We start from the raw sequence: 144,179 nt of genomic DNA on the forward strand, positions 1-144,179 counted from the left end.
CAATTGCTATATAAATCCGCCCCTGGGTACTCGGGCATATGCCAGAGTACCTGAACTTCTTCGATCACCAGACAATGAATCACCAAACCAATCTAGCCAAACCGAAGTACACGGGGTGGAATCCAAGGGAATACCCAAACCGATTCACTTTCATCATCTCCGATTCCATTTAGTTTCACCAAAACTAAATTATAAGCCAACGCTTATTACCAAAGTGGAGGCCTGGAGGGCAGCATTGTTGCCGAGCAAACCAATGAAGCTGAACCTAAAAACCGAAGAACACTCCGGAAGCCCTTAAGTAGATAAAAATCGGGTTGGCTCGTTTAAACCTACGACGATTACCCATATGTGTACCCCAATAATTGAGAACGGAGAACTCCACTAATAAAAGAAGAAGAGTAGTTGGGAACCAAATTAGTGGTTTGAGGCTTGTGTCGTCTCCTAACAAGGTCCCTCTTCTAAAACATGGTCACCAACTCACCATCCGTGTGAAATAAACATGACATGTGTATGACATTTTAAATCAAACGATTTGCAATTATATTTTTATTACAATTAGTTATCGTCATGCATACCGTGTATATGTATATTGGACACATTTGTTAGAAAACCAAATTGATTAGGTATGCTGAGACACATTCGTTACATGTAGATTATGATTCTTGTAGTTTTCTAATAACAGTTGATTATGTATCAAATGTTAACAATTCATCTCAGTTGTGCACCATTTTATTGTTAGTTCAGTGTACCCATACCAGGTAAATATTAAAAATTTATGATCAGTCAGTCATATAAATATACTAGGTGTAATCATCTTAGAAATAAATGAATTGCATAATAATTATTAATCTTTTTAACAAATACTAAAAAATGACTTGGAATTTAATTCATACCCATCACTTGTTAGTGCCATATCATTGCTACTAGGCACTACTTTTATTTCTTTATTATTCTCATTTAATGATTAAAAGGTCCAACCAATCCTCCACAGCGACGGTAATGATTTCTTTTTAACCTAAGTCGTCACTTTAATCACTACTTCTCAGTTGCCTTTTGTTTTACAAATGGTAAAAATCTGAAATTATGATCAAATTACAGGTTGAGTTCAAATAAAGAGTATGGATTTGAGTGGGTGCAAACGTTTCTTCTGACCGAACATTGGATTCGTTCCTAAACAAGTCTGTGACCGACGCTACATTTGGTTTGCAAAGTTATGGATTTTCAAAGTGAATTAGGGTCTATTTAAATAAATTTATAATAATAACGTAGTCTAAGAGACAAAACAATTATAGAAGAATTATACTCTATCACTCTTGTCAATTGTTACTATTTATCAACCACCCGTCATCGTCGTCTTCATTTATCGGTCACCGAGTGACCTCCACCATCCGATCATTGTCATAGTGCCCTTTACAATTTAGTCTAGCTTTATTAATAATTTTAGGGTCAACTAGATTGTTGCTCACTTTTAATTTTATTTGGTTTTTCCAGGTTCTAGTTGTTAATTTATATAAAGTTAATTATGTACCTTTGTGTTCATTTATACCATTAACAAATTGACAAAAGTGAATACGAACAAACTCATTTTCATAATAAACGTACGTAAACAAAGAAAAACTCGTTCGTTTAGCCGTTAGTGTTATGAATTATCCTCATTTTATCACCAAAGGAAAATAAATTGACCTAGTAGTCTAGTACTAGTATAGTACTGTTTTGTTTTTCCAGATGACATTCTTGTGTCACCAACTTTTTACCCAAAATTTAAAGAAGAAAACGACAAAAAAAGACACCAGCAAAAAAGTAAAAGCTCTGTTTTTTCTGCTACTGCTTCTAAGGCTGAGGGGTGTGGGGCTCTAATGGGGGCTTCAGTGGGGCTCCAGCCAATAATATTATGACGTGTGGCAGATAGAGAAACTGGATAAGGGGGGTGTTGGAGCCCCTGGCCCTGGTGTGGAGGGGCTCCAGCAGGGGCTCCAGCGAATTTTTTTTTTATTTTTTATAAATGTATTAAAAAAACGTATTATTAAAAAAACTCATAAATTATTTAAAAAAACACACATTAATTAAAAAAACACATTAATATCTAAAAATAAAATAAAAATTAAAGTACTAAAAAAAACATTATTCTTATTCTTCGGCTTGGTCTTCTTCGATCAACCTCTTTCGGATACGTTCCTTTTGCTTTTCCATCAGCATTTGATCGACCGGATTTAGGTTACTGAAGTCTCTTGTAAGGAAGTCCAAATCTCTCATTCGACTTTTTTCCTTTTTGTCATTAGAGACCACCTCCATGGTTTTGTTGAATTTATTGAGGGATTCAACAATATCGACGATGTTTACGGCTCCCCCCTCAGCTGGTTTTTTCCCCTTGGCGTCCCTTCCCAATGGCCGCCTCCTCGGCGGTGAAGACGTTTCCTCCCCCGCAATGTTTAGGTCGAATCCAACGCGGCAATCCGACCCGGCGGAAGTGCTATACGCTCCAGACGAACTAGTTTTAGTCCATTTCGGCCCTACTTCCGCATCAAGGTCCGGCGCCACCAGCTCAACACACTTGGAACACCTTTTCAACCTCTCCCACAACTTTAAATCGTCCCACGTCTTCACCATCCCATACATCCGCAAACACTCCTGCCTCCACTCTTCGACCGTGAAATTGTAAACCGCCAAATCATCACTGCCACTTGGTCTCATACGACCGGCGTTCCTGTTGAAAAGATTAGTAAACAAGCCGACAAATTTTCTGATTTCGGACCACCGACCCGAAATCATATCGGCGTTTCGCTCTGTACTCCCAACGAGCGTATAGAACGTCTCCCTAACCTTTGTCCAAAAAATCTTGCTTTTTTGGTAGTCGGCTGCAAAATGAATAATTAAATTAGATTTCCAGTTAACTTTTTTATTTAACTTTTTTATTAAAAATCATTTTTAAAAACGTTAAAACAATTACCGCAACGCCGATCCTCAAAAATGACTATCCAAGCCCGACACAAGGCTTCCTTCTCATCCGATGACCACGGAGTGGTTTTCCGTTTCGTCCTCGGAGTCGAAGCCGGTCCCGGCCCGTCCGTTGCAAGTTGTTTTTTTCTGGTGGACGCGTCTTCTTAGTCCCGTAGCATCACCGTGTGATTCTTGTGTCTCTGGAACAACAAAGTTAGGAGACGGTTGTATGTTGGATGGTTGAAAGCCGAATGATTCTTGCGGCCCCGAATAAAACATCGGTTGGTCTGGTGACGACCATAAATCGTCGTCAATATAATCTGAATCTAGGTTTGGGTACCAATTTCCAGACATTTTGGGGTATTATATAGGAGTTTGGGGTATTATATATGAGTTTGGAGATTGAAGTTGTGTTTTGATATGGTTGAAATGGGTTGATTTTGGGGTATTATATAGGGGTTTTTAATGTTTTTTTTTTATTTTATCCGAGCTCAACGGCTCTTTTCGATATCCACATCACCTTTTTCTCTCTCTTCTCCCGCGACCACACTCACGCCTGCCTGGGGGCTCGCGCTCGCGCCCCGTTCGCGCCCCGATGGTGTGGGGTTAGCGCCCGGGGGCGCGAGCGGAGGGGCTCTCGCGCCCAGGTTAGCGCCCTACACCCCTTAGCCTAAACCCTTTGCCTTTAAATTAAAAACCTCACCTCACCACTCCCAATTCAAACCATTTGCTCACATCCCCAAACCTTTTACACACTTCTTCACAATTTTGAAAAAAAGTTGCCATTTTTACCCTTTTTCTTTAATGGGTATGTTTCAAATCACCTCCACCATCACTCTATAGCTGTATTCTGCAACTTCTGTCAAAAAAGATTTAATCTTTATTCAAAAAAATGCAAATTTTCAAGTTTTTCTTGGTGGGTTTACTCTGGTTTGGAGCAAATGCCAATATTCTTGAAGATGACAAACAAGCATTGTTGGATTTTATGCATAATCTTGCACACTCACGCACTTTAAACTGGGATGCAAACTCAAGCACAGTGTGTAATCAGTGGACTGGAGTCACGTGCAGTGAAGATGGGTCACGTGTCATCGGTCTCCGGCTTCCCGGAGTTGGGTTTCACGGCCATATTCCGGCAAACACCATTAGCAGACTCTCGGCCTTACAGATCTTGAGTCTTAGATCCAATGGTATTACTGGTACTATCCCTGTTGATTTTTATAACCTAAAGAACTTATCTTTGTTATACCTTCAGTTTAATCAGTTGTCTGGGTCATTGCCTGTTGATTTCTCTGTTTGGAAGAATTTAACAATTGTTAATCTTTCTAATAATCAGTTTAATGGGTCAATTCCAGATTCAGTTACAAGATTAACCCATCTTTCTGCTTTGAATCTTGCTAACAACTCACTTGTTGGTCAAATTCCTGATTTGGGTATGCATGGTTTAAAGATTCTTGATCTTTCTAATAATAATCTTACTGGGGTGGTCCCAAAATCACTCCATAAGTTCCCAAAGTCAGTGTTTGAGGGTAATAATGTGTCTTTTGTGTATTCATCTGATCAAGTTCCAATTTTTATGCCCACTCCTAAAGCCAAAAATGGTGGGAGGTTAAGTGAAAAGGCGGTTTTAGGTATAATTATAGGTGTTTCTGTTATTGGTTTTATTGGTTTTGCAATCTTTTGGACACTGTGTTGTTTCAAGAGGGATAATGGAGATGGGATTTCTTCGAAACTTGAGAAAGGTGGGATGTCGCCCGAAAAGGCGATTTCGAGAACGCAAGATGCGAATAACAGGTTGGTTTTCTTTGAGGGGTGTAATTATGCTTTTGATTTGGAGGATTTGTTGAGGGCTTCTGCTGAGGTTTTGGGGAAGGGTACTTTTGGAATGTCGTATAAGGCGATTCTTGAAGACGGGACTTCGGTTGTGGTGAAGAGGTTGAAAGATTTGAGTGTTGGGAGGCGGGATTTCGAGCAGCAGATGGCGCTTGTTGGGAGTATTAAGCATGAGAATGTGATCGAGTTGCGGGCTTATTATTATTCAAAAGATGAGAAGCTTACGGTTTGTGAGTATTATAATCAAGGGAGTGTTGCTACAATGTTACATGGTATGTGCTATAATCTTGATTTCTTACTCTATTTGATTATGTTTTAGTTGTGGTTATGATATTATTAGATTGTTAGTAAAACTAGTTTTCTTATTTTTAGTACGTTAGGCTTCAAGAACAAAAAGTAATTAACAAGAATCCAAGTTAGGTGCGCGATCTTTATCTAATCATAAATAGGGACCAAACCCACAAATTGAAATATACTAGAATTGGACCCGGACCATTTGTCTTTATCATGTGCTTTTAAGGGCATTTTGGCTTGATGCAACCGCGCAACACGGATGAACCCAAGTTGGACCTAAACTATTTTGTTTTTACTAGATCAGTGTTTAGGTTGAGAAGAAATACAGGTAAATGAACCCAGATTGGATTTTCTTGAAAGTTCATTTTGTATGCTTGTAGCGGGTCCGATCTTTATCTTGTCATAGATGTTGACGGTCCGAAGGTGGATGAGACTGCTCCAGCCATTTGGGTTCATCCATATGCATCTGGTTTAAGTACACTTGGACCATAAAAAGAATGTCTTGAAATAAAAAGGTTCAAGATCAAGCATTTTTAAGCCAAATAATCATATTAAAGAAGATATTGTGACAAAATAACCCTTTTTTGTTTTGTGTCAATTTTTATATTTTATTAGGTAGAATATTTTATACTACATGAAAGAGAAATAAGTTTGTGATTGATAAGAATCAATCCATGTGGGACAAGAGAATCTTACTATTAATATAGCAAGCATTTGGTCAATTTGTTGTTTGGATATGTGTCCTACAATGTTTTAAACTTTTCATAACTGGACCGGTTATTAAACCGGCCACCTTATCGGTCTACTGGTTGGACAAAACATGGTAATAATTCTTGAACTTTATAGGTACAAGAGGGGAAGAGCGGGTCCCGTTGACTTGGGAAACCCGTCTTCAAATAGCTGTCGGTGCAGCCCGAGGCATTGCTCGGGTCCACACCGAGACAGGCACGAAGCTCGTGCACGGGAATATCAAATCATCCAACATTTTCCTAAACTCACAAAACTACGGGTGCATCTCTGATATCGGTTTGTCAACAATCATGTCTCAAATCGCCACTCCGATTGCCCGAGCCGCAGGCTACCGGGCCCCGGAAATAACTGACACCCGAAAAGTCACTCAACTCTCGGATGTCTATAGCTTTGGTGTTCTGTTACTTGAGCTTTTAACTGGTAAGTCACCAGTCCACACTAGTGGTGATGAGATCATTCATTTGGTTCGGTGGGTCCACTCAGTGGTCCGGGAAGAGTGGACGGGTGAGGTTTTTGATGTGGAATTACTAAGATACCCCCACGTTGAAGAGGAGATGGTGGAGATGTTGCAGATTGCAATGTCGTGTGTCGCTAGGGTGCCTGATCAAAGACCGAAGATGACCGAGGTTGTTAGAATGTTGGAAGATGTTAGACGGAATACAGAGCCTGTAAACCCGAAGGCTGGTGAGACCGAGTCGTCTGGTCTGTAACGAGTCTTCGGGTTGCTTCATTACCTCGATGAACTAATTTATGATATATACTGTAACGGTATTGTTGTGTTGTGTCCTTACAAAGTTTTTATTTATCCTAGTCTTGTACGCAAGATTTATTTTAATGTTATTTAAGTTCTTGTTTTATTGTTCATTTGTTTGATGAAAGCAGAATAAAATTTGGTGATTGGAATTTAAAAACAAAATGTAGAATTTGAAGGTACTTTTAATCACAGGGTGAGATAACTGGAATATGATTAAGTTAATAAGGGGACAACTTTAGTAAGTGACGACAAGCTTTTATGAAGCTTTTAAATAGTCACGTATTATGTCGAATTGTCCATGTACGGTGTAAAAAGTATATGCTTGACGATCCTAACCGACAAGTATGTCTAGCTACAAATATACGAAAGATTATTATTGACTTGACGGCTCGATGATAATTGAGATTTCCTTGGAAGAATTTTCAAAACTTGTTTAAAATTCGGTATAATTATAATATAAGTTTTTTTTTTAGTTTTTTTTTGTGACACGAACTTACCTTTAGCCTATACACATACACGTGGGTCTTATTTTTTTTACCAGGTTGCTATTTCCCGGTGCTTGGAGACTCTAAACTTGACGCATGATTTTCTGTTCGGCTCAGGTCGGGCATAAATTATTATTACATAACGGGTATGTTTAGCAAGGAGCTTTTAGGAGCTTCAAGCTTTAAGCTTTTAAGAAAAAACTCATATTTAGTAAAAAGCTTTGTTTGGTAGAAGTACAAGCTTTTAGATTGATAGAAAAAGCTTCATATTTGAACGCTAGTATTGGTAGCGTTTGAGAAAAAGCTAGCTACAAGATTTTACATTTCAATTTACAAGTTTAGTATTTGAACTTCTATCAACTTTTGTTAATTTATATAATAGTTACACATTCAACCCTTATTCAAAACTAACTACCCCATGACTTTTTTAAGGGGCGTAACTTTTTCACACGTTAATAATTTTTTAAACAAATTAAATCATAAAAACGAGCATTTTATTCTCTTTAATTTGAGTATGATATTGTCATACTTCTTTAACTTTAAAAAATTAACATACTACGTGATTATCGGTTATGATCGGTAACAAGTAGAGTCAGGTGAGCATGAGTCATGTGTAAGACCAAATTAGGAGTCGAGTCAGATGAACTTGAGTCATGTGTAAGACCAAATTAGGGTCAGAACGAGTCGATACAGAAAGGGTTAAATTAGTTCGGTTCATGTCGGTACGTTTTTGAGTCGAAAAGGATCAGGTCAGAACATGTTTCAGATTAGAACAGTGCATGTTCAGAGAGGGGCTCATATCAAAATAGGTTGGTTTAAAAAAATTATTTATTTGAAATTACTGTATATTTCAGCTTTGTTTCTTGATTTTCGCCATTAGTTACATGCTTACAGCCTTTCCATGAATTGCACGTCTACATTCAGGTTATGCATGCACTGTCATCAAGTGAATCATGTACCGACAATAATTATGCGGTTGATGTTAGGTTGTGCGCCCATTCCGCCGCACCACGCGGGCTCCCTGCTAGTTTTATTAAAAACTTCTACTAATCTGCCAAACACCTAAACAAATTTAAAAAACTACAGCTAGCAGCTACCAGCCTTCAGCTTACAGCTAATAGCTACCAGCTAATTTTGCCAAACATACCCAACATTTCAATCGGAAGTGTAACATTTCAATAATCATTTAGAAAAAAAATATATGATATTACTTAAATTCAAGATGCGTTTTTTTTCCGCTTTGTTTTTTAAATCAACATGTTTAAATTGATGTTTTCTAGGTAAGTTTTACTTGTTCGGAGGGTTGACTTTTAAAAATATCAGAAGTTAGTTGAAGAACTATAAGGCTAAGGGTAGTGAGGCTTGATCAAGCTCCAAGTGATCCAATACATTTACGACACGTAGGCGCTGACGTGCCTCGTGATCAAGTCCCATAGGGTGTAGTGATTGATCCACCCCCAAGTTTTTGATTCAACCCTTGCTCAAAGACTCATTCAAGCCACGCGGTCTCGTCCACCCCCGCCGTCTGCGCCCCCATACACGACAAGGGTGTAGTGGTGTGCACGCAGGGGCGGACATACCTTATGCCGAGCCGTAGCCTCCGCTACGGCTCAAATTTTTACGGGTGTTAGTCGATTTTCGTGTTTCGTTACGGCTGGAAAAAAATAACGCACCGGCTAAGATTTTAAGCCCAACTAATATATGTTTTAAACCCAATCACAAGATAAAGCCCAAACAAAAAAAACCTATTAACCCAACCCATTAACCCACCTTTCACAACAAAAAAAAAATCTGTTGGCATACCGGTGTTAAAGAATTTTATGAATCTCTTGGCATAGTTGTTAATACGGTTGGTGCTTCTTACAAAATAAAAGATATGATGTTGGAGTTAAAAAGTGAGAGGGTGAAAATTGAAATTCTTCTTGGTGAGATTAAAACAAGAAAATGATTAAATCAAGAGGTTTCCCTTGCACGAGCCAGAGACACGCAATGGGGTTCTCATCATAGAACAATCACAAGTTTGTTAAAATTATTCTTGAGGTGCTTCAATTTATTAAATTAGATGGAGATAGTGTGCAACAAAGATACAATGCGAAAGGTATTCTATCATATTTTAAGACTCTTGAACTTGTGTTTTATATACACTTGTTGGACGAAATTTTAAGCCTCACAAATGTTTTATCAAAACATCTTCAAAAAAAGAGTCAAGATTTGTTGGAAGCGTCTAAGTTGATAAGCAGGACAAATCGAGCATTGAATAATCTAAGACAAACCGGATTTGACAAGATGTTGGCAAAAGTTACATCTTTTTGTGAAAAAAAAACAAGATTAAGATGTTAAATATGGAGGAAAGTTATGGTAATCAAAGAAACCGGAAGTATGCCATTACTAATCGACATCATTTTGAGGTTCAAGTTTTTAACACGGTCTTGGATATGCAAATTTAAGAACTTGGAAATCGATTTAGTGATGTCTCAACTACTTTGTTAGAAAATATGTCGGGTTTAAATCCTTGTGATTCGTTTTCTAAGTTTGACATATATAAGATAATGGTTTTTTCAGAGATGTATCCGAATGATTTTACGAACGAAGAAAGAGGGTGTATTCCGGGTGATCTTACGACCTTTTATTACACTTTAAAGGAAGATAATAAATTTGCAAAACTTGGTGGAATGGGTGATCTTGCTCGTGTAATGGTGGAAACCGGAAAACACACAACTTTTCCTTTGGTTTATCGGATATTGAAGCTAGCATTGGTTTTATCGGTTGCAAATGCAACCGTTGAAAGATGTTTATCTAAAATGAAGCTTATCAAGACGGATTTGCGCAATCGAATGGGTAATGAGTATTTGAACAATGCTTTAGTTTGTGCAGTTTAAAGAGAAACATTTAATAAAGTAAATGAAGAAGATGTAATGGCTCGGTTTCAAGCTATCAAAAACCGAAAAAGAGATATTTACAACCCAACCTAGATCCGCCACTGTTGGTTCGTTAACCCGGTTAGTTTAAATTTATATGTTGTCGTGTTCTTTATATTTGTTTCGTTAACATTGTATTAAATATGGGGGAAAAATTTTTTTGAGCGCTTCGGCTCGGTTTCGAGTCTAGATCCGCCACTGTGTGCGCGGCAGCCATGTCGTCCACGCCGGGCCAGCCGCGCCCCACTACCTTTGGCCTAATAATATACGTTACATATAAAACTAAAAAAAACTATGGGGTCAGTGATCCGCACTACAGTATGGTAGATTCTTCCATATACTTATTTGGCTTAAGTTTGTTTCTTTAATATTGAACATCTTTGTAGCTATCTTGATTCACCCATATGGATTTTGATGGCAATGGTATTGACACTAGACGAGTTCTAATCTGTTACAAGTTTTTGCATGCAAATAAAGGCAAACAAAAAGTTAGTTTCACATAATCATATCTTCATGTGTTAAAAGGTGATTATTACATAAAAATACATAAAATCAAAATGTCTTATTACATGACCGCTAAGTGTTCAATTTTAAACATATTAAACCGAATATAACTGACATTTGTTAAAAACAAACTAAATTACATATCCGACAATTTGGTATGATGTGCATGGTAAATTGCTTTAGGTCTGGTATGGTTTTAAACAACTCATTTCATTTATAATCGAGAAGCCAAATCACATGTATTGAGCATTTGAGCTATGGATTTTTCTATATGTACAACTTATCCCTTTTTTTTTGTTAAAGATCATATACTAAAACCGAAACAAATCGAACCGAACCAGAATTTGGTTTTGTCAAATTTAAATTCAACTTTGAGTCCGGTTATACCAAGTACTGAATTGGACGTCACGTGCAGGGGCGGATCTAGTACATATCCAGGGTGTGCCCGGGTTACCCCTCAACTTCTACGGCGAAGAGCAAAATTAGTGTAATTTCTTCTTCTACTTCTTCATTTTATGTACTAGGATACCTGTCACACTCCGACCAGAAGCGACATAAACATCGGGGCACGACTGATTGCCCATTGCACGACACTAGTAAGTGAAAATATTTAAACAACTTATTTAAATTCATAATATCATAAATAACACAACATTGTTCATACAAATAACCGAATAAATAGTCAAACAAATAAATTGTTTATTTATGTCTAATAACCTAAGCGGTCACAAGATAATAGTTCTTCAAGTCTTCAAATCAACCAAGTAATAAATATGTAACATTGCGTAAAATAAACTTGTCAACACAAATGTTAGTGAGCAATTTTCATGGTTTGAACAATAATAGATGAAATCCACAACTCGTATATGGAACAACAAATAATAGCAACAATTTAGATATGCAAATAGTAAATAGTTGGAGACACCTTTCTATATGGTAACAACCAAATATACTCGGATAATAGTTGCCCTATGCTACTAGCAATTAAGCTAAAGTAGTTAGAGGAGCGTATGATCATACTTAATAGTTTCATAGAGGCCAACCCGCCTAAAGCAATAAACATATAGCATGTAATCATGTAAAACATATAACACCAAATCGAGCATTTATTTAAGTAACATATACTAAAGAGTTTGTGGTTTGAGACACAAGTACAAATCATTTGAATTTGAATAAGTATGCAATGCCACCTCTAAAACGTAAGATGGAAAACAGGGGATGAAAAAAGTACTCACATCAACTAAGTAACTTGAAAGATTGATTCGTGAATAATCAGAGATCGGTTTAACGAGCAAGACCTAGATTAAACGGGTCTTGAGTTAGTATGTAGTCTTGAAAGGGTTTAAAGTAATATATATCACAAGTAACGTAAATATATAAAGTTTAGGGTTTAAAATGTAAATATATGAGAAATTAAAGAAATGTTTCTTGAAAAATAAGTTTACCCAAAACTGGGTCTTGGTATTCTTTTCATTAATATTACTCAACCTATGTTAAGTAATTATGTGGGTTATAATGCACTATTGCAAGACCCTTTGTTACATAAATACCAAAACGAGGTTTTAAATGAGTATTCGGATTTGTCGATTCGAGTCTTGATAATTAACCAAACTCAAAGTCAACTTCCAAAGTGATAAATTTTATGAGATAACTCAATAAAAATAAAAAAGACTTAACCAAGTATATAGTTCTATTGTGAAGAACCTTAACGTCCGTTAAGCGAGTATTTGGTTTTACCGGTCCAAACTTGTTATAAGATCAAGTTGGATTCCGACATGCCAAGTATGTTGAGAAAATAATTTAAAATTAGTTTAAAAATATATTCTTGAAGAAAAGATGAGTTTCAGTGGCCCAAAACACACTTGTGTGTATAAGCGAGTGAACATCTTTATAAATTCGGTTTTGGTTCGGTCATTGACTCGGAATAAGACTGAGGATGGTTACCACATACCCAAATACCATAGAACTATAAAAACGGTTTTAGAAGTTATAATATTCAAATCTTACATATATAATGTTTATTTAACTATTTAAACAAAACTTGTAAACAAGAGTTCAGTTTCGGTTCGATTCTCAACTTGGGATGAAACCGAGGCTAGTGGCCACATACCCAATACCATGAAACTCATTTAACATGAATTATAAACTAAACTACTTATACTTTAAACAAGACCAGTAAGCATTAAATGAAATATAATATAATCAAGGACTATAATGAGTCCTCCATGTAGCCTTGCCTTGTAGCGTATCACCTCAACCGACCATGGCGGAAGAAGGTGAAAGTCGAAGGAAACAAGGGGTGAATATTATATATATGTTGCAACATCAAACTTTGATTAACAAGAATTAGTTAGAAATAAGGATTAATATTAGTTTGATCTTGAAGAGTCAAACTATAAGAACTTGAGGAATGGATACTTGGATCTTAGTTGAGAGAGTTTGGAGAAGAAAGAGCAACCAAAATGGATGCATGAGGCTTGTTTTTATAATGAGAAAAGTATGGTATACACATAAGAGGTAACATGCAAGTGATTGGCTAAAATGATCAAACAATGCACAAAACAACAAACAAAAATGAGCTAGTCTGCAGATGAGGCTAGGCGCTGCGCAGCCTACATGGGGAGAGGGGTGGTGCGGCGCGACGCCCCTATGGGGGGGGGGTTTCCAGCTTTTGATAATTGACGATTTAGGCCCCCGAAGTTCGTTTTCGATGCGTTTTAAGCGTTTTGAAAGCCGTAAAAGGTGTTTTCGAAATTCGACAAGTGTGAGATGGTTATGTAACATCAAAACCCATTATTTTATATTATCGAAAGGTCCGGGTTACAGATCGGGTCAGTTTACAGTTCAATCGTACAAACAAGTTAGTCCAAAATTGACGAATGTCACAATACCTCTGAGCAAATATCAGGTTACCCCTAAAGAATATTGGGATGAAAAGAAGTGAAACTGAAATAGCTGGAAATTTTTTTATCTGTTGTCACAAGGGGCTTTGCTAATATCAGGAACCGTCTATGCTAAGAAGATGACACGTGACCTAATATTAAAGGGGTGCTTGGAATTCCTTATTTTACCTCCTTATAAATTATTTAAGGCATAAGGTATAAGTTACAAAGTTGTAACTTATACCTTAAACAATCACAAAACCTAACTTTCCTAAACACTTTATATTTTATAACCCATTAGTTATAAGGTAAAAGAAACTAAAATAAGGAATCCCAAACACCTCGTAATATTAGTCTTTAATAATTGGGCCTTATTAATATAAACCATAGCCCAATTCACTTGAGAAGAAAGTGTTTTTAATACGCATTGGGCCTTTTTAGACAGTGACGCTCTGTTCCTGAGTTTACTTAGAGAGAGAAAATAAAAGAAAAGAAATTAAGAGAGAAAAGAAAGAAAAAGATGTGAAATTAATTCGTGTTCCAGACTTTAATTAAATTAAAAGGAAAGGAAAAGAAAATGATCATCTTGTGTGTTCCCTAGTCGGAGGGAAAGGAAAATAAAATTCCAATTTTACTCTTATACCCTTTTAAGTAAAATTACACTAAACAATATTTTTTGTCTTCTAAAACGTTTACCAATTTTCAGAAACCAAAAGTTGCTTGGTGCACCATTAACAACATATAATTTTAAGACATCACATGCAGCTTAACGTAGTAAACATGTAAAAAACAGTGAACCTGACATGTAATTCTTATGTCTTAAGAATACACTTTGATTTATTTGAAAACATAAAAACAAAGCCTTGAGAGCATTGAGAACAATTACTTTCTTGAGCTTCAATTGATTCGTAAAAGAGCTTTAGTTATGACCAAACTACCCTTGAGCCCAGTTAAACAATACTGCAGTCAAGTGACTTGAAACCTGATCCGTAGGCAACGGGTAAACACAAGACACCCTTGACCCGCTATCAAAAGTGCCAAAATAACTCACATGAAAACCTTAAATAACTTTGGTATTGAAAATCCAAATAACCCATAATCCGATGCAGTTTTATGATCCCGTGGAAACAATAAACTGAACCAAATTCGAATCGACACAGTGGGCTGAAGTCGCGGTAGAACAGACCTGTAATGCCCGTGAAACTTTCCTGAAATCAGCAGCAAAAACGAACCAAATCAGCAGGTACTGCACCTTTGTTAGCTACTAAAGTTCCAAAATTAACCTCGGTCAAAAACGCGAAAATTTGAACCCGTAACTGACTTGTATACCCGTTTTCCAGCCACGAAATTGACTCGTTAACAGTAGCTATTTGGCCCGTTAACAAAACAAAGATAAACAATCAAGATTCTCTTTACCTCTTTCCAGGTAAACAAATGAAGCTAGTAGAGAAACTGTCAAGTTCCCAAGATAAACGGGCTACTCGAACCTCCAAAAAACGGGCCACTTGTTCTTGAACTCATTTTTGTTGCTTATGAAGTTCTTGATGCTTGGAAAATCTTGATCAAAGGACTTTCACAACTTTTCAGGCCATCCCGGTTTATGCCTGCAGGTATTACAGTAAATAATATTAATATTATCTTGATTTTTGTGTTCGATAGTTAGAAAAATATGCGTAGGCTTTTTAAGTTTAACTACTAAATTTTGGATTTGAGGCTTCAAATTAAATAGCATATAATTCTATCTTGATTCTTTTTTTTATTTCATCACAATCGAAGTTTTATATAATTTAAATAGCATATAATTCTATATTGATTCTTTTTTATTTTGAAATATTTTTTGTCAAAAACATTATTTTATTGTTTGACAACTATGTATACAAGATTACTCAGTTGCAAAACTGATTTGTGGTTTTCCAAAAGTTATGATTTAGTCCCCAAGTTATAATAAACCAAACTGCAATTCAGTAATTAATCGATACAACAACTACAAAAACAGAAGCAATTACCTAAATTAGTTCATGTATATTGTGCATTTATGTCCGCTAAAATTAAACTATCTACAAGTAGGGGAACGAATCAAGCTCAAAACCATATTAATTCTTTCATAGCTGATTATTACAACCATAATCGAAGATGTAAAATAAAAAGCCAAGTGTTGGAACTAAAACTAACGAATACCTAGAGAACTTAAATGGCGCGGAGAAGAACGAATGGAAGGTAGGTTAGGTGATAATCGAATGGAGTACAGAGATGAAGATTTTTCGGTGAGTACAGATGATGGGAGGTGGGTTGAATGCTGATGGGTATAACTGGAACGGGTTCGGTTCAGGTTTCAAGTCAACACGAGTTTTCACCCGTGACGTGTTGGGTTTTGGTTTCTTTTGTTTCTTTCTGGTCAATTCCGGACTCGTTTTTGTTTGTTTTTTCAGTTTTGTTTTTGTTCGGTTTGAATTCTTTTAGTTTCGTTTTGATTCTTTTTTCGATTTCAATTGATGTGGTCCGGTTTTGGCTTTTTGTTTCTTTGTTTCATTTTCTTCGATTCTTCGGTTTCGGTTCGATTCTAGATGGTTTTTTTTAAGGAACGAGGACAACGTATGAAACATTTTAATGTTTTTACTTTTTTTGTTTATGATTTATATTTTGAGTTATAATTTTTTTATTATTATTTTTGAATATTTTTTTGAGGGTTTTTTATCTTAATAGAAAACCCCTCAAAAAAATTCAAAAAAATAATTAAAAAAATCAAAACTTAAAATATAAGTAAAAAACGAAAAATCTAAAAAAACTAAAATGTTTCCGCCGTTATTCTCGTTCACAAAAAAAAGAAAAAAAAAACCCGGTTTGACCCTAACCTATTTTGACCCAAACCAAAACAACCCTTTTTTTAATTGACTCGTTTTGACCCAAACTCGTTTTGACTCATACTCGTTTTGACTCATGACTCATTTCAACCCATGACTCGTTCGACCCAACCCAACCCATTTGTCACCTCTACTTGCAATATGTTCAAAAAAAAATCAGGTTACCCCTGAAAATTATTTTTAGATCCGTCACTAGTCACGCGTCATGTTATTTTTTTTAACTGAGCAAACCAAATATTTTAGGTTTATCTTTGCAATAATATTATACGAAAATTCAACAAGAAAGAAAGATGAGGTGTCATACATTTTAGGTTTATTTGTTAAATATTGAGAGAAAATATCTGTTTATAAGCTGGATTCTGTAACCCCGTAGAAAGATTACAACTCCTTCAATTGCTAAAGGAGGTCTTGAGGATCATCTTCAAGGTCATCCATCCATCCATCCCATCTTTATTATTATTATTATCTGCTCAATTTCTTACTTTTATAAGTTAGTTAGGGTTTTTGCTTTTTAGGAATTCATTCCTAAGGATGGCTTCGAAGCGGATCTCAAGGATCTTCAGAAGCATCCTCCTACCTCCTGCAGTGCTGGTATATATCTATCTATCTATCTATTACCTCCTGATTTGGGTTTCATCTCTTATGTTTATTCTAGGGTTATAGCTATATGAATCGTGCAGGTATTATATCATCAATCTTATGCTGTGATTGTATACTTGTTTGATATAATTAGTTTGTTTGTCAAGGAAGGATTTTGACTAGTGAGTTTGTTGATATCTTTGACCCATGATTAGGGTTTACAACTATACGAATCGTCTACATGTTATTAGACTAAAACCTCATGTAATTATGACTCATATTTGTTACAAGTTTGGATTCCTTTTTATTCCGGATGCCCTTCACTTAGGGCTGGGTATTGGTAATTCTAGTCCTATACCCGGCCTAATACCCATCGAGAAATACTTATCGGGTATCAGGTATACTCGTTTGTTAAAGAATGACCATATATGGCTTTTCAAATACATTTCTGTCTTGTCGCTCTTTTTTTATATCATTTTATGTTTTCAAGTATGATAAATTACATGCATATCAACTTCACTATAAAATTTTGTAATATGTAAGGCTCATTGTGAAATAATTCAAAAAAGACATCGTAAAAATATTATCAAATACATTTTCTAAAAAGAAAATTTATTGCACACATAGACTATTATAATGAACCCTTACTAGACTAGGGTTAACGAAACATAAATTTACTTTTTTTGGGGTATCTGGTTTGGGTAAACCCTAAACACAAACCATATACCCAGAAGTTTTTACTTTTATTTTTTATTTTCTTTTAACCTTAGTCCAGTAAGGTTTTTTTTAATAATTTTATCATGTTAAAATGAAGTTTTCTTTTGGAATTTATATTTTATGATATTATCTATATATAATTGTTTTATGATATGAAGCAATGACTTCTTTTTTTTGGATTTGTATTATAGTAAATCTGCATATTTTAGATATTTCCAACTTTTTATAGTGATGATAGGCATGTAATTTTTCATATTTTAATTTATTGTAGTTAAGAACACACATTTGTATAAAAATTAGAATGGTTGGACAAAATGTATTTGGAAATCCCGATGGTTATTTTTTAACAAGTTAACAGGCACACCCGATACATGCTTGTATGCTGAATACCCGACGGGTATTAGACCGGGCACGGAGCACCGGGATTCAATCCCGTATCTTTGCCATCCCTACTAGTGGGAAACATGAGTTTCGTTTGACAAGCTATTGTAAGACGCATATTAACCTGCATATGAAATATTTTCTTTTACATTTGTGGATCTTTGTTGCAAACTGAAAAGCGCGGGCGCTTCTGATACGAACCTGGTCCTTTTAGTTGAGGCTAATTTGTAAAAGGTAGAATATTGGGTCAGTTCTGGTAACAGTAGAGTATTAGTATTAATAGTTTCACTTTTCTTTGTTATCGGGGTCGAGTGTGTATTTATCACATAAGAATTTTTAACCTTGTAATCTGAGATTTGCCTATCTCGAATCAGGCTGTTATCTTAATTTCAAGCTTTTGAGTTTCCGGTTTCTATCATTGCTACCTTTGCCCGGAAATTCGAGAGAAAGGTGGTTCAGTCCACCCGAAATAATCACGCCGACCCATCTGATGGTGGCTAATCAATTTTCCATAATCGAGGACGAGATCACTAGTCACTACCCGGAGTAATCCAATTGAGGGCAGCAGTTCTAACCCCATTTCTGTTGCTGCCCAATTGGCAGCCATTGCTGCTTGATTGGACTCTTTGCTATCCTTGAAGGATGAGGTTGCAGCGGTCAAGATATTGATGTATGAAACAACCTTCTGGTGCAACGATCTAAGTGGCAATTACGAGTCTCACCCAAGTTTTGATGATTTAGGGGACGGCAAAGAACCTGAGGGCGATCCTTTTGGTCCAGTGACAGATCTGGTCATAGAGGAAGACCCCAGCGACAGCCCTGGTGATGAGTTGACAAAGACCTGTCTGAACATGTGTTGGGTGTTCAATCGAAGTTAGAGGAATTGGATCAATGTAACGGCTCAAAGGAGGATAAGCAGGAAAGACGAACAGATGAATTTCAAATTCTATTGGACCGAATGCTTTTGGGGCTGCGCCAGAATTCTGTCTCGAGAAAAGGCGGGTTGATGGTCAAACCATTGATTTCAACACCGGAAGTGGCAGGTCTATTGACCCCCTTGCAAGTCCTTAATCAGAAGGGAAGGAATAAGCTAGCGGTTATGGAGCTTTTATGGTGGTTCCTGCCCGGGAGTTCACGAATTCGTTTTCTATTGATTTGACATGTACCCACCACACCTATGACTCTTTGGGTTATTAATTACGAGGAAATCGACCTTCTACCACAATCCGTTTTAGTTCATAGATGAGTCAATGAAGCAGGTCATGCTACAATGGAATGGCTTATTGCTCGGTGCAACCATCTGTTCAAAGTAGCAACTTGTAAAAATTACGGCTTGTTGGCAAATCAATTCTTTTATTTTTGACTTGAGGACAAGTCGTTTCACCGGGCCAGAAGTATTGATACGAACCTGGTCCTTATAGTTGCGGCTAATTTGTAGGAGGTAGAATAGTGGGCCAGTTTTTGTAGCTAGTAACCGTAGAGGATTAGTATTAATGGTTTCATTTAAGGGTGGAAATATACAAGTGGGTTTCATTAATAGGTTAAAATGGGTCAAAAACAAAATATCCAAGTTATCCAAAATTTATCTAATTTAAAATACCCAAACTATCACGTGCGAAACAAAACTCATCCGAAACCCAAAAAACGATCAAAACGAAAAAAAACCGTAACCGACTAAAGCGAAACAAAAACGAAACTGAACCGAAATAGAAAAACGACCAAAACGAAACAAAAAAACGGGAATGAAACCGAAAAACTGACCAAAACAAAACAAAAAAAGCGAAATGCAACCGAAAAGATAACCAAAACTAAACAAAAACACCGAATAGACCAAGCCGAAACAAAACTGAATCGAAATAGAAAAACGACCAAAACGAAACAAAAAAACCGATATGATACCGAAAAGTTGATTAAAACGAAACAAAAAAAAACGAAATGCAACTGAAAAACGGCCAAAACGAAACAAAATAACCGATATGAAACCGAAAAGGTGACCAAAACGAAACAAAAATAAAAAAGCGAAATGCGACTGAAAAGCTGAAATCAATACAAAACAAAAACACCGAATCGACCGAGACAAAACAAAAAAACCAAAACGAAACTGAACCGAAATAGAAAAACGACCAAAACGAAACAAAAAAAAAGCGAAATGCAACTGAAAAGCTAAACAAAACAAAAACGCTGAACCGACCAAAGCGAAACAAAAAAACCGAAATGAAAATGAATCGAAATAGAAAAAGACCGAAACAAAACAAAGAAACCGAATTGAAACTGAAAAACTGACCAAAAGGAAACATAAAAAAACTAAATGCAATTTAAAAACCGGACCAAAACGAATCAAAAACACCGAACCGACCAAACAAAACAAAAAAACCGAAACGAAACTGAATCGAAATAGAAAAACGACCAAAACGATACAAAAAAACCGATATGAAACCGAAAACTGACCAAAACGAAACAAAAAAAAAAAGCGAAATGCAATCAAAAAGCTTACCAAAACGAAACAAAAAAACTGAAACTGACCAAAATAAAACAAATGAATCGAAACGAAACAAAAAAAACGAAATGAAACCGAAAAAACCGACTAAAACAAAACAACACTGAAACCGAAAACCGAGAAATCGAAACCGAAATCATTGAAACCGAGCAGATACCGAAACCGACCGAAATGAAAAAAAAAAACAAAACCGAACCGAAAAAAATCCCCGAAAAACTCGAACCTGAACCGGTACAAAAGGGTTTTTTAAATGAACGAGGATGATGGAGGAAACATTTTAGTTATTTTACATTTAGCGTTTTTTATTTATATTTTGAGTTATTCCTTTTTTAATTGTTTTTTTGAATATTTTTTTGAGGGGTTTTTAAAATCCTTTGTATGTCAACCTTCACTTGGGTCAAGATAGGTTAGTTTTACCCATCTTGACCCATACCCATAATCCATCCTAACCCTCTATTTTAAAAATCCATCGTGATCCCATATCCATCCTGACCCATCACCCAAATCCAACCCAACCCACTCTCATTGCCACCGCTAGTTTCATTTTTCTTTGTAATCGGGGTTGAATGTTTATTTATCAACTTAGGGTTTTAACCTTGTAATCGGAGATTAGCCTATCTCGAATCAGGGTGCTATCTTAATTTTAAGCTTTTGATTTTCCTGTTTTTATCAGGTTCTCTGCATTTACCTAAAATTTTGTAATACATTTTTCAGGCCCAGTGGCAGAAGACATGTTTCATTGGCAAGCAACCATTATGGGTCCACCAGACAGTCCTTACTCGGGTGGAGTGTTTCTGGTTACTATCCATTTTCCTCCCGACTATCCATTTAAGCCACCTAAGGTGATCATTAACTGCAGTTTGTTTTTGATAATATCTTTGTTTCTATATGCTCAAATTATTTGTTGTTAAATGTACATTTTGGCCCGCCCTTAGGTGGCTTTCAGGACAAAGGTTTTCCACCCGAATATTAACAGCAATGACAGCATTTGTCTTGATATTTTGAAGGAACAGTGGAGCCCAGCTCTTACTATCTCCAAGGTTAGCATTTTTTAGAGCCATCTTATAATCTGCAATAAAGGTTTTAGAGCCATCTTATAATCTGCAATGACCATTTATTGGAAATGTTTTGTAGGTTTTGCTGTCGATATGCTCTCTGTTAACAGACCCGAACCCTGATGATCCTCTGGTGCCCGAGATTGCTCACATGTACAAGATTGATAGGAGCAAGTACGAGACAACGGCTAGAAGCTGGACCCAGAAGTATGCCATGGGTTAGTTGTAGTCTGAACTAAGAAAGGAAAAGGCAGGCTCCTTTCTTGTCTTATGGTTTCTGGTTGTTTTATATAAATGTATGAATGGAAATTTTCTAATTATGTGGATGATGTATGATAGACTTTAAAGGGGAAGGTAACAAGTTTCCCTCCTATGGTTGATTTGTTATGGGGAATATTTTCTTTCAAAGAACATTTTATGTTCATATGCACTTTTTTTTACACTTAGTTATTCTTTGCTTCTTTACAATTGCTAAATAGCCAAATATTGTATGATGTGCTGCCTTGTATTTATATGATTTTATTGGGATAATGTTCATTATGTTTGTGTTAACATTTTAGGTTGAAACCTTCATGCGGATGTCACATTTGTAAGCGCGTAAGTTCTAACATAAGTGCTACTTAGGTCCTAACACAAGTTTTAGATTCGAACGAAGTTTTCACTCAGTGCTAGTTGCTTACAAATTAATATAAATTATTTTAGGTTGAAGGTTTTGCATTATGAACAAAGCGAAGTTTCTTTTTATGTTATTTTTATTTATCGACCGTTAGCAATGTTTAAAAATAGCACAGTTTTCTTTTTCACTAGTGCAAGTTTTCATGGAGACAATGGAAGACGTTTATACCTTTATGCGCCGATATAGAACGGAAGGGTAGAGGAGGACAATACGAGTATAGACTATAGAGTAATAGTATAATATGTGAGATTAGATGTCCTTGATCTTAGAATTCCCAAATGTTTTTCTCTGTTATGAGTCTAGGGCCGTAAGCTCTAGATAATCATCTCATGTCTATTTAATCTTACTCTCGTACTTATCATACTGTCCATCATGAGACTCGAACCCTCAACATCATAAATTATAAATTTATGTCACTCAATAACTATGTATATTTATCAAGCATGTTATGGTATATATATATTTTTATATAATTTAAAAATCATATGATTTTTCGAACGGTGATCTCACTAAATTTAATGATCATAAATAAATTAATTATTTTTTCACAAGTGTGCAAAGCATTTTGAGGTAAATTTAATTCATTTTGTAGTTTGATTTTAATATTATTTTATGTTATATTCTATTCGTTGCAAGAGTTATTCAATATTTTGGCATATTTTATATTTATTACAATAATTAATATTAGACATTTTATTTTTGAAAATAGTATGTTTCTTAAATTTGAATACACTATTACGACGTGACCATTTATATTTACGTGTCGGTAAAAGTTTTGTTCTAAAGCGATCATGGTTAAATGTAATGCATTTTAAAACTTTTTTTTTTCACATCGTAATGTTACTCTAAATTTTGAATACAAACATCGATGTTTCTACATACGCCTCGATATAAATTTTATTCAATACCAGATTACCCCGCTCAGGAAGTGTGCGACCAAAACATATGTTATTAGGCGCAAACAAACTTTAGTAACTTTATGTCTTGTCAACGACTAATCGCGTCACACATGTTATCATGTATCAACGCTTCCGTCGCGACGCACAGGCGTTTACAGCCGTTTACATGTTAGTATAAAATAAATGAACTTTTTAACCAATAATTGTAGCGGACCAATAAAGAAAGAAAGAAAGAAAGAAGACCAATTGAAAAAAGATAATATATATATATATATATATATATGATGAGTATCATTACAGAACGTTTAAATAACTTAAGAACTTAAAGGAACCTTTGAAAACTAAAGTTTTTTATAAAACTTTTTGTATGTTGATGTTATTTGAGTGTAACTTTATCATTTTTTATATTTATATTTACGATTAAAATTTTGAAATTTAGTTTTTATACATATAATATGTTTTGTTTTACACCTATGTGTTGGTACATGTATGTCAGTAGTTCATAGTCTAGCATTTGTAATCGAGTCTGTAATGTAATTATGTTTTGTTTATGTTTGTTTTGTAATGCGCGAAGTTGTCAACAAGTTCGCTATGGCGAACTTGTTGAATCAGCGAAGTTATTGACAACTTCGCCTGTGGCGAAGTTGTCGTGTTTATATACTGTTTCAGACGAAACAGTTTAAAGTTGTTCGTTTAGGGTTTTCGTTTCAGTTTTCAGTAACCGAGTTACGTGTCATAGTCTGTAACGGTGACCTCGGGTCACGTGTTTGTTATCAATATAACGTGGTTGGTTTATTGCTTGTGTGTTCGATCTCTATATTCTCTACACTCGTATCTACCTACGCAGGGATTCCGCACCTGCGTTGTTAGAGACATCCCGTGTACGATCCGTCCAGGAACCTACAATTGGTATCAGAGCCAATCGGCTCGATTGTGAGGTTCGGGATTTCACGCGGGTGTAGAAAACGTCTCGTTTGACCTATTCGCGGGACGTGTTTTTGTTGGGATTGAGTTTTGCTAGTGCTTGACAGTCATTTTCAAGCCTTTGCATTGATCGGGAGCTGCTGGATTGACGAAAACAGATCTGAACAAACTTCCCTGTTCATCGGGCGAAGTTACCGTTCATCGGGCGAAGTTACCATTCTTCAGGCGAAGTTGCCGTCGCTGGAATTAGGGTTTTTGGCGAAGATATAAGGATTAGCGAAGTTAACTACAACTTCGCTCACTTCATAAGTTCGCCTTAGCGAAGTTATCCGCAACTTCGCTTCAAACCCAAGTTCGCTCAACTCATAAGTTCGCCAGAGCTAAGCGAAGTTATTCTTAACTTCGCCCAAATCAAGCGAATTTAAGATCTCAGCGAAGTTCTCTTTCAGCGAAGTTAACCTTCAAGCGAAGTTATTCTTAACTTCGCCAACTGAGCTGTTTTAATATTTTTTTTGTTTTCCAGGTTTTTCAGGTTTTTGCAAGGATGTCGTCGATCAATATCTCCGACTTGGTCAAGATGGAAGTAGAAGCGGGGTCTGCCACTAAGGCCCCGAGGCTGATGAAGGGAACTGACTTCGTGGCATGGAAGGACAGATTCATCCAATACATCAAATACCAGGATGCCAAAATGTGGGTGTGCATCCAGGATGGATATATCCCTCCAACTGCGCAATACGAAGGTCGCGATGTGGTTAAGAAGTACAGCAAAATGGAGGACGAAGAGAAGAAAATGTACGAGGCCGAAAGCAAGGCCCATGCTGCGATAACAATGGCACTTCCTCAAGAGGTTCTCCATACGTTCCGAAAGTACACTTCTGCGAGAGAGCTTTGGGATGCTCTTGAAAATAGATTCGAGGGGAATGTGGGTATACGTGCATCAAAGATCAAACTCTTAAAAACCCAGTTCTCCGTCTTCAAATTTTTGAAGAACGAATCACTGGATGATATTATCACCAGATACTATCATCTAATGACAGAGCTCAGCAATTATTCAATTGCTTACCGAGAAGAAGAGATCGTTGAAAAGCTTCTCGATGCTCTCCCACCGAAGTGGGAAATGTACACCGTCCTTATGAGGGAAGACAGAGACTTTCCAAATTGTGATCTTGAAACGGCAGTAAACAAGCTCAGAACTTATGAGCTTAATATGGTTCGAAAGGAAACACCAACAGATCAGATACAAGACCCTGGTATGTATGGTGCTAAGGTTAACTCAGGCTCAAGTTCAAGGCCTGAATCTGCTGCTTTTTACTCGAAAGGGGAGTCAGGCTCTGACTCGTCTCATGAAGGAAAAGTTTCTGTAAACACGAATGGTGATGTATGTTTCGTTGCTGGAGGATCTAGTACTTCAAAGCCTCAAGCATCCACAAGTAGTTTTTCTGCAAATGCATCTAGCAATAGTTATTCCAAGATGCCTATGAGTGTAAAATCTGCTGAAGAGCAGTTTGCAGTCTATGCATCATTTATTGCTTCCTATGAAAACTACATCCAGGGGAAGATTGTGGACCCTGCTGTTCTAGATGAGGATTATGACCAGATCGATGCTGATGATCTGGAGGAGATGGATTTGCAATGGCAAATGGCCATGATAGTGAGGAGAGTCAAGCGTTTCATGAATAAGACGGGGAGAAAGTTTGTTGGTGGTCGGCTCGGGTTCGACAAGTCCAAAGTAAGGTGCTATAATTGTCAACAGTACGGGCACTTTGCCAAGGAATGCAGAAATGAGAGGGTTGAACGAGGACAAGGTCGACCTACACAACACTCAGGAGTTAACAGAGAGATAAATGCCATGTTGACCAGAGAGGCAGGAGAGTACAACTGGAATCAACGCTCAAGTGGTTCTGGTGAGCAAGCAAACATGGCTGAGTCTGAAGCTGAAGAATGTAAGAAGGTTGAAGAAATTGAGAAAGCAAATGAAGAAGAAACCGCTTTCATGGCAAATGACAAAGATAATCGCTCCGAGGTAAGTCCTAAAACTATTTGTACTAGTTGTGAGAATTTGTCTGAGCAACTTAAAACAATAACTGATCAGTATGTCCATTTAGATGCTGACTTTAAAACTATTAAAGAAGATCACCATTTTACGAAAGCAAGAGAAACGAGTTATAAAATTAAAATAAAAGCATGTGAAAAAGACGTTCAAAGCTTAAAAATTAAACTTGCTGAGAAAATTGAAATAATTGATCTTAGTTATGAAGTTTTGGAGGAAAAAACTAAAGTGATTGCTGATCGAGATAAACAGATTGCTGACCACCAGGTAAAGGTGGTGGAACTGAACCGCAAACTTGAGCAGTTCAGAAATTCCTCGGCCATCCTTGATCACCTCGTGAGTGATCCAGGTACCTCTGCAAAGAGGGGAGGAATCGGATATAATGAAGTTCCACCACCCTTTAACCACAACTATACTTATACTCCGAGTGTTCAGAAATCTGTCGATTTCGAAGTTCCTCAGACAACTCCAATCAAGATTACAAGTGTAAAACCAAGTGTTAGCTGTGGAGAAACAAGTTCGAAAGTTTCTAATGTGAATATTTCTGTTTTGAGTCCAGTCTCATCGGATTCGGATAAGTTGTCCGAATCTGATCAGACAAAAGAGAAGGTAGGGTTACCCACCGATGGAGATACAAATAAAGTTTCTAAAAAGAGTTCTCCACTCAATCCGTACGTCCCACCTTATGTGAGACGAACGGCTGGTAACACTACCTCTACATCCAAACCAACATTTGACAAGAAATTGGAGAGTCGGTGTTGCTTTAGATGTAATAAGTTAGGGCATTTAGTTGCAGATTGCCCTCTGGAGCCGAGATTAAGAGGTATGAAGCCAAATAAAACTGAGTATAAGCGTCATTTTGTTACTGCTAAAAATGAAAACTTTAAAAAATGCCAAAATGTAACGAATTCAAGTTTTCATAAAAACCAACCTCAGTTTTACAACCAAACCTCAAGATATAGCACCTTCAATTCTCAAAGGTTTGGAAGGCATTACACACAATCTGCAGGGAGATTCCCTAACAGGACTTACAGAAATTATCCTGATGCTAACTTAAGAAAGCCAGGGTACGGGACGTATCGATCCAAGACCAATTGGTCTTGGGTCCCAAGATTCTAACTCTTTGTTTTATTGTGCAGGAACAGTTGAACAGGGCTGCAAACAATCTTTGGATTGTTGATAGCGGCTGTTCCAGGCACATGACAGGCAACAAACACTTGTTGCAAGACTTAAAACCTGTTCAGGGAGCTAGAGTTAGTTTTGCTGGTGAAAGCGGAGGAAGGATTACCGGTGGAGGAACTGTGTCGAATGGGAGAATGACACTTGAAAACGTAAATTTTGTGGAGGAATTAAAGCACAATCTGCTGAGTGTGTCGCAGATCTGTGATAAAGAATACACTGTCCATTTCACTAAGAATGAAGCGATTGTATTGAAGCCTGGTTTTCATATACCAGAAGAATGGATAGTAATGAAAGCTCCACGTGAAACGAATACATATGTGATGGATATGAGGTCTACTGAAATGGCCACCGGAGAATCCTGTTTAATGACGAAGGCAAGCGAATCAGAATCAGAATTATGGCACAGGAGAATGGGACATATTCATCTTCGTAAGATGAACTTCATTGTCAAAAATGGGCTTGTGATGGGCGTTCCCTTAAAGAGTTTTAACTTTGAAGATAAATGCATAGCGTGCAAGAAGGGAAAACAACACAAGAAAAGCCATCTCACCAAGACAATCAACTCAATTGCTGGTACTCTAGAACTACTTCATATGGATCTCTTCGGTCCGGTGAATGTACAAAGTCTAGGTGGTACTTCTTACTGCTTGGTGATAACTGATGATTACTCGCGATACTCGTGGGTATATTTTCTGAAAACGAAAGACGAGACGACTCAGATGGTGAAGAATCTGATTACAAAAGTCGAGAACGTCATGAGTAAATCAGTTAAATTCATCAGAAGCGACAATGGGACAGAGTTCAAGAACTTTGAGATGGAAATCTTTTGTCTTCAGAAGGGTATTGAGCATCAATACAGCGCTCCGTATACTCCACAACAGAACGGAGTAGCTGAAAGGAAGAACCGAACGTTGATTGAAGGAGCCAGAACTATGCTGGCAGACTCAAAGCTTCCTGTGATGTTCTGGGCTGAAGCAGTTGCTACAGCCTGCTATGTTCTGAATCGGGTGTTAACCGTTAAGAGACTTGGAAAAACTTGTTACGAGCTTATGCACGGAAGGAAGCCCAACTTGTGCGGTCTTGAACCTTTTGGGTCTCCTTGTTCGATTTTGAAGACTAACTCGAAATTTGGTGAAGTGGCCGATGAGGGAATCCTAGTCGGTTATGTTGTTGGGACTCCCAACAGACGGGTCTTCAATACGTCGACTTGCAAGGTGGAGGTGGTTTGTAACACCGACATTACTAGTTACCAACCGCCAAAACCAAGCAATGGACCTGCTGAGCTGTTTGACTATGTTAAACTTTTTAAGTCGTTTAACGTACCTAATTTGGAAATTTCTGAAGAAGACGAAAGAGCTGTGACGAAGATGATACTTGATGAGGAAGAGAATATATTGCAACATCAGATTTTTGAGAAATCTCAACCTTCCACATCAAACACGATCGATACCCCTGCGGCCTCAACTGAAGATGAATTTATTAATCCTTTTCACTCTCAGCCAGAAACAACCATAGATGAGATCTCTTCGAACTTGGAAGACAATTTACATGTCAGTGCTGTACCGACCACGAGAATTCACAAAGATCACCCATTGGAGAACGTTATAGGTGATGTGTCCTCGAGTGTACAAACCAGAAGTAGCCTGAATGAGCACACCTGTGTTTATACAAGCATAAAAGAAACGGGTATAATAAATGAATGTTTGTACTCCTGCTTTATAAGCCAAATTGAACCAAAGAATTATCAAATGGCTTTAAAGGACAGCTCGTGGGTCGAAGCCATGCAAGAAGAGTTGGCTCAGTTCGAGAAAATGGAAGTTTGGACCTTGGTTGAAAAACCAAAGAATGTGCATGCTATAGGCACGAAATGGGTGTTCAAGTGCAAGAGAGATGATAAGGGGATTATCGTGAGAAATAAGGCGAGGCTGGTTGTTAAAGGTTTTAATCAGCAAGAGGGTATTGATTACAATGAGGTGTTCGCTCCTGTTGCCCGGTTAGAAGCGATTAGATTGTTTTTGGCGTTTGCTGCATCTAAAAAGATGAAGGTGTTTCAGTTGGATGTGAAGAGCGCGTTTCTTAACGGGAAAGTTGATGAGGTTGTGTTTGTTGAGCAACCTCCGGGTTTTCCTGACCCAGACTTTCCGGATCACGTATACAGGTTGAGCAAGGCGTTATATGGGTTACATCAGGCACCTCGTGCCTGGTATTCAACGTTATCGGACTACTTGCTGGAAAATGGTTTTGAAAGGGGATTGATTGACAGTACGCTGTTTGTGAAGAGAGAAGGATGTGACTTCTTACTGGTTCAAGTCTACGTGGATGATATCATTTTTGCTGCATCAAGAGTATCCATGTGTCAGGATTTTGAGGCTGTCATGAAAAAACGATTCGAGATGAGTGCTATGGGTGAACTAACCTTCTTTCTAGGATTGCAGGTTGATCAGAAGAAGGATGGGATGTTCATTCATCAAACAAAGTATGTTCATGATGTGCTGAAGAGATTCAAGATGGAGGACAGTTCTCCATATGACACCCCAATCTGCGTCAATCACAAATTGGGCGCTGAATCAGATGGTGACGCAGATGTGGACCCTACTCTGTATCGGGCGATAATAGGTTCATTAATGTATTTAACTGCTTCTAGGCCCGATATAATGTTTTCTGTTTGTCTTTGTGCTCGTTTTCAGGCAAACCCAAAGGAATCTCACATGAAAGGTGTGAAGAGGATTTTGCGGTATCTTAAGGGCAAGCCGAAACTAGGGTTGTGGTACCCAAAGGGGGGAGACGTTGAACTGGTGGCGTATACAGATTCTGATTATGGTGGCTGTAATCAGAGTCGGAAGTCAACAACAGGAGGCTGTCAGTTTCTTGGAGGAAGATTAGTTTCCTGGCAGTGCAAGAAACAGACATCAGTTGCAATTTCAACATGCGAAGCTGAATACATGGCAGCATCCAACTGCTGCTCTCAGGTTTTGTGGATTCAGCAACAATTGCGCGACTATGGTCTGAATTTCTTACTTACTCCTATTTTAATTGATAACACTGCCGCCATCTCAGTAATTAACAATCCCGTGAAGCACAGTAAAACTAAGCATATTGACATTCGTCATCACTTCATACGGGATTGTGCTGAGAAGAAACTGATCAAGATCGAAAAAGTTGATACACTTGAAAATTTTGCTGACTTGTTTACAAAAGCGTTTGATAAATCCAGATTTCAAAACCTAATTGAGCTAAACGGGATGATCAATCCCGAGTAACCATGTCTTTGATTTAAAAAAAAAAAAAAAAAAAAAAAAAAAAAAAAAAAAAAAACATGGGTCATTTTTGCTTAAAATTAGTCGGTTACCTCAGTTTGATGGACATATCCTAGGATATGTTTTGGTCCTCGTTTCAACTTAGAGAATGAGGATAGCCATTAACCGGAAGACTGAAAGTGACCGGTGCAGCTATGACGTGTGTTCTTTCAGTTGCTGAAAATTAGTCGGTCATACTTAGTAAGAAGGACACATACTTGTATGTGGTCGGTCCAGTTGATCCATTGGATCTTCAGGATAGTCGTTTACCTGACGACTTTGACGTGATTGGGGCGATTGAATTTAAAGTTTTTTTTAGGGGAAATGAAATTAATTTTCAAGTCTGTTACTTCGTATGAAGTTCTATGCTGTGATTAACAGAAAATTGATCCAACCTTGGAAAATGATATATATACTAATCGTGTGTGCTTAACTAGTGAAGTTATTAGGCTTAAAAGGCTTTAGAACAGTCATTGTATGTCGTGGTAATTTTTATGGTGCGTAAAAGTGTATGTGATACTAACTTAAACTACTCGAATTTACGTGGAAACTCCTTAAGAGTTTTGAATGTCTTCACACATATCTTTCCGAATGATAGGCAGAAAAGCGACTACCCAGTCATACACGAGCCCCTGAGTGATCTGATTCCCGTGAAGAAAGCATTTCAAGACACTGCAGTGATCCAGATTCGGGACTTGCAGTAGTTTAATACTCCGAAGTCAATAAGAATGTTTGGTTAAAAAAAAAAAAAAAAAAAAAAAAAAAAAAAAAACATGTATATTTTTAGTACTTATGAGACATAGTAACAATCAAGACTTCTCATGTCTGGAGTAAGAAGGGAACGGGAAGCAGTCAACGAGTATATACAAGTTAATCAGACACTATGGGTCGAAGTCAATTCGGGGTGACTTGGGTATAGCCAAATACGCTTTGAGAATAGATAGAAGACACCATTATCTCTGAGATGTTGCCAACTTAAATTTTGAGCTTAACTGAACCTTAATCCGTATCACAGAAACGATGAAAACCGTTTAAGTTATTTACATGCTTACAACCTGTTTCTCTATGTCATAATACAGCCAAACACGGATCTAAGTGACAGTCACATCGTTAGTATGATTCCTGTTAGGATCTTTTCTAAAACGTAGTGGTCCCTGACTAGACTGAAATTTGATCCCTTATTTCGTTAAAATTTTTCTAAAATTTTTTTTAGTTTTTGTAGTTATATTATTTTATTGTTGGTTACTGGGTCTTGATCATATTTGTTTAACTCTTTTTGGTAATTTCTAAGGTTAAATTCAGGATTATTCAAACTTAAAGGGATGATTTTGAAAATTACGGGCGAAGTTGTTGAATTCAGCGAAGTTGTGCTTAACTTCGCCTTGGCGAAGTTAAGCGTAACTTCGCCTGAACCAACTCTGCCCTATATAAGGGATTGTAAACAGTAAACTGTATACTTTTTCTCGATTTACCGGCGAACTTGTTCTCAAAACCAATACATCCGGATCTTGTTATTCACTTTCGATTTCGATCTTGTGTTCCTTGTTTCTACTATACTAGTGGTATGTGTCGTCAATAACATCCTATCTTTCTCGTTATAGTTTTACCCGGTTCGAGACCTCGGGTCGTCGAACCTTAGAAACCAAGTTTTCCGACCTCACGTTACGTGTTCATGGACGACCTTTTCGTCCTAACACCATTGAAATATGTTGGACTTCATTGTTGGATCGTTAAATCGGTCCGAAACATCGGATAAACCTTGTTTGAATCTGAACAGTCGCCGTTTCAGATTCAGGCGAAGTTAAGGTTTACGCGAAGTTATTCTCAACTTCGCCAGTGGCTTAAGTTCGCCTTCAGCGAAGTTATCCACAACTTCGCTTGTTGTATCTTCTGCTGCTGTGCCAGCTACTATATCTCAGGCTGTGTCCACTGCTGAAAACGTTGATCTAGATGCTGCTTTTAGTGGACATGGTTTGTTTGATATGGATGTCTCGGGTCCTCAGTTTATGGATGTTACCAGAGCAGCTACTTCGGTAGCTGACTCTGATCTAGACGAGACGTTTGCTGAGGCAAGAAGGCTTATGGTGTCTCGTGAACGGACTACGGGAAAGAGGCCGAGAACTGTGGGGGAGGATGAGGATGAAGTGGATGAAGAGGAGGCAGTACAGATTGTGCTAAGACGCTCAAGAAGAGAACAGAGAGGGATAGGTTCGGGAGCTGGAGAATCTTCAAGACTAGTACGTTTTGCTCCACCTGCCTTATCTGGTATGTCTCTTATTCCTACTACTGCACAAGTTTCAGCGATCGAGACGTCGGCACCAACAATTGTGTCCCTACCACCTCAACCGCTTAATCCACCGGTGGTAGTTGCACGGTTTGTGGAGTCGACAATCACCTCTACTGCAGGGTTACCAAGTGTACCACCTGCGGTCACTTCTGCTGATGTTCCACCAACTCCATTGCCTACTTCAGATACCGAGAGGATTCTTTCGCTAGAGCGGATTGTTGCTGAACAGTCAAAGACTATTGACCGCCTAGTGGAATCCAATCGACTACAAGCTGCCCTCCTGGTAGAACATGGACGAATAATAGATGCCTTCAAGGATTACTTGGCATCTCAGGGGGAGAAGTCGTGTAGGGGCGATGAGTTGAGAACGAAAAGACGAGAAGATCATGACGATGATCCCAATGCACCTTCTGGTGCAGGTGATGAGCTGCCAAGAACCTCTCAGGCTCTTGGAGCTTCCACAACTGAGGGGGAGTCTACAAATGCAGCTGGTGATGATGTTGTAGTTGTGGATGACGACGCTGATGTTGAAGACGTTATTGATGCGTTGAAGGAGTTGGATGAGGAGGAGGACGATGAGTTGATGGATGATGATGACGTGTTGCCTATGGATGAGATTGAGAGGATTGGAGAACAGATTAATGTGGAAGATGTGTTAGAAGAAGGTGAGATTGTAGATGAGTCAGTGGAACATGAGATTCCAGCTGTTGAGAGATCAGAATTGGGGGATGAGAGTGTGATAGAAGATACAGTATGGGAGGAGCAGCCGAACTGGAAAGAAGGCTGTGCTCAGTGGTTTGTTAAAACCAAGAAGCCTGCAGTGCCAACGATGTTCAGAAAGACTTATAATATAAAGGGCTATGCAGAGTCAAAGAAAGGAATCATATGCTGGTTGTACGACAAAGAGCTGAAACTATTTGTGATCAAACGGTACGACGGCATTCAGTACTTTAAGAGATTGTTGAGATCTCTGAATTCCTTACCAGAATGTGAGGTGAGAGATTTAGCGAGATTGGGGCTGATCAATAGAAGTAATGATGATATGGCAAGAATCATTGGGAAGATCGTCTGGAAAGAAGCCATTAAAGACAAAAAGTTTGAACTCCTAAAGCCTCAAAAAGGAAAGTTGATAGAAGACAAAGATCGTGGAATGAGGGCTGACGGCAAACCTTGGATGGTAATGAAGTATAAACCAGTCCGTCATTTGAAAGAAGTACCGATGAAAGTTATGCCCAAGAACGTCCTAAAAGATTTAAAATGGTGGTACGTGGATTGTGAGACAGCTGAGGCGGTAATGGAAGATGAGGATGAACAAGAAGTACTTCGGGTGTACGACCCGATGCATCTTGTTAATCTATCGAAGGATGATTTGAAAGTGCTCAACGAGAAGAAGATCTTCTACATTCCTGCTTGGAAGGATCAAGCTAGGAAATATCAAAGGGTAGTGTCGGTATGTGTGAGAGAAGGGGCGCACGCGTAGAGGTAAAGATTACAAGACTCAAGATTTGAAGATCAAGATATGAAGCTACTGCCAAGGGGGAGTCTGTTGGTACATGTATGTCAGTAGTTCATAGTCTAGCATTTGTAATCGAGTCTGTAATGTAATTATGTTTTGTTTATGTTTGTTTTGTAATGCGCGAAGTTGTCAACAAGTTCGCTATGGCGAACTTGTTGAATCAGCGAAGTTATTGACAACTTCGCCTGTGGCGAAGTTGTCGTGTTTATATACTGTTTCAGACGAAACAGTTTAAAGTTGTTCGTTTAGGGTTTTCGTTTCAGTTTTCAGTAACCGAGTTACGTGTCATAGTCTGTAACGGTGACCTCGGGTCACGTGTTTGTTATCAATATAACGTGGTTGGTTTATTGCTAGTGTGTTCGATCTCTATATTCTCTACACTCGTATCTACCTACGCAGGGATTCCGCACCTGCGTTGTTAGAGACATCCCGTGTACGATCCGTCCAGGAACCTACACTATGTAAATTTGTTGGTACATAAATTTTACACATATGTAAGCTTGTGATTAATGCATGTAATAAATTTTTTTTATATAAAATATGGTAAAACTACTCTTAAATAATGTTAATATATAAAAAAATTAAAACAGTGTTTGGTTGTTTAGAGTTCCTAAGAGTTCTTAACTTTTTTAGAGTTCTTAAATGATACTAAATATATATATATATATATATATATATATATATATATATAAACAAGATCAAATACATTTTATTCTTAACATGAAAACAGTGAGAACCAATTTGTTGTTATTATTAGGTTTATTTTTATAGGTGTTTGTTGTTATTTTTGTTCGTATTTGCTAGTTTTCGATTATGAGACGTTATAAATATTTGCTGATTTATATTTTCTTGTTATTATTAGATTTTTTTTCTTTTGTTGTTATAAGCATTTGTTGGTATTTGCTGTTATTATTTTGTTCGTGATTTTTATTACTTTGTTGTATTTTTTTAGGTTTTTTATTTGTTATTATAAATCATTGTTTAAGTAGATTGGTATTGTAGTCGCTATTATTTCTTACGTTCTGATTTTTTTTGTAAATTATTATTATTTCCTACGTTCTCATGTTAAGATTAAAATGCAGATGAACCTTTCCCTGTATATATATATAGAAAAGAGTTCATATAAAAACAATTGTTTTGTGAGAAGTGTGAGAAAAACTTTAAAATAAAACAAACCACCTAAATATGACACTATACCATGTAAATAGGAAACAATACAATTATTTAGAACTATCAATCTCAACCACTAGATCATAGATCCAAGGGCCTAGATCTATTCTTATTCTTCTCACAAAAATATTTTTTTTACATTAACCTTACCTTATATATATATATATATATATATATGGGAGATTTCAATTAAGAACCCCTTTGAGTTTTAAGAACTCAGTGTAACGATTTTTTTTTTTGAATTTTTTTACACATGCGTAATATATGAAAGTTACATACACGTAAAAAAGTTACAGAATTTTTTACGCACCGAGTCGACTTTTTACACATATGTAACGGACGTAAAAGTTAGTGTAACCACTTACATATTTATTCTCTCTCATACTTTGACTTTTTTTACCAGATTTAATCTCAACCATATATTCCAATCCATTTAATTAAATGTATGACCGAGAATTGAGTTATTCTTAAAACTTAACATGTTTATCAAAATATCCCTCCCCGTGTGTATATATATATATATATATATCATTTCTACATAACTAACGCCATCATTTTCTTCGCATAATAATCTTAATAATCAATCAGAGAGAGGTCAGGATCTTTTGAGGTAATTCTCTTCTCTTATTTTTTCAATCTCTAATGCAATTCGCATCTGTTACGTAATTTAATCTGACCTAGGGTTTGTGTTTTTGTTTTGCAGGATTTGAATTGAGCGATGGCATCGAAGCGGATCTTGAAGGAGCTCAAGGATCTTCAGAAGGATCCTCCTACCTCTTGCAGCGCCGGTATTCTTTCTCTATCCATCTTGTAGATCCCGTTTTTGATGCTTTTTATCGATCGTTCTATTCGAGCTCTTCTCGTGTTTTGAATTATGTTTGTATGGCTGGAATTAGGCTTTGATTTGTTGTTTGATCTGGATAAAATTTGAATTTGTTGGTAACTATGTGGAAATTGTGAGGAATAGGGTTAGCTCTTTCATTTTTTTCCAAAATTGTTTGATTTTGTGTGTTTTAGGCTAATTAATTTGTGATTTGTTTAAACCTAATTTGTTGATATATGGTGTAGATCAATAATCAATTATAACTTTTCCAATAACATATTGTTGAATCAGCAAACGTATATTGTTGAATCATCTTCTTACATTTGCATCTTAACATGAATGAATTTGTTGTTGGACTGAGGCTAAAGTCCGACTCGATTACTAGCTAGGTAACGAGGGTGATTAGGGGTAAAATTGGAAATCACTAACGAATTGTGTTAGGAGGTCTAGCTTTTATCAAATTGCAAGTTTAGATATGATAGAGTTTGTGTGTAATAAGGAGTTTGAGCCTACTAGGATTGGTTAGGTAATTTGATCACATGCAATCAAGTTTTATTGACTAATAATATTTGGATGTTAATCCAATTTGCTTGTTTTGTTCTTGATTAACCGATTCATTGTATGATTTATCTCATATCTTGTTCTGTGTGGTGCGACAATCATATCTTAATTTTAGGCCCGGTGGCAGAAGATATGTTTCACTGGCAAGCAACAATCATGGGTCCTCCCGATAGTCCTTATTCCGGTGGTGTCTTTCTAGTTACCATCCATTTCCCTCCAGATTACCCTTTCAAGCCACCTAAGGTAACCATTAGCTTCTATGCATACTCATGGTATTCAATGCTCAAGTGTATATGTTAACAAATGTTAAATATGCTAAAATTGCAAAAGAAGTTATATGCATTTGTTGTCAACCTGTTTAGGTAGCTTTCAGGACGAAAGTTTTCCACCCGAATATCAACAGCAATGGCAGTATATGTCTTGATATTCTAAAAGAACAATGGAGCCCAGCTCTTACTATCTCAAAGGTTTGTCTTTACTACTTTAGTTTAGTTACAGTTAGATATCATTAGATCATTATTGTAATGACAGATTTCATTATATGACTTGACATAAAATTATGGTAATTAGGTGTTGCTGTCGATATGCTCCCTGTTGACTGACCCAAACCCAGATGACCCATTGGTGCCAGAGATCGCGCACATGTACAAAACGGACCGGAACAAGTATGAGACGACTGCGCGAAGCTGGACTCAGAAGTATGCCATGGGCTAGTTGTGCTGCGTAACCCCAAAGGAGAGATTGAGATTTGGGGAAGGGTTCCTTTTCGTTGTGGTTTCTGGTTCTGTTATTGTTATAAAATGTGTGGAAATGAATTGAATTGAATTGAATTGAATTGTAAGATAGGGTTAGAAAAGGAACATGCCTTTCTTCAATACTCTTGTGATTTCATTACCTTTGGGAATATATCATGTCTTCTTTATGATATGCTCGTGGGTCTGGGTCGGTTCGACCCATTTGTTCGTTTGTAGGACAACCTTTTCTACACAATCACATGCAACTTTAATTTCATTACAAGCAGCTTGATAGTAGGACTTTGTACGCCATCACATGTGCTTGACTTTGTGTGCTGTAGATTCTTTAAGATGTACTTCAACCTTTTAAAAGTAAATGACGGCAATGATACAATTGGTAAGTGACCGAGTCGTTTGAAATCGAAACCAACCACAATCAGACATCAAGAAAACAGTAAAAAAGAATTACTTTTTAAAATGTGTAAGGGATATTCTCTCATATTAAAAAGTTCAGCAAAAAAGAGCAAACAATCAGAGTTTCACTTAAGAATATTGAAGCAATCTTTTTATTGTTCTTAAATGAGTTGGCCTTACTTTCATTGATACCAACTTAAAGCCAGGTGATAAGGGGCTTTATTTTGTGCGTCTCATGTCAATTGTCATGTATCCCCGTTTGTTTGTCCCATGGTCACACAAATATGGCAATAACACTTTTTGGAGCATGGACCTGTTTTGAGGACAGTAAATAACCTATTTTTTTTTTCAGAAGGCAAAGTTCTATGAACAACAGACCCATCTCTAGCAATACAATTTATGCCGACCCGTCTGTTGTGATTAGCTGGGTGTGTTTTTCATAAACAAATTACAAGTCGTCCTTTAGAACGTGTCCAGCCCAAGAGTCTTAAATATCGTGACACATCACCTCATCGTGTTACATCTTAAGTCTAATCAAATGAATGCCCGGGGGCAACTTGTGATAGTCTTATGGTTTTAAAAAATGGGTATATTTTGTTTCTTGTAGGCAGAAATTTACGAGACAATCTATCTGACGGAATTGCATGCACTAAAGTCGTGACATTCAATAAATCGGAGTTTCATTTTATTGGTCTTGTTTTTCAGAATTCTTGATGATTCCTTTTTAATATCAAAGATATTTAATATGTCGGTATTTAAGCGTGTCGAACCAATTTTAGATATTAACAGAACTTATATTATCAGTAATATGATTTATTTATTGGTTTTGCATTTTAATATATTGGGGTCATACCTTTTAATATCCTAGATATTAATATATTTCGGATTTAGACATGTTGAACCAAGCTTAACTATAAGTATGTTCTTGTATTATTAGTCATTGAGTTATTATAAAATAAAGTCCTGAAGAAACACTAAGTGAACCCACAGGCAGATTATAGATAATCTGGGGGTTAAGTAATGTTTCCCACGAATGAGGTCCAGCAGAGAAGGTTGTTCTTCAGGGGACCTGCAAAACAGACACCGTAAGCTCGTCACTGAGAAGGGGGGGGGGGTTCCTCCTTGTGACCACCCTCCGGCGTGAGAATCAGACTAGATTGCTCTGAATATAAGTGTATATTAAGAGATTGCTAGATAAGATTGAGATAACAGATGATGTCCTTACCATTCCAAGGTGTTGGAGTATTTATAGCCGAAGGTAGGTTTCCAAGCAGGTACTGCCGGCTGAATAGTATTCCTGTTCTACCAACAGTGGACTATGCACAGGCCATGCTGGTTGGTGGATAGGTTACGGCCAACAGTAATAAGGTCGGCTGTATACTGTTCCTTTACTGCCGGCTACGCACTGTTCCACCAACTGTAGGCTGCGCACGTTCCATCGTAAGGGTTGGTGAGTAGGCAGCGGCTAATAGTGAAACAGTACTAGAGGGTGCTCCTCCTCGTATTGTTGTTGGTGAGCTGTCACCCTGTGATTAGTTCATGGGCTGCTCTGGTCAAACTGTCTATTCCGCCCATACCTTAGTAGGTATAGTACGAAAGACCTTCCAGAAGCATACGGACTGGCTCATTTAGGCGGGAGTGTTCCCGCCTTGCTCATTCCTTCATGTGACTACTGAAGTAACGAATACCTTGTGCGTGTAGCCTTGCTGTTAGTGCGGGTAGCCTTCTCTGATGGCTTCTATCCGCAGCTGCGGGAACAGGCGGGGTACTTCACCATTGGGAGGCTTTCCCTGCGGGTACAGCTGGCGTACTGCGCGTAAGGTTCTTTGAGCATGGTGGGTCCTGCTGGAGCAGTTGGTCATTGCGCAGACGTCCCTGTTCACGGTTAGTCTTGCGGGTCCAACTGGGCTCTGCTGGGACCTACCTCTTCAAGTCCCCACAGTCCAATGTTCTTCTCATGAATTATTAATAAGTGAGGTGAACTTTTGGACTTAGCAAGGGGTTTTGAAAAGGGTTTAGTTTTTAGGTTTTCCGTGGCGATTCTTCCCGCGGTTCTCCTGATGTCACGCAGAAATTCCCGACTTTTCTGCTTGATCTTTGGGTATGAAGCGGGTAGGTTTGTAACCTCCTCGCACGTCAGGAGCGTTGAGTCCCATTTGTGTGGATTCTCCATGGGGTCTTGGTAGTTTTCAACATAGTGATCAATTATGCTAAAACCACCAATTCCATCTTGGAGTTTCAAACAATATAGTTCTCGACGTTCCCGTCATGCGGGGATGTTATTCCCGTTTCCGCAAGCATTGCCCAGAAGATCCTTCTTGGTTTGAATTCCCTGCAGAGTGCTAAGTATGTGAAGGGTTTTGCCTTGACACTGTACCCGCACTTGTCTTACGGTTACTTTATTTCCAAGGTATTCCTGGCGTCAATTCCCTGCGGGTGCTAAGTATGTGAAGGGTTTTGCCTTGACACTGTACCCGCATCCGTCTGATGGTTACTTGGTTGCCAAGTTATTCTTGGCTTCAATTCCCTGCGGGTGCTAGGTATGTGAAGGGTTTTGCCTTAACACTGTACCCGCATCCGTCTTACGGTTACTTGGTTGCCAAGGTAAGGGGTATTTTCCCGCTCACTTTTGAATCTTTTTGAATTTTGAATTTTGAAATTCGAAGAGTTGGTGGAAAGATAGGAACAGTCCAAACATCTGAAACGTCGTGCGACGGTTTCTTCTGACTGTGTCAGGACGTGCAGGAAGTTATGGTGACGTGACAGTACATGGTCATTCCAGACGCTTTTTCAGGTGCGTGGGCGCGATTTTTTGGGCGCGTGGCCGCGAAATTAATGGTATGCGTCCTGTCAACAGCTGTTGCCAGCTTGCTTTTTGCCACGTGTCGTGGTTTCATTGCACCTTCGTTTTCTCTCTCTTCCGCATTAATTTCATCGCATTAATTGCGATTAGTATATAAAGGGGGAAAGGGTTATTTGTAATCCACACTTTCATCCTTCTCTTCTTCTTCTTAGCGATTTCCGGCAAATACTCACCTTTTCAGGCAAGCATTTTCCCGAAATCGTTTTCTTCTTTCTGCAAGATGTCTTCACGTGATCTCGAGTCTGCAGCCGATGACAAGAGTACTGCTGGCGAGTGCCAGTGTGCTCTGCCCGGCGATCTGTACCGGTATGTTGTCAGGAAGTTCATGCTCGATCCTCTCGAGCCTGAGTTTCCTGAACCCCATCAGACTGTGTACGATGCCCCCAGAGGCAAGATCGGGGTTTATGCAGCATTCTTTGTCTATGGGAATCTTAGGTTCCCATTGACAAAGTTTGTTTACCGTGTCCTTGAGAGGCACGGTGTTCATCTGACCGAGCTGCACCCCATGGCGATCGCCAAGATTCGCCACTTCGAGTGGGTGTGCCGGATTTTGGGCATCGAGCCCCATGTTGACCGCCTGATGACCTTCTACACTTGGAGGTGCATCCAGGGGTGGTATACCCTGACAACCCGTATTAAGGGTTTAAAGATTTGCGCGACCGAGCGCAGTCTTCGCGCGTGGAAGCGGGAGTTCTTCTTTATCTCCGCTCGCGCCATTCCCCTTGCCATGAAGTTTAAGAATGGGCAAGCTCTCCCAAGCCTTCACGCCTCCAACTACCAGGAGGCGGAATGGTTTTCGAGGATATCTCGGATCCAATCTCCGGTTTACCGGTTTGCGGAGTCCGGGATGGTCATGTTGGGGATGAGCCGGGTCTGGAAGGCGACGGACGCGCAGAAGGTTCCGATCGTCCTCGAATACGGTTCGAACTCTGTTCCTTACGGTATGCTTTCTTTCCTTTTGTTGATTTTAAATTTCTTCTAACTTTTTCCCTGTTTATTTCAGAGGGGAACGACCTGAAGTCGCTCCTTAACCCGCGGGAGGCTGACGGTCCCGTACGGATGGGTACTCGCGCTCTTGACGAGAACGAGTTGCCCATCCTCGAACAAACTGCGGATCGGTTCGTGGAGGTCTATCCGCTAGGCCATGAGATCCTTAGCGCCAGGCGGCCAGGTAAGGCCCTCTTCAACCCTCGACCCCTCAATGTTGAAACCTCTGCTGGAATTCCTCTAATCGTCTGTTCTGATGAGGAATCCGCAGATGGTCCTCCGTTGGTGCGGAAGAAGAAGGCTGCCGGCGGGAAGGGAAAGGAGAAGGTGGCCTCCACTGCCGATCCGGTGCCTCTGTCTGACTCGGAGACTGAGAGCGAGGAGGTGGCGGGGAATCCCGGTGGTGATAAGACCACGGCTCCGGAGGTTGCGACTGTCACCTCCGGAGAGCCGAAGAAGACGACGGTGACCGGCGCAAAGAGGCCGGCTCCATCGGGTTCATCCCCGCCCGTTCGTACTTTCAGGCTCAAGAAAACCCGTAAGTACAACTTCCTTCAGCTTTTATCTTCATAGCTTTATCCTTTTTAACACTTTTCTTCTTTACGCAGGCGTGGATGTTGACGCATTCCAGGGTGGAGCGCAGAGGAGTACCTCTCCGCCGATGACGGTAGGCTTGGTCAGCCTACCTGAGGCGTCGACCCAGGCGCCTGCGCCTGCTCCCGCTGGTTCAGTTGCTCACTCCTTTGAGCCGACTGTTCCAGCCGAGATGACGTCACCGCCGGCCGTGAGTGCGATTTTTACAGCATCCTTCACCGAGCCGGCGGTTACTATTGCTGCGGATTCTGCGGCAGCGACTGCGGCGGCTGCTACCATGCCCCCGCCACCGGCAACGATGGCCGGTCCATCAGGTACGCATGGGGGTTCTCTCCAATCTTTGCCACCTTCCCATCTGCCTGACCTTTTGGATGGGTTTCCTTTGGGTTCAGGTGATGGGTTCGGCGGCTATCGGCCTGTTATAGACCCTACAGGTGCGTAGGGTTCCTTTAGCCCTTTTTCACTTATATATTTTTTATCATCTTTTCCTAACTGCTTTTTGTTTTCTGCAGTGTCAGATTCCAATGAAGTGTATGTTCCGCGATGGAACATACGCCGAGGAACAACCCTTCGTACCCCTGTGGAGTGCGTGGAATGGGCTCGTCACGCTGCTCCCAGTGGTGCGTTGGGGGAAGCCATGGCTAGCTACCAGGAGGGTAGGCTAAGCAATGAGCTTCGGGTTCTCCTCGCCCGGATGCAGCCGCGCGTCGAGCTGCTTTGTCGTGAAAACGACAAGTTAAAAGCAGCTCGCGCTAAAGAAGTAGCTCAGGCGCGGGCTATCCGGGAGGAGAACCAAAAACTCTCCGCAGCGGCTGCGGAGAAGGAGAAGGCCTTCAAGGCCCTTGAGGTTGAAGTTCAGGCTCGACTCGAGGCCCGTTCCAAGGCTGCCCAAGCTGTTAATGAACAGCTTCGGCTGGCTAAGGAAAGTGCGAGGAACGCAACCGAGAGGGCCACCAAGGCTGAAGCTGTTGCTGAGCCTCTACGCGTGGAGAATGAAGAGCTTAAAGCAAAATTAGAGGCTCTCCAGCAGGCTCATGATGCCTTGGCAATGGAGGATGCTAAGAAGCTTCAAGAAATCCTGGACCAGAGGGGGGTGCTTGACCATACCGAGCGTAAGCTAAAGGGCGTCGAAGAGGCTGCGGCTAAAGAGGTGTTGCTTGCCAACCTCAACAAGAGTGAAGCCGAACGCGCCCGTAACGAAGCTCAAGCTGCCCTCCAAGAAGCTCTGGCTGCCAAGGAATGGCTTCTTCGAGAAGCGTTGTCTCATGTATGTTTTCATGTCTTTACGCTTTTCTTTGTAAATAGAAAAGGTTTCACTTGTATATTTTCTTTTGTAGGTTGTGCATCGGGTCTTCTCAGAGACATCTTACGACGATGCTATGAGCGCAGCCCTCAACGCTTCTCACGAGGATGGGGAAAAGGCCGGCTTTCTGCTTGGTCTAGGGTTCGTTGAGAAAGGCATCCCGCCTTCCAACTTCCCTTTATTCGATGTAGATACCGAAGCTGTATACGACCAAGCAGTAAATCAATACGCCGCCTTCCCGCATCCAGTGGTGGAGAAGGTGAATGAAGTTGCTGCTGCTGATGACGGGCTAGCTATCCTCAGAGCTTTCCTTGAACTGCCACGCTCTACTGATGGGGCTGGTCCAAGTGGAAGTGGCCCTGAAGCCTGATCCTGAAGATCCCTTCCCGCTGCTGGGATAGATATAGTTGTATAGATTTACTTTCTTGTAGGCGGGTAGTTACCCGGCCATTATTGTAACGAATATTTATGAAATATAAATCTTTTGTGCGGGTAAGACCGTTTCTTTTATTGGATTCCTTGCTTTATAAACGTTATATGACTTGCATATTTTAGTTTAAATTAGCAATTTTCCAAGTGTTTAGAATAAGTTAACCTTTAAACGTGGTAGATAGGTGTGAAGTTTTGCTTCCTCTTCCGTGATTGTGCGGGTAGGACCGTCACTTGCACGTAGTAGGATGACTAAACTTTACCATCTGACCTGCGTGTAGGTTTTCCTCATCTTTTGAGGATAAGTTAACCTTTGAACGTGGTAGATAATAGGTGTGAAGTTTTGCTTCCTCTTTCGTGATTGTGCGGGTATGACCGTCACTTGCACTTAGTAGGATGGCTAAACTTTACCCATATCTGACCTGCGTGTAGGTTTTCCTCATCTTTTGAGGATAAGTTAACCTTTGAACGTGGTAGATAATAGGTGTGAAGTTTTGCTTCCTCTTTCGTGATTGTGCGGGTATGACCGTCACTTGCACTTAGTAGGATGGCTAAACTTTACCCATATCTGACCTGCGTGTAGGTTTTCCTTATCCTTTTTAGGATAACCTTTGAACGTGGTAGATAATAGGTGTGAAGTTTTGCTTCCTCTTTCGTGATTGTGCGGGTATGACCGTCACTTACACTTAGTAGGATGGCTAAACTTTACCCATATCTGACCTGCGTGTAGGTTTTCCTTATCCTTTTTAGGATAACCTTTGAACGTGGTAGATGATAGGTTGAAGTTTTACTTCCTTGTTCATGATTGTGCGGGTAGGACCGTCACTTGCACTTACAAGGATGGCTAAACTTTACTTACATCTGACCTGCGTGTAGGTTTTCCTTATTTTTTAACGTTGTGTTTATGCGGGTTTTGCCGCCTTCCACACGTAACGACTTACTTCTTCCCCATTCATGCGGTGAATACCGGCACCAGTGTGGGAAGTTTGTAAGTATAAAGGTAAAGTTAACACATTATGAAAGGAGAATCATTTCCATTAGAAGTGGCTCTAGGCCTTTACAAGTTTTGGAATTGATCTACATATAACATTTGCGTAATTGAGCTCCAATCCATGTTCTTGGGATGGGAGTGCCATCGAGCCTTTCGAGCCGGTATGCGCCCTTTCCCAGGACTTCTTTGATAATGTATGGCCCTTCCCAGACCGGGGCCAGCTTTCCTGGGCGTTCTTGGTTCGAAGCCTCGTTGTTACGCAGTATGTAGTCTCCTATTTTGAAGTTGCAGAGTTTTACCCGCGTGTTGTAGTACTTTTGCATTTGTCGCTTGTAGTTTTCTTCACGCACTGCGGCTAAGTCTCTGCGTTCCTCGGTTAGCATAAGATCCAACCGTCTTTCCGCATCATTGTCTTCTGGCTGAATCAAGACCCTTGGTGAGGGTAAACCAATCTCGACCGGGACCATGGCTTCAGTGCCATAAGTGAGGCTGAACGGGGTTTCTCCCGTACTGGCTTTCTTCAGCGTTCTGTTTGCCCAAAGGACGTGCGGAAGCTCGTCCACCCAGCCGGATCTGTGTTCCAAGAGTCTTTTCTTGATGCCTTCGACGATGCTCTTGTTTGCTCTTTCCACCTCACCATTACCTTGCGGGTGTGCCACTGAGGTAAAGGTGTGGGTGATTTGAAGTTCTTTCAGCCACTTTTGTAGCTTCTTATCAGCAAAGTTGGTGCCGTTATCGCTCACCAAATTCTGTGGAAGTCCAAAACGACAAATAATAAATTCCCAAATAAATTTTTTGATATGTTTTGCGGTTGTTTGGGCTAGAGGTTTTGCTTCTATCCACTTGGTGAAGTAGTCGATGGCTACCACAAGGAACTGAACATTTCCTGCTGCTGTAGGAAATGGGCCTGTCACATCGATGGCCCACTTCTGAAATGGCCATGAAGAAGTGACTGGAACAAGTTCATTCTTCGGGCGGTGCGTGTTGGGTGCGTAAAGCTGGCAAGACCTGCATTTTCTGATGTATGCCAGTGCATCCGTATGCATCCCCGGCCAAAAGTATCCCGCGTTGTTTAGCTTGGCTACAACAGCGCGGGGACCTGCGTGTACTCCACAGATGCCTTCGTGTACTTCCCTTAGGAGGTAGTCAGCATCTTGGTTGTCCACGCGTCTTAAGAGTGGGCCAAGAAAGTTACGTCTGTAAAGGATGTCATCGATGAGTTGATAATTCAGTGCTTTACAGCGTAGTTTTCTTGCCTGTGTTTTGGACTCCGGTAGTGTACCTGCCGCAAGGTATTTTATTATTGGTGTCATCCACGTTTCCGTGCTGGTTTGGATGACACAAATTTCCTTATGCGGGACCAATGGTGTCTCGAGGAGTTCAATGCGGATATCCTTTCCTAAGTGGGTAAAGGCTAATGATGCAAGCTTGCTTAACGCATCCGCAAATTTGTTTTCACTTCGCTTGACGTGTATGACTTTGCAGTCATTGAAATCGCGCATAAGGGATTTTGCTTGTGCGAGGTACAGGGCCATTGTGTCGTTCCCGGCCGTGTACGTCCCGTTGATTTGATTGGGTACTAACATGGAATCCACGTGGGCTTCCAAGTTTTTCACTCCCATCTTACGCGCAATTCTCAGCCCAGCCAGGAATGCCTCATACTCGGCTTCGTTATTCGTACTTGGAAAATCCAGTCGAATAGCGTAAGTGTATTCTTGGCCCGCTGGGTTGGTTAGCTTTAGCCCTGCGCCTGAACCCTCGTTATTGGCTGCCCCGTCAGTGTAGAGTCGCCAGACGTCATTGATGTCTTGTGCTGGAGAGGGTTGAGCCTCTTCCTGGCACTCTTTTTCCCGTGATGCAGGCACTTCTGTAATAAAGTCGGCCAGAACCTGGCCTTTTATGGCTGGTCTTGGCTTATACTTTATCGCGTATTCTCCCAACTCAATTGCCCATTTGGCTAGGCGTCCCGATAACTCGGGTTTGCCTAGAACGTTTGCAAGTTTGAAGTTGGAGAGAATGGTGATTGGGTGACCCTGGAAATATCGTCTTAACCTGCGTGAAGCGTGTATAAGTGCTAAGACTAATTTTTCGAGGGTAGAGTACCGGGTTTCTACGTCTGTTAGGATACGGCTGACATAATAGATTGGCATCTGGATGCCTTTTCGCTCTACTAGCAGGACTGCCCCGGTTGCTCTATCAGTTGCGAAAAGGTGTAGGATTAACTCCTCTTCCGCTTCTGGTGCTGTGAGTGTTGGGAGTTCGATCAAGCGTGACCGAATCTCCTGAAAAGCTGCTTCCGCTTCTGGTGTCCAGCGGAAGTGCGTTTTCTTCAAACAGTTTCTCAACGTTGACACGAAGGGAAACGACTTATCCGCGTGGTTTGCCAAAAAGCGATTAAGTGCCACTAGTCGTCCATTCAGTGTCTGAGCCTGTTTGATGGTAGTAGGTGATTCCATTTTGATAATGGCTTCGACCTTTTCAGGGTTCGCTCTGAAGCCATCTTTAGTGACGATGACCCCCAAGAACTTCCCTTCTTCCATTCCAAAGGCACACTTGCTCGGGTTGAGCTTCATGTTTATCTTCCTGAGCGTGTTGAAAGTTTCTTCGATGTCTTTCAACATCGCTTCTGGGTCAGGGCTTTTGATGACCAAGTCATCCATGTAGACTTCCAAGTTCCTCCCAATTTGGGAATGAAACTCTTTGTCCATCAGGCGTTGGTATGTGGACCCGGCATTCTTAAGTCCGAATGGCATCATTTGATAACAAAATGTGCCATCGGGCGTCCGAAAAGCGGTTTTGTCCTGATCATCAACGGCCATGTGGATTTGATGGTACCCCTTATACGCGTCCAGGAAGCATTTAAGGCGGAATGGTGCCAACGAATCCACCTTAAGATCAATTTCAGGTAACGGATAACAATCTTTGGGGCATGCTTTGTTCAAATCTTTGAAATCTATGCACATGCGCCATTGTTTGTCATTCTTCGGTACCATAACGGGATTTGCAACCCAAGTTTGATATCTACTAACGCGTAAGATGCCTGCGTCAAGAAGTTCCTTGACTTGGGTTCTACACGCGTTAGTTTTTTCTGGCCCCATTACTCTGCGCTTTTGTACGATCGGTGTGACAGCCGGATCGCATTTGAGCTTATGCTCTGCCTTACTCCGGGGTACACCAGTCATGTCAGCTGGTGTCCACGCGAAGATGTCGGCGTTCCTTTGTAATAAGCGCTTAAGTAAGGTGCGTGTGGGATCAACAATTGTTGGGCCAATGGTTACGGCCTGGTCAGGGTATTTGCCATTGAAGGCCCATCTTTCTGGTTCGGTGATGGTTGGTTTAGCCATCTTTGGTTTGGGTTTAGATGAGACAGATGCGATGCATACCTGGGGAATGCCGGTGATCATCGCTACACCCTTAGCTGTTGGCCATCCCATCATGCCGTGGACTGAGGATACCACGGCGTTGAATCTTGCCATCCCGTCTCTCCTAAAGAGAATGTCGTACGTGTGGTGTGGCTTCCTCATCACGACAAAGTCCACATCTTCTGTGCGGGAGTGTTTTCCATCTGTAAGAGTGACGGGGAAAGATAGGATACCCAGGGAGGTGCTTGTGCTGCCATCAAACCCTTCCATCGTTTCCAGGCGCTCATTGTCTTCGTCATCTAGCTTGTCGAAGAACTGCCTGTACATCACCGTTGACGAGGCGCCGTTGTCAGCGAGAGTGCGGGAGGTGATGTAGTGCCCCAGCTGGCTTTTGATGACGATAGGGCCTTCTTTGCTGGGTCCTCCTGGCACTCGCGGGAAGCGCACCTCAGCTTCTTTCCACGCGCATGGTTCTGGCGTTCGCCTTTTTCTTCCTTTGATGTTGCCATGAACCATGTTGATGCTGATGTCAACGGGCTTTCGTCCGTTGCCCCGGTACCGGTTGTCGTTCAGTCCTCCCTTCTTGATTGATGCCACCAGGTGTGCCAATCTTCCATCCTTGACGAATGCTTCAACAATGTCTTTCAAGGATGTACACTCTTCCGTACCATGACCTTTTGTCCCGTGGAAGTCACAGGATTTGCTCTGATCCGCATTAGGTCGGTGCCGGATCACTGGAGCTTTTGGCCACGGTAGCTTTTCAGTGGCAAATATCTCCGTGACGCTTTTGGTGAGTGGCGTCCACCGGTGTTTTTGGCTTGAAGGGTGTGTATGATTTCTTCCGCCAACAAGAGGGTGAGAGCTGGATGAGGTGTCAAAGTTTACCCTTGACTGCCAGATACCTAGCTTCCTCTTTTTGTTCTGCCGGGCGATCCGGACATTGTTCTCTCTTGTCCTCTGCGTGTAGAGGTGTGTACTCTGGGGGAGGTCCCTTCCCAGTTGCTTCTCCGTCTCGGCAAAGCGCTTGGCCGCCGTCATGATGGCATCCCATGTTGATGGCATGCCATCCTTACCCGTCAATGTGCGGATAAGCTCCGGGTATTCGGCGCCTTGGATGAAAGCGGCGCGAACAAGATCTTCACTTACGTTGCCGAGACTTAGCTTTTTGGAGTTGAAGCGGGTGATGAAGTCTAATAAAGATTCATCCTCCTCTCTAACGCAGTTGAGGATTGTCCACTGCTCCTCGGTGTATTTCCTCTGTTGGCTGAAGTGCTGGCTGAACTTGTTCTGAAAGTCCGCCCAGTCATATATGTGGTGGACCGGTAAACGATCGAACCATGCCCTAGCCGCTCCAACCAGAGTCATCTGGAACATATAACACCACGTGGGTTCCGTCCAGTTACTGACGGTTGCCCCCGCAATGAATCTGTTCAAGTGGTCGTCTGGGTCGGATAGACCGTCATAAGTGCCAATGTTAGACATTTGTTTGGCACTTCTCGGGGCGATTGCTTCCGCAATGTCCCTTGCAAACTTTGACTTCCCTGCATTTGTAGCAGTTGGCCTAAAGGTTTTTGAGAAGTCACGCGGGTTTCTCTCCGCATTTGTTGGTTTAAAAGCTTCCCCAAAATTCCTTTTTGGCTGGGAGTCCGTTTCCTTACGCTTCCCTTTCGCCTTATGGCGAGGGTTTGCGTCGGTGTCGGATTCCTCTCTCTCCTCGTCTGAGTACTCGCACTCGCTGTTCATATTGAGCTGTTGGCGAGTACTGCCGAATTCGTCAGCCTGTTGAACTGAACGCAAGCGTTCATCCAATTCAGCTTGGAATTCTCTTTGACGTGCTTCGGCCCACGCCTTCACTTGATCTAGTGTTTGGCGAGGGGCCCTCGGTCGTTTTTCCAACTGGGCATCAGTGAACCCCAGTGGAATATTTACTGCACTTGCCCCGGCTTGGGTAGTCGGGGTAGTGTTCGTAAGATTTGTATAACCGCCGGTGTTCCCCCCAGTTGCTGGGGTTGTGGTTACCGGGGTTTTTTGGTCGGTTACTGGCCTTTGGACCGGAGTAACGTTAACCATTTCTTCAGAAATTTTGAAAAAACTAAAATAGTTCTAGCTTTTATGCACGGATGGCGCCAATGAAGAAACACTAAGTGAATCCACAGGCAGATTATAGATAATCTGGGGGTTAAGTAATGTTTCCCACGAATGAGGTCCAGCAGAGAAGGTTGTTCTTCAGGGGACCTGCAAAACAGACACCGTAAGCTCGTCACTGAGAAGGGGGGGGGGGGTTCCTCCTTGTGACCACCCTCCGGCGTGAGAATCAGACTAGATTGCTCTGAATATAAGTGTATATTAAGAGATTGCTAGATAAGATTGAGATAACAGATGATGTCCTTACCATTCCAAGGTGTTGGAGTATTTATAGCCGAAGGTAGGTTTCCAAGCAGCTACTGCCGGCTGAATAGTATTCCTGTTCTACCAACAGTGGACTATGCACAGGCCATGCTGGTTGGTGGATAGGTTACGGCCAACAGTAATAAGGTCGGCTGTATACTGTTCCTTTACTGCCGGCTACGCACTGTTCCACCAACTGTAGGCTGCGCACGTTCCATCGTAAGGGTTGGTGAGTAGGCAGCGGCTAATAGTGAAACAGTACTAGAGGGTGCTCCTCCTCGTATTGTTGTCGGTGAGCTGTCACCCTGTGATTAGTTCATGGGCTGCTCTGGTCAAACTGTCTATTCCGCCCATACCTTAGTAGGTATAGTACGAAAGACCTTCCAGAAGCATACGGACTGGCTCATTTAGGCGGGAGTGTTCCCGCCTTGCTCATTCCTTCATGTGACTACTGAAGTAACGAATACCTTGTGCGTGTAGCCTTGCTGTTAGTGCGGGTAGCCTTCTCTGATGGCTTGTATCCGCAGCTGCGGGAACAGGCGGGGTACTTCACCATTGGGAGGCTTTCCCTGCGGGTACAGCTGGCGTACTGCGCGTAAGGTTCTTTGAGCATGGTGGGTCCTGCTGGAGCAGTTGGTCATTGCGCAGACGTCCCTGTTCACGGTTAGTCTTGCGGGTCCAACTGGGCTCTGCTGAGACCTACCTCTTCAAGTCCTTTGTTATTTAAAATTTGATTTACAAAACTTTAGAATAGTCATATTTAGTTTCCTACCAGTCTTTCATACTTGCCAAAATATTGTGTGTTAGTTTATAAAATTTCATTTGACCAAACTCTTTATTCGCATATTTCATTTTCTTTTACCAAAATAGATTTTTGTTATGTTAAAAGTTTTAGATTAACAACACAATCACAAACATGAAAATAAACACACATGAAAAGCCAAGTCTAAAATAATGTTTTATGCGTCAAACAAAACAACCATAAAGTCTATGGAACAAATACCAAAAACTTTTTAAGTACTAACTTTGTGCATGAACTCCCACCAGCTTCAACATCCATTTATGTTATATATATTAATATAATTTAGTATTTTAATAACATAAACTTAAATTTAGTTGTAAGAATATATATAAAATATAAGTCACATAAGTAACATATGCATCCAAAAAGTTGTATGCTCGGGTGAAACTTCTACACTTTAGAAAGAGGTTTTAATAGATAGAAATAATGAATCACTTTTACATAGCGTTGTCATAGCATGTTAGACATGACACGATAATACACAACACGAAAAGACACAATAACTAATCGTGTTATTTTTTCGAAACACGAACACGAAACTGTTTAGTAATAGGCTAACTTGTTAAGACCTGTTAAGGGACATGTTTAAACATACAATGTATAAAACATGTGTAAGAACAAAAATTTTTAAAACAAGCATAAAAGTCTTAAACAATACATTATCCATAACATATTTGAAATAAAAAACAACAATCCTTAACATATATGAAACAAAAAACCACAAATTCATAATATACTTGAAACAAACAATCATAGAGGCAAATCATAACATCCATTGAAAATATAGTAGCAGGTTCTAACAAACATGAGTGAAATGCCGTATATAAGTAAGTCTTTAGGTGTAGGACTTTAGGAGTGTATATTTATTATTTTTTAAAGTTAAAAATCTACACAGGTTACTAACACGTTAACATGTCTTTAAATGTCTTAAACATGTCAACATGTTTAAGACACGAAACCTATTAAGCGTAAACCCAAACTTGTTAAAATCCGTATCGTGTGATGTCGTGTTCAACAATTCAACATATATGCCTTTTGGCACGATTACATAGAACTAGAAACCACCATCGGAAAGTATGGACAAATAGCTAGAGCAGAAATTGCTGTAGCGAAACCGATTGAAAGTATCAGTTAATCTATAACTATCGTAGTTTGCTATTTTTTTAGATTGAATAACGCACACACTTTCAAACCTAACTTTTAAAATCTACTTCAATGACTCAATGTTCACCATATGACTAGAACCCTCAATCAATTATAGCATTACCGTCATTTCCCATATCTCTAAATCTAAAATTACACTAAAAACACTATACATTTTTTTTCTCCTTTTCAATATTTTAAATTCATTTATCATTACATTTTCTCTCTTTTTCACTAACAACCACTTTCTTTCTTTCATATTTTTATTTTTTTAAGAGAAACAAATATACATTATAGGGTAATAGGGAACTATTAAATTATAAAAAAAATCACTATATTTTCTCCCATCTATTCACATCACCCTAAATCATTTCATACATTATAAAAACCTCTCTCATAAAAATGAGAGATATGATGTGAATGTCTCACCCCTTGTTATTGTCAAACTACTAACATTTTTAGTGTGACATGTTTATAAAATATCAATTACTCAAATGTAGGGATGCAATTTTTTTTTCTGAATACCCGTATTCGTAACAATTCCTGTGCCTGTACCCATACCCGTTATTTGGTACGGTCCTGGATACCCAGAATTGGTTATTTTAGGTACAGGTACTTTCGGGTATGTATTATGGGTACCCGGCACATGTTTGGAATATGTCAGGGTTTTATTGGGATTTCCAAAACTCATAACTATAACCATGTTTTTATTGCATAAAAACATTTTGTTTTAAACATTTTGATAAAAACTTTTTTGTGAAATTTGTATGTTTTAGTATTCATTACTTGATTATGAATGGATTTTATATTATGACTGATATGTTTCATTTTTATTAGATTTGGTATTATGTTTTTACTGTAGCATTACAGTTTGTGGTATTACGGTTTTGTTATCATATATAATTGATTGTCAGTACCTGTAACGCCGCGTCTTTTACCCTCTTTAATTTAAGCTCAATACACTAACTTAGAAAGTAAGGGACCATAATTGCCAATCCTGAAAATCTTCTCCCATCGCGGTACGCGACAGGATAACATTCAACCCATCGCGTAGCGCGATGGCCTTGGTGAGTCACTGGACACGTCCAACGACGTGTCAACACGTGGCACGATGTGCCGGGCCACGTGTCACCACCGCATAAGGCGGCGTAATATTGCGGCGCTGCGGTACGCGACGGGTCCCAAGGAACCCATCGCGTACCGCGATGGGGTCCAAAATCGCCTATAAAAGAGGGGTGACGGGCATGAGCTCCATTCATCCCAAACACACCTCCATTTTCATACACTTAACCTCGAAAGGCGTGCCCCGTTGCCGTAACAAGCCGACATGCTGTTTTCTCGTATTTCGTGCAAGAAACGAAGTTATAATCAAGTAGCAATCACTTAAGCGAGTAGATCAAGATCCTGCCTTTTTCTTATTATCAATCTAAGCATCCGAATTAAGGTAGGAGTTATGTTTAAGTTATTTGAATTATATCTTAGACTATCAATCGAGACTATAGCCTTTAACCTTGATCGTATTTTACAAATCATTCACAATCATGTTTTCATAAACATTATTTCATGATGAAGTAATGTTAAACGAAAGATATATTTTGACGGGCATGTAGTAACTGGAAGGGGGATATCATTAGTAGTAAGTTTCTTGCCTAAGGAAAAGTAATTCGTATAAATCCCAAACAACCGAGGGACCCGTTTACTTACCTGGAGAAACTTACCAACATGATAGAACCTATTAGGCCAAAGCATGTTATATCAAACGTCACATAAAACAAGTATTTTCATTCACAATCAAAGATAAACGATTTCAAGGTTAAGCTTACAGTCATAGCTTAACATCATTCAAAACATTCATACGAACCTATTTATGTATAGGTTGTAACATCCTACTTTCGGTTTTATAATAAAAATAAATTTTGTTATTTCATAGTGGGTCGTTATCGGTTTAGATAAATAGAATACGAGTTGGGCTAGTGTTGGGTAAATGAATATGGGTTATGGACTTGGGTTAGGAAAGAAAGAAGGAAAGACCATGGGCTTAAGCCCATGATCCATAAATATATAAACCCTTAATATCCATTTAATCCTCATTCACACATATTCCATACACCACCCAAAACACACACTTAAGATTTCTCTCTAGTTCTTCCTTATCTCTAGCCTAAATCAAGAAGTAAACCGAGCACCGACCAAAGGTAATGATAGTTTAATATTGTACGAGCCTAAAACGTTAGTTATAGTCGCGTAACGACGAGCCGACACCGTTAAACCGTTTAAATCACAAGATCCGGGTGGAATCGGGTAAAAACCAGACCTAAGATGAGTTTAGGGATCACCCTAGCTCAAATCTGGATCAAACGGGACGAAAAACGATGAAAACGGTGGAAGAACGAGTGAGATCTCGTTTTTCCGGCAAAAACGCGGTTTTCCGGCGATGACGGCGCCGGAAAAGATAAAGGTGTCAGGGAATGTTCCCTGACCTAACCCTAGTTCGCTAAGGAAACTTAGAGAACTAGAGGGTGATTCTTTAGCTAGTTCGCTAAGGAAACTTAGAGAACTAGAGGGTGATTCGTTAGCTAGTTCGCTAAGGAAACTTAGAGAACTAGAGGGTGATTCTTTAGCTAGTTCGCTAAGAAAACTTAGAGAACTAGAGAGTGATTCGTTAGCTAGTTCGCTAAGGAAACTTAGAGAACTAGAGGGTGATTCTTTAGATAGTTCGCTAAGGAAACTTAGAGAACTAGAGGGTGATTCGTTAGCTAGTTCGCTAAGGAAACTTAGAGAACTAGAGGGTGATTCTTTAGCTAGTTCGCTAAGGAAACTTAGAGAACTAGAGGGTGATTCGTTAGCTAGTTCGCTAAGGAAACTTAGAGAACTAGAGGGTGATTCTTTAGCTGATTCGCATAAGGAAGCCTAACGAACTAGGCTTGATTCTTTATCCGATTCGTTAAGGAAAAGGGTAACGAATTACCCTTGATTCTTTAAGACCATCCGTTAACAAAGATAACGAATTAGAAGGTCTAATTCGCTAAGACCAAAGTAACGAACTAGAAGTTTAGCGTAATGACAGAATGGTCCTTGTACTTAGAAAGGAATGAGATAATTACATAGTAGCCCTTGGACTTTGATAATTTATGAAAGATGCCCTTAAAGGATTAACGAGTAACGATTAACTAACCGGGTTATGATTCAATAAAGTAAAATCGGCTTAGACATGTAAGACTAATTAAGTAACAATGAGATGACTAGAGCGGTACTTAATACGAGTAATTGTTATACAGTTAGTCGCGCCCAACTGAAGAAAGGAATAACAATTAACGGTGAACGTAACCGACTTCAGGTGAGTTCTAGCCCCATTTATGTGTTATGTTTTCGGGGCTGTGTGCATACTCAATATGTTTGTTAATACGCTTATCCTAAGAGATAAGCGTATACCTTATGTGAATAATGTGAAATGTATGAATGATTGCTTGATGGTACGTGAACGATCTTCGGATATTGCACGTACTGTCAGGTTGTAACGCTATGTATAAGGAAAGTATGATATGTATGCTTATGTGTATGAACGTGATAAAGTTAATGAAAGAAGGAAATGATGGTTGTATGGTTGTATGGTTACGAAAAGGGTACCGAGCCCTAATAATACTCGAAGTATGATGTATGGTTGTATGGTAACGAAGAGAGAATCGAACCCTACTAATATTCGAGAACTAGGGAACCGAACCCTACTAATATTCGAGGAAAGAGGGTACCGAGCCCTAATAATACTCGAGGAAGGAGGGTACCGAGCCCTAATAATACTCGAGGAATGAGGGTACCGAGCCCTAATAATACTCGAGGAAGGAGGGTACCGAGCCCTAATAATACTCGAGGAATGTAGGGCGTAATGCTCTTTATAACGTAAGATATGAAAGCAAGTTAGTAAAGTATGAAAGTATGAATGAAAGAATATAAGTTTGTGTGTATTGTATAATGTATGATTAACTAGAACTCACTCAGCGTAGCTGACTTTTAGTATGCACGCAGGTGAGTAGGATGGGGCAGCTCGCTTGAGGGGACACGTGGCGTTGAATAAGAGACTGGCATCGGAAGGCTCAGGGCGTGTTATGTTTTAATTACTTAGTTTTCGAAAGACAAGTTGGTTGTTTAAGACAAGTTTTGAATTGTTATGAAATGTTTTATTAAAGTTTTTATATTCCACGAATGTTTTTAATTAACTCAGATATTAGAACTGCATTTATGAGTAAATCCAACACGAAAGTAGGGCTACCGGTAACGGGGCCTTACATATAGGTTAAATATCATTCACAATCAATCAATCAGTCAAGGTTTTCAACGCCGACGGTACAGGTGAATACGTTCAAACCTTTTCAATCAGTCAAAACATATTTATACTCAATGAGACGAACGGGTATTTGTTTTAACGAGTCAATCAAATGTCTACATGAGATCGAGTAATCTCTAAAACGTTATAATACAAAGTAGAGAATAATATCAACTCAGACCGAATACGCATGTGTCTGGATCCAAACATAACTGTTAAGCCCAACCAATCAGTCAATGGCCAGGTAGGTCGTAAGGGCTAAACGGTCATAACCAGTTCTCTGTTCAGGGCCGTGTGGCTCGGAGAATACCGTTGTGTGTGTAGGGCAGTGGTACATATACCGGAAGTAGTAATGCTTCCGCTGAGTTTGTCGAGAAAACTATGTTTGTATTGTAATGTCATTCAAAATGTTTTATCGAGTCATACGTGTTCACCAGCATATAGCTGACGTATTTTTCCAACCCATTGCAGGTAATTAAGCATAAGTAGCATTAACAAGGATTGGAGTCTTAATGAAGATAGAAACGCGTACAAGATGGCTCCGTTTTTGATAACTAATAATCCTGGTAATATGAACGTATATTTTGTAAACTAATACTCGGGTGTTAAATTCCCGAGTAAATTTTCAATGTAAATTAATATTCTATTCAAACCTAAAGTCTTCCGCTAAAATCAACCCAATACTCTGATATATTTACAAAACAAGTGCCAACTTGTGGTCACACGCCTAGGCCCTAAGTAGGGGTGTGACAGTACCGTATCGATATCGAATTATAAATATTAAGTTTTGTGGATATTTTTTTTAAAAAGGAATAAAGAGGTACCAAAGAGAGTACCGTACCTAAAGTACCCGTTGTACGGGTACGAGTACGAGTACGAACACGGTACCAATCCCATCCCTAACTCAATGTCCACCGTGTTAATGTCTTTGGGTGTAATATAATAATATGCCGTCAGCCAAGATGCACAAGCTAACGGGTTAACCGATTCCTAACCGGAAACCTAATCGGTCCACCTCTAACTGGTTTATTTATTATTGATCTTTGAAACTGGTTACAAATCGGTTAACCAAACCGGTTATTTGTTTTTTTAAAAACCAATTTTTTTATGTTATTTACCGGTTAACCGGTTCGGTTATACTGGGTAGGGGTTTCTTGCCTCAGAAAACCCAACCCTATTAACCGATCTAATATGTTATTTGACTGTTGAACAATAACCAGTTTTAAAAATAACCGGTTTTCAGCTAGCCGTTTTGTGCACCACTAAGGTTATGTTTGTTTTTGCTTAAAAGGCCTGCAATGGGCTTATGTCTGCGGGCGCGTAGACATAAGCCTCTGAAGACATTTTTTTTTGTTTTTTTTTAAATAAAAGACTTGAACATATGGTCTTTAAAAATAAGTCAATATCCAACTTTTTCAAACTTCTTCACGCCCTACCAACACCCACTATCCACAACCCCTGCTGACCACCAAAGTCCACCACCACCACCCACCATCGTCAACCACCAATCGTCCACCACCACCCACTACCACAATTTGTACATCACCACCAATTATTTTAGCAGTTTACATGCGTTAAAAGACAAACAATTTTCTTATTACAGACTACAAATGTGGTCCGCATACCGCAAATATTTACAAAACGCCTAAGGCAAGTACGAGTGGGTTTAACATTAAGGCTGAGGGGTGTGGGGCTTCAACGGGGGCGCTAGAGCCCCTCCGCTCGCGCCCCCAGGCGCTAACACCACACCACCGGGGCGCTAACGGGGGCGCTAACGGAAAAAAAAAAGAGAGGCGTGAGCTGGTTAGCGGCTGAAGAGAGAGAGAATCTTGCATTGGGTTTAGAAAAGAGCCGTTGGGCTCTTAAATATTAAAAAAAAAAATAAAAATTCCTATATAATTATACTCAATTTCACCCATTTTTATACCAAAACTTCAAACCTTCACCCAAAATCAATTCATCTTCTCAACTTTTTTTAAAAAAAATGGCTGGAAATTGTCGGCTTGTTTACTAATCTTTTCAACAGGAACAGCGGTCGTATGAGACCAAGTGGCAGTGATGATTTGGCGGTTTACAATTTCACGGTCGAAGAGTGCAAGCAGGAGTGTTTGCGGAGGTATGGGATGGTGAAGACGTGGGACGATTTAAAGTTGTGGGAGAGGTTGAAAAGGTGTTCCAAGTGGGTTGAGCTGGTGGCGCCGGACTTTGATGCGGAAGTAGGGCCGAAACGGACTAAAACTAGTTCGTCTGGAGCGTATAGCACTTCAACCGGGTCAGATTGCCGCGTTGGATTCGACCTAAACATTGCGGAGGAGGAAACGTCTTCACCGCCGAGGAGGCGGCCATTGGGAAGGGACGCCAAAGGGAAAAAACCGGCTGAGGGGGAAGCCGTAAACATCGCCAATCTTGTTGAATCCTTCAATAAATTCAACAAAACCATGGAGGTGGTCTCTTATGACAAAAAGGAAAAAAGTCGAATGAGAGATTTGGACTTTCTTACTAGAGACTTCAGTAACCTAAATCCGGTCGATCAAATGCTAATGGAAAAACAAAAGGAACGTATCCGAAAGAGGTTGATCGAGGAAGACCAAGCCGAAGAATAAGAAGAATGTTTTTTTTAGTACTTTTAATTCCACACCAGGGCCAGGGGCTCCAACGGGGGCTCCAACACCCCCCTTATCCAGTTTCTCTCTCTGTCACACGTCATAATATTATTGGTTGGAGCCTCCATTAAAGCCCCCCTCACCCCTCAGCATAATATAAGATTGGGGCGTGGGCTAAGTGTTTAGCTTTGGTGTTGAGCCCAGACCTGGAAGAGTATATATAGAAGCCATGCCATCATTTTCATCAGAATCCTAATAATAATCAATCAGAGAGAGAGAGAGAGAGGATCTTTGAGGTGATTCTGATTCATTGCGCACTTCTCTCTCTCTCTCTCTCTCTGAATCTCATCCTCTTTTCAATTTCTAATCTAATCTAATTACGCGTCATTTAATTTAATCTGAGTTAGGGTTTGTATTTGCAGGATTTGAATTGAGCGATGGCATCGAAGCGGATCTTGAAGGAGCTCAAGGATCTTCAGAAGGATCCTCCTACCTCTTGCAGCGCCGGTATTCTTTCTCTATCCATCTTGTAGATCCCGTTTTTGATGCTTTTTATCGATCGTTCTATTCGAGCTCTTCTCGTGTTTTGAATTAATTTGTTGATGATTATGTGGAAATTGTGAGGAATATGGTTTGCTTATGGTTATCGGCCTAGGTCAAGTCATTTGTAGTGTAGTTTGCTTATTTATTGATTTATGCTGTAGATCATATACAATTTGTGTGTTATCAAAGTTTTGCTCACACAATATGCCGTATTGTTAGATCGTTCATAAACCTTGTGGTTAACATCATGACCGTGAATGTCTTTATGGCGTTGTAACTTTATGTAATAACCACGGCACATGCTTCATAGATCTGTCTGTATGGGCCGTGGTTGTAAGAATTCTGTTAGGCGCCGATTGATCCTCGATTAATAGCTAGTCAGTACCTAACCGACTAGGCGCCGATTAATATTTATTTGGTCAAAATTGAAAATTTGGTATATATATGTATACATGAAAAATTACATGTAAATTGCAATCTGATTAATCGCTAGCTAGTTCCTACCCCACCAACCAATAGCGCCTAACAAGTTCGACAACACTGACCATGGACTCTTTGAATGATAAATCTGATTTTTCTTGTAGCATATCTCGTGATATGGGGGTTCATAAGTGAGTTTTGCTAAGTAATAAGGTCCACTTTTTGGTAGTTTATACGACGGTGAGTGTGAATTGAAATTGTTCACAAGTGATTTACGTCAAAGATAATGGTCAGAAACAACAAAAGACAGCACAACTAGTAACTTCAGATATGGTCAAAGGCACTATCACCAAATGTATTGCCATGTTAAAATATACCAACCAATTATTGAAAATACGTTGCAAAAAAAGATTGCATGCTATAACCAACAGAATTGAAACTTTAAATATGTTTGAAGCAAATTGACAATTACAAAAGTAGTGGCATGTTCATTGTTAAAATAACATTACCCTACGTTGCAATTGTTAAAAATGATCACTTTCTTGCTACCTTTAGCCACTGATCCCCTTGTTTGTAAATGGAGGAAGTATAATTTTACGGTTTAGAGGCTTCTATATTTCATTTACATTCCCGGGACAGGTAGGTATTGTATTAAAATCGATGGGGATCTAATAGCAATTTTACTACCAAAGAATTCCTACTTGGTCTCTTTTTCTGCTGTTATATTCATTTTTCTGCTATTATTTTCAATTGCAATCTAGATGTTTGTCCAAATTTCAAAGGTGTAGCGTCTTTTTGCCTTTGTGTGTATGTAAGAAAGAAAATGAAATTTAGCAATATAACGCCATTACCTATTTTCATTGTACTTTAGATTCTGTTACACTGTAGTCAATTCACCTCGTTTGTTACAATTTGCAAACTTATGTTGTTGAAGCATCTACTTGCATTTGCATATCGATATTACTGCATTTATCTCATATCTTGTTTTGCATGGTGTGTTCTCTGGTATTTTTAGATCCAAACATCACTATTATCACTAGGCCCGCTATAGCTATTTGTTTATCAATCTAAGAAATGTACTACATTTATTCTACTGTATGTGGGACATTCATAGTAAACATTAGGCTATGTTGCTATTCAGCCAATAAAATTTGAGTGGTCAATAGGTCGAAAGCCAATTTTTTTTAATTTAATTTAATTTAATTTCATTCATGGTTTACCGAAGTTTTGTTACTTTAATTTTAGGCCCAGTGGCAGAAGACATGTTTCACTGGCAAGCAACAATCATGGGTCCTCCTGATAGTCCTTATTCCGGTGGTGTCTTTCTAGTTACCATCCATTTCCCTCCAGATTACCCTTTCAAGCCACCTAAGGTAAACATTGACTTTTCTGCATACTCATCAGTCATCATATCCAATGCTCAATAATTTGAGCTTTTAACTTTATGCCAAGACAAGATAAGAGAGTGGAGATTGAGATGGTTCGGGCATGTGAAGAGAAGACAGTCGACGAATCCTGTTAGATCCGTAGAAAACATTACTATAGAGGGGGGAAGGGGGTAGAGGACGACCTAAATTGACTTGGGATGAGAGGATTAGGCATGATCTCATAGACCTAAACCTTTCCGAGGACATGGTTGAGGATATGAATCTTTGGAGAAGTAGAATTAAAGTTAAAGATTTTTAGGAATAAATGAATACCTTAGGGCTTATACTTAACTTATTTAGGACACATACCATAATGGTATTCCCCCCGCATGTATTATTATTATTATTACTATTAGTATTATTAGTTTTGATATAACTGTTGAACTTGATCCCCTTTGTTCTGCTTCATACATATTATTATTATTATTATTATTATTATTATTATTATTATTAGCTCTTTACATAGCTATTGAACTTTGATTTCCTTTCTTTTGCTCCATACATATGTACTTAGAGCCGAGGGTCTCTCTGGAAGCCACCTCTTTATCCCTTTGGATAGAGGTACGGTGTGCCTACATCCCACCCTCCCCAGACCCTACTTATAGCTTTGCTGTCGGTGGGACTTTACTGGGTATGATTGATTGATTGATTGATTGATTGAACTTTATGCCAAGTTTTTCCTCCAGTTATTATTCATATTTTGTTCCCATCTGCTGCTTAACATGCATTTATGGTCAACTTATTTAGGTAGCTTTCAGGACAAAAGTTTTCCACCCGAATATCAACAGCAACGGCAGCATTTGTCTTGATATTCTTAAAGAACAATGGAGCCCGGCTCTTACTATCTCCAAGGTTCCTCTTTTCTTTAAAAATAGATTGTTATTGTAGTAGTATATTTCATTATTGAACTTAAATGTAAATTTATGGATGTTAGGTGTTGCTGTCGATATGCTCCCTGTTAACTGACCCGAACCCAGATGACCCGTTGGTGCCGGAGATTGCGCACATGTACAAAACGGACCGGAACAAGTATGAGACTACTGCGCGAAGCTGGACTCAGAAGTATGCCATGGGCTAGTTATGCTGTTTGACCCCCAAAGGTATGATAGGGATATGAGGAAGGGCTCCTTTTCTTTGTGGTTTTCTGTTGTCTTAAAATGTGGAATTGTATTGAATGAAAAGTGTTGTCTAATTGTAAGATAGAGTTGAAGGAAATATGCCCTCTCCTTTAATACTCTTTATGGTTTCATTTTCTTTGGGGATATATTGTGACTTCTTTAAAATATGAATCTGGTCATTTTCTGTTACAGTTGTGTATTTCTTGTGTTTTGACGTTGTATTGTGGGTCCAAATAGGTTCTGGATCCAAAGCGTTTCGGTCTTGGTTGACTGGTTCAAACCAGTTTCAAAGTATATGGTTACCAGCCTATTTCATTCATCCCTATGGTTTGGTTCGGGTCTAATTTCGGTTAAACCAAACTGGTTTACAAATCTGGTTCGGTTGGGGTTCAAAAATGATTTTGGTTCCCAACCTAGATGTTAAGCTTAGTGGGCTATATACTGGGCTATACCGTAACTATAGATTAGTAAACATATTATTATAAGTGATGTATAATCTAACTGAAACCAACATCTCATACTTGCTCAATGCATATAGAAATAACCTTTTCTTTGTAAATTTATAATCCGATTAAATTGAACACTTGAAATAATATGATTATTAAATTATATCAAATAATATAAAAGCTTCTCTTTAGGCAATATATTTTTTTTTATGGAATTAGAAATTATATTTCATAAAAACATCCAAACGATTTACAATGAAGTGGCAGGTAAGCGGACAACAAGCTGCGCCGTAACCCCTCTTTTGGATAGCAAACCCAATCCGACTAAAAACAAAGTTTTGATTCTTATGGGCTGATACGTTACTACGAACCCTATTTAAAAGGTCCACGGCATCCGGAGCTAAGAAACCAAAAGTGTCAAAGGCGAAGGGGATAAACACGTGTTGATTCTCCAAACAAGCTCTCTCGTGTTTAGCAACCTTGCCCGATGCCGCCTTCAATGCTGCCTGGCCTGCTACAAATCCAGTGTCCCTAATCCCAACAAGAGGGGACACTCCTGTGAGGTCGACACAAGCGTGTATTCCCCCTACCCACCCAAAAACAAGTATATCGGCTGGTCGTAATGTAGATCTTCCTTCTTGAGGATCCGTAAGAAAGTTTACAGGGGCTTCCTTTTTAGCCGAAATTCCGGCTCGTTTAAGAACATCGCATAGAACATCCCTCACCAAATCATGCCTGTACTTACACCCAGACAACTCTTTGCAGTGAACCGCATGCTCGCCAAAAGAATCTAAACAAACCTTACGGCAAACCGGGCACGGCTCATCTACCGAAAACAAAGGGATCATTAACCGATACTTCAGGATGGCCCGGTACTCCAAAGCCGACATATGTTGGCCCAATCCTTCAATAGGGAGAACACTTAAGAAATCTTGAGCCCGAGGAGCCCAAAAAAACTCAAACACCGCTTTCTGACGAGGGGATAAATCAAACTTCATTTCCAAACTCTTGATGATTCCACTATAAAGGGCACTTGCCAAAGCATGTTGGGCTTTAGGGGGGGGTGTCTTTATTAGAGAAACCGCTAATGTCAAAATCGGGAAGTGAAATGTGCAACCGATCCATCGCACTCCCATAATCGGAGTCAAACCCATCAATACCACAACCTCGAAGAATGTGGTCTTGCAATTCCCAAGATTGCGCCCTCGAGGCCACAAACGCATAAGTAGAAACGTCTGAAGCTGAACATAAACCCAAACCTCCAAAACGAGTCGGAAGTGATGCCAACCTTCATTGAAAATCTCCAAAGAATGGACCACCACAAACCACGATGTCCTCAATCACCCCCCGAAGGCCATTGTCAAACACAGAAACTGCTTCCCCTACATACACAGGTTGGCATGTTCTGAGACCAAACAACTTTCCAACTCCCATACATGAGCGGAGCAAAAGGAGCTCGCATTGAGGGTCCCACAAATACGGGAGATAGCTCATTAACTCCACAGCTCGCGAAGCCCTTTTCATAGCAAGTTCACTGATGAACCCGGCATCCCGGCTAACGCCCCCCCGAGGAGTTTCACACCTAGCACCGGTCTTCCAATCTCACAGGGAAACACCCCCTCCTGCACCTTACCCACATTGCACGACGGCCAAAATACTTCGGTTTTCTTAATATTAAGTTCAAGGCCCAGGCGGGGACCCTCCGACCTGATAATATCTAAAGCTTTGGCAACCTCTTTAGAGTCCCCAATAATTGTACCATCATCTAGGTACCAAGCATGAAAGAGAAGCTTACAGGAACTCTGGACTAGATGAATAAGTGGGTGCAGAACTAAGGCGAAAAGAAGAGGTCCCAAAGGGTCCCCCTGCTGAACCCTAGTGGTGGACCAAATGTGGCCATCCCCCACATATAGCCTGGCCGGTTGCCCATATAAAAAGATCACCCATAAGGAAATAGATGGGCATCGGGCCCGAACCTCATTCAGAAGGGCAGTCCTATCCACCAAGTTGAAGGCATTACAAAAATCAATAGTAAGCATAGCCAATGACCCATCAGAATGGAACTTACTTAAAAACATGTTCGCGCTATGAAGAACGGCCTCTGCACCACTAGGGACTCCCACCCCAAACTGAAAGTCGCACAGGTATTTAGTAATGTCTTTCCTAACACCCCTCATAGCCACCTTAGAGCTCAATCTTCTCCAAATGGCACCTACGGCAATGGGTCTAATCCCGTTGTCCGGTTTGAGCAACGGTGTGAGAGGAGCCGACGCAATGAACTCTGCCAAAACCCTTGGGCATCTCCCCCCAAACATAAATTAACCATCGCAGTAGTAGCCTTTAGTAACCCAACAACGATCGGTGACCCCTCTCAACAAAATGTATCCAAAATATGTTGTGCCCTCAATCCATCTCGTCAGCATGACGTCCCTTTAGGGAAGGATTTAATGCATCCAAGCACACAATCCTCATCTACAACAAGAGGAGGCTCATAAAGCAATGAAGCAGGCATAACCGGCGGGGGCAAATTGGGATGCTTAGCCACTAACGCTTTCAAAGTGTCATTGCCGAAAGGTGCAACCCCTGAAGAGCATAATACTTTAATGGCGGCAGTAAAATGCCCGTCCGCCACTTTTCGTAAACATTGTTTCACATTGGCGCATACCGCAACATCATCGTGCTTAGCGAGAGGCTCCCCATGACTCGAGTTCACCCCTATAGGTGTGGCAAAAAGGGATAAAATAAGCGCATCAAAACCATCCTTAGCACCCCAACTTGCTAGTGCTTGTTGAATACTCTGACATTGCAAAGACTTTCTATTACCGGACCTGCGCTCCTGACGTTTAGAAGGTCTGAAAACACGCAGCGTGCACCGCGGTAACAAGAAAAGTTTCACCCATGCCTCAACAGAGTCTGGCATAGCAACCACCTTACCTAGAGCCGCAGTTAACGCTTGAGCAAATGCCATACGACAACTATGAGGGATGCTCTTAACAGTTGTGATAGGAAGAGAGAAGACGCGGTCAAGGAGAACCTCATCCACCACTATCCCTCCCAAGGGAGCAACATCATTCATAACATGTGGTTTATCAATCCTCGCAATATTAGACGAGTTTAAATATAGAGGGGGTAAAGGCAAAAAAAAATGGTAGGCAGTGTCACGTGACATGATTGGGCAAGGGTGTCAGTCACGTGATGAGGTTTTTTCTTTTTCTAAAGTGAGAAATTTTATCAAGAATTTTTGTGAAATAAGGTTGACTGTCACTTTTGAGTTGTGAATAAATTTTAGCCTAATTAATTACCAAAATCTGCCAAACCAGTATGCAATTCAAGCGAAAGATGTTGGAAATCTTGAAATGCTAGAAATTGGGTTTGATGCAAAACTTTGACTTGTATACTTTCAATTGCAAATTGAAATTGAAAATCACAAGGAGAAGCTACGAAGCATTTATAGAATGTGTCAAAAAAATAAAAAAAACACTCTTTGTTTCTATTGCCTTCCTCACTACCGATATAAGAGGTGAGGTGTCTTGATCATATTACAAAACTTTGTCCTAATATCGAACTTACAAAAACTAAATAATATTTATAGAATACTTTTAAAAGTAGAATAAATAAAACCATAAAAATAAAAAAGAACCTAGATTTCGTTAATAAAATATCACCATACCAAAAATTACATTTCATAAATGAAATTCCATTTTACTTAAAAGAAAAAAAAGAAGATGGGATGACATTTAATTTAGCTATTCTCAATGCCATCTTATGGACAACAGATGTGACTTCCTCGTACCAATTCTCTTTTGACATTAGAGATTGTTGTAGATGACATAAAAATTCGTCAACTTCTGTCTCAAATCCCTTCACTTCGAGTTACGTTGATTGCGGGTGCAATATTCTTCGTGATTCATTATAGCATGAAAACGATTCGAAAGGCACCTCCCACGAGCACCAAGAGTTTGTTGTTTGTGTGTTATAATAACAATAATAAAACATCACATAATAAAAAAATAGAATGATCAAATAAAACTTAGTAAATAGTAAAAGAAAAAAAAAACATTATTGATATCCTCAATCTCATCCTTCGAAATATCCATTCATGCCCACGCTGGAGGTACTTTTTCGAACGTAGTCCTTATTTTAGATAGAACTTTTACAAAAAATTTAAAATAAAATATATAAAAGCATCCCATTCCGCTTGATCACCCGATGTCAACCATTAGTGGCATACCCGCATACAAAGTATGGACGCATCTGCCATCAATAAACATATCCTTTAGTGTTACTTATATTAAATATTCACAATCACCCTTCATAAAATTATGATTAAGCCCCTCAATCACCCCATAAAAAAAACTTATGTCAGCTACTGTAACCGTCTCTCATTGTCCTATAACTCAAAAGATTTTTATGATTTATCTGTTCATAAGTATGTATATATATAATAAAAGTAAAATTTATAATTTAAATTTGAATTTCGATTTTTTCGAGTCCGTTTCGAATACTGAACACCCCTAAGTACGTCGCCAATGTTAATCGTGGACATGGCATTACTTTTGCAAAGAAGGTGGCGTTTTCCAGCGTAAAACACCACACGTGGAGCGATGTTTTATGGCGTTATTGGGCAACGTTATGGGGTGCAACAAGGGGTTAACGATTTAACGATGGAAGGTTTGGACAGGGGCGGTGTTATGGATGGTGGCTGACATGGAGGGGGGTTAACATCACACCACAACAACCAGCCTTATATGAGTTGATTATCATCATCATACTCCTTAAATTTCACCCAATAGCAAAACTATGACAGAGTCTGAGGCGAGTAAGATGTAGACAACAAGCTTTCGACACCTTTGGCGCTCTCGGCCCTAACGCGGTTCAGTTCCTTAAGCGGGTTCAGCAGGTGGTCAGCAGTAACTCCGCCCATGCTAAAGGGAACATTGTGTTTAGTAGGATAGGGTTTGCTATTCAGAAGGGGGTAGCGGCGCAGCTTGTTGCCCGTCTATCTGCCGTTAGTCTGTAATTGTCCCGGTGTAAATTTTAATTAATTTATGTATTTTGTTTTCATAATAGAAACGAAACTTCAATTCCTTTCTCTAATGTAACATTATAACAATGAACAATTGGTGAATTTAAGAGCTTGTGACATAAGTTTTCTAATTTAGTTACTTATCTTAAGTGGTCAAATGAGTAAAACACATAATTGAACTAAAATTAAAACGTGTTAATGAGTTTAATGTGGGGGAGAATCCATCTAGCTTCAGTTCGCAACTTTAGCATAGTCATAATTTAGCTTGAGGCGATTTAGTCCGCATTTCTTCAGTTGTACAAACTATTAAACTTTGACTTTGTGTAGTGGATGTGGTGAGGGGCGGGGGCACCAACCAACGGCCACCTCACCCCATTGTTAAAAGATGAGTTAGTTAAAGCCTTATTTGCTATTACATGACACTTTAACATGTCATCTTAACATCAGCACTAACACGTAGTCTCATGTTCATTCAATCGATCATTGGATGTCTTGTTAGCTGCTATAGATAAAATTGCAAAAATACCCCTATATTTTGAGTTTGTTACACTTTGCACCCCAACATCGCATGGTAAAGATTCACTTTCAAGATTCTCAACATGTGAAGCTAAAAGAAAACGTTCAAAGTTCTACTATAAGGCTATGTGTAGTGGAGGGACTACAAAATGGGGCGTTTTGCGTCATGTAGCGCCCAATCAGCAAAGGATGGATTTTTGTTTTAGGGGTGTAATGGTGTTGTAAACCATTATATATACACACACACACACACACATATATATATATATATATATATATATATATATATATATATATATCTCACACAACTTATTATAATAATAATAAATCCCAAAGCATAACCCTGGACAACAATTTGTCGCCCCCCTCCCCCACCCCCACACATTTCGCCCCTTTTGTAGCCCAGGGGCGGTGTACACACAAGATTTCGCCCATATATATCGCCCAGTACACATAGCCTAAATGGAAGGACCAAAGTCTTCTCACACATGAAAAAAGTGGAAAACATTGTACAGGATTACATGGTGGCTTAATTCTTTTTAGAGACAATTTTTTTATAATTGAAGCATTTTATAAGTATGGTTGTACATAAGTACGTTGGTTGATTCAAACTGATTATGTAGTATTTATTTAACTAAGTTGAGATTCACAAATTTAAGAATTTCAAAATTAACCAACCAACAATAGTAAGTAGCTTGTGATTTACAAATGCTCCTAATTAACTTGTAAATTTAGAACTCGCCATGGTGAATATAAAGGAAGTTGTATCTTAAATGAGATTGAAAGCTCCATAGTCGAAGTGACGAGTCAGGCCAATTCGGGTTGAATTTCATAATATCAAAAAGAGTGTCATGGATCAATACTGCATACACAAGTAAAGAAAAAGGCGGGGTTCAGCATTGGTAGCATTCATACACAACCTTAAGACTGATAGTTTGGCATGTAGGTGAGATTGGAGACTTGGAGATTGCGTATGCAATATAACTCTTTACCGAGTATGTAAAGTTTTAAATAGCTCTATGGAACGGGCGATAAAACACACTCAATGAATGAAAACGATGACTAGTTGTCTAATTGTGAAGATTTTCTTGACAAGTTCTCATTATAGGATCAAACATGTTAAAGAATAGATATATAATCGAGTCTATGTTCTTTTGTGAAGCTGAGTCAAAATGTGAGAATACATTGTTAGAAATCTTGTATGAATAATAGCCAGAAAATAAAAGAAATAATCGAAACAGTAAACCGGGCTTGTGTTTAACACAATTCCCTTAAACAGATTCGCGGTCTGTTCCCAGGGTACTCCGGTTCGAAACAGAATCGTAGCTCTGCCGGACTCGAACACTTGACTGAAACGAAAACGGAAATAATACTGTTGCACTAGGAAGAAGATGAAGTGTGTGTTTTTTGTGTGTCTTGACCAAAGAATGGTCATGATATTTATAACCCAAGAGGCATAACCATATAATCAATTCAGAGTTATGACCATTAAAGAATAATAATATTCATCTAATGACCATTAGTGTAGAATTGAAACTGAATAATAATAATCATAATCAGTATGATCATTAATGGTATTGACCAGACAACCAAAACTGTCTCACGCGAGCCTGGGTTTTTGGAGTTGCATTCGTGTCCGCGGGACGTGCGGGCACGCATGAGTTCGATGAATTTCTAGTCCAAAACCCAAATTTGCACCACCCCCCCCCCCCGCGCGCGCGCGCGCGTAGGACTTGTGGTAAAACATGTCATAAAGATTCAAATGAGTGGTGAAGGCTATACCTTATATACCACTCCTCATTTTGTTTCCAATCCGATGTGGGACAAACATTTTACCACTTCCTTCATTAACACTTTTAAACTTCCAACAATCCCCCACATGAATGGAGGTCGAAACAACATTATTCCAATTAGATTTCAGCAGTTGAATCTTGCATACAATAGGTAGGTGTTATCCTTTGAACCTTTGTTATGAAGCATACTTAGCCCACTGGCTCTGAGTAGATAGTGATGTCTTTGAACTCGTCTGCCGTTTGTGTAGACGACAATACACTTCACACAAGACTCTCCCTAAAAAATTCAAGTCCTCATAGTTATGTTCGTTATGGTCATGAACATGCGCCTGGTTCTGCAAGAGCTATTAAGTATTGTGCCCAACAACACCCTTCGAAGCGACTCCACTTCTCTCTCACATAGGTGATTCACCATGTATGACTACTTTGGTTGAATCATTAAAAGCCATATGCTTAGCCTCACACTTGTCACTTTAGGAATGAACTAGGAAGTTTACCTAGCTATGTAGTAAACTCCCTCTTAAATCGTAGGGTTATCCCCCCACAGTGACCACACTAATTCATACAATTAGGTTTTCCTATTGAACTCAATTCTTGGGATCTCCAATCTGTTGAGTTAGGTTTCCTTCGTATGAACTTTAAATTTTCAAGGGCTTCAGTCCCATTCCCATGGACGACTTCTGAACTAACTCTTTACTTAGGCCTTTTGTTAGCGGATCCGCAATATTATCCTTTGACTTCACGTAGTCAACAGTGATAATTCCAGTAGATATGAGTTGTCGTACCGTATTATATCTACGTCTAATATGTCTATTCTTACCATTATACATTGTGCTATGAGCTCTGCCAATTGCCGAGTGGCTATCACAATGTATACAGATGGCCGATTCAGGCTTAGGCCATCTTGGTGTATCCTCTACAAATTGACGTAACCATTCTGCCTCTTCGCCCACTTTATCTAGGGCGATGAATTCTGATTCCATTGTGGATCTAGCTATAACCGTTTGCTTTGACTATTTCCACGATATAGCATCACCTCCAAGTGTGAATACATACCCACTTGTGGCTCTGGAATCATTCGTGTCAGATATCCAATTTGCATCACAATGTCCTTCGACAACTGTTGGATATCTGTTATAATGTAACCCGTATTCCCTAGTGTATCTTAGGTACCGAAGCAACCGAATCACACAGTTCCAGTGACTTGAACTTGGGTTGCTTGTGTATCTACTTAGCTTGCTCATAGCATATAATAAGTCGGGTCTAGTGCAACTCATAAGATACATCAAGCTGCCAATAATTCTCGAGTATTCGAACTAGTTAACGGGTTCACCTCTATTCTTAGCTAGATGTTGACTTGGATCAATGGGAGTTCTAGCTACATTAGAGTCATTCTCATTGAACTTCTCAAGAATTTTTCTCACGTAATGGGATTGACTTAAAACAAGTCCATTTTGGGTTCGTGTGATTTTAACTCGCAAATCACATCCGCAAAACCCATGTCCTTCATGTCAAATCTTGCTTTTAGCATGTTCTTTGTGGACGTTATGATTTTGTCATCACTTCCAACAATGAGCATATATCTACGTATAGACACAAAATGACATATCCATCGGATGTGTCCTTCACGTATACACATTTGTCACATTCATTGATTTTGAACCCAGCATCAAGCATGACATGATCAAACTTTTGGTGCTATTGTTTAGGAGCTTGTTTCAATCCATACAAGGATTTCACAAGTTTACACACTTTCTTTTCTTGCTCAACGGCTATGAAGCCTTCAGGTTGTTCCATGTAAATCTCTTCCTCAAGATTTCCATTCAAGAAAGCCGTTTTTACATCCATTTGGTGAACTTCCAAGTTTCTAATGGCGGCAATGGCAAGCACCAACCTTATAGATGTTATTCGCGTAACCGGCGAAGACGTATCAAAGTAATCTAAACCTTCTCATTGTTTATATCCTTTGATCACCAACCTTGCCTTATACTTATCGATGGTGCCATTAGGTTTCATCTTCTTCTTGAAGATCCATCGATATCCTAGTGGTTTATACCCTTGAGAAAGATCCACTAGTTTCCATGTATGATTTTGTAAGATTGAATCTATCTCACATTTGATGGCCTCCCCCCACTGAGGTCCTTTAGCGGAATTCACCGCTTGTTGATACGTTTGAGGTTCCTCTTCTACCATGTAAGTAAGGAAATCAGGGGCGAAGGATTTTTCAGTCCTTTGCCGTTTAATTTTCCTGATTTCAACCTCCTCTGTCTCAGATTGTTCTCGAGGTTCATCTCCAGTTGTCTCGTTTTGAATACTTTCCTCAACCGATCTAGAATAGCTCGGTTTTCCTTTATCTAAAAATGGGAACATATGTTCAAATCATGATGCATCCTTTGATTCTATTATGGTGCCATTGTTTATTCCGGGGTTCTTGGAATCATGCACAAGAAACCGAAATGCACCACCGGACGGGTATATCCTATAAATACACAATCCACGGTTTTGGGTCCTATTAGTAGGCGTTTTGGTGGAGTCACCACTACCTTGGCTAGGCACCCCCACACTCGCAAGTATTTATGTGATGGTTTATTTCCCGTCCATAACTCATATGGCGTTAGATCTTTCTTCTTATCCGGTATCATGTTCAAGACATAATTCGCCGATAAGATTGCTTCCCCCCACATGTCCGGGCTTACCCCAAAACTTATCATCATGGCATTCATCATTTCTTTCAAGGTTCGGTTTTTACGTTCCGCTATGCCATTTGATTGAGGGGGGTAAGGAGGCGTGACTTCATATATGATTCCTTCTTTTTCACACAAGTCATCAAAAGGTGAAACATATTCACCTCCTCGGTCACTCCTTACTCTTTTGATTTTCCGATTTAGTTGATTCTCAACTTCGGATTTAAATAAGATAAATTTATCAATAGCCTCGTCCTTACTCTTAAGTAAGTAAACATAGCAATACTTTGTACTATCATCAATGAACGTGATGAAGTACTTGTTCCCACCACGAGTAGGAATTGCTTTTAGATTACACACATCAGTGTGAATCATTTCGAGGGGTTCGGTAAATCGTTCAATGATCTCGTTTGTTTGCTTCGACACAAGTTTCACATTTATTATTTGAGTCGATATCGAATGTTGGTATGCAATTAAGTTTAATCAAACGCAGAATGGAATTAAAATTAACATGACCTAGTCTACCATGCCAAACATTAGAAGACTCAAGCATATAAGCAAAACTAGTAGCATTCTCATCCATTTCATTAAACACGGTTACATTCAACTTGAACATACCATTGAGGGCATAACCCTTACCAACATACATACCATTTTTGGTCAACACGACCTTATCAGACCCAATCACCATTTTGAACCCAAACTTGTTCAACTGCCACCCCGACACAAGATTCTTACGAATTTCGGGAACATACAGCACATTTGACAAAGTGAGTTCCTTTCCCGAAGTCATCTTCAAAACCAAATTCCCCTCACCTTTGACTTCGGCCGTAGCGGAGTTTCCCATAAACACATTTTCTCCATTAGTCACCTCTTTGAAAGTGCTAAAGAGACTTTTGTAAAAGCACACATGACGGGTAGCCCCCGTATCGACCCACCAATCTTTGTTATTTTTCCCAACCAAGTTAACTTCGGTGACCATAATCGAGAGGTCCGTGACCACCGCAACAAGGTTCTCAACCTCTCGAACCATGTTCACATGTCGAGCATTTTCTTTCTTTGGAAGCTTGCATTCATTGGCCCTATGGCCTTGCTTTCCACAATTATAACAAGTTCCTTGGAACTTCTTTTTCTTCCCAACTCCCCCCTTAGGACCAAGGTTGAAGCATTTCCCATGATTTTTCTTTCCACCATTTTTACCCTTTGAAGATTGGCCATGTTCAACAACATTGGCCTTTGTTTTTCCGTGACCGTCAATTCTTTTTAGTGCAATTTTGTTATCTTCTTCAATACAAAGACGAACAACAAGATCTTCAATGGTCATCTCCTTTCGCTTATGCTTGAGATAGTTCTTGAAATCGACCCAACTTGGTGGTAGCTTTTCAATAATACAAGCAACTTGGAATGTCTCACTAAGAGACATCCCTTCCGCATGAATATCATGAAGAATAACTTGCAAATCTTGGACTCGACTCATAACAGTTTTTTAGTCTATCATTTTAAAGTCCAAGAACTTAGCCACCACGAATTTCTTAGTACCGGCATCTTCGGTTTTGTATTTGCGGTCTAACGACTCCCATAATTCTTTGGAAGTCTTGGCCTTACAATACACGTTATAAAGTGCATCCACCATGTCATTCAAGACATAGTTCCGGCACAAGAAATCCGAATGATTCCAAGCGTGAACTGCGCTCACCGACTGCACATCCGTTGCCCCTTCATCAACTTGGGGAACGGTTTCAGTCAAGAACCTCGCAAGGTTCAAAGTGGTTAAATAAAAGAACATCTTTTGTTGTCACTGTTTGAAATTCACACCGGTGAACTTTTCCGGTTTCTCAGCATGAGATGTGACTGCAGCAGGCAGCGGAGCAACCAAACCGGTCATGACAGCGACATCGGAAGTCACGATTGCAGAAACGGCAGTACTCATGGGTTGGAATTCCATTCTGAAACGAAAAATAATAATAAGTAATCTGTTTAAGTTTGTTAGAAATCTTGTATGAATAATAGGCAGAAAATAAAAGAAATAATCGACACAGTAAACCGGGATTGTGTTTAACACAATTCCCTTAAACAGATTCGCGGTCTGTTCCCATGGTACTCCGGTTCGAAACAGAATCGTAACTCTGCCGGACTCGAACACTTGCCTGAAACGATAACGGAAATAATACTGTTACAGTATGAAGAAGATGAAGTGTGTTTTTTTTGTATGTCTTGACTAAAGAGTGTAGAATTGAAACTATGTAATCAATTCATCTAATGACCATTAGTGTAGAATTAAACTGACCATTGGAGTTGCATTCGTGTCCGCGGGACGTGCGGGCACGCACGAGTTTGATGAATTTCTAGACCAGAAACCCAAATTTGCAACCCCCCCTGCGCGCGCATAGGACTTGTGGTAAAACATGTCATAAAGATTCAAATGAGTGGTGAAGGCTATACCTTATATACCACTCCTCATTTTGTTCTCAATCCAATGTGGGACAAACATTTTACCACTTCCTTCATTCACACTTTAAAACTTCTAACACACATGGCGTCAGAGGGAGATTAATTAGAGAACATAAACAAACGAGAACAAAGGGAATCACTTTTTGTCCCTTGGACACGCTTCAATGAATCATGACCAACTCTCATTGTCATCCGATCCATGATCAAAGTGATCAAACGAGTAAGTTTTTCTTTTTTTAGTTATCTCTAGTTTTTTGATGGAACCTCCTCCATGTTGCTAAATGTCACGTATATGACTCTATTATTTATTTCTTGGGAACCTTAACTCGTAACATTAATAAAACATGGTGAATAAGCCAAGCTAGCTTGTTGAATTGTCTCTCGGACTCGACTTGACTTGACTTGACTGGATTGGCTTGTTTTCACTAGTAGCATAAATAAAATCATTAGCTTTTAAAACACAAACATCTGAAGAAAAGTACTCATGATGATGCAAACGAAATAGCATTAGTTGATCGAAGTCTTGAAATGCTACGTAAAATTGGGTTTGATGCAAAACATTTACTTACTTTTCAAATGCTAATTGAAATTGAAATTACAAAGAGAAACTACCAAGCATTTATGGAACGTAGTATTAAAAAATAAAAATAGAAAAGAAAACACCAATTTTGTTTTTTTCTTTTTTTCTTTCATCAATAGATGTGTTTTTTTCAATGTTGTAAAAGTAGTTTTTAAGGCCGAGTACTCGTTACCAGGTATGTTGTCGAGACGAGTTTCTTTAATTCTGCCTAGTTACTAAAATTTGACTAAAGGTTGTCAACCTTAGTCAGAATCGCAACTAGTCGGTGAACTTGAGCCGATTTTGGCTTAAAAAAATAAAGCACAACTCGTATTTCTTTAAAATTAAAGAATAAATATCATTTTTTTACTGAATAACTAACAATTTTTAGAATAATTTATTGTTTAAAAGTGTATTTCTCTTATTTATATTAATATTTACCTATTTTGTTATAAATATTAGTAAATTTGTGATATTCGACATATATATAATATCCAAAAACTAATTTTCTTTATATTTACCATGTTCGAGTACTCTCTGAGTACTCCGAGTACATCCAACTCCCCAATCGGCAGCCTAGAGTCCACCTAGCGACTTTTGCAACCTTGGTTTTTTTATAAGAAAAGACGACGGACATACATAAAAAAGAAGAAGTAAAAGTTACGTCTAATATAAAGAATTCTAAAGCCATTTGATCATATAATTATTGCATTTCTTTTTTTTTTTTTTGAACGGCAAATTTCATTAAGCAAAACCACCCGCTAGCAAGCCACTAGCAAGGCTAAAAACACAACACCGAAGAAAACAACAAATTACACATTAAACTCCAACCACTTGCTCCAATCTATCCCTACATTCCTCGAACGCGCTTTTATCCAAAGAAAGCTAAGAGATTTGATTTGGCCCACGATCTTATCTCGAAGATAAGTTTATTCCTTGCTTGCCAAATACACCAACACGCGACCAACACAATGGCTTAGAGGCTTCTTTTCCGGCTACTGAGAATAGGAGCATACTTGTGAACCTCGAAAACGTCTTTCAAAGAAAAAAACGAAGATTGGCAGGATCTTGCACCAGCTACTTATGTGTTGCCACACCAAAGTAGTCACGTAACAGGAAGTAAACAAGTGTTCACTAGTCTCCGATTCACAACCGCATAAGGGACACCCATGGCTAACCGGAATAATCTTCCTTTTAACGAGCTCGACCGAAGTAGGCAATTGGTTAAGAAGGCATCGCCATCCGAACACGTTTACCTTAAGGGGGATCCAACTATTCCAACTGTAATTTTCTGACCCATTTATCTCCCCATGAGAAGACAATAACTTCTTAACCGCCGCTACGGTGAACACGCTATCCTTTTCCCCCAACCAGAACCACCTATCAGGTTTATCTTGAATCCTGACTTGCTCGACGCTCTGGGCCAAAGTTAACAACTCTGCTTCGCTTCCTCCGACCATCTCGACCGATTCCACTCCCATTTGATTTCTGACACATCACCGTTTAATTTGCACTGGTCCTCTACAAAACAGCCCTTTGCCAATTCACACTTAAAAAGATTAGGATAAACATCTTTAAGAGGTTTTTCTTCCAACCATGTGTCAAGCCAAAACCTTATTCTGATCCCATTCCCCACTGTACCTTTAATGGCACAACAGAGAGACAAATTTGTAGACATGAGAAAATTCTCTAGTTTGGCTATAGAGGCCCAAGTTCCGGTCAAACGTTTATTATATGGAAGGGCCGGCCACGTGCGGGGAGTATAATGGAGGGCGTCGATAACTTTTCTCCACATCTTTTTCTCTTCCACTTTGTATCTCCACCACCACTTGGCAAGTAGAGTTGTATTAACATCCTTCAGCGGACTTAAACCCAAACCACCATCCTTCTTAGGCCTAGTGATTCGGTCCCAAGCCACCCGATTAGTTTTTCTTCTATTATCTGAGCTCCCCCATAAAAAATTTCTTCTCTTTGCTTCCAATTGCTCAATAACCTTTGTCGGGGCCTCCCATAGATAAAGAAACACACAATATATTGTAAAACGTGTGCTTTTATTCTTGTGATTCTTCTTAAACCCATCACCAAGTGACATAAATGATCAACGTTTTTCTTATCATTTTGAACTTTCAAGTTTCCCATCACCCCATCAACTCGGTCGACATAAATGCACTCCTATCGAGAGACCAAGCCAAGACCTGCTTAGCGACTGAACAATTACCAAAAACATGGCCACACATCTCCTCAAACTCATTATATAACAAACATAATGAATTTGGTACATCTATACTCTTTCCTAGCAAATTAATCTAGTTGGTGGTCTGCCAATCAACACCCGCCAAGCATATGTATTTACTTTTCTAAGAAGAAATTTAAAAAATATAGTTATTAATATCCATCAATAACATTCTTGACCGAGAACTTCATCACATTCCCAAACTTCCACCCCCACTTATCCGGTGCTTTATTCATACCCCATATCCGCTATCATATTAGAAAGTTGCTCACTATCTATCCCACCCTAATCTCTCTATGTTAATCCCATGATCTACCGTTGGTCTGTTTGCTAACCACACATCATTTATTCAACTCCAACACGTAATCTTTTATTTAATGGCTAGATGTCACCCTACACACCACCCAAAGGCAGCTTCCCCATTTTTGTTTCTATTAACTTTGTTAGTTTGTTTATCAAACTTAAAAAAACACACATAGAATATTTTTAAAATTGTTAATTAATATATAACAACACAACAATTATATATATATATATATAATACATATACAATCAGCAACCTTCTCTTGCATTAGAGTTTGTACTTTGTGCTATTTGACTTGTAAGCTCCCTTATAACGTCTGTTTCCTATCATTTGGTCGCACGTGTTTTCTCACTTCCTTTACATGTCACCCGTGTATAACTTCAACCATTAACTCACACTATAGACGATGGATGCGGACATTAGATGAAGATGAATGGATGAGAGATAGATCTAAACAAAGACATATATATATGGTGGCTGGTGAGATAGTGTGGTACGGAGATCTAGGAAGTGATGGTATGGATACACAACTTTTAGCCCTTTCTCAAATTAATTTTTCATTTACCTTTAAATAAATGAATTCTTCTACACAGTTGAACTATATTTTATATTTATATGCATATAAAATACAATTTAGTGTTATGCACAATTTAAATAGAGGCATAAAATGAAACGAGGTAAAAAATAGACTCACCGTAGGTCAACCACACGGCCGTGCCTCAAAGCCGGCCTTGAGTCTAACGTTAAAGAGGGCTCATTTTGTGGGATTCACTCACATTTCAACAAATTAGTTTTAGATTTATTTTCTATTATTTTTTTAAAATATTGGTTAAGTAACTCCCCTCCATTACAATTGATTTTAGAGGCAACGTCGTGCCGTTAATGTCCACCGTATACATGGCAACGTCGTGCCGTTAATGTGATGTTTTAACTAATCAAACCATAACACAATCTTAAAAAAAATTATATCTTGAAACTTATTTATATATTTAGTGACTAACCAAACCGTAATACAATCTTATAAGAAATATATATCTTTGAAAGTTAGTTATATTTGTAGTGAGATAATTTCACCATACCTCTAAACCTATGTATAATTAGTGTATCATAAAGACCTTTTGCTTTACGTTGCGGTCTAACATTTGTTATGTTGACAGTACGCACCATAAGCCTACGAATGGTCTAACAATTTCACATAAGTTCTTGGTACGGTTTAATAGCCCGCAGCAACGCGCGGGTCATATATACTAGTATTTATAAAATTTTCATGGATGAATATGCTATATGTTTAATGCAACATTTTTTTTATGTTAAGTACGAAAGATCACCGTGATACATTAAAGTTTATTTGTATTAGGCTGTGTGTAATGGGCGGTAATATAGGGCGAAAATGGGTGATTTTTTGGTGGAACACCGCCCCCCCCCCCCCCCCCCCCCCGGCGATATTTGGGCGAAAAGGGGCGGGGGTGGGGTATATTTGTCGCCCGCGAAGATGGAAAAAAAATTATATAATAATAATAATAATAATAATAATAATAATAATAATAATAATGTCGTTGGGTAACGGCTGTATATATAAAAAAAATAATTTAAAAACTTAATACATATATCAAACTTTATCTAACCATTTTCACCTTATCATACACAAACACAAACATAAAAATACCAATCATTTTTATTATTTTCATACTTCTTCAAACTCAATGAGTTCCCTGGATTCCACGAACTCTGCCGAGATTTTGGATCAATTAATAAACGAGAGTCGAAGAATTCATCAGATTCACCGACAAGTGGCGGAAGAGCATTTAGAGGTCACGAACGCGGTTCGGGCCGTCGTCAATAACATGGTGCCCGGCTCTGCTCCATCTACGGCACCACGTAGACGGTCATATATCCTTCGGGATCGTACACAAGCGAACGCTCGTTTGATGAATGACTACTTCGACGACACACCTACATTTAACGACGCTATGTTTCGACGTCGTTTTCGGATGTCCAAGCGTTTATTTTTGCTCATCGTTGGAGATATGGAGCGGGAGTATGAGTATTTTCAACAGAAACCCGATGCAAGAGGATATTTAGGATTCTCCGCCATCCAAAAGTGTACTTCGGCTATACGCATCCTCGCATACGGCAACACGACCGATATCAATGACGAGTATTTAAAGATGGCTGAGAAAACAACGAGAGATGCGTTGGAGAATTTTTGCATCGGTAATATTTAAATTGTTTGTATTAACTATTGTTTTTAATATAAATATTGTTTAATAATTTATTTGTATAGGGATAATACAATTATACTCTCGTCGTTATCTGAGGATTCCTACTTCAAACGACCTGACTCGTATATATGATGTACACGAAAGCAAACATTCTTTTCCAAGCATGATCGGGAGTATAGATTGCATGCATTGGGAGTGGGCAACTGTCCAACCGCATGGCGAGGTCAATACACTCGTGGTGACCATGGAGTGCCAACGGTTAGTCTTCAAGCCATTTGTTCACACGACCTCTGGATTTGGTCAGCCTACTTCGGCTCAGTCGGGTCCAACAACGACATAAACGTTCTCAACGCGTCACCCGTGTTAGAGTATTACATTAGCCGTAGCATACCGGTCTTACCGTTTTATGCCAACGATACCTTCTATCGTCACGGATACTATTTGGGAGATGAGATATATCCAGAGTACTCGATCATCGTCAAGACGTTTCAAGACCCTATCGAAGAAAAAAGAGATTATTTTGAGAAGAAGCAAGAGTCCGCGAGAAAGGATATCGAAAGGTGTTTCGGGGTTCTAAAAAAACGTTGGCATTATGTGAAAAACCCTTGTCGTGTATGGACGTTGGCAAAAATGAGCGATGCCATGTATACGTGTATCATATTGCATAATATGATTTTAGAAGACGAGGAAAAAGCAATATGTCAACACTATATACCAGGAAGCGTTCCAGAACAGTTCCCTGAACCAACCCAAGACCAACGAACGTATAACATTCACCAGCTCACATCAAGTGATATACATAACCAACTGAAGACAGATTTGGTTCAACACGTGCGGGATAATCGTCCCGTTGAGGAGGAGGACGAAGACGAGTACGAGGAGGAGAACAATGACGACGACGGGGACGAAGACGAAGATGAAGACGAATAGATTAGTTTTTTTATGTATATTTTTATTATGGTGTGTTTTTTTATTATAATTTATTTTTATTATTTGTGTATTTTTTTTAGTTTATGTATTTTTTTGTATTTATTTTTTTAATTTTAATACATTTTTATTTAATTATTTAAATAAATTGGTTTTTATTTAATTAGTTTAGTTATAAAAAGAAAATAATAAAAAAACACACTGTGGGCCTAACTTGTAGCCCCTACACCATTACATCCAAAAAAAAAATTTCCACTCCATGCTGACTGGGCATCACGTGTCATAATTCGCCCCCAATTGTAGCCCCTCCACTACTAACTACACGTAGCCTTAAACGGTTGTATTATGTTTGCTTACGAATGTAACAAGCTTTTGCTTTAATTACGAATGAAATCACTTAGCTAATAGCTTTTTTCATCACACAAATTTGTTCATAATAAAAACTTCTACTAAAAAATGTAAATATTGTAAAAAACTTAGAAGTTTTATATGCAATGATCAAATTAATAAATTTTTATGAATACACTTTCTTCAATGAAAATATTAAATCAAGAATACTTTAGTTCGTAATAATGCTAGTAATGACGGTTAAATGAACTTTTATATGACACGTGATATATATACTAGTTACAAACTTTTAGGTTTATTGGATTTTATTAATCCCAACTTTAACGTTTTGGCTAGTAATAATTCCAACTTAAGATATTCCCTCTGACAGTCCCAACTTGTAAACTATTTCCCTCGACGTTAGACCCCAGTTAGATAAGGTTCGTTGGAGGAAAATAGTTTACAAGTTGGGACTGCCAGAGGGAATTTCTTAAGTTGGGATTATTACTGGCCAAAATGTGAAAATTGGAATTAATAAAATCCAATAAACCAAACTTTTATGACACATGATATACTCTCTCTCTCTCTCTCTCTCTCTCTCTATATATATATATATATATATATCTCATACACATGCATACATATATATGCATATATAATGGGGGCAATAAAGGAGCAGGCCCGGCTCCGAGAATGCGAAAAAAAATTGGGTCAAAGACGAAATTTTTTTTGGATCTTTAGTAAAGGAACATTTTTTTGGGTTTAAACAATTTAATTTCAAATGGGCTTACTTTATTATGATTTGAGTTGTGTATAGAGGTGACAAATGGGTTAGGTTGGGTCGAACAAGTCATGGGTTGAAATAAGTTTGGGTCAAAACGGGTCAATTAAAAAAAGGGTTGTTTTGGTTTGGGTCGAAATAGGTTAGGGTCGAACCGGGTTTTGAGGTTTTTTTTATTTTTTTTTATTTGTGAACGAAAATAACGGCGGAAACATTTTGGTTTTTTTAGATTTTTCGTTTTTTATTTATATTTTTATTTATTATTTTTTTATTATTTTTTTGAATTTTTTAAGGGTTTTCTATTAAGAACAAAAACATTCAAAAATAATAAAAAAAAAATTATAATTCAACATATAAATCATAAACAAAAAAAGTAAAAACGCTAAAATGTTTCCTACGTTATCCTCGTTCCATAAAAAAAACCACCTAGAATTGAACCGAAACCGAAAGAATCGACGAAAATGAAACAAAGAAACAAAAAGCCAAAACTCCACATCAATCGAAATCGAAAAAATCAATCAAAACGAAACTAAAAGAATTCAAACCGAATAAAATCAAAACTGAAAAAACGGACAAAAACGAGTCCGGAATCGACCAGAAAGAAACAAAAGAAACCAAAACCCAACACGTCACGGGTGAAAACTCGTGTTGGCTTGAAACTTGAACCGAACCCGTTCCAATCTAAAACCCGTTTCATGCTGAAACCTGTCTTGTACGAAAACCCGTTCCGATTCGAAACTTGTCACATTTCCTTAGGACACTAACCCACATTAACCCATTTCTTTGAACTTGTCGACCCATTTTGACCCGAAAATAAAAGGATGAAATTTCAGATGACTCATTTTGACCCATTTAGTTAAAACCTTTTACCCAAACCAACTCATTTAACTTTTAAAACAACTCAAATTGACTCATTTGAAAATGTTTGGGTCAAGATTGCCACCCCTAATTGTATATAAAAAAAATTATATAAAAATAAGCTTAAAAATGACTCAAATAAGATTAGCACCCACAACCTTTTGGTTAATTGTCATACCAGTTACCACTGAACCAAGCTAGTGGTCATGCAATTGTGTTGAAACATTGAATATACATATATTTTTTCATAAAAGTAAATATAATTTTTTTTTAAAAAAAATTCGGGCCTAGCGATGTTTTGGGGCCTGTGGTCATCGACTACCCCGCCATACCCTACAGCCGGCTCTGTAAAGGAGCAATAAACCACATCATAACGTTATGACGAGAGGCAACAACCTACGTGACGATGATGCGACACTGTAAAGAGGCTTTAAAGCCCCCTCTATAGTAGACGTCCTAGTGACAACTGAAATAACTTATAGTTATGTATTTAGATTATATTAAAAAATAATGTTCAAATTAAGATATATTATAATCATATTTATCTTCCAAATTCAAAGGATTTGGTTAAGTGGTTAAAGCAGGGCTGGTCCAAGCATTTTAGGGCCCAAAGCTAAGTAAAAAATCCAGGGCTCTTTTTCTATAATTTTATGTTGTACTTTTAAATTATATTTATCGTGAAAATTATTACAAAAACACTTGTAGAATGAACTTATATGATACCTAATTTATTTATAAATAGGTTGTTTATTTCGGCTAAGTAAAGTTTGTTATCGGAAAGCAAACCATGGTTAATTAAAGGAGTTTGACCTAAATTTGGTTTGGTTCGGGTTTAATAAAACAATAGTTTACGATAGAATATGGAACTAAATTAAAGATTTGTAAATGTATTTAACAATTTTAGAAAAACAAAATCAAATCTGCACAAATAGATAAATACCGAATATATTGGACTTTTATATGCAATTTATATTTGTTCAAACAAACCAAGTAACTTTACTAGACATTATCCTTTTAATTACATTGATATCACTAGAATAAGAAAGAATAATAAATCAATGTGGTAAGGATCTTAAAATAATATATATATATATATAGGACCAGGATGAGAGAACTTTTTTGAAATTGAGAACCATGAGAACCATTTTGGATCACAAAAAACCCAAAAATAAAAAAAATCATAAAATAAAAAAAAACACAAAAATGAAAAAAGTAAAAAAACTAAAATTCTTATTTTAACATCCCGGTTTCATAAAAAAAACTCGGTTTAGCCAAATTATATACACATATGTACAATATATACATATATGTACATTTACATTATTTTTTTATACACATGTGTATAATTTAAGATAAATGACACTGTACATATGTGTATATTACGTAACTAAAGAGTAAATAAAATTATACATATGTGTATAATGCGACGTTTTTTTTTGTTTTTTTTAGTGAAACCGGAATGAAATATAAGAATTTTGGTTTTTTTACTTTTTTAAAATTTTTGTTATTTTTTGTTTTATGATTTTTTTAAATATTTTTTTCAAATGTGTTTTTAGTGGTTCAAAATGGTTCTCAAAGTTCTCAATTTGCAAAGGGTTCTCTTAGGATCCTTACCTTATATATATATATATATATATATATATATAGGGGATGGATCATGCGAGAAGTAAAATTATAGCAAGAAGTGCGATAAGTAAATCTGGTTCATTGATTATGTGTAATCAACGGCTAAAACTAATGATGGCAATCTTGTAATTACTAATGTACAAAAATACTAGGTTTTCAAGTAAAAAGGCTACTTTTGTCTTTTGATTAGTCCTAATAAATTTAAATGTATGTAAATCATCAAATCCAATCCCCTTATTATGCCTTATTTTTCTCTGAAGATTGAAATATCAAAATCTTCATACGCAGATTCTGATTTTTGAAATCTTCGTTTACTTGGAAATTGTTTCTACACAAGGATACGTGAATCAAATTCTTTGCTTTTCATATTGTTCTCTTTCTAAACGACATTGGATTTTATATTAGGTTTTCGTCTTTGAAAGTTACGACATAAAGGTTAGTCAATTATTTTGATTGAAATTCTCTGAAAGATACCTATATTCATGTTTTGTTTTTCATAATTTTCATTCTAATAGTTTATACATTGGGGAAAAAATAGGGTTTTTTGTGTATCAGTTTGATTCTGTCTATTTCTTTTTTTTTTAAAAGAAGATTATGAGCAATATTCATTCCGTTATCCACACTATTTTGTTGTTCCCTACACTATAATAAGCGATACCTACACAACGCTAGTTCCCCAAATAAGATTCATATACAAGTTGTATAAACTATATATTGGTGACTACACTGTTTATTATATTTGTGTATGATTTGTGTATGTCTGCAAATACTCCTGTGCATTAGGGAATGTAAACTATGTCTTATAGTGTTTTTATGTCATGTATAATGTAAATTGTGTTGCTCATATGTGTAGGTAATAAAAATGTAAATGTAATGTAGTATGTTTAGTATATATTCTTCTGAGAAGTTTATTGATATAACAAATTTTAGTAGTGTTTCAGTGATAAAATATAACTATGTGTATGTGTTCATTCATATGTTTGATAAGTGTAGGTGGTATTATATTCTTAAAAGTGTGATCTTTGTATGTAAACACTAGTCTATGTAACTAAAAACATATATGTGTATGTAAACAACATGTAATTCTAATTTAAACTGTAGTATGTGTAGGGCAGCAATAGTCTATGTAGGTAAAAATATAAAGCAAATCTAATGTAAACAATCTAATGTAAATTGTGTTGGTTATATGTGTAGATAATAAAAATGTAAACGTAATGTAGCATGTTTAGTATAAATTATTCTAAGAAGTTTACTGATATAACAAATTTTAGTAGTGTTTAAGATATAACTATGTGTATGCGTACGTTCATACGTTTGATAAGTGCAGATGGTATTATATATATCGTCAAAAGTGTGATATTTGCATGAAAATACTAGTCTGTGTGAGTAAAAACAGATATGTGTAGGTAAACATTGTGAAATTCTAATTTATATTGTAGTCTGTGTATGGTAACAACAATCTATGTAGGTAAAAATATTAAGTAAATCTAATGTAGATAATGGTATGTAAACTGTGTTGGTCGTTTGTGTAGGTATAATAAAAGTGTGAATGTAATGTTGCATGTTTAATTAGTATAAATTATTCTGAAAATTTTATTGGTATAACAAATTTTAGTAGTGTTTAGTTGATAAAATATAACTATGTGTATGCGTAAGTCTATATGTTAAGTGTAGATTGTATTATATTCTCAAAGCGTGATCTTTGTGTGGAAATACTAGTCTGTGTAAGTAAAAAATATGTGTAGGTAAATACTATGTAATTCTAATGGAAGTGTAGTGTGTGTAGGGCAACAATGGTGTATGTAGGTAAAAATCTAAAGTAAATCAAATGTATTTAATGTAATGCAAACTATGTTGCTTGTATGTGTAGGTAATAAAAATGTAAATGTAATATACATGATTGAAATGGAAATTGTAATTGTAAGGTAACCACTAATCTATATAGGTAAAATGTTATCCTTCAATCTCAGGCGTATATAAACATGTTGTGTTGTTTAATATAAACTAAGTACCATAATCAAAAACACTTATGAACATTATGCATTACATAATAGTCTGGAATATTGGGTTTTACCATATAACATTTATAAATTTTTGTTTTTTGCATTTTTTTTGTGGTAGTTTAATAGATATTTAGAGGTTCTTTTATCCTTTGTAGGATTGGTAGTTCTTAATGTGAATCATGGTTTATTTGTGTAGGTGCTTACCAAATGTGTAGTTATTATTTTAAAACTGTGTATAACTGGGAGTTTTTAACAAGAGGTATGTTTTATTTGTGTAAGTTGTTTACCATGTTATTATGTGGGTATTTTTTCTAAACTATATATAAGTTATATCAATTGTTAATGATTTTTTAGTTTTAGTTGTCCATTTAAATATTAGCATGTTACCGTGGTATTTCGATATATCTGTAGGTTTATTTTTAGAAGTCGATCTTTATGTATTATATTATTTATTTGAGAAATATGTTGTATGTTGAAGATACGAAGCTATGTAATAATTTGCAAGTCAACAGTCTCAAATCTACTTTACATTGTGTATGCGGACTTTTTCATGAATTACCTAAGGGTCGTTGGTCATTCGAGGGCAAATGCTATGGATACATAACACCAATTTGGTTGAAGTTAAAATTTGGCTACAATATGTAACTATTATGATGCAGGAATTTTTACTGCAAAGACAATGTTCGAGACCAAGATTCGGCTATCAGACGTAAACATGAAAATGAAAAGATCACAAATTATGTAGGTTTTTAGTTGAGAATGATAGTTTGGACGATCAAGGAATAATTATTTGTATGTGTATTAAAAAAAAGGATTGGTGTGTTAGTGTGTGTAAAATATTGTTTTGTAGTATTGTGTAGTTCCTTCACTGTACTATGATATTGTAAATGTGGGAATTAATTGAAAATTATAGAATATCTTATTTTTTTCTATACAAATCCAAAAACCTACTTAGTATTGAAATACACGGTGATTTAATAATATTTATTAAAAATTCATGTAAGATATATGTATCATCAGATAAATAAATTAAAGTAACCATGGGTTAATATACAAACAAAGTTGAAGTTATAATATTTTGTTTTGTAACTTACTAATAGTAATTAAAAGTTACCCTAAAAAGAAAATTGTTCACTTGACTAACATGCCCTTATAATAAGCAATTAAAAAAAGAAAAAGAAAAAATATGATTGGTTCTAATCACTTCTCACACTTCTCGCGCTAAAAATACTTCTGAAATGAACCTAATCATATATATATATATATATATACGATTGATTTCTTTTAATAACATCTTTGAGTTTTAAGTATTCGAAAGAACTCAACGTAACAACTTTTTTTTTGAATTTTTTTACAAATGTGTAATACGTAAGTGTAGTTAATGTACAAAAAATTACCGTATTTTTTTACACATCAAATCGACTTTTTACACATGTGTAACTAAAGTTTAAACTTGTGTAATCAACAAAAATACTTATTCTCTCTCCTGATTCATTTTTAATCAAATTTAATCTTAGCCACACATTTCATATCATTTAATTAAATGTGTGGTCCAAAATTGAGTTCTTAAAGTTCTTAAAACTCATCAAGTTCTTAAAATATCCCTCCCATATATATATATATATATATACACATATCTTTATCAAAATTGAGGCCTCAAATATATGGTGGCCCTAAGCAAGAGCTTTACCATAATATACATAAGGGCCGACACTGGGTTAAAGGTATGTCCTTTTTAGTGGAGATGCATGTTTGATTCTCGATCAGGATAATTCGATGGACATCTAGGTGAAAAAATGAATCAGAGCTTTAAATCCGAGTTTGAACCTGATTAAGGGGGGCGATGATTTACAAATTCCATCCGATTCTCATATATAAGGTATATATCACAGCGTTCGAGAAGTCGACTTTAAACATAGGCTTAAGATGATGTGTTTACACGCTCAATTAAAAAATATATATCTTCGAAAACCCTCTCTTGTTGGTCCATAAACCCTCTTCTTTCTTCACTCACTCTGCTTCTTCCTCCCCCGTAACTCCTTTTCAAATTCACCGGCAACTGACTGAACCAACAAGAGAGGGTTAGTTATATTCCAGTTATAAGGAAGGACTCACACTGTATACATTACAAATTATGAATCCGGTCAAGCGTACCGTCCACAAAACTAGCATTACCATACTTAACTGTTCCAATTCTAATGTTAGTCCTAAAATCGTTAGGATATCAATGACTGACGCCTACGCTACCGATTCCTCCGGCATCTTTTTCCGGCGAAGAGTCAGAAAATATGTCAACGAAGTTAAAATCGAACCTCCATCGGAAAATAATAATCGTACGGTCGACGGTAACAGAAATCGGAATAGAACGGCCGTTACGGTGGCGAAACGGTTGAAAGTTAGTTCCGGCAAGAAGTTTCGCGGCGTACGACGGCGGCCGTGGGGGAGATACGCGGCTGAGATTAGAGATCCGGCGCGCCGAGTAAGCTATGGCTCGGTACTTTCAATACGGCTGAAGAAGCTGCAATGGTGTACGACCACGCGGGTGTTCAGCTTCGTGGACCCCACGCGCGTACTAATTTTAATGTTTTATCCGACGAGTTGGCAGCTGAGTCGACTCAGAAATGTTTTATAAACCATGCAGGCAATGAAGGTGTGCCGCCGGACATGTTTACTGATTTCCGGCCTGTGGACGATTATTTATCCACGTCAGATTTATTTGACTTTTCAAAGTTTGACACGTGTAATTTTGAAGAGCCCGACCCGTGTGACGTGTTTTTCGGGTCAGGAAATGATTTTGATATTGGTACTTTAACTTGGCCTGGTGGCGATTGTTTTCATGAATATGGGGATGTATTCGGGTCGGATTCTCTGGTTGCGATATAATCGGATTCAATGGTGTGATTGTGATTGTTATTGATGTAATATTATTAGGTTAATATTAAGGGCATGTTTGGGTGATTTTTTTATAATCATTGCCACTACCTTAGATGTACGAGAAGTTGGATTTATGGTTTCTTAAAATATCGTTGACTTGTTCTTGTAAATATTTTTTATTTGGAAGCGTAAAATTGACTCGCATGGTCTTGTCGCTCCTCGTTAGATAACTCATTAAAGGGTTATGAAGGTTTGTCTCGAGAAGCACATTAACAGTTAACTTATTTACCCCGTTAAAAGGGTTAAGTGTCTCGAGGGTCACATTTGAATATAGTCAAGTTACGCATAGTAATTTTAAGTACAAAATAAAAACATGTATCGGAAAGCATTTATTTATTTACTTTTTTTGTATGTGTGTGTTATATGACATATTACCCTTTCAAAGCTAGTAGCACGTTTAACTATGAAGTTCTCTCATTCACTAACATTACGCCTTGTTCTTGAGTTTTTTAACCAAGGAAAGAAAAGGAAATGAGAGGGAATGATAAGAAAGGGAAGGGAAGGGAAGGATTTTTTTTTTAATTATGTGTGTTCTTGAGTTGGAATGAAATTAGAGGAAATAAAAGGATAATTATGTTCTTAAGTTGGATGGAAAGAAAAGGGAAATAACACTTTTACAATTTTACCCTTAAGTTGAATGTTCTTAACTATGTTCTTAGTAGGTAATATTGTAATTTGGTTTTTTATCCTTAGTAATCAGCCCATTTTTGAGAGGATAATTTATTGAAAAAAAATATCAATTTAATCGCTCCTAACTCCTCCTACTTCTTTCTTTTCCATCCTAAAAAAACTCAAGAACACCCATTTTTTAACTATCCTTAGTTTTCCTTTTTTTTCCCTCCTTTAAAAAAACTCAAGAACAAGTTCAAAACGCGTTGATGATTTAAAGGCGGGACATTTCTTATGAATCAAGAATCCCTCACGTCCACGACCGACGTGACATTCGCCTAGGATGTTATAGTAAATCATCAAAGTGTCTTACAAAATCTTAAGGATATAAAACATTATAACAATTTGATGATAATTAAAGGTATTATTTAATCATAATCCCATCAATTACATTTATTTAACTTTCAAAACATTAGGATCATGGACCTTGTGGGGAGAGTTAGTGTTTTTTTGCATATCAATGTGCTCTTGTATTTGTAGATTAAGAAGGGTTAGTGTTTGTTTTTTCTTTTTCATATCTATTTGCTCTTGTATTTGTAGATATAGTACTTTACATCATGCATTATCACTTATTAGTACTTGTATGTTTGTCTGGTCTGATTCTCTTAGATAGTTGTAGTTATGTGTATTATTTTCCATTTTGTTATCCTTTTCTAGGTTATATGCTATACTGCATAGTAAATAAAAATGGTGCCTCATACAGTCATACTTCACTCATAACTCATAGTTTTGCTTGAGTGGGATTATATGACTATGTTTGTTTGTTTTAACTTACAAAACATGTGACATACAAAAGGAGAAGGGGAAAATATATCAGAGTTTGAACATACTACAAGTGGTAGTCAACAGTCAACAACAGCTCTGAGTATATGAATCAGTGAATACACTTTTAATTATTGTATAGCTACTTTTTTAATGGGCTGATACAGACAAATGGGCCAACAAAATTATTTTGACCCTACTCAAAAGAGAGATATGGGGCAAATAGTAGATCTTTGTTTTTGTTCTTTATGCAGATATTCTTCTTTTAAGTCAAGAATGGACCATTGAATAATGCCATTTGCAAATAATCAAGCCTTAGAAGAGTACGAAAACTATATAAAATTAATATAAGTGAAGCAACCAGTTTCAAAGAACACTCACAACTTGAAACACATGTCGATTTCACTCGATACAATATTCCATCGCGTCACAAAACATGTGACACGCCATTCGTAATTCATCATCACTAACATAAGAAAAGTGATTAAATAATTACCAGACTAACTTTGTAGCTGTAAATAAAGCGTCAAGTCCATCACTGGTGATGATCAAGTGAGGTTAAGAGGAGTGTCAATGGTGTGGATGATGTATGTGAGCACCAAAGCCAGTAACATCAGCAAATATGCTATCCCCTGGTCAATTGATGTCCCTGAATCAACAGTCGAAACATGTGTGAATCCTAAACGTATTACTTAGCCACTTTCGCGCACAATTAGACTAACAACCAGTACCACATTGTCACATACACACGTGCCTTAGTGGGTGCAAAATAAGCCCTGGCGACGCATTTTGGTTGGATATGATCATTGTAACGACCAAATTGATAAGTTAAAAAATATCGATGCCTAGAAGTTTAAATGAAACAAAGAAAAACACGACAAAACCATAAGAAACCAGCAAAGAAAATTTCTTGATCGATTCCCATATCATATTTTTTGTTACAAATATACACTTTACTTGCGTTAAATATTTGCATTTTATACCGTAAAAAAATGGTTTGTTGAGTCGCGAACTCACTAGAGAACAGCCTAGCAATCAGATCCTACATTATGTGACAACTGCCCAATCCGACCCGACCCAGGTACCCGTTTTCGAATCCGATTCTTTTTATGATTCAAAATTTGATTATTAATCTTTGTAAATTTAACATTAAATAAATTATATTATATATATATATTTTTATATTACTTACTAATAATAATAATTTCTTTTCCGCCGACCCGTCCCTTTCTTCCTTCCCTCCGCCGTTCCGCCTCCCTCTTTCTCTCTCTTGTCGCCGTCCCGCCTCTTTCTCTCTCTTGTCGCCGTCCCGCCTCTTTCTCTCTCTTGTCGCCGTCCCGCCTCTTTCTCTCTCTTGTCGCCGTCCCGCCTCTTTCTCTCTCTTGTCGCCGTCCCGCCTCTTTCTCTTTCTTGTCGCCGTCCCGCCCCTCTGCTTAACCCTTTCGCCTTGAACCCCTCTCTACTCTTTGCTTGTCCTTTGGTTCTTCCCGCCTAAGGATGTCTGCGCAGCTCCACGCGCCAGACTCCTTACAAGGAATCCTGCGTGAAGACCAGTTGTTCCTGCGATACGCGAGGCGAACTGTTCCCGTGACGCGTAAAGGATTGTAGTTCTTCCCGCGACGCGCTAAGAATGGAAATTCTTCCCGCGGCGCGCTAAGGATTATAGTTCTTCCCGCGGCGCGCTAAGGATTATAGTTCTTCCCGCGGCGCGCTAAGGATTATAGTTCTTCCCGCGACGCGCTAAGGATTATAGTTCTTCCCGCGGCGCGCCAAGGATTGTTCTCTGTCTGCCTTCGCCCTCGCGCGCGCGCTCGAGTCTTCTCGCGCTAGACCTTAAGTCTTTTCTTCAGTTTAGGTCAGCCTGTATGCTTTTGAGATATCTTATCTTTTGTTTGAGCTCTTTAGGTCAGTTCCGACATCTGTCCGAAAAGCCACTTTCGGCGCAGCATGCGCACCAATCCTATTGGTTGACAGAAAAAGTGACTGACATAATCTTTTGAAATCTTCTTTTGCATGTCTTGAACAGTGTTTTATCTGACGCCTCCCATGCTTTGACCTGTAACCTGTCAGCTTTTCCCCATCCCCTGCAGCTGCCGGCATATCTTTTGATATCTTTTGCTTTTGTTTTCTTGTGCTTTTTAATATCTTTTGCTTGATTTGATAAGATCTTTTCCTCCTTTTAAGGGATTGTGTTCCCTAGGGTTTTCCTATAAATAAAACTATTTTCTTTTAACACTACACACACTACACTTAAACTTTCCCCAAATCTTTCTCCCTTTGCTCTCTGCCGAAGATCCTCAGCTCCTCTCTTTGCCTCCGTCTTCTCTTCTGTTCTGCCCAGAATCTCGGTAAATATGAATATATATATTTTTTTTTAATTTGTTTAACTAACAAAAAATCGATACTTACTACATATATTCAAGACATAAAAACCAATCGTTAAACCAATAACCTCTTATTTATAGGTTAACTTGTGCTTGTTTCTTGCATTATCTTTCAACACACCTTTTTCAGGTGAGTAATCTCGTACTTAATCCCCTTTTATTTTTAACGTTTTGGGATGTTCATGTGTTCGTACAACTTGAGTCTTAAACTTGTTTATGAAATTTATGTGCGCAAAACCCCATGTGTTATGGACGTTTACTTGGCTGTTTATTTGTATGTGTGACTCATTAACCGCTTTGACGGCCTATTCCGAAGTTTTCATGGATCCATTAGATGAACACGGGAGACCTATCGTTTACGGTTTTCTTGTTTTATTACACATGCACGTATGTTTTCTTGTTTTTGTGCTCAATTGGGAGCACGGATTGAACTATGAGCTATGATCTAAGGCTTGATCACAATCTGATTACACCCTATGTTAAACCCCAGTTAAGCACATGTTGCGCGCAGTGTTTGTTATTATCTATTTATATCTATTAAACTTGATTTCTCACCGACACGCAAGTGTTGATGTTTTATTTTAACACATGTTCAGGTTTGCTGTAGCTGCTTTTGGGAATCTCAAGGACACGTAGGATGTTTTCTTTTTGTTTGGACCTAGATTAAAATGTAACAAGACAAGTTATGTTATTTGAATATTTTAAGTTATGATATGAATTATGTTACTTTATGATTCATGTTCTGCGCGTGCGCAATGAAAATATATTTATTAAATATTGACACCCAAATAGTGTCGCGAGTAATGAAACAATACGTGGCGCCCCGATGTATAATCCGCCATCGGTCGGGGTGTTACAGATTGGTATCAGAGCTCCGTGACTTTAGGATAGGTGGTTAGACGTAACGACCTAGAATACCTAAGAGTCCCTTCTCGCGCATGAGAAATATCTCGTGTTTGCGCGCTAATTGTTAATTACTCGATATTTATAAAATATGCTTGCGTATATGCAGCACATGATTTCGTGATTTATTTCGCGATCTTTCGATTTTTATTGTTAAATTTCAATCTATTTCTTTACTTACATATTCGTTTGTTGTGGGGATTGAAAATCCGAGAAGTCATGGTGGTACATGAATAGTTGATTTTCAATTACCATTAACTTTATGTTATAAATTGAAGATTTGAAAAGTCATGGTGATACATGAATTGTCAATCTCCAATATTCATTTACTCGATATTTTAAATTGAAGATTTGAAAAGTCATGGTGATACATGAATGGTCGACCTTCAATGCTCATTTACTCGATATTTTAAATTGAGAATTCGGAAAGTCATGGTGATGCATGAATTGCCGATTTTCAATTCGAATTCATTACATGTGTTAAGTTTGCATTTAAATTCATATTTTACTTCAAAATTTGATAGCATTTAACTCCGCGAAACAAGCTTTACGACGATATACTTTGCGCTAAAACGATTTCCCATACCAAGATATTAACAAAAATTAAAACTTTTATAGAATGCCTCCGCTATCTCGCCGTTATCAGAGGAGAGAAGCCTCGCGCAGACGTAGGCAGCAACGTTCCCAGGAAATGGCCGCCGCGATAGCTCAAGCCTTAAACCAAAATAATACCAACCCCTCCGGATACAATATTAAATCCTTTAATGCGGGTAACCCTCCGAAATTCACAGGACTTGAAGGAGCCACCGTAATGCTCCAATGGCTCGAGAAAATTGAGAACACCTTCCTCCATACCCAATGCCCTCCAGACCGACGAACCTTATACGCCTCAAGTGTCCTAGAATAAAGGGCGCTTACTTGGTGGAACGGAGTAGCTCATGCGCGTGGCGCAGAGGCTGCTTCTAGCATGCTCTGGGAGGAATTCAAGGAACTTTTGACTAGAGAATTCTGCCCTCCCAACGAAATAAAGCACCTTGAGGAGGAATTTTGGAACTTGAAGCAGTACAGTGGCGAAGCGCGCGAGTACGCGACGCGCTTCCACGAACTAAGTTTGCTTGTCCCGCACCTAGTTACCCCTTCCCGCCGAGCCATCGAGAAGTTTCTTGGGGGTCTTCCCATGGAAATTCAAGATTCTGTATGGGCCAGGAACCCAGCAACCCTCTCTGACGCCATCGAGTTGGCCGCTGTGCTCAGCGACAACCATGTCAGGGCAGGAACCCTGTTCCTGCGGGGAACCGAAATGACCAAACTCACCAAGACTGTCCCAGAACCAACAGAAACCAAGCCAGAACCCTCAAACCGTAACAACCTCAAGCGTAAGCGCAGACCCAATCATCAAACCTACGCGCTTACCAACCCGCTTGTTGTCCAGCAACCCGCCTACCAACCTCCAGTACACGCTCCTAACCCACTGTCAACTTACCCAACACCCCCTGTAGTCCATAACTATGCCTTAACCAATCCCGCACTCCCTACCCCGTCAACTAAGAAACCTTACACAGGAAACCAACCCTTTTGCCCAACCTGTAGACTTCACCATCCAACTCAAGTCCCGTGCCGACAATGTAACCGATGTGGCCGTACTGGTCACACTGCTGAGAACTGTAGAGTCCTTCCCGCCAACCCAATCGCGCAAACACCACCAACTTACCCGCTAAACCCACAGCCAACATACCCTAATCCACGACCCAGGTCGTGCTATAACTGCGGTGACCCCAGTCATTTCCGGAACGCGTGCCCGAGACTGCAAGTACAAATTACGCAAGCTAATCCGGTTAACCAAATTTCAAACCAAGTGACGCGCGGCCGAGCTTTTAATATAACCGCGCACCAAGCGCAAGCGAATAATGACGTGGTTAATGGTACATTTTTACTTAACGGACAATATGCATCTATACTTTTTGATACTGGCGCCGATAGAAGTTTTATTTCTCGCGCATTTGAACAAAAACTCGCGCGACCGCGAGTAAACTTAAACGAAAACTTTTCAGTTGAATTGGCTAATGGTGAAACTATTTTAATAAACTCCGTGATCAAAGATTGCACGCTTAACCTTAATGAACACGATTTTCTAATCGACCTCATTCCCATGCCTCTTGGAAGCTTTGATGTGATTATTGGAATGGACTGGCTCTCGCAAAATCGCGCCGAAGTTATCTGCGCCAAGAAGTTGATTTGCATTCCTCGGGAAAATGGTGAAAATCTTCATATCTACGGCGAGAAACCATCTAACGGTCTTAAACTTATGTCATGCTCTGAAGCCCGAAGACTTTTGCGGAAGAAATGTGTCGCGTTCTTAGCTAATGTGGTCAAACCCGATGAAGGAAAGAAGAAACTTTCTGAAATCCCTATCGTGCGTGACTTTCCTGAAGTCTTTCCCGATGATCTTTCTGGTTTACCTCCCGCTCGGGAAGTCGAGTTTCGTGTTGATCTTGTCCCTAGTGCATCTCCCGTAGCCAAATCTCCTTATCGACTTGCACCCGCTGAAATGCAAGAATTAGCAAGTCAACTTCAAGAGTTGACTGATAAAGGATTCATTCGCCCTAGCTCTTCGCCATGGGGTGCTCCGGTGTTGTTCGTTAAAAAGAAAGACGGTTCGTTTCGCATGTGTATCGATTACCGCGAGCTGAACAAGCTCACCATTAAGAACCGGTATCCCTTACCGCGTATTGACGACCTCTTTGACCAACTCCAAGGTGCCTCTTGTTTCTCCAAGATCGATCTCCGTTCTGGCTATCACCAGTTGCGTATCCGCGATGAGGATATTCCTAAGACTGCTTTTCGAACCCGCTACGGTCATTTTGAATTCTTGGTCATGCCCTTCGGTTTAACCAACGCACCCGCTGTTTTCATGGATCTAATGAACCGGGTGTGTAGGCCTTTCTTGGACCAATTCGTGATCGTGTTTATCGATGACGTTCTGGTGTATTCCAAAACCAAGGCCGAGCATGAACAACATCTTCAGTTGGTGTTGCAAAAGCTTCGAACCGAACAACTCTATGCCAAACTCTCCAAGTGTGAGTTCTGGTCGGATGAAGTACAGTTTCTTGGTCATGTTGTAAACAAGATGGGTATTCATGTTGACCCATCCAAAATTGAAGCAATCAAGAACTGGATTACACCGTCCACTCCTACCGAAATCCGTTCCTTTTTGGGCTTAGCTGGTTACTACCGGCGATTCATTGCGAACTTCTCAAAAATCGCCTTGCCTTTAACAGCTTTAACGCACAAAGGCAAACCGTATATTTGGGGCTCTAAGCAAGAAGAAGCTTTTCAAACGCTCAAGCAATTGTTGTGCGAAGCTCCTGTTCTAGCGTTACCTGAGGGTACTGACGACTTTGTCGTTTACTGTGATGCCTCCAACCAAGGTCTCGGTTGTGTACTTATGCAACGAGGCAAGGTTATCGCTTACGCGTCAAGGCAACTCAAAATTCATGAAAAGAATTATACGACTCACGACCTTGAACTTGGTGCAGTTGTATTTGCCTTAAAAATCTGGAGACACTACCTTTATGGGACTAAGTGCATCATCTACACCGACCATAAAAGCCTTCAGCACATTTTTGATCAAAAGGAACCTAACATGAGACAACGCCGATGGAACGAACTCATCAGCGATTACGATTGTGAGATCCGGTATCACCCTGGAAAGGCTAATGTGGTAGCCGATGCGCTCAGCCGCAAACCCAGCCAACTTAACTGTATCTTGCCGCGCACACAGCTTCGCTTCGCGCCGATCCGAAACGATCTTGAATCGCGCATTCGCGACGCGCAGCGCGCATCGATCAGCAAAGGCAACCTACGCGCCGAGTTAGCGTGTGGTGCAGAAGTACATCTAGTCCCTAACCTGAATGGAATTCTCTGTTATCTCAATCGCATCTGGATCCCCAATGATGAGAATCTTCGCTCTGTCATACTGAGTGAAGCGCACAAAACTCGGTATTCCGTTCATCCTGGTGCTGACAAAATGTACAAAGATTTACGCCTTTCTTATTGGTGGCCTGGTATGAAAAAGGATATTGCTGTGTTCGTAGGTAAATGCCTAACTTGTTCTAAGGTAAAAGCTGAACATCAATGCCCATCTGGTTTGCTCGAACAACCAGAAATTCCTACGTGGAAATGGGAAAGTATAGCAATGGACTTTATCACCAAGTTACCCTTGACCGCAAGCAAACATGATAGCATTTGGGTAATAGTGGATCGATTGACCAAGTCTGCCCACTTTCTGCCCATTCGTGAAACCTACCGTGTTGAACAACTTGCGCATCTTTATGTCAAGGAAATTGTCTGCCGTCATGGTACTCCTTTGAGCATCATATCCGATCGCGATGGCCGTTTTATATCTCGCTTTTGGAAATCTCTCCAATCTGCGTTAGGAACTCGTTTGGACATGAGTACTGCATATCATCCTCAGACTGACGGACAGTCTGAGCGAACCATTCAAACCCTTGAGGATATGCTTCGATCTTGTGTTCTTGATTTTGGAGGTAATTGGGATTCACACCTACCTCTGATCGAGTTCTCTTATAATAACAGCTATCATTCCAGCATCGGTATGGCCCCATTTGAAGCACTTTACGGTCGAAAGTGCCGTTCACCGATTTGTTGGAACGAAGTGGGTGAAGTTCAAATCACAGGACCCGAACTAGTTCAAGAGACAACCGATAAAATCGCCAAGATCCGTGATCATCTGCTGACTGCCAGAAGCCGACAGAAAAGTTACGCAGATCGCAGGCGGAAGCCTCTCGAATTTCTAGTTGGTGATCTTGTTCTCCTCAAAGTGTCGCCCTGGAAGGGTGTTGTCCGCTTTGGGAAGAAAGGTAAGCTTGCACCTCGTTACGTTGGTCCATTCAAGATTCTTGCGAGGGTGGGAAAAGTTGCCTACAAGCTTGACCTACCGCCCGCGCTCAGCAATGTGCATCCAACTTTCCATGTATCCAATCTCAAGAAATGTTTAGCTGACGAGAACCTCCACATACCACTTGATGAAGTTCAAGTTGATGAGTCTATGCATTTCGTTGAGAAGCCTGTGGAGATTATGGATCGCGAGGTAAAGCAAACCAAGCGCAGTCGCATCCCTATTGTTAAAGTTCGTTGGCAGTCCAAGCGCGGAGCCGAGTTCACTTGGGAAAGGGAAGATCAGATGAAGATCAAGTACCTGCACCTTTTCTCTGCGCAACCTACTTCGAGATAAATTTCGGGACGAAATTTCTTAAAGTAGGGGAGACTGTGACAACTGCCCAATCCGACCCGACCCAGGTACCCGTTTTCGAATCCGATTCTTTTTATGATTCAAAATTTGATTATTAATCTTTGTAAATTTAACATTAAATAAATTATATTATATATATATATTTTTATATTACTTACTAATAATAATAATTTCTTTTCCGCCGACCCGTCCCTTTCTTCCTTCCCTCCGCCGTTCCGCCTCCCTTTTTCTCTTTCTTGTCGCCGTCCCGCCTCTTTCTCTCTCTTGTCGCCGTCCCGCCTCTTTCTCTCTCTTGTCGCCGTCCCGCCTCTTTCTCTTTCTTGTCGCCGTCCCGCCTCTTTCTCTTTCTTGTCGCCGGCCCGCCCCTCTGCTTAACCCTTTCGCCTTGAACCCCTCTCTACTCTTTGCTTGTCCTTTGGTTCTTCCCGCCTAAGGATGTCTGCGCAGCTCCACGCGCCAGACTCCTTACAAGGAAGCCTGCGTGAAGACCAGTTGTTCCTGCGATACGCGAGGCGAACTGTTCCCGTGACGCGTAAAGGATTGTAGTTCTTCCCGCGACGCGCTAAGAATGGAAATTCTTCCCGCGGCGCGCTAAGGATTATAGTTCTTCCCGCGGCGCGCTAAGGATTATAGTTCTTCCCGCGGCGCGCTAAGAATTGTAGTTCTTCCCGCGACGCGCTAAGGATTATAGTTCTTCCCGCGGCGCGCCAAGGATTGTTCTCTGTCTGCCTTCGCCCTCGCGCGCGCGCTCGAGTCTTCTCGCGCTAGACCTTAAGTCTTTTCTTCAGTTTAGGTCAGCCTGTATGCTTTTGAGATATCTTATCTTTTGTTGAGCTCTTTAGATCAGTTCCGACATCTGTCCGAAAAGCCACTTTCGGCGCAGCATGCGCACCAATCCTATTGGTTGACAGAAAAAGTGACTGACATAATCTTTTGAAATATTCTTTTGCATGTCTTGAACAGTGTTTTATCTGACACCTCCCATGCTTTGACCTGTAACCTGTCAGCTTTTCCCCATCCCCTGCAGCTGCCGGCATATCTTTTGATATCTTTTGCTTTTGTTTTCTTGTGCTTTTTAATATCTTTTGCTTGATTTGATAAGATCTTTTCCTCCTTTTAAGGGATTGTGTTCCCTAGGGTTTTCCTATAAATAAAACTATTTTCTTTTAATACTACACACACTACACTTAAACTTTCCCCAAATCTTTCTCCCTTTGCTCTCTGCCGAAGATCCTCAGCTCCTCTCTTTGCCTCCGTCTTCTCTTCTGTTCTGCCCAGAATCTCGGTAAATATGAATATATATATTTTGTTTTAATTTGTTTAACTAACAAAAAATCGATACTTACTACATATATTCAAGACATAAAAACCAATCGTTAAACCAATAACCTCTTATTTATAGGTTAACTTGTGCTTGTTTCTTGCATTATCTTTCAACACACCTTTTTCAGGTGAGTAATCTCGTACTTAATCCCCTTTTATTTTTAACGTTTTGGGATGTTCATGTGTTCGTACAACCTGAGTCTTAAACTTGTTTATGAAATTTATGTGCGCAAAACCCCATGTGTTATGGACGTTTACTTGGCTGTTTATTTGTATGTGTGACTCATTAACCGCTTTGACGGCCTATTCCGAAGTTTTCATGGATCCATTAGATGAACACGGGAGACCTATCGTTTACGGTTTTCTTGTTTTATTACACATGCACGTATGTTTTCTTGTTTTTGTGCTCAATTGGGAGCACGGATTGAACTATGAGCTATGATCTAAGGCTTGATCACAATCTGATTACACCCTATGTTAAACCCCAGTTAAGCACATGTTGCGCGCAGTGTTTGTTATTATCTATTTATATCTATTAAACTTGATTTCTCACCGACACGCAAGTGTTGACGTTTTATTTTAACACATGTTCAGGTTTGCTGTAGCTGCTTTTGGGAATCTCAAGGACACGTATGATGTTTTCTTTTTGTTTGGACCTAGATTAAAATGTAACAAGACAAGTTATGTTATTTGAATATTTTAAGTTATGATATGAATTATGTTACTTTATGATTCATGTTCTGCGCGTGCGCAATGAAAATGTATTTATTAAATATTGACACCCAAATAGTGTCGCGAGTAATGAAACAATACGTGGCGCCCCGATGTATAATCCGCCATCGGTCGGGGTGTTACACATTATGAGTGAGATATTACTCGACACGTTTGTTTGTTATTCCTCAACACAACATACTTATGAAAACGAGACGTGTTTGTGGTGTTTTTATCTATAATATTGTGTTTAGATATAAATTATGAGGAAGAACATGAATTGTGATACATTCGATCATGATCAATATTAATGAGATGGATGAATAATACACGATGAAAAATACGAGAAATAAAAAACTGACCGTCGCTGGTAGGAGCGGGAGCCGGAGCGAAAGGCCGAGCATGAACGGCGGTAGGCAATGTGATGGCGAAAACGAGAGCAAATGCCGAAAGTAGAACCTTGGATGACGTCATTATCAGCTATTTAATATGTTTATCTCCGACGATGTCAATCGGAGAACAATCTCCGACTATGTGGGATCAGGTGCACTTTGCCTTTTCTTTCACTATATATTTTTTAAATTTTATAGATACTTAATTCACTAATGTTATGTTATTATACGCGCTATGTAACAAAATTAATAACCTTTTTTTATTTTGGATGTTATAACTAATTATAAGCATTAAAATGCATACACGATTTGAGAAAAAAATATAAGAGTTGGGAGATTGGACGAGCAAATGGTACCGAGTTTTTAAGAAAATCGTGATCGGTATAGGTACCAGTATTTAACGAATTTTTGCCTACGGGGTGCCGGTACCGGCATTAAGTTTTTAGGAGATTCAGGAGCGATACCAGGTGTTGGACAAGACAAAATCTAGTTGGGCATGAATGACTCTCCAACAACGAGGAAGCTACTCGTGTATGGTTAGTTTATTAACATGGTATGGTTTTATAAATAATTAACCATAAACATGGCTTGTAATTTTTGATGATTTGTATTTTAACGTGTTAATTATGTTTTATTATTTCTTAACCATGTTTAGTTGTTCAACAATCGTGTTAAATTTGTTGTGCACATTCGTGTTATTAAAGCGTTTATATTTAATAGTTTCCAATGAGTCGTGTCATGCATGTTATTGAATTAATTACATTTAGCTATGTAAAACATGTTGAGCCGTGTAACTCACTTATTAAACATGTCATAGTTTTAAAAACTGACAAGTAGCACATTTAAAAGTGTTAAAGTTCATGCTCAATAGTCGTGTTAAACTTATCGTGTCAGGCATGAATAGTTTAACATGACATGACATGACATGTATTGCGAACTTTAACAGAGTGGCTCTTGAATATTTTTCTTGGGCGTAATATAACTTGCATATTTTTTTTCTTACTTTAAATTCATTAAAGTATGTGTCGTCAAAGTAATAATCCCTTTTATAAATGATTGAATTATGTATTGATCGCTTTATCACTTGAAAATATCTGGAGTTAAGGTTTATGTATATTTGTTACCCAATTAGATGACTTATAGTTATAATTAATATTAATATTTGTATTAATATTAATCTTATTATTAGTATTATTTGATGGTTGTTTTATAAAACCGCAAATTCATTTTAGTGAGTTTGCAAGAAGTGGCGGACCCAGGATTTTTTGCCAATGGGGTCCCAATTTTTCCGGTTTACAAAATTTTTGGGTCGGTCGTTATTCGGGTCGGGTCGAGAGGAGGAACATAATAAAACATGAAAATATGGTGTCATCGGAAACGAGTAAGTAGAAAGAATATAGATTAGAAACTAGATAGAACATACACTTTTAATTCATTTTTATTCATACCCGAAAAACATAAGCGTAAGCTATATATATATGGTCTTACATGAATAACCAAGACATGAAAAACTAACTCTTACACAAATAAATGATTAATTATAATATACATACAGATAAATAATTTAAGTATATGTAAAACTCATGTTGTCATTATATATGTTGCATGGTGATAATGATTATATGGGATAAACTAAAGAAAAAACACAATTACCCTAACTAAATAACTAATATTGACTGGTGAGGCTTGAACCTGCAACCTCTCAAAGAAAAAACAATGGACTTTCCACAAGACTAGTTCAGCCTTAATAGTATGGGTTCCAAGTATTAATTTTTATGGGGTCCTTACAAAATTTAATATATCGTCTCTAAGTAATTTTTAAAAAACATTGGTGTCCCGGGACCCCGATGGAAACTATGTGGGTCCGCCCCTGGCAAGAACTCAAACGTAATTGATGCTTTCTTTAAACATCTAGTTAAACATAAACATATTTTTTGACCCGTCACTCCATCCAATCGTTTTGGGCAACCATCATCCATCATTATGTTATATACTTTAACATTGTGCATAAGTATCATGACATCATGACTTTAATTACATCATTGAAACAAACGTGTTTACAAATAGATCCAAGCAAAAGTCCAAGTATTTAGCATCGCAACGTAGAGCATCTAACATCGATCGTTGAGCATTCGATGGAGAAAGTGACACGAAACAAGGTTAATGTCTACATCGAGCTTCTTTGCAGTTTAGATGCATGACAATGTAAGCATATTCAGATATCATTATATTATATGTAACCACTCAACTACTCTATGCCAACTACAGAAAACACCATAACAAAAACAACTTCCGAAAATAGATTCTTGGTCCTAAATAGGTAGTTGGGATTGAATCAAGCCAACTTTTTTTTGTTGTCTATATATATTTGTTAAAATATAGTGCAAGATGGTAACGTGAGTTCAATGGCAAGAAACATTGTAAATATGGCATGTTGTGTAAACATTTTATATACGGTAAATTTATTGTTATCCGCCCGTTAGCAGCATCACACACCAAGCAAATTGATTTTTGTTTTACCACCCGTATGGAATATCATGTCCGAGCAAAACAATTTACTGATAATATAAAATACAAATTATTGTTACTTCTAATATTACTACCTTCACATAAAACTTTTAAAGTACTTTTTTATACCTTTATGATACATTTTCCACTTGAATTCACTTTAAATTAGTATTAAGTATTTCATAACTAAATTATTTACTTTATTAAACTATTTAGTTTAATACGTTCTTATAGATATATATATATATATATATAATTAGTTGTATCTATTAACAACGTAAATCAAATTTTAATAAACTAAATTTAAAAAATTATGATATTTAAGAAAAACCATCATAATAAATTTTAATTAATAAAGATACAAATAATGTCTATGTTTTATTAGTTTCTAACAAATGTATACAAATCTAACAAATATAATAAGTTCTTTCTATTATTAAAGGGGCATAATGTGGTGTTAATTTGTCATTGTCGGTGTCACATCTCTTATTGTAGATGGTGTCACGTCTCCAATTATAGATGCTCTAATTAGTATCACTTGTTCTAAAAAAAACATTAACTCCATTTAATGTTATCTAACAAATATAACTTTTAGATTTCTCGACAAAACTCACAATCCAAATTTATTTTTCGCTTACTACTAACTTTTAACGTTACATAACAATGATAGGTTCAAGCATAAAACATGACAATAATTTATAATACGATAATCTAGTGCACTAGCCTCCACAAACAAATTAATAAACTAGGAACACGATTACACACCGCTACACGAGCCATGTATCACAGTAAGATCTAAAACTGTAACTCATGATAACGACAAGAAGACACAAGATTACACCAATATCAAAAGATTAAGCGAAAGAAAACCATTTCATAGAACGACTGATGTGAATCATGAGCTTAATTGATCAAGTCCAAAGAAAGGCTCCCATGGCAAACTCTCTCTTTTTGTTAACATCACCAATATTGGTTGGGAGTCCATATTCTTTAAGAAGGCAGTCAAGCTTCCATTCGGGCATCTTTTCGTAATCTTCTTTCTTGTACCTTGGATAATGAAGTGGCATCTGAAAGCCACATGTGTTACTCTTTTCAGATTCTTTCTTCATGACCATTGCCTGATGATGATGTCCACTGACCTTTAAACCTGTTGCAGAGTTGGAGGCCATCTCTGTATGTGTGTTTCTATTAGATTGTGATCTAAACTTATGCATGAGACCAATTTATAGGGGTAGATAGAGGGGGGGGGGGGGGGGGGGGGGTTAAATTGGAGAAATGAATGGGCACTCTATTCTCAGTATTTACATTCCTAATATGTTGGTAATCTTTATTGGCACATCTATATGTGCGTTTACTTGGATGATGGAACACATATGGCAAAAACACTATTCTTGTAACCGAATCGGACCAAACCATTAAGGAGCTACATAACAGGTCTAGTTCGAGTCTATTCGAACCGTCTTCATTTGAATCAATCTTACTAGTTAGTCCTGGTGGTTGGGCTAAATTTGAAAATAAACCTTTTTCTCTCTCTTATTTTTCATTCTTGAATCTCCGTTTACTGATTAATTTACTCTAACAAATTCCGTATTTTATTTATTTCAGTCTATATATATTTTGGTAACACTCCGCATCAAAAGATAAATTAATTTCATGTTAGTTATACATGCATATTGTTTATTTTAACTTATTTTAATGCTGCTTGGGTTCAGGAACGAGTCCGACCAATATATTGATAAAACGGTAATTTTGATTACCAGTCCGGCTATAAAAGTGTAAGGTGAAACAAGTAACTCTTTTGTCGTATTTGGTAGGATGGAAATAGCTTTGGGTAAAAAAAAACTACTTTTAGAAGAGGAATCAGACTTAAAAGTGTTATTAAACCATATCTAGCCTTGCACAAAGGTAACATTTTTAATTAATTATCCTGTTTATATTTTTCAAGAATACCCAAAGATCACAAATTATTTTCTTTTATAATTATAGGGGTTCTATTGTGCCAAAGTGAAGAAATGAATGATCATTCTAGTATACCAATTTACATTTCCATTATGTGGGTAATATTTGTTGACATTTCTACATGTACATTTTTTGGATGATGGTAAACGTAAGGCAAAAGAACTAATTATGTCTCACTTCTTTTTATTTTCTTGTTACTCATAACAACTTGTTATTGGAAATAGTATGGGACATTAACAACCTAACTAATGGAATAAGATAAAACATAGCTTGCGCTAGCTAGACATGTAAATTTAAAGATATTAAAGACAGAAAACTAGTGAAAGTTATATTTAAACCCGGGACCGCCACTAATATACTACGTTTTCATAAGGATAATAATTAATTTTAAAATAACAATGGATTTAAAAGTTTGTTATTACGCATATCTACCCTTCCACAAATGTAACATTTTAATTTATTATTTTTTATATATATTTAATAAGAATATTCAAAGTACATACACATATAACAACGGTAGTGATGGCGTTTTAAGATCATATTATAAGCAAAGTTAGTATAACTAGCATTCATATACCAAGAACAGACGGGTAAATTTGCACACCAATTTTTTATCCGTGTATAAGTTGATGGGCACAATTGGGAGCTAGAGGATATGAATGAATGTACGTGTGTGGTGGATTTTCACCACACAAAGAAGATCATGAAAGAAACTACACGAATTTAGTAACTTGTTTATCAAGCAAAACGTTTGGACGTATTTAATGTGAAAAGAAAGACAACAGATGACTAGAGTCTTGTAGAAGGGGCAAACTAAATGTAAGTAGATGGACCTAATTGGGAGCTAGAGGATATGAATGAATGTACATGTGTATTGGATTTTTGTCACACACATAAGATCATGAAGCAAACTACACAAATTTATAAACATGTTTATCATACATAAGATAAAATAAAAGAAATGGTTACAGGTCAACCAACTCAAACCATATAAAAGCTTTTAGTTTTGAATCGTTACCCAACCTGTTAGCCTAGGAAACTTGAGTTAAAGTCGGTATGTTTGAAAGTTCGCATAAGAAATAAATTATATTGCATAGAAAATAGCCTGGCGTGCTTTCTACCAACATTGATGGCAGAGTAAAGAATTTTTTGGTAAATTTGTCCAAGATAATAATACATGTATTAGATTTAACTATAATTTATGTTTTGACACTTGAGACAAGACAATGAGAAACATGTTATCTCTTGTTGGGTCGGCTTAAATGTTTTGACTTGACTCTCCACAACATTTTTAGCAACTTAGCACCTTAAGGGCGTGTTCGTTTTACAAAATTCGTAGGAATTCAAAGGAATTGGAATTAAAATCCCATGACATGGCGTGTTCGTTTCATTAGAATTGGAATCTTAGTTTCATTTTGGTGTGTTCGGTTCAAGGAATTGGAATTGGAATTCAATTCCTTTAAATTAAAGGATTCCAAATCCTTCCAAAATGTGGAGGAATTCAAGATAATTCATTGGAATCTATTCTCGAGTTTTTTTTAACGAGGACAACGAATAAAACATTTTAACATTTTTACCTTTTTTGTTTTTTATTTATATTTTGAGTTATGAATTTTTATTATTATTATTTTTGAATATTTGTTTGAGGGGTTTTTTATCTTAATAAAAATCCCATAATAAAAATTCAAAAAATTTAAAAAAAAAATCATAACTCAAAATATAATAAAAAACAAAAAATCTAAAAAAACTAAAATGTTTTTGCTGTTATCATTGTTAAAAAAAAACTAATTTCCATTCATTTGTCAAACGAAAACATTAAAAATGTAATTGGATTCCAATTACCTCCGATTCCAATTCCTATTGGAATATTCAAATTCCAAATCCAATTCATTCGAATTCCATATCCTATACAAATTCCAATTCAAATTTCATTCCATTCCGTGAAACGAATGCGCCCTAATTTTCTCATTCAGGGATTTGAGTCACATGTTTCTACAATAGGTTTCAAGTTCTTAAGCTTTGTAACACATGAAGTTTTGGATTCTTTTCACCAACGAAACCAACTTGAAGTCAATTTATGTTCAAAGTGAAATCAAACGAGCCAAAACTAACTTATCACATGACATTTTTTTTGTTTACCGAGATGATATTAACCTGAACCAACATAAACAGAATCTCTATGTGATTCGTTAATAATACTAATCGATCAAAATAGTATCATTTTTCAACCGGGGCCCAGGCCTCAACTCTGAGCATTTCCTTATTAGAGTTCATACATATGAATGAGAAACGCCTAAACACAGGCTAGCTCTAAATCTCTTCAGGTAAAAGAGATCAAAGAAAAAAACATTTACTTGACGGTTTTACCCTTTTGCACTTGCAAACTAAGGCGAATGTTTAATGAAGATATATAATAAGAATGCCTTGTTAAGTTGTTTTACTCAGATATCCTCATCTCTACCTTGACTGCATCCTTAACCACCTCATATGTCACAAATGCAATGGCTATTGATGGAACAACCTATAAAAGAAAAAAATAACTTGAATAAAAAAATGTTAATTCTACCAAAGGGTATTTTCAAAATTTGAGTATTCTACGCACCTTGACTGAGTTAGGGACCAAACCCTTGTACAAAGCACGGAAACCCTCATAACGGACGGTTTTCCTGAACGCATCAATCATGCCATTGTACTCAAGTGCTGACTTTGACTTTCCTTCACCCGTGACAATCGAAGCAGCATGTTTCCAACCACCCATTTGCATTCTTCTGCGTATGACATCGAGTGGATACGCAACCGTTTGACCAACGGTTCCAGCCACGGCCCCACACGCGAGCTTAGTTGTCACACTCAACTCAGTGTCTTCAACGAGTCCAAACGGTCTTGATTTCACCAAATAGTCTTTTAACGATTTGTATACCGCAAAATTAAGCCCCACATATGGTACCTAGGTGTTAGAATATATTAAATACCTAAATCCTACAAATTACATGCAAATGCCAATATTAAATAATCTTTGAATTTGAACTTACAACACCGATGACAGAAGGAACCCATCCTTTGTATAACGCACGTGGGCCCTCTTCACGGAGTACGGTTGTAAGAGCATGAGCAATTCCTCTATATTGGCTTGGAGATTTATCAGTCTGCAAATATAAACAAATTAGCAAAAAAGCCATTTTAATTATCGACATATATAAAATTTTAATATTAGAAGATTATAAAGAATACCTGAACAGTAAGACGACCTCGAACCAAGTCCATCGGATAGGTTGCTGACATGGCAACTATTCCAGCGCACGCGCCAGCTCCAAGGTGTAAGAGAGGGGTGAGTTCAGCATCCTCTGAAACAAAAGATTAAAAAGAAAAAAGAAAACATGTTTTTAGCAATTATTAGACCTGTAAACGAACCAAACGTTTAGTGAATCGTTCGGCCTAAAGGTCGTTTATGTTCACTAATTTAATAAGTGAACAGAAAAGTTTGTTCATTTAGTTAAGCGAACGAACATGAACACATATATCATTCGTTCATTTATGTTCGTTAGTTTACATTTGCTTAAATTAGTTCGTTTGCATTCCTTAATATATTCATTAAAAGCGTTTTAGCCTTTTAGGTCCATTATAATTACTCTACTTTTTAGGCCCAACACATTGTTTTCATGATTAGTTTAAATTGGTTTTAGCTTAGTTATATTCGTTCATCAAAGTTGTTCGTTCGTTTATGCATGAAAAAGAAAACTCCATTCATGTTCAATCGTTTGTCCAGTTAAACAAACGGGTGATTTAACTGAGTTATCTGGTTTTCATACAAATGTAAAAACGTAAGATATATTTGTACCATTTCCAGGTTGCTGTCGATATAGCCACAAAATTCCCCTGTTAATGTAAAAAAGAAACCATTTTTAAACCATGAATGTTAAAAGTCATCAACTTTGACATAAAAAAAATGAAAAAAAAAAAGTTTGACCATGGAAAAAAAATGTTAGCTTACTTAGATGCCTCTTCATAGCTAAAGAATTTGACAGCAGAGTTTGGAACAATGCGTGCACAATTAGTGCCATTTCCTTTAAACATTCCTCTCAAACCCTCTGTTCTCCATATATATTTTAGTCCTTGAATAGTTCCATTGTATTTGATTGCATGTGGATTTTGAACCTGTAATTAAACATAATAAATATTGCTTAGTGTTCTTAACTAAGCATAACAAGAGCAGAAAAGATAAATCAAATATATAAACACCTGAAGCAGAATTTTCATTCTTTCCAAAGGAGCAACAGCCGTACGCGATCTGTAACATAGAGTAACCAAACAATAATATATCAGGTAAAACTTACAAATCATGGATGGTTAACTGCATGTTACACTAATGTCAAAGTTTATAAGTCAAAACAAATGAAAGACGATAAACAATATTTACAAGTTAAAAATGTAAATATGTGTCCAAATCATCTTTACTGGTTTTACATTATTTCTAATTTCTACACATATCACTGTCACATTTACTGTTAGCCCAAATGTTTGTGTTTTACTGATGCAGTTTACTTTCTACATCCATAATTCATATTAAATTCATCTATCGAACATCATTTTCTGAATAGCTTTTTCATAGTTTCAAAATATTCTAAAGCATAAAGTGGAGGTAGTTCTAATAGTTATCCTATAGAATATTACTTTCAAAAACAGCAAAGCAACCACTCATAAAAGCATAATAGCCACATTCTCATATTTGTTGATGCAGATTGTCCACCAATCTACTGAAATATTGCAAGTAGGGATGAGACCGGGACCGGTACGGTCCCGGTCCTGAAAATCCTGGTCCTGAAAATTGAAAATTCTTGGTACTGGTACCGGTACGGGACAGGTATTGAAGGTAAAATTTGGGAAATACCGGTCTCGTACCGTACCGGTAGCAGTACCAGTTCCGATTTTGCTCATCCCTAATTGTAAGGACTAGAAAGCATACCTAACTTCTTTAAAAATTTATATGAAAAATAAGATAATCTGTTTATCACTTAGTCCTGGCACAGGGACAACTATAAATCATAAATATATTATAACAAACAATAGTAACATTTTAGTGAATGTTATTGTTTTCCACTATTAGAAAACAGATATGTAAGTCAGATTTGTCAAGATTCAAGAACACTAAGCAACTAATCTCTTCATTTAAAAATTGTCTGCTTTGTTTACAACATCAGGTCAGTCATCTTTGAACTTACTTTGCTTTCTAAATGAAACAAGAAGCCTTTAAAATTGATCACCTAGCTATTCAGTAAGTAACTTACAATATATATATTCAATGGGTTTGGATCAAATACAAATGACTTTTATCGTGAGAAGTGTACAAATTAACTAGTGTAATTATGTTAACACCAGAGTAATTATTATTACACTATTTTATTTTTTGTAGCATAATTACTCTAGTTCAAAACTGTAATTACTCTCGTTATCTATATGTTTAGTATGTTAATTTTATTTGTACGGTATCCCATCCCAATTATGCATGTAACCAGGAAATAAGTAAATGCACAAACTAGCATCTACACAATACATTTAATCACAATACTCAATTAGCATGTAATCAGAATATAAGTAAATGCACGAATTTATGCGTCTACACATACATGATTCAGTTACAAATTCTAACATAACAGACAATAAAACCACTAATTAATAACAACAGCTGATTAAATGAAGAAAATGATAATAATTCAGTAAGTTGATTACAATATTAAAGTATGCATGTAACCAGGAAACAAGTAAATGCACAAATTATGCATCTACACAGCACATGATTGAATTACGAAATGGAATGGAGGTTGACCGGAACCCTAATAAACTCAGGCCCTCGTCAGTGGCTGGCGATCTCAAGTGTTGGAAGAGAATGAAAATGAGATTATTATTATTATTATTATTATTATTATTATTTAATGGGGGGAATAATAAAGTAATTAAAAGAAATAGTCAGACTGACTGCACGTGTTGGTGTGATTGTAATCTTTGGACCACAACATTAGCCTAAACTTTCTTTGGGCTCGAGTTTAGACTAATGTTTTGGAATCACATATGGAAAATATCATTTTTCTCTTATTTTTCAAATATTAATAATATATGGGTTTTAAATTATTAAATCCATGACTTTCTATTTCACGTCTTACTATCCAATCAACAGAGTGTTTAATAATAATAACAATAATAATCTTAGATGGTTTGAGTTATATTCGTTTAAAGATATGCTGTTAATCTCTTAACAAGTGTGTGATTGATCTTCATAATCTTACGTGTATGGATGATAACTATTGATTTCATCTCAAGAGGGACAAACGGGGTTTGGTTGGGGATTAATCAGGTCTATTCTCAGTCATGTACATAAAACTTGAACCCTCGATGAGTTTTGTTAATAGTCTTATTAGGGTGAGCTGGGTTCTTCTTATTTTCGTATTTTTTACACGAATTTTTTTTTCATAATAGCATCCTTTTGTTTTATAAACTTGTTAATGGAAGTATTAGCATCCACTCTGGAGTATAGGGCATGCCACGTAGAATCCTCTAATTATATGGCATGTGCTTCTAGTTTTGAAAGAAAAACTCATGGAAGTGGTTTTTTTCTATTCTACAATGTCGACTTATCAGATGTGGCTAAAAAATTTCTCTCAATTGAACGCATCTAGTATATTTTTTGACAATAACATGATCACTATAACTTACTCCATTGAGTTCATCGCCAAAAAACTTTACACTTACACCAACTTGTTCGACACTATTAATTTACTTGCAACATGTTACCAATCGTCTCCATTGTCTAATACGGGTAAAAAGTTCCTCTATGCACTTCTTTATTACATCTTTTGATTTTTATGAAAAGCTTGTAATTCTTTTATTTTCGTTAAACTAAAAACACCCTATTTCAAAAGGGGTGAATAATTTTAAAACCTAACTATTATGGTGGGTGTCTCAAAGATCCATTTTTCAGCGCAAGTCGTGGCTCGCATGTTTTTAGCAAATGTATCTATAATCTATTAGCTAAATCTGTGTTTTGAGACCTGGTTTGGGAGTTTGCAATTGTATATGTGTTTCTTAGTGTTAGATACATGTTTTTCTTTTTTTCCAACTTCTTGCTTTCTTTCTTTCCCATATATGTTATTCGAAGTTTGTCGTTAAAAACATTAAAAAAAAAATAGGGTTTTGCTTTATATCCCCCATCAAAGCCCATGATTATTTGGGCTAGTCTAGTTATTGAAATGGATCAAAAGCCCCATGCAACACCTTCATCTTCCTCCACCGTGTCCGACACGACACGCCGTTGCACAAACGTTCTTAATTAATTAATTTCGCCTCAAAAACTCTAATCAATTCGTGTTGCTCGAGCATTGCAACTTCCGTTAATTTGTTGATTCAATTACTAATGCACTATTTGACCCCCGAATTTTGAGCTCTGGGTTTGCATGCCAACTGTTCGACGTAATGCCTCAGTGACTGGCAACGTGTTTTCTCAAAGAACAACATGAAACCCAAGTTACCAAATCCTTTCAAGCCTTCAAAACTCAAGATCTTTTCAATGCTCGTTACAAAAGTCACAGCCTTTTTGAACCACCCATTAACCATTAACCAGTTGAAGCATATCCATGCTTTGATACTGATCAATGGTCTTAACCATCTTGAGCCTGTGTTAATCAATCAAATTATTAACACCCCATCAAACCATTCACAACCCGCCATTCGTTATCTTCGAACAGTCGTCCGTTACTCGAAGCACCCGAATGTAGTTGCTAGAACATCTGTTATTCAGTTTCTGTACCAACATGGTGAGTTTCAAGAAGCATTGGCTGAGTATTTTAATATGCAGGGATCAGGGTTCTTGCCTTGTAGTGCCATGGTGGCGAATGCAATAAAGGCGTGTACGAGGTTAGGGAATCGGGTTGGTGGGATTCTGTTACATGGTCAGGTTTATGGGTATGGGTTTTGTGGGGATGTTCATGTCGGGACCGCTCTCGTGGGATTTTATTCCAAGTTTGGTGATATGGAGACTGCGTCTAAGGTGTTTGATGAAATGTCCGAAAGAAATGCACCGTCTAGTTTGATACATAGGTACTTAGAATTAGGGGATGTATCCATGGCGGAACGTGTGTTTTCCGAGATGGGGAATAAAGATATTGATTCTTGTAATTCTATGGTTTCGTGGTACACGAGGGCACGAGATATGGAGAAGGCAATAGCTACATTTGGACCGATGCCGGTTAAAACTTCAGCTTCATGGGCTGCTATGATTACTGGTTATGTAGATTCAGGGAACGTGGAAATTGCCCGTAACTTTTATGATGTGATGCCTGAACAAAATGGTGCTGCGTGTATCAAAATGATTAATGGGTATTCAAAGAATGGAGATTTTGAATCTGCACGTGAAGCATTTGATGAAATGAACGAGAAGGACGAATTATTGTACAATGCAATGATTGATTGTTACGCTCAAAATGGGCGGTCGAAAGAGGCAGTCGAACTGTTTAATGAAATGCTTCAACCAAATGTGAACATTAAACCGAACACCAAGACATTAGTCACTGTTATATCTCTCTGTTCTCAGTCAGGAAACTTAGTTTATGGGACTTGGATTCATGAGAGACTAATGAAACAAATGAGGATCACGATGGATGATCACGTGGGTGTTGCGTTAATCGAGTTGTATGCAAAATGCTGGTGTGTTGATAAAGCTTTCGATTTGTTTCGTGGCTTGCAAAAGAAGGACGCGGGTGTATATACCACAATGATATTGGCTTGTAGCAGGAGTGGTTGGGATCATGATGCTGTTAGATTGTTTGAAGAGATGTTGGAGGCTAATATTTGCCCAAATTTGGTCACTTATTCGGGGCTTTTAACCGCTTTGAACCATGTGGGTATGGTTCAAGAAAGTAGCCATGGGTTCAGTCATGCTAACCCATTATCCATTAACCCCTCATAGCCCATTGAACCATAAGACTTGGTTGGTGAAAGTTACAATAGGGTCACCTAACTATAGCCCAATACCCCTTCCAAGATCATTAAACTATAAGACCATCCGCAACAAGTCACCCGTGAGCCCCCAGGGGACTCGAAAGAGAGAGGAGGGTCACTTGCAGACGTGGCGAGGCGAGAGCGGCCCGCTCAAGGAACATGAGTTTGTGAGAGGGGATGTAAAGAGGGGTTTGACAATATATAATTAAAATTTTGTTGATAATATAATCATTGATGATGGGTCAAATGTTATTAAGAATTAGTAATTGTTATGTGAAAACATAAAAAAATTTATTATTAAATGTATTTCTTATATTTGAATTATTAATATAAATAAAAATAGATTGACACGTTGCTCATACATTATGTTTAGTATATAATGATTTGAATAAGAAAAGTTATATGCTATAGTTTCATCTACGTTATCCTAATATAAACGTATCAAAACCCACCACATGCCCTCCATAATCCATGTTACCTACTCATATACTTCCATGGTTTGTATGTCAACTAGTTTTTTCGACCCCGCTTTGCGGGGGCGGGGTGGGTAAACAATGAAACAAACACACTAAACAAATTATATAGAACAATAATTCACAGCTAACATTAAACATATCAAAGGTTTGGAACATGATTAGTTCAACATGCAAACTTTCATAAACTAAATGTCTGCAGGATCAGAGGCCAAACATAAAACAACAAATGTACGTTCATGAAAACTGCACCAAAAGTCTCATGTTAACCTGAAGCTGAAGTCCGCATAATAGCTGAACTGAAGTCCGCATAATAGCTGAACGTAAGTTGCCTGCACAATATCACCACATCCATATACAATCTCTTGTATCAAACTTGTTTTGACCGGTAATTCAACCCCTCTATCTACCCATTTCCGTTTCTGTAACACTGTACGCGACCGAAGAACTACCTAAAAGCAAGACAGAACTTTAAAATTCACACTTTCTCGAAAGTTTAAATTTAAAAACATTATCATGAGCTAACCTTTCAGACCATCGTTAAGGTAAAGCATATTATCCACACCAATGCATACTAACAAACATGAAACCTTACTTGATGAGACTGTTTTTCCTCTTTTCCCCCTTTTCAAAGGTTTGGTTCTATCACTTTAGTTTGCAAAATACCAAAATGTTGCTTTTTGAGTTTTGCCCTGCTTGGATTCGCATTTTGCAGAGTACACAAAATTAATAAACCCACAACGAAATCATTTTCGAACAAAATATACAAAAGCATTAGTTTTTCTTGCCTTTTAGAAATTATGAATTTGGATAACCCAATTAGGTAAAAATTAAATAATTAACATGCGTTGCCGCAATAATTTCACCTGTTGGACGATGCACCACCAGAGAAAGGCACGTGTTTGATTTCAGAGGCAATCTTCTGTTTTTAATCATTGGCAAGACGAAATGCTATAATCCTGGGCTTATTATGCTTAATCAAAGTTGAAGTTAAGCACAATAACATACATGACCAACTATTGGTTTTTTGGATTATTTGTAGCTTTGGCGTGATATCATTATAGATATATAAGAAAAGGGGTTTGGATAAACATAAAAAGAAACACCTTTGATAGTCCCGTAGAATTTATGTAAGATAAGTTGACTTTTTTTCATCATCATTGTAGGTACATAGATACCGAGTTCATAGGCAATTGCAGAACTAACTGTTTGTGCAATTAATTTTGCCTCACCATTGTCCATGTCAATGGAATCTGCATGTTCTCAAAGCTCATGCAACATATCTACACAATAGTCATAGCATCATAAACATCAAACACTTTAGTTTGAGGCTTTAAATGAAATAATATTTCAATAACTTCTGGCATACTTATTAAACATATTCTTGATAATCACTTATGTTGAACTTAATATTAACATCAAATCCATGAAACTTAATAGTAGCATGGTCATATTGATATAGCTAGTAAACACATCAAACTTATATGGGATGCTTCACATCATATAAGGTTAAGTATGAAGAAACAAAAAAGATGGTTACCTTGGAGCAGCACGTGTGATGGCAAATCTGCAGCATCCGCCTACAAAATCAATCATAAACAATTAAACATATCATTAGCGTAAATACATGTATATAATTTAATCATTTCTATTTTTTTTCCGTTGTTTACATAAACTAAATTCTTAAATCATATTGTATACAGTATGATTTCAAGTTTCTAAGACTATCCACTATCACAACCCAAACCAACCCAATCATTTATTAAAAAACTAATTTCTTTCTCTTCCACCTATACAACCCAACCCAATTCAATATTTCACTCACTATCACAACCCAACCTAAACCAATATTTTATTAAAAAAATATGCTTCATTTTTTATCAAATTTATATCAAAATGTTCAATATTTTTTTATAAATAAAACCATGCTGTTACATTTTTTTAAAAAATGTTAAAAATTGTAATTTTTATGAAAAAACCAAGTTAGATGTAAAAGTTTGGTTGCAAACTTGGGTTGCTAGAACAACCTAGGTTGCAACCGGTTGTGGACAAAAATGAATTTACAATTATTTAATTAAAATGTTTTTTTGTCATTTCGTGCCACCTTGCAACCGGTTGTGAGAAATGGTGGATAGTCTAAATATGATAATACAAAATGCTTTTAAATGAAGCTTAAAGAAAACCTTACCGAAGAAGATTGGCTGAAAGTTACCTGTAACAACCATTAAGTAAAATATATAAAGCCAAATTATTGTTTATTCGTTAATTAGCAATACCTCTAGAGCAGCCTTGCTTCCTGTCTCATTTAAAAGCCAAAATTTCAAAACCTGAAAAGCCCCAAACAATACTCTTGTAATTTCACAATTAAGTATCAAGCGAAAGAGACAATGGTATTCAACAAACACCCAATTGATTCAGGGAGAAACATTAACTGTTCACTTTGACGGAAACCTAAATCATCTTTGGTTGGCTGTCTGCCCTAACCTCAAAAAATATTCAACATTAGAAACACCTTTTCATTTGAATGTGAGGCTTAAAGAACGATGCGTTCGTTAAAGAACATGGGACATATTCTCCTGATTACTAATGTGTTCGTTATCTGGTTGACAAAAAGAAAAGAGAGAGACGACTTTAAAAAGTTTATTTTCATTTTGTATAATTTTAGGGTCTCATATAAGTTAAAAGATAAAAAAGATCAACTTTAGTACTTTCATTTTCTAAGTAAATAAAATCAAGATTTTTATAATGAGTAAAATATAGTTAAAAGAGTTATTTTTTTAAATGACATTTTCTAAAAGGTATAATGCTTTATGCAATATAATTGTGTACTTAGATCATTTTTACTAGGTATTGCGGTGGGACCTTTTTTATATGGTGCGCATATCTATCTATTTAATTTTTTTACGGTCCAGATGTGTGTTATAAGCTCACATACATAAATCACGTACACAAATCAGCAAGCAAACTCTCATCATTAACCCACTTTTATATACATGTTGTTACGTCATGTCTTCCAACGTTTATGGGATGAAATTTGCTTTGTATTAGAACCGACATTTATGTATAGGAATACAATGAAGATGATTATAAATGAAACTTAATCAAATAATATCTTCTAATCATTGTAACAATATAATATTATAATGTAATGTTATAACTATATACTCATAATATGTTTACACACATGTGACACCTTGCTTTATTGCTCTCTCTCTACATATATATCTCTATATATATACACATACACACGTATGTGTAAAGTTGACAAGAAATGAAAAAGAGAAAAGAAGAGATGAAACGTGAAGGGTAGTTGTCTTTATGACTTACGAGTTTTATGACTTATGTGACTCATTAACTTGACCTTAAACCTTTACAACACCAACTCAACTTCTTCATTTCCATCACAACCATGTCAATAATGCCTTACCGCGCTCAACCACCACACACCACCAAGAAACACTCAAGAATCTCCCGGTCACTCCACAAGATCCTCCGGTCAATATTCCGGCCTAAACACAACCACAACACCACCTCAACAGAAAGGTTTTACTATGTCTATGATACCTCTAGTGCACTATATACCATCCCGGAAGTGCCCGAGACATTGCCAGAGTTTAACGAGCTTGCACCTGAGATAAAGTCTTTGATCAGCTTATGACTACTACTTCTCTTGGTATATCATGTGTGTGACAGTTTTATATATTTTGCAAACGTGTTCTTACTTTTTTTTTTGTTTCTTGAATTATATGTTGGTGTATGATATAACGGCATGTATTAACGCCTTTCAAAAGATTAAGATATCTTTGGGATTGTTATTAATGCATATATAGGACGGATCAATGTTATTTGCTTCATTTTTAGTTGCAAAAGTTGTGTGATTGTATATGATTTTCTGTGTAAAAATACATGAACACTACAAGTCATTTATTTGTTAGGATTAAAGATAGAAATCGTTAGTAATTCATCGTTGAATTTCGTCGGAAACTTGGAAAGGATTCATGCATTACCTATGGGTTTAATTATAAGCTTGATTTCATGTCTTCATGGTTTGTAAAATTAATTTACTAAGATGTTGTGTAGCCTAGATATGACTTCAACAAGTTGAAGCTCAATTATTTATAACGTTCATGTTAAGTCTACAACAAGACGATTATAAGTGACCACATGTTCGGGTAATATTAATTGGTTAAAACGGGCCATGATTAATCAGGGTCATTTATTATATTAATATAGTTGTATAAAAATAATGGGTGAAAACTTTGAGATATTATTAATGAAAGTTATTTTAGAAAAGACTCAAAAGTTTGTATTCATGTGAAAACTTTAGGGTACGTACTTTCCACACGTTGATCCATTTATTTCGAAATCGACTACTAAAAAATAATCCATAGCAAGCACAACAAAGGCAAAGAATTTCATACGATTCACGGTCGGTTGTGCTCAAGCCATCATTGGCCCAAACTTGCAAATTTTGTTAAAATTAATAATAGCGTATAATATGAGGGATTCACGGAGATTACGAGTGACTTGGCTTGCCAGGATTCGAGTCCTGATCTTACCCGGTTTTACCGGCTCCTCGCTGTCGTGCCATTTGGCGGGCGTGGGGGTTTGGTTTTATCCGGTGAATCCCTCAATGGGTGGACCGCTAGGGGTTCCGTCCGACCGGACTAGTGGCCGGCTCGGGCTACCTTTAGCCAATGGGGGGCGCGTACGGAGTACCTGGCGTTACTTAGTTGGTCGTTCAAAAAAAATAGCGTATAATATGTTAAAATTAATATGTCGTGCTCGAGCCATGATTAACCCTAACGAGATGGATTCTCAAATTCGGGGCATGAGGAGTCAACTTTACCTTTGGTATCAACAGTTTGGTATAGATTGTGGCGACACCTTTAGCCCGGTCGTTAAACGGGCAACGAATCAGACGATTTTTCTCATTGCACTATCACAGTCATGGTTGGTTCATCAGTTAAACGTGACGAATGCTTTCTTACATGGAAATTTAAACGAAAAAGTATATATGTACCATCCTATGGGATTTAGAAATCGGGAATATCGGACCATGTATGCCTCATCAAGAAATCTCTATGTGGCCTCAAACAGGCTTCATGGGCATGGTATCAACGGTTCATTGATTTTGTGATTTCCTTATGGTTTACACAAAGGCGTAGCGATAACTCCCAATTTATATATCACCACGGAATTGATGTTGCTTATCTGTTTCTTTACGTGGATGATATATTATTAACCACTACTTTCGTAAAACTACGGCTTACACTTATGGAGCGTCTTTCTTTAGAGTTTTCTATGAAGGACCTTGGTCCTCTTAGTTACTTCTTGGGTGTTAGGCCACAAATAATTAAGTACTGAGGATATGTTATTCTTGGAGACAAGACTGGATCAATTATCCTTCTGAAGAGTTCCGGAGTCGTGTCAGGATCAAGGATTCTCAGTAATTGGTATTCTTAATGATTGTTTCTTATGTGTAGGTTGATATTTAATAAGTGTAACGGATCCAAGACCTAGTCTACCACATATTTCGCTACTGGACCTATTCAGCACATGGTTAAATGGCATGGATGAAGATAATGGGAAAATGGCAGATTAGTAGGAGAAAGTCGTTAGTTGTTATTTTTGTTATATACCGAGTTTATGATTAAATTATGTCACGAACACACTCACCTACGACACACATTTAGAAACACTCTCTCAAGAACTCTCTAAGCAGTTCATACACACACTTAGCTTTTTGTAATCTTTGATCATAAACTCCAACCATTGTAACCCGATTCTTTTATTAATAAAGCGGTGATAGATAAATGTCGTCACCCGGGGTTTTTATGCCGGTGATCCTCTAAAGATCAAGGGCTTTTCCGCGTAACAAATTTTTGTGTTTGTGTTTGAAGCTATTTCATAATCGTTATTATCATTCTAGCACTAAACCTCACCTTACAAATTTGGTTACTTGATCCTTAACGATTTTTGACCAAAAAAATTTGACGCCCACCGTGGGGCAATTGGTGCTATAATCCAGAAAATACCCTATAAATATTCAACCTTTTCAACCAATACCACCATCAATGGCCTTTCAACAATCTTCCGCTTCAACCACCGTGCCTTCTTCGGTTTCTCTCTCATCAAGAACTTTGCCACTGATGTCTTCTCCATTGACGGGAGCACCAAGGGCTAATGCTGCTGGAAACAAGACACAACTACCAGTCTTCCAGAGCTCAAAGACCACTGCTACCACTTCGGTGGTTAACTCTAATAATGATGTCTCTGCTATGTTTTCGCAGGTTAAAGCATATATGGAGCAGCAAACTAGGACTAACTAGAAGATCCTTCGCGAGATAGAAGATTTCAAGAGGACTAAGAGGCCAGCAGAGGATCAGACTCCCCTGATGCCTAGGATGCTGGATTTTACCACTCCAGGATCATTGGCATAACCTGCTCAAGGATCATCTATCCTCCAACCAGGATCTATGGGTCAACAGATTCAGGGATCCTCGATTTTCTAGCAAGGATCATCTATCCTTCAATCAGGGTCTATGGGTCAGCAGGCTTAGGGATCCTCGATTTTCCAGCAAGGATCATCCATCCTTCAACCAGGGTCCATGGGTCAGCAAGCTCAAGGATCCTTGTACCTTCAGCAAGGATCATCAATCCTTAAACCAGGATCCTCTGGGATGTATCACCAAGGATCCTACAACTTCTAGCCTCAAGGATCCTTCTTCCAGAATCAAGGATCCTCAGAACTTTAGCATTAAAGGTCCTCAGAGGTCCATGAGGGAGACATCGTCCCCATGTAAACCATTGCCTCTGTTGGACCAACTCCCGTAGCAGATGCTTCTTATCTAGGCTATTCTTCTGGGATGCCAACATTCACTCAACAAAGAGGTAACACCTATACTCACATATCCTTAGACACTAATTTTGGTTCCATGCAGGATGCAGGTATCAATTAGGCTATGGCTAAGGAACTTCAGAAGCTTAAGGATATGATATCCAGTGTGCCAGGAGTGGTCCGTCGAATTTCTGAAATACCAGAAGGGAGCCACAAGTTATCCAGATTCGCTCCACCTATTTGTGATGCTAAAATCACAAAATGATTTAAACCCCCAACATGAAGGTGTATGATGTAACAACTGATCCGGAAGAACACGTGGCTCAGTATAGGGAGAGGATGGAGATCAATCCAATTCCTGAAAGACTCAAGGAAGCTTGTCTATGCAAGGGTTTTGGATCCACACTAACAGGTTATGCACTTAAATGGCTGCTAAGTCTTCCTCCCTTTTCTGTTACTTCTTTTTCACTATTAGTTAACTTGTTCAACAGCCAGTTTTCTTGTAGTAGTAAATTTGAAAAGTTAACTAGTGATTTATATAGAGTTGTCCAAATTAGTGATGAATCCTTAAGGGATTTTGTTACAAAGTTTGGTAGGGAAGCCCTAGAGATCCCTAATCTTGATATGGCTACAGCTGTTGAGGCATTCAAGATGGGTTTACATAAGGGCACCCCATTTTATGATGATATTGTGATGACGCCGTGCAGGACTTTAAATGAAGTCAAAAACAGGTCACTCAGGTTTATAAGGCTAGAGAATGACAAGAAGATCCAAGAACGGTTAGGAACTCCAGCAAAACAAGAGTCACCTGACAAGAAACAAGGATCCTCATTCAATAACAACAACTCGAGGCCTTATTCAAAATTCAACAATCAAAATGTCTGAGCAGTCGAAGAAGGAGATGATGACAATGAGGATTATCCAAGTCTTTTCGAGTATTTCTTCTCAGTTGATACTCATGGTTTAATTTGTGCCATGAAGGATCTTAGAGAGAAAGCAAGGTGGCCTCGGAGAAATGAGAATTCAATGTCCTTCAAAGATAAATCCAAATGGTGTGCATTCCATGAAGACTTTGGCCATTTGACTGATGACTGCATTTGTCTAAGAAGAGAAATCGGTTATCTTCTAAGTAAAGGCCACTTCAAGGAGCTCCTGGGAAGAAAGAAGTCGAGGATCCATGATCCTGAAGATATCCCACAGAAAGCAACCCCGCCCCCGCCTGATGCACAAGTTATTAATTTCATCTTCGGTGGCTCGGATATATGTGGAACTTCCTTTTCTTCAGCCAAGAGACATACTAAAGAGACGAAGCTGGAGAACGAGGAGAGACCTGTCATATCCACCACCTAAATTACCAATAAGAGAATCTTCTTTAATGAAGAGGATAAAACAAGCATCCAGGATCCTCATCACGATGGTTTGATTGTAACTTTATTTATTTCTAACCATTATGTACGTAGGATCCTAGTCGATGGTGGAAGTTCGGTCAATATCATCCAACATGATGTACTCCAGAAGATAAATATCCCGGATTCGGAAATCATTCCTCGAACCTCTGTGCTAGTTGGATTTAGTGGAGAAACAAATAAAACAATGGGGGACATCAAACTCCTAATATACATCGAAGGGTTAAACTCTTACACAAAAAATTTTGTATTATTGATAATTTGTCTTGTTGCAATGTTATTCTTGGAAGGCCATGGCTACATGGAATGAAGGCTGTAGCATCTACTTATCACCAATGTATCAAACTACCGACTACTTGGGGAGTAGTAAGAATAGATGGTGACTAGGTGGAAGTTAAGAACTATTACTCCTCATCCATGAAGCCGGCAGTTAAACAAACGATAGCATAGCAACTACAACAACATCCTAGGAACGTGCTGGAGGCCCGGGAACAGGATCTAAAAGAAGTATCCTTAGATCCTGAGGATCCAGACGTAAAATTTTTCCTAGGATCAAGTATCCCTAATGAGATAGAAGAGGATATAGTATCCTTCCTCAAGAGACGAAAATCCACATTTTCCTTCAAGAACTCAGACATGACAGGTATTTCGAAAGAGGTAATTACTCATAAGTTAGGCCTTGATAGTTCCATTAAACCCGTCCATCAGAGGCGAAGGAAATTCGCTCATGAGAGGAACGCGATCATACAAGAAGAAGTTGAAAAACTTCTTAAGGCCGGTATGATCAGAGAGGTTAAGTATCCTCGATGGTTGGCTAATGCGGTTGTTGTTTCAATAAAGAATGGAAAGTGGAGGGTGTGTGTCGATTTCACATATTTAAACAAGGCATGCCCCAAGGATCCTTTCTCATTACCACATATAGACTTCATAGTGGATGCAACAGCAGGACATGAGATGCTTACCTTTATGGATGCTTTATTTGGATTTCAGCAAATTCAGATGGAGCCATCTGATCAAGAAGACACAACATTCATGACTCCTACTGGAATATATTGCTATGTTGCCATGCCTTTTGGACTAAGAAATGCAGGTGCAACTTATCAACGCCTAGTCAACATGATGTTCAAATACCAGCTAGGGAAGACCATGAAAGTCTATATAGACGACATGGTGGTCAAATCCAAGAAGGCTGAAGATCATCTTAGAGACTTGGAAGAAGCCTTCAATATCCTTGATCAGTATAACATGAAACTTAATCAATCTAAATGCCACTTTAGTGTTAAGGGGGGAAAGTTCCTTAGTTATATGGTCACTAAAAGAGGTATAGAGGCTAGCCCAGAGAAAATACAAGCTATCATCAACATGAAGTCACTCGTAAATGCAAAATACGTGCAAAGGTTGACCGGAAGAATTGCAGCCTTGAATAGGTTCATCTTCCAATCTTCGGAGAAATGTAATGATTTCTATGATATCCTTAGATAGAATAAGAAGTTCGAGTGGACGGAGAAGCATGAGGCTGCACTCAAAGCCTTGAAGGATTATTTATCCTCAACACTAGCTTTAATGAAACCAGTAGATGGGAACCCTTATCTTTGTACCTAGCTGTCTCGGGCAATGCTGTAAGTGTTGTCCTTGTAAAGGATCATGGAGGGGAACAACTTCCCGTTTATTATGTAAGTAAAAGTCTTCTAGATGCTGAAGCCAGGTACTCTCATTTAGAAAAGTTAATTCTTGCACTTATTATGGCTTCTACTAAGTTAAGGCATTACTTTGAAACTCATACTATAATTGTTAAAACTAACTATCCTATCAAGAATGTTCTTAGAAAACCAGAGATGTCAAGTAGGATGGATAAATGGGCTGTGAAGCTAAGTGCGTATGATATTCAATATGAGCCAAGGACTGCTATAAAGTCTCAAGTTAGCTGACTTTGTGGTTGATTTTAGTAGTGATCTACAAAAGGAGGCTGACTTGGAGGTCCAGAAGTTGGAAGAAACCAAGGATCCTTGGATCTTGTTCACAAATGGAGCATTAAACCTAAGAGGAACAGGATTGGGTATCCTACTAAAGTCGCCACAGGGGGACATAATACCCCAGTCTATAGCCTGTGAGTTTCAAGCCACTAACAATGAAGCGGAATATGAGGCCCTAACTGCAGGTTTGCAACTAGCTAAACACATGAGGATCAGGTATTTTCAAGTGTATATAGATTCGCTATTAATAGCTAACCACTTTAATGGCTCATATGTTGTTAAAGGTGAAAAACTAATCAAATATCTAGATATTGTGAAAGAACTGTCAAAGTTCTTCGATTCTTTTAGTATTATAAAGGTACCAAGGGAAGAAAATGTTGGGGCAGATGCCTTGGCAAACCTAGCTTCATCTTTGAAGATCCCGGAAGCCACGAAGATTCTAATCATCCATGTACTCTTACCAGCAATAGGAGAACAAGAAGGGTAACAACTGACAAAGAGGTTGTGCTTTGGGATCCATTATCCTCAAATAATCAAGGATCTTGGATCCTCCCAATCAAGAAGTTAATTCAAGATGGAGAGATTCCCGCGACAGAGAATCCTAAATCCTTGAAACTTAAGGTATCACAATATTACATGATATTCTGTATAGGAAATCTCTTGTAGGTCCATACTTGAGGTGTATCGAAAATCCTGAGATTCAAGAGGTGCTTAAAGACTTTCACGAAGGAGATTGTGGTAATCACAGTGGAGGCGGAGCCCTATTCTTTAGGATTCTAAGAACAGTGTACTTCTGGCCAACCATGAAGAGAGATGCCATGGAATATTCAAAGAAGTGTGATGCTTGTCAAAGACACGACAACATCCTACACCAGCCAGTGGAACCTATGTATCCTATATCCTCATCATGGCCTTTCATAAAGTGGGGCATGGATATTTTGGGTAAGCTACCTAAAGCGCCAGGAGGAAAAGAGTTCATGCTTGCAATGATCAATTACTTTTCAAAGTGGATAGAAGCAGAAGCCTTTGTCCAAGTCCGTGAAAAAGAGGTGATATCCTTCATTAAAAGAAATTGAGAATACGACTCAGATATGAGATCTAAGATCTGAATACAATTAAATGGATCTAGTTCATATATAGATTACTCTTAATAGATATTGGATGATTATGTATATATATATAGTTTATATTATTAGTATTAGGTGATTACTTTAACGAAGTTTAGGATCGAGAGAGAGAGAGAGAGAGAGAGAGAGAGAGAGTTGGACAGAGTTTCATTACATTAAACCACAAAACTTAAATTAACAGAGGATAAACCCTCTATATATAGAAGATGGATTCTAGTTCATTACACATTCCGTAACGAACTAGTCTCCACTTCGTTACATTACATAACAAACAAATAACCATAACGAACTAATCCTCCAATTCGTAAACATCCTCAACGAATTGGGAGGAACCTTAACTTAAACTTCTAGTTAGTTAAACATCCTTAACGAACTAGACTGTCATTAACGAACTAGCTTATTATAATAATATCTTTTTCATTAATAAATAGAAAATAATAAATACAAAGACTCGAGACGCAAAACCGTGCACTAACAGACACCCCCTCGTCTTGAGCTCTTTGTCTTTAAATTATTTGAAGCGCTTTGACTGCCAGTCTCTGCAGCTGTGAATCCCATGCTCATGACACACACGAACAACACGTTGAAACTGCATTGCTCAGTCATAGTCTTTACGACGCTCGATTAATATCTTATTCTTGAACATCATATCATTGTCGGTCTCTGTCAAGTTCACGAGCCACATCGGATCAATAATCTTAATCAGCTCGGTCTTTAAACCCTTTCCCAGCACAATAATGGCCTCGCCAATACAATTGTTTTAATACCAGCGGTTGAAAGATAAATACATATGCTGATTCAACGTCTTGACTGGAACGCGCTTCATCGTCCTTGGCGGTTTTACTTTAAGCACAAGCTTCCTCCAACCCGTCCTTGGATCAATCTCGTCAATACGTTTACGAGTTGGTATCTGCGGCTTAAAGAATTTAAACCTGTGGTTCACCTCGAACAACAAATGTTGGTGGAACCAATTTGCTTGGTGATTCCCACCATGGTTTATGAAAGGTCGACACGCGAGGGTACGGACATCCCAGCGCGGTAATGAGAGAACGTCAGTAATCTTTTCATAATAATGGATGTCGTTATCCCATTTGATAATACAGACCTTTAATTAGAATCGTAAAGCCATGAAATGATATCACCTCTTACTTTAGACACGACTTTAAAGGAAGTCATCTGATTAGCTTGAGCACGTGCAACAGCTTCCACTTTCAGCTCTTTGTCAACATACCTGTAAGCATCAATTATCTTACGAGCTCTCTTGTCTCTATAAGCAAACCAACCTTGAATTTCCTCAACAGATGGATCAGTCTTTGAATAAAATCTTGTATCAACGCTTTTGCCCTTTGAGTCTTTCTCCAACTAATCCTCGGCTGCTTTGACAGTTTCTTCAGTGAATACCGGAGCACCCTGACCAACATTTGATCGTTGAAACATATTAGGGTATTCTTCAGCCGTCACGTCCTCAATCTCTACCTCCTCATCTTCATAAATAAATGACGTGTTCATCTGAATCGTTGAATCATTCAGAATTTCCACGTCGTTCTCAACTTCCACATCCTCCTCAGTCTCTAACACGTCCAACTCATCTTCATTCAAACCAAGCAGTATAGAAATATGTTCTCGTGTTAAAGACCGTTCCACGAGCTGTCCCACCTCAATCTCATCAGCATTCACAATGCTTCTAATCACCCCCTCACAATCAATGAATATAACAGTGTCAGCCTTTATCGGCTCAATCGGCTTGACATTAGTCTAATATTGAAAAACGACCAGCTGACTGTCAACATTACCAGCTGCCCCGCTCGTACATGCACCGTAGGATGAGTCGTGAGTTTGTTTCGTCTCACTTCCCCCCGCACCTGACTCATTAGGATCTTTATCATCATTTCTGAGCTTCTTTAATTCATCTTCTTTACATGTAAGCTGCATAATCCTGTCCTCTTGTTCTTTTAACTTCACCCCCCTGAGACGTAACAATCTCATGAAGGGATTTGGTCTCTTTTTGGAAAAAAGAGACATAGCTCAGCTGCTTCTTTTGATTGTCCATCATACGCCCTTGAGTCAGACGGTCAGCAGCCATTTGTTTTTCATAAAGATGAAGTAAGCTCAAAAGCATATTCATCTGTTGATCTTGTGTCATGGCATGAAACGAGGGAGGGATTGGCTGAATAGGACCTTGAGGACGATTGAGCCTCATAAAAGTTATAACCATAGGCAGTGGTGGCATCATCGTCAGTGTTGGTGAAACCACTGATGTAGCAGTCGTAGGCCTTGGCAATGTAGATAAAATTGACGTTGTAATCATGCCAAGCCTAGGATCAGAAGTGAGTGTGGTCGTCAACGTGAGTTCCGGGGTGCTAGTAGTACGCGGCACCACCGGTCGTTGGATAACAGACGACCTTGGAGGCTGGGTTCCAAATGAAATACCAGCTCTAGCAGTCACTCGACGCTTCGAGGATCCTTCACCTGCTAACTCTTTCCCTTTTCTTTTTCGTTGAGCAGCTTCAACAGCAGCTGCCTCAACCTCCACACGACGTTGTGGATGATCATTACCACCCTCACCACCATCATCATCAACGCCATCACCATTGTTCCCACCGGGTCCTTCTTCACGCTCAGAATCCGAGTCAACCTGAATCCAGCGATCATTAGGAGGACATACATAATCAGGATTGGATACATGACCAATCAAATGTTTGAATCTTGGAGGAGGATCTTGACGATACTGTTTCATCCTCCGCATTGTATCCGATTTCATGTGCTTCAACTTTAATTTATCCTCGACTAGTGTTGGATCGATCACCAAATCACAAATCGCATCTTGAACAAGCAGTTGGATAAATCGAGGATACATTAAGAATTTTGTGCGTCGTTTCTCTACAAGACAATTTTCTTTGAGATGATAGAATATCATCTCAGAAAAGTTGAAGGGTTTATTAAGGATTAACGCAACAAAAGCCGACTGAAGCATGACACGACATTCATCGAAACCTCATTTCCGTCCACCAAGGCAATGTACAAGGACATGTAGTAAGTACTTATATGTGGGGCACAAGTTCGCCTTGTTATACATGGAGCTCTCAAGATTACCAGCATAGAACAAACGACCAAATAACCCTCTAATCAGCTCATTATGATACTCACTCGGGTTATCAATAGTATCACCGAATCTCAGCACGCGCTGAATAGTCTCGGTTGATATCACAACTGGTCTTGCATTCACCTCAGCAGCAATGTGATTTTCTGTCTCCAAGTATCTAGCAGTGTTCCAGAACTGACGGACGATGCTGAACCGAACGTCCGGATTTGCTGTGACGGCATAGTAGATACGCGAGCGACAAATGAAGGCCAACATCTCCCCAAAAATATTCTCATCAGCAAAGTTCGTATCAACAAACGCACAAATGTTATGCCATTTTTTATACAGGAGTAAAGGAAGATCGTGTTCTTGTTGTTGTTGTTGTGGCTCAGCTGCATGAGGATCTTGATCCATATTGTCAGCCATAACTGATAATAAATAATCCCAAGATTTAGTAAAATAATCAATAAATAATATTAATATAATATTAAATTTTATAACAATTAAAATATTTTATATATTAATATTTTATAAAGTCATTCGTTAAGTAATCTGATTCGTTATAACGAACTCGTAATTCGTTATGACGAATTAGTTACTTCGTTATGATGAATTAGTTACTTCGTTATCAAGTAAATAAAGCGAATTAGATCTAACGAATCAGAGATGAAAGTATAATGAATTAAAGTCTGATTCGTTATAAATAACGAATTAAAGTCTGATTCTTTATAAATAATTACTGATAACCTGATTCGTTTGATCTGTGTAACGAATTGGACATGAAATAGTTCCAATACGTCACAACATAACGAATGGCCCTTCGGCTTAATCTTTGACTAATTAAAGTCCAAGTCAAAATTGGCATGAACATCAAAAGTCAAAATTGCAATCTGAATGCAATTCCAACATAATCAACGATGTAAAGCCAAACAAATGACCACAAGGATCTCGGAATCACATCGCGAACTGAATTGTATTGGTCATTTGCATCAAATCATGGTATAAATTAGGTTAATCAAAGGTTATAGATATAACTCAAAACCGATAACAAGATCATATAATTAACCCTTAAGATCTTCATAAATATCGACGAAAATCATCACGGTTTAATCGTCTATACCTTGCGAATCAGTATTGATGATCAAAACACGATATAATGAAGGTCGGAAATTCTAGAAAATTTGGCCAGAGTTTCATTACGTAAGTGAGAAGAAAGGTGAATAGTGAAGACGAATGGGTTTCACATATCCCAATATACACTGAAATGGCACATTCTCCAATGCAACGAATCATCTGATTCATTTAAAATTTGAAATAACGAATCAGGTGGTTCGTTATCATAAAATTACACGTGGCAGATGAATTAATACGAATTAATGACGAATTCGTTCTTTGTTCGTGATTGATTTGTTAAGTTATGTATAACGAATTAGAAGTCATTCGTTACATAGTGGCGGAAGCGAATTAAGTTAACGAATTGGGATGCAATTCGTTATAAATGACTCTAATTCGTTATTCATGAATAACGAGTTACATTTATGTAATTTTAAATTAAATAATTAAATCAATTAAATAAAAGAATAATTGTTTATTGATACCAATTGTTAAATAAAACAATGATATCTCGTATTTCGATGATCAAATACCTTAACGTGTTTTTTGTTCAAAAACACATAACTTAAAACTATTAAATAATATGTAAAAGAGAAAGTAAAATCTTTTTGGTACTTTTAATTTTTTATGTAAAGTATTTACAAGAAAAGTATCCGAAAATAAAATCTAAAGCAGAAAACATTTTTGTGTTTTTGTATATTTTTCAAAAGCAGTACATATTTTTTGATTTTTGACGAGTTTAAGCAGAGAATCATATTGATTAAATTTCCCTTCCATCATAGTTTTATATTTCGGCGATATTATGACTGGCGTTAAGTCAGTCATTGATATTGTTGTCCACTTAAATCTTATAACAAACTTTCAAGCTTTTCTATGATATGATTAAATGTTCAATTAGAGCACAGAATATAAGAAATTATCAGCCTCTAATCTCGGTTCAAGCTTAATTTGTGTTTTACCATATCACCCCAATTTGACTTAAACCATTATATTGTTGATCAAAATTTAAACTTATAGAAATATTTGAGCAATGCATTGAGTTTCCTTTACTATGAGTGAGTATGCACGAGTCCATTTGTCGGCTTACATACACTGTATCCCCTGGGGTCCATTTCTTACTGGTATTGAGACGCGCGCAAGGGAGGAACAAATGTATGACTAACAACGGAATTTGATCAAGTAAGTCGTTTAAAGTTGTACGAAGTATAGCAGTGATCATGTTTAATGACTTTGGGTTTGCTCTAAAAGCGGATGAAATATTCATGCATATGAATACCCAGATGATTAAGCCGCATAAAGACTCACAGTGTCCATAACCTCAACGCTTGTTATTTGCTTTATTTTATTTTATGTTTGGTGATCAAACAAATATAAGGCTTGCGTATGACAGGCTATTACATTTCTGCCATCATTACTGAGAATTTTGTTAGAGACTAACACCTCTTTCAATTTGGCATATCTTTATGTTTATATCACATACTTTACTCTAACAGCTTGTTTAAGACCTATCAATGCACCAATACAATTAAGCACACAGTCTGTTAAGCTTATTTCTTGCTGGATATGGGGTCAAACGATCAATGTACTATCATTTTCTATGTTTGCTACAAAACTCAAAATTTTGAGGAGCATAAAAATAAATTCAATCTTCCCACTCATTTTCAGTTCATAGATTAATGGCTATTCTATCAATCTACAAGTAGATAACAGGACCAAAACATGCAAGCATGTTCCACAAACTTAAATAACTAACATAATTTTCAGCGAGAGAATAAAGTAAAACGCATAAAAATAGCCCCAATTACTTTCCATTGTCACGTAAATGGCTATCCCAACCATTTACAAGTAAATACCAGGACCAAACATATATAAGTATATGTCCTTCAAATATGAGTACTTGACATAATTTTCAGTGATCGTATGCAAAAAATCTTTTTGGATTTTCTCTTTACATACTTAAAACACAATTTTTTTAATGTTTTTAGATTTTATCTATACAAACTAAAAGCACAATATTTTTGTATTTTCTATTTCACCCCTAAAATCTAAAATCAAAATAAAATAAAAGAAAAACAAACCGAAAATAAAGATAATTATCCTTGTTTCAGGACATCAGCAAGGGTTTTTAATTCATTTAAACTGAGCAAAAAGTTAAATCGAGTTTTGTCAAATGCTTTGGTAAATAGATCGGCTTTTTGAAAATCGGTATGTACTTTCTCAAGATCGATTAATCTCTTTTTAAAACAATCCTGTATGAAATGATATCGAATTTCAATATGTTTCGTTTTAGAGTGTTGTACGGGATTTTTGGTTATGCTAATAGCAGCAGAGTTATCAATCAAAATTGGAGTAGTAAGAAACTTCAAACCGTAGTCGCGCAGATGTTGTTGGATCCATAAAACCTGTGAACAACAACTAGAGGCTGCCACATATTCTGCCTCAGCGGTTGAAGTGGAGACCGTTGTATGCTTCTTACACTTCCAGGAAACAAGCCGGCTTCCTAAGAACTGACACCCTGCTGTAGTCGATTTGAAATTAATCTTGCATCCTCCATAGTTTGAGTCAGAAAATGCGGTGAGTTCAAAATTATCGTCTTTGGGGTACCATAACCCGATGTCAGGATTGCCCCTCAGATATTGAAGAATACGCTTGACCGCTGCCAGGTGAGTCACTCGGGGACTAGCTTGGTACCTAGCACATATTCAAACTGCAAACATTATGTCAGGTCGAGAAGTAGTAAGATACATTAAGGAACCAATAATAGCTCTCTAAAGGGTAGGATCGACGGTGTCCTCCAATTCATCCGGTGATATATCGTGACCCACAGGGAGAGGAGTTGAAGGGAATTTTCCGGCAGTTATCTTGAACCGGCTCAAGACATCGTTCACATACTTAGTCTGGTGAATAAAGATTCCTTTCGCATACTGATGAACCTGCAGCCCTAAAAAGAAGTTCATCTCTCCCATCGACCTCATTTCAAACTTTGTTTGCATTAACTTCTCGAATTCCTAACATAACTTGTCGTTTGTTGACCCAAACATAATGTCGTCGACATATATCTGAACAAGGAGAAGATCATCACCAATATTCTTATAAAATAAAGTGCAGTCGACAGTCCCTCGCTTAAAGCCGTTATCAGTCAGATGGTCGGCAAGCGTGCCATACCAAGCTCTCGAGGCTTGATGTAGACCATACAGGGCCTTGTTTAAGTGGTAAACTCGGTCCGGATAATCAGGGTCTTCAAAGCCTGGAGGCTGTAAAACAAACACTTCCTCATGTAATTTGCCATTGAGAAAAGCACTTTTCACATCCATTTGATAGACTTTAATATTCTTGTAAGTCGCATAAGCCAGAAAGATTTGTATAGCTTCCAATCTTGCAACCAGAGCATATACCTCAGTGTAGTCTATACTCTCTTGCTGATGGAAACCTTGCACCACTATTCATGCTTTGTTTCTCACAATCACTCCACGATCGTCCTTTTTTCATTTAAATGCCCACTTAGTCGGAATAGGCTTTTTTACTCTAGCAGGTTTATCAATAAGATCCAATACACCTAGTCGGTTAAACTGTTGCAATTCCTCTTGCGTTGCTTCAACCCAAGAGGGATCTTCAAGTGCCATACGAGTCGTCGTAGGCTTTATTTGGGATAGAAAACAAGTGTATTTAGCAAGATTTACAATTCCAGAAGAATGTAGATCCGCATAAGCACACAATACATTATTTTCACTTGAGTAAGCAACTTGATGACGTGTTTGCACACCCACATCAAGTTCCCTAATGATGTTTTCCTTTGGATGATAATTATGAATCCGAAGAGTGGGATTCTCAGGAACAACAACATTGTCGGTTAAATTAGTGAGATTCTCCTCAGCATCGTGAGATGATTCACCGATCTCATGTGTTTCAGGGAATGGAGCCGAGGAAGAATCAACAAAATGACCATCATCAGATGAAATCGAAATTACATCAGTTGTATCAGGAAGATTATCTTGTGAAGCATAAACATAAACAGACCTAGAAGATCTTGGAGGTAAGAATTGATCTTCTAAATACGCACGAACCAAATCTTCATCAGGCTGATCTTCCATTTGAGTAAAAGAATTAAATAAACTTTCGTAATCAAACATCCAATCAGGACATTTTCCTTGAGAAGGAGTGGTGTACCTTTGACAATCAATATGGTACCATTCCTCTACACAACCCGAGGTAAAGTTAAATACTCTCTTCTTAGGTGATGTTAACCCAAGAAATAACCTTCAATAGCTTTTTCTTCCAATTTTCCCACATCTTTCTTCAACATAGTACAAGGAAACCCAAACGGTTCCAAGTACTTAAAATTAGGTTTTCTCTTGTTCAAAAGTTCATAACTTGTCTTTTGAAGCTTCTTCACAGTCAAAACACGATTGAGCGTATAGCAAGCAGTATTCACAGCCTCGTTCTAGAATTGAACAGGAAGCTTAGAATCTGCAAGCATAGTTCTTGTTGCTTCAATCAATGTTCTGTTTTACCTTTCAGCCACCCCATTCTGTTGTGGTACGTAAGGAGCACTATATTCTCGATGAATTCCCTTTTGAACACAAAAGAAATCCAACACGTTGTTTCTAAACTCCGTACCATTATCACTTCGAATACATCTCACTTTCAGTTTGTATAGTGATTCGATCTTAGTGATTAAGTTTTGAACCAGAATGGGTGTTTGATCTTCTGAACTCATAAATAAAACCCACGAATATCTTGAATAGTCATCAGTAACGACTAAACAATACCAATCACCAGCGATACTCGCTCGATTCACAGGACCAAACAAATCCATATGAAGTCGTTCCAATGGAGTGTCAATGGTGTTGATTAACTTAGATGGGTGTGACTTCTTTTTCTGTTTGCCCTTTTTGCAAGCAACACAGTGGTTAGATAATTTAAAATGTTTCAAGGAAACACCTTCGACCAAGTCATTAGCCATTAAATAATTCATCTTCCTAACATGAATATGACCCATCCTTCTGTGCCAGAGAATCGTGTCCTTTTCAGTTGCTTTCGAAACAAAACACGTTTCCACAGAAGTTGATGCTTTAGAAGACATGTTTAACACAAAAATATCATTTGATCGAGGGGATCGCATGACAACCATGTCCTCGGGAATGACGTATCCCATTTTCAGAATCAGACATTCTTTATCAGTAAATACGGTAGTGTACTTCTTATCACAAATTTGTGACACACTTAATAAATTACGATCAACCTTATCACAGTAATTGACTTTTTCAAACGTGATATGCCCATTTGAAACTTCACCCTCTTGTGTTATCACACCCCCAGAATTCCCAGCAAAAGCAACATACCCTCCTTGAATATTTCTAACATTTGTTAAGAGGTCGAGATTTCCAATAATATGAAGAGAACATCCACTATCCATTATCCAGATTTCACCAGACATGGTCTTGGATGTACCCTACACACAAATTGAAAATGATTAGTTCAAAATGGCAGCCCAGGCCTCAGTCTTGGGCACCTTTTGAGTTTCATGAGAAGAATCAATTTTAACAGAATTCAATTGTTGTTCAGTAACTTGAGAATAAGTTATAGGCCTTTTAGACTTTCGTCTTAAATAGGCAGCTTGAACGACATTTGAGTTCACGTTCTTACAAATTGGTTCGGTTGGAACAAACTTTGGTTTTACATGAACAGATGCTTCGTTCACATGAATCACTTTACGTGGATTCACATTAGAGAACATTATATGAGTTTCATAATCACATGACAAAGGTTGTTTCAAAATCTCTTTTATTACAGGAACCGGTTTTGATTTGTCCTTGATAAATGGTTGAAGATTCTGAGACTTTTTCTGTCCATAATTTCTTACCACATGACCTTTTTGACCACAAAGAAAGCAACTTCTCATGTCCACACGATCATGTTGAGATTTGGTAAAAACTGATGCCATGGAAGGTTGATGACTTACATTTTTAGTAAAACTCTTGGCCAAATCATCAGACGACACATATTTCTTTTTAATGCAGAAATCAAGATTAGAGCATTTTGAAAAACTTTGCAATATGTCAGTTCCAGTTGATTTCACAAAATGAACTTTCTTAGCAGATTTAACAGTTGCTTAGCTTTAATCAATGGGTCTGATATGTTTGAAGTTTTGGCACAAGTAAACTGACATTCAAGATCTTGTATCTTGGAAGTTTCATTGTGGAAGATACTTTCGATCAATTTTGGTTTGATAATACTAATCGGAATGTCTTTCTCAGTGAACATTGTGTCCAATCCTTTTAACTTAAAGACACGCTCAGTTGATGGCTTTGAAACACCAAGATTGATAAAACGCAACAAATCCTCATCAGAAATTTTAGGTTTTTCTGACTTCTTGGCCTTCACCGGTTTAACCTTAACTTGTTCCTCTCTTTTCACTTGGGATGTGTGTGAACCATACACAGCCTCCTCAAATTCATGAGGTTCACATAAAATGTGATTTGAACTTGGAATGTTCTTGTTTTTGTGTATCATGTCTGGTTCATACACATCTTCCATGATAACCTTTTCAACATTCTCTACAAACACTTTATTGCTTTTGACATGATGTTTTTGAGTTGAAGATTGGGCTTTTGCAATATCAGATTTTACCGGTTTAGGTTTTTCAAAAACAACAGATTCATTCATAGTCACTTCTTATTCTTTTCTAGCAAAAGGATTTGTTGTATAATCATTGTGAAATGGTGGTGGTACTTCAACAAAACCTATACCCTTTTAAAATCTTTTTGCTTACCGGATACTTCGATTATCTCATTTAGCAAAAATGATGAGTTTCTAAATTTTCCCAACTTATTTTTCAACTCAAGAACTTCATTTTCAAGCTCAGTTATCTTAGAACGATGTTTCAAGATTTCTTGATATTTTTGATCGTTGATTGTCATTTTGACAGACAATTCAGCCTTATGGTCATGATTACATACAAACAATGCTTCAATTTTCTCCCTATGTCTCATTTGAGATTCTAAAGATTGTCTATAAGTATCCTTAAGTGAAGCAATTTCTCTTACTAAACAATCATTGTGGTTTTTCAATGATTCTAACTTAGGCTTGTTTTTCTCACAGTCAACACAAGACACATTAGCAGACAAATTAACAGAGATAGGAACAAAAGAACTAACCTCATTAATTTTGGCCATGCAAGCAAAATCAGTTGGTTGATTTTCACACAAGTCATTAGAATCAGACTCATTATCATTGTCAGAAGATAACTCACTCCAAGTTGCATCTTGGAAATTCTCAGTTGGTTTGAACATGGCTAAATTTGCTTGATTTTCATTACATAGCAACCTTTGTGACCAATCAGTTCCATCAGTAGTCAGCAAAGCTTGTGTTCCAGATGTAGATGGTTTCTTTTCAAAAGATGTATCAGCATCATTTCCACGTTTCACAACAGAACTAGGATCTTGACTTCTAGGACCAGTGTACTCCTTCGGTTTATCACATTCCTTAGCAAAATGCCCAAATTCTTGGCAGTTAAAACATTTAACTTTCAATTTATCAAACCCAACCTTCTTGTTTAATGATGGAAGATCTTTACCAGCTCTTTGCATGAACTTTGCCAGACCCTCCAGAAGAACCAGAAGCACCAGATGACTCAGAACTTCCAGTAGTCAAATAACATGTACGTGGATCACTATAAATTGATGTAGCATTTTCACTTGCATTCTGAGTGAGAAATGCAATGATCGGAGATATTGTTGAACTCAAAGGCATATACCACCATAAAAGGCTGGATCTTGGCTTTCCTTAGATGACTTTTGACATTTAAGATCATATTCTCGTGCTTCAATTTTTTGCATGAATTCAGAAGCCGTCAGATCTTCATTCTTGAAATAATTATTTTCTTTTAGCACCATTAAGAAAGTTGAGTAAGAACTGGGCAAAGCATTTTTGATTGTATCTAACTTATCATATTCAGAAGGTTCAATCTTCAGCTTGTCCATTTCAGCTATTAGATGATTGAACCGAGTAGTCATCTCTTCAACAGTCTCACCTTTAAGCAAATTAAAATTTCTGAATTGAAACTTTAACAACACCTTCTTGCTTTCCGCAGTATTACCCATACTTCTCATTCGGATGTGTTGAAACAAAGAAGCACTAATCTTGATGCTACCGACTTGATGAAATATGTTATCAGGTAACGCCATTGTAAGAGTTTAATATGCTTTCATTTCAATCTCCAAAGCCTTCTTTTATTCCTGAGAATATTGTGAGATGGCTTTAGGAGTGAATCCAATTGTTTCATCTCCGATCATTGGAACAGTATACACTTCATCCAGACAATAAGAACAGCCAGGGTGAACAGAACCCAGATGAGCACGAAAACGAGGTTCCCATTTAGCAAAGTCACTAAATTTCATCAATCGAGGACACTTGGAATGAGATCCAATTTCGGTGTCCAATTGTAACATTTGTTGCATGAGTACGTTTTGAGAAGCTAATGCGTACAAACCATCCATTTTGATAAGTAACAATCAATCAAACTTCAAGGACTAAACTTGAAAATATGTTAACGAACTAAAAACAGTAATATAATGAACCGTGAACAGTGTTTGTAACGAACTAAAATAACGAATCAGTTATAACGAATTGAATGTTATCTGAGTTACGAACAAGAAACAATATCACACGAATTAGATTATGACGAATTGGTAACGAATCACCAACAAATTAGGTCAAGTTAACGAATCAGTCTGACGAATCAATTTAACGAATTAGATTGACGAATTCAAACTCACTGTAACGAACTGAAGTAACGAATCTCTGACTCAATCTTAACGAATCAGAGTAACGAATCACTAAGTCAACTTAACGACTCTCTGACACAAGGTGACGTATCAAACTAACGAATTAGCTACAGTTGATAACGAATCAACTATTGTTAATTAACGAATCAGGTTGTTATAACGGCTATAACGAACTCTGACAACCTTTGCCACGTGGCAAAACTTAGTTAGATATGAGGCTAACAAATCAGACCACGTGTCTGACGAACTATATAACACGAATTAAAATTTGTGACGAACTGTGTAACGAAGTAAGTGACGAATTATTGAAGCATAAAGAATTACAATAACTAAGTAATTGAAGATATAACGAATCTTCAACAGATGATGAAGATCTTCAAATCTTCATCATCAAATTCCAGATTTCTGGAAATCCTATGAACACCAAAAACTAACCCAAATTCGCAATACCTACTCAATACAACACCAAAACGTGCAAATCATATATCAAAATACTTGTAACCTCATCGTGAAACCAAATGCAATATTCCGTAGTCTTATTAACTCAATTCCGAATCCAAATTAGACCAAAACCAAACCCCTGTTTTGTCCAATCTCATATCCAAATCAAAACACAACCAATCCAATTCGATTTCCATCAACCACACACATCCAATACCTTACCAGTCACAAATCCAATTCAAATTCAATCCATTACCAATCAAATCAAACAGTAATTTAATCAAATTCATAATTAAACTAAAATAACACAAACCGATCAATACTGCTTTAATTAACAACTTATAACAAAAGATCAAGAGCAATCGAACCCCGAAAGCTCTTATACCACTTGAGAAGACTCAGATCTGAGATCTAAGATCTGAATACAATTAAACGGATCTAGTTCATATATAGATTACTCTTAATAGATATTGGATGATTATGTATATATATATATATATATAGTTTATATTATTAGTATTAGTATTAGGTGTATTAGGTGATTACTTTAACGAAGTTTTGGATCGAGAGAGAGTTGGACAGAGTTTCAATACATTAAAGCTCAAAACTTAAATTAACAGAGGATAAACCCTCTATATATAGAAGATGGATTCTAGTTCGTTACACATTCCGTAACGAAGTAGTCTCCACTTTATTACATTACATAACAAACAAATAACCATAACGAACTAATCCTCCAATTCGTTAAACATCCTTAACGAATTGGGAGGAACCTGAACTTAAACTTCTAGTTCGTTCAACATCCTTAACGAACTAGACTTTATTTAACGAACTAGCTTATTATAATAATATCTTTTTCATTAATAAATAGAAAACAATAAATACAAAGACTCGAGACGCAAAAAACCGTGCACTAACAGAAATATTATTACTAGATTTGGTATCCATTCAGAAATAATTTGTGACAATGGTTCCCAGTTTATCGGGAAAAGAACCAATAACTTTTGTGACAGTTGGGGCATCAAGACGATTACTTCCACACCAGTTCACCCTAAAGCCAATGGCTAAGTAGAATCAAGTAACAAGATTATCATCAACAACTTGAAAAAGAAACTAGGATCCAAGAAAGGCAAGTGGGCTGAGGAACTTCCTTATGTTCTATGGGCTGACAGAACAAAACCAAAGAATGCAACATGTCAAACACCCTTCTCATTGGTGTTTGGATCAGAAGCTGTAATCCCTACAGAAATGGTGGTTCCCACTGTTAGAACAAGCATCCGTGATCCTGAGGTCAACAATGAAATCCTTCTCGAAGACCTAGATACTGTTGAAGAGCTTAGAGACCTAGACAAGATCCGAATGGCAGCATATCAACAAAGGGTAGCTGGGACATACAACAAAAGTATAAGGATCATAAGATTCCAAGAAGCAGATCTAGTCTTGAGGAAAGCCTTCCAAAAATACAACTAACCTGGCATATGGAAAGCTAGCAATTAAGTGGGAGGGCCCCTACCTGATCAAATCAGATGAAGGAAATGGGGCATATCATTTGCTTACTATGGAAGGCAACAAACTACCAAGAGCATGAAATGCTATCCATCTCAAGAAGTACTTTTTCTAATGAGGATCAAGTCTTTAAGGGATCAAGGATCCTAAAAATTGGTAATATCTATCTAATCACCTGTTCATTTCATATTCTTATTATTAAACTAAAGATAATATATTCTTAATGTTTACTTTTTCCAAGTTTTAAGTAACAATGCAGATTTCAATAAGAGGTTCAAGGTCCAAGAGGTTGGCCACCTCTCCCTCGAGATTAAGGTACATTACTGTTTCCTTTGGCCTAGCCCACGATTAAGGTATGACCCCCGATGGTCATATCTTCCAAGGTTTAAAGGTTTTCACATTTCTTATAAATTAGAGTTTCTACACTCTCGCCTGGAGCGCACGTTATCCAACGTATAGTCCGGGGCAATGGGACAAGTACACGCTTAGTGGCTGACAATCTCATTGTTTTCGGCTATATGGAGGATCCAACGATTTATGGTAGATGTACCATACCACCGGTTTATAACACTTTCATGTTATCTCAAGACAAAGGTT

General features: G+C 38.0%; 6 protein-coding genes and 2 pseudogenes across 8 annotated transcripts; 6 read left to right on the forward strand and 2 right to left on the reverse strand.

Annotated features, from left to right (window-relative positions):
• The first annotated feature begins 3,708 nt into the window (after positions 1 to 3,708).
• On the forward strand, positions 3,709 to 6,671 carry LOC143624137 (putative inactive receptor kinase At4g23740). The gene is made up of 2 exons (XM_077094868.1): positions 3,709 to 5,042; positions 5,911 to 6,671. Exons 1-2 carry the CDS (start codon positions 3,830 to 3,832, stop codon positions 6,522 to 6,524), a joined length of 1,827 nt encoding a protein of 608 aa, XP_076950983.1. The 5' UTR covers positions 3,709 to 3,829; the 3' UTR covers positions 6,525 to 6,671.
• Positions 6,672 to 16,611: 9,940 nt separating this feature from the next.
• On the forward strand, positions 16,612 to 21,860 carry LOC143624173 (ubiquitin-conjugating enzyme E2 28-like). 2 transcript variants are annotated; one of them, XM_077094905.1, is made up of 5 exons: positions 16,612 to 16,644; positions 16,714 to 16,809; positions 21,107 to 21,234; positions 21,328 to 21,432; positions 21,527 to 21,860. In XM_077094905.1, the coding sequence occupies exons 3-5, from the start codon at positions 21,124 to 21,126 to the stop codon at positions 21,668 to 21,670; spliced, it is 360 nt and encodes a 119-aa protein (XP_076951020.1). In that variant the 5' UTR covers positions 16,612 to 16,644; positions 16,714 to 16,809; positions 21,107 to 21,123; the 3' UTR covers positions 21,671 to 21,860. The 2 variants fall into 2 exon arrangements, with proteins under 2 accessions (XP_076951020.1, XP_076951014.1); XM_077094899.1 differs by having other exon boundaries at positions 16,618 to 16,644; positions 16,734 to 16,809.
• Positions 21,861 to 35,960: 14,100 nt separating this feature from the next.
• LOC143624147 (SUMO-conjugating enzyme UBC9-like) lies at positions 35,961 to 37,751 on the forward strand. Its single transcript, XM_077094876.1, has 5 exons — positions 35,961 to 36,057; positions 36,151 to 36,235; positions 36,947 to 37,074; positions 37,194 to 37,298; positions 37,402 to 37,751. The coding sequence occupies exons 2-5, from the start codon at positions 36,166 to 36,168 to the stop codon at positions 37,543 to 37,545; spliced, it is 447 nt and encodes a 148-aa protein (XP_076950991.1). The 5' UTR covers positions 35,961 to 36,057; positions 36,151 to 36,165; the 3' UTR covers positions 37,546 to 37,751.
• Positions 36,036 to 63,462, forward strand: LOC143624158 (SUMO-conjugating enzyme UBC9-like). 2 transcript variants are annotated; one of them, XM_077094893.1, is made up of 5 exons: positions 36,036 to 36,057; positions 60,188 to 60,272; positions 61,974 to 62,101; positions 62,903 to 63,007; positions 63,090 to 63,462. In XM_077094893.1, the coding sequence occupies exons 2-5, from the start codon at positions 60,203 to 60,205 to the stop codon at positions 63,231 to 63,233; spliced, it is 447 nt and encodes a 148-aa protein (XP_076951008.1). In that variant the 5' UTR covers positions 36,036 to 36,057; positions 60,188 to 60,202; the 3' UTR covers positions 63,234 to 63,462. The 2 variants fall into 2 exon arrangements, with proteins under 2 accessions (XP_076951008.1, XP_076951001.1); XM_077094886.1 differs by lacking the exon at positions 36,036 to 36,057 and adding an exon at positions 59,994 to 60,061.
• A 26,701-nt stretch (positions 63,463 to 90,163) lies between these two features.
• On the forward strand, positions 90,164 to 90,939 carry LOC143622677 (ethylene-responsive transcription factor ERF070-like; annotated as a pseudogene).
• A 15,709-nt stretch (positions 90,940 to 106,648) lies between these two features.
• LOC143623558 (uncharacterized) lies at positions 106,649 to 107,099 on the reverse strand. Its single transcript, XM_077094437.1, has one exon. The coding sequence runs from the start codon at positions 107,054 to 107,056 to the stop codon at positions 106,799 to 106,801; it is 258 nt and encodes an 85-aa protein (XP_076950552.1). The 5' UTR covers positions 107,057 to 107,099; the 3' UTR covers positions 106,649 to 106,798.
• Positions 107,100 to 110,046: 2,947 nt separating this feature from the next.
• LOC143623569 (mitochondrial adenine nucleotide transporter ADNT1-like) lies at positions 110,047 to 112,213 on the reverse strand. Its single transcript, XM_077094443.1, has 7 exons — positions 112,086 to 112,213; positions 111,838 to 112,001; positions 111,685 to 111,722; positions 111,078 to 111,190; positions 110,879 to 110,992; positions 110,449 to 110,793; positions 110,047 to 110,367 (listed from the first exon to the last, which is right to left on the reverse strand). Exons 1-7 carry the CDS (start codon positions 112,185 to 112,187, stop codon positions 110,284 to 110,286), a joined length of 960 nt encoding a protein of 319 aa, XP_076950558.1. The 5' UTR covers positions 112,188 to 112,213; the 3' UTR covers positions 110,047 to 110,283.
• A 3,069-nt stretch (positions 112,214 to 115,282) lies between these two features.
• Positions 115,283 to 117,079, forward strand: LOC143623578 (pentatricopeptide repeat-containing protein At4g22760 pseudogene; annotated as a pseudogene).
• The last annotated feature ends 27,100 nt before the right edge of the window (positions 117,080 to 144,179 follow it).

The sequence above is a fragment of the Bidens hawaiensis genome, unplaced genomic scaffold (assembly GCF_021521415.1).
Source record: "Bidens hawaiensis isolate Kalapana, Puna unplaced genomic scaffold, B.hawaiensis_p1.1 tig00000369_1, whole genome shotgun sequence".
Taxonomy (NCBI): Eukaryota; Viridiplantae; Streptophyta; class Magnoliopsida; order Asterales; family Asteraceae; genus Bidens; species Bidens hawaiensis.

What these genes read in the sequence shown, in the direction of transcription:
- LOC143624137 (XM_077094868.1), top strand. Translation starts at nt 3,830, where the DNA reads ATGCAAATTTTCAAGTTTTTCTTGGTGGGTTTACTCTGGTTTGGAGCA. An exon ending in TGTTGCTACAATGTTACATG is followed by an intron (nt 5,043 to 5,910) that starts GTATGTGCTATA and finishes TGAACTTTATAG; the next exon opens with GTACAAGAGGGGAAGAGCGG.
- LOC143624173 (XM_077094905.1), top strand. Translation starts at nt 21,124, where the DNA reads ATGTTTCATTGGCAAGCAACCATTATGGGTCCACCAGACAGTCCTTAC. An exon ending in ATCCATTTAAGCCACCTAAG is followed by an intron (nt 21,235 to 21,327) that starts GTGATCATTAAC and finishes GCCCGCCCTTAG; the next exon opens with GTGGCTTTCAGGACAAAGGT. An exon ending in CAGCTCTTACTATCTCCAAG is followed by an intron (nt 21,433 to 21,526) that starts GTTAGCATTTTT and finishes AATGTTTTGTAG; the next exon opens with GTTTTGCTGTCGATATGCTC.
- LOC143624147 (XM_077094876.1), top strand. Translation starts at nt 36,166, where the DNA reads ATGGCATCGAAGCGGATCTTGAAGGAGCTCAAGGATCTTCAGAAGGAT. An exon ending in TCCTACCTCTTGCAGCGCCG is followed by an intron (nt 36,236 to 36,946) that starts GTATTCTTTCTC and finishes TCTTAATTTTAG; the next exon opens with GCCCGGTGGCAGAAGATATG. An exon ending in ACCCTTTCAAGCCACCTAAG is followed by an intron (nt 37,075 to 37,193) that starts GTAACCATTAGC and finishes CAACCTGTTTAG; the next exon opens with GTAGCTTTCAGGACGAAAGT.
- LOC143624158 (XM_077094893.1), top strand. Translation starts at nt 60,203, where the DNA reads ATGGCATCGAAGCGGATCTTGAAGGAGCTCAAGGATCTTCAGAAGGAT. An exon ending in TCCTACCTCTTGCAGCGCCG is followed by an intron (nt 60,273 to 61,973) that starts GTATTCTTTCTC and finishes CTTTAATTTTAG; the next exon opens with GCCCAGTGGCAGAAGACATG. An exon ending in CGGCTCTTACTATCTCCAAG is followed by an intron (nt 63,008 to 63,089) that starts GTTCCTCTTTTC and finishes TATGGATGTTAG; the next exon opens with GTGTTGCTGTCGATATGCTC.
- LOC143623558 (XM_077094437.1), bottom strand. Translation starts at nt 107,056, where the DNA reads ATGGCCTCCAACTCTGCAACAGGTTTAAAGGTCAGTGGACATCATCAT.
- LOC143623569 (XM_077094443.1), bottom strand. Translation starts at nt 112,187, where the DNA reads ATGATTTGTAAGTTTTACCTGATATATTATTGTTTGGTTACTCTATGT. An exon ending in GAATGAAAATTCTGCTTCAG is followed by an intron (nt 112,002 to 112,085) that starts GTGTTTATATAT and finishes GTTTAATTACAG; the next exon opens with GTTCAAAATCCACATGCAAT. An exon ending in GAGGTCGTCTTACTGTTCAG is followed by an intron (nt 110,993 to 111,077) that starts GTATTCTTTATA and finishes TTATATTTGCAG; the next exon opens with ACTGATAAATCTCCAAGCCA.